General features: G+C 41.0%; 3 protein-coding genes across 4 annotated transcripts in view; 1 reads left to right on the top strand and 2 right to left on the bottom strand.

Moving 5' to 3' along the window:
* The window catches only part of mchr2b (melanin concentrating hormone receptor 2b), a 5,433-nt gene extending 3,633 nt beyond the window's left edge, over positions 1-1,800 (bottom strand). Inside the window, exon 1 of the mRNA XM_076739115.1 lies at positions 1,264-1,800. Within this exon, the coding sequence (XP_076595230.1) occupies positions 1,264-1,667 (404 nt within the window). The 5' untranslated portion in view covers positions 1,668-1,800. The remainder of the gene's footprint in view (positions 1-1,263) is intronic.
* Positions 1,801-30,142: 28,342 nt separating this feature from the next.
* ctnna1 (catenin (cadherin-associated protein), alpha 1) lies at positions 30,143-104,796 on the top strand. Of its 2 annotated transcripts, XM_076739201.1 has the most exons (18): positions 30,292-30,413; positions 32,385-32,502; positions 32,952-33,147; positions 38,881-39,047; positions 39,732-39,851; positions 41,328-41,597; positions 46,763-46,966; positions 68,668-68,748; positions 68,869-69,021; positions 75,025-75,117; positions 76,660-76,816; positions 77,564-77,764; positions 80,494-80,645; positions 84,123-84,233; positions 86,445-86,626; positions 91,644-91,749; positions 101,789-101,923; positions 102,854-104,796. In XM_076739201.1, the coding sequence occupies exons 2-18, from the start codon at positions 32,398-32,400 to the stop codon at positions 103,142-103,144; spliced, it is 2,724 nt and encodes a 907-aa protein (XP_076595316.1). In that variant the 5' UTR covers positions 30,292-30,413; positions 32,385-32,397; the 3' UTR covers positions 103,145-104,796. The 2 variants fall into 2 exon arrangements, 1 of the variants encoding a protein (XP_076595316.1); XR_013077577.1 differs by lacking the exons at positions 101,789-101,923; positions 102,854-104,796 and adding an exon at positions 91,977-93,459 and having other exon boundaries at positions 30,143-30,413; positions 91,644-91,933.
* lrrtm2 (leucine rich repeat transmembrane neuronal 2) lies at positions 58,269-64,361 on the bottom strand. The gene is made up of 2 exons (XM_076739246.1): positions 63,697-64,361; positions 58,269-63,047 (listed from the first exon to the last, which is right to left on the bottom strand). The coding sequence occupies exons 1-2, from the start codon at positions 63,698-63,700 to the stop codon at positions 61,405-61,407; spliced, it is 1,647 nt and encodes a 548-aa protein (XP_076595361.1). The 5' UTR covers positions 63,701-64,361; the 3' UTR covers positions 58,269-61,404.
* Positions 104,797-144,179: the final 39,383 nt, after the last annotated feature.

Raw genomic sequence — 144,179 nt, 5'->3', positions numbered from 1 at the left:
GTGTTTAGAAACAGTCAGTCATACTGATATCCACCAAAACTGACCTGACATGAAATTAAAGCATATCCTGAGATGAAATGGAATGAGCAGAAATAACTTGTCCAGTGTTGATGAAAACAAACCTGCCTTTGTTAGTACCACCATGGGAATACAAACAAAATCAGAAAGTCAGTTTATGAAGTGTCTTATTCCGATAAGGAAAAATATGGAGAGCAATTTGAGTCCTCAGTGACTGTGCACTTTGTGAGAATTGATATTAGAAGTTAACTTTGTCACTGTGGCTGAACTGTGCCTCGCTCTACACTCTGATAAAGAAAGCAATGTGATTTTGATGGTGTTGGACGGAGGCCGTAGGGGTATCATTGGAGCTGTTGGAGGAAAAACTCTAATCACAAGTTTCATTGAATTAGGATGACAAATAAGATGTTTAATCATCCCAGTGAAACATTTTAAACACTATAATTATGTCTTTCTTTGTATTTTTCCCATCGAGGTGTCAAACAGGCTCGACTTTTTTGTGTCTGTTTGTTTGATTATTGCTATTTTAAGTTTTATTTCCTTTTAACATGAGATTACGGCCGATATTTAGTTGTTTTGAAGGGGCTGGCTGATCTTTTTTCAGTGTTTGATGCAGCCAACCCTTTTCACTTTTCACAGGGATGATGAAAGTAATTTGAAAGGACAGAGTTGAATGGTTGTCATATCAAAGCAAGATAGTCCAGACAGTGCTGATAAAATGTCAAACACTGAATATGAAGCCGGTTAAAGGATATTTTTAAGTGCTGCTCAACAGAACACAATTAGCTGGGCTACTGGCCCTACAAAAATGCATTTGTATATTTTACTGAAGGTGTGTGACATTATGGCTCTGAGAACAACTAATGCTCAAGTGATTACCTTCAAATGGAGGCGTTTATGGTCTAACATTTGGCATGAAGACTAAATGAATTGTCCTCAGTGTCTTCAGATCATAAATGATGTCTTCATGGACTGTTGCACAGCTGATTACCACTGTACTGGTACTGTATATTTTTATTTATACATTGTTTGGTGATTATGTTTTTTTAGAGTGATGGCACCTGTACACTGGGGAAAGTACCTTTACTTTTATTCTCATTATTAGTATTATTATTGCAAATAGTAGTAGTAGAAGAACTTTAAGTATTGCTACTATTATTAGTACAGTTCTTTTTTCTGAAAGGAAAAAAAAATAATTGACAAGAATTAGCATCAGATCTGTGATATAGATGATCTGTAACTTACCGATCAATGCACAGCACGGTAACAATGCCCACCGTGGTGAACTGGTTGCTGACATCCACCACCACAACCGCTTTACACATAAAGTTTCCGAACACCCACTGTCTGTCTCTGACCAGCTGGTGAATGTTGAAGGGCATCACCAGCAAGAACAGCATGTCGGCTATTGCCAAGTTCAACACGTAGATGTCCGAAACCATTTTCTTCTTGCATGCTTTCACCGCGTAGATGACCAGTGCGTTGGCTATAACTCCTACTGAGCACAGGATGCCATAAATTGAAGGGAATATGTGCATGAAAGTGGCGATGTCGATGTGGCTGTATGATGGGGGGGTTGACTTCAGGCATGACTTGTCGGTCAAGTTCTCTGTTCGGTTGTTTTTGCAAAACACGCCCGTGTCATTCATCTTCAGATCCGCTAAAAAATCGCCTCAGGGTGGCTGTAATTAACGTCCTTCAGCCGGCGTTTGGTCTCCAAACTTGGGTAGCAAACTCTCCAGGAGCGCGTCGCTTCTGCTTGAGTTCGTCCCGGCGTGGGTTCCCCCTACCAGAATTGTCTGATTTGAACGAGGGAAACGTTAAATCTAATCAAGTGTCGTCCTTAGAAGACGCTTATCTATGGAAGCAAACTATGATCTGACCATTTGCCGTGCGCATCCGCGGCGCCAACCGCAGCGTGCGCCTCAGGGTGCGGGAGTCCCCTCCCTCCATAGATCACTCGCTCTGCTCTGTAATATGACAAGACGGAAAATAAACCTAAATGCCACAAATGTAGACAGTGGTATACCCTGATTATACATTTCAGTTAAGGAGGAGAGTATACAACATGTTTATTGTGTTCTTTCATATTAGTGTGAAATGATTCATTCTGAAGTGTGATACTTACAAGGATAACAAAGGCTTTCATTTAAAACTTAAAAATAGCAAAATGAAAGAATCAGTAAGACTAAAGACAACAATAACCGCTTTATGGATACTTTAAACGGCTTAAGGCACTGGGAGGATGAAATAGGGAGAAATCCAAAGGATTTTTCTAACAAAATACACACGTACAATTAAGCAACATGGTTCAGTTACTTTTATATAAAAAGAGATTTGTGTTCCTTTTTACCTTTCAATTAATCCACATTTCCAAAGGGCTTTTAAACATCCACACTTTTGTTTTCTCCAAATTATCATTTGTTTCAGCTTTAGGGAGTTGAACTGATTCATGCTATCACGAGCAATTAAGTTTCTTTAATGGTGAATATGCCCCAAAGGCTGCTGCGTAACTCTCGCACCAAAGATGTGATTTTCTGCTGAGCTCTGTTCAGACATCATCGTGGATCAGCTGTAAAGGACAGTATCTGATCCAGAGCTTGAAGCGGCTCAGCAGAGAGGGCTCTGCAGGGATCTGACCACAGGTCTGTGGGAATATATGTGACCTTATCTCATGCTGGCTTTAAGTACCTATGGTTCATTCCCCGTAACGCACCCTTTGTGTTCCATGTACTGTCCAAAATACACCACAAAATAATTATTCTTGCTCAGGCTTACACGCTTTGGGACTTTTGGTCTCACTGGTCCAGAACACATAGAAGACCTACTTCGGTGAACACTTCAAACTCAGTCTGCTGCTGCCAGCAAAAAAAATCCCCCCTGAATTGAATTCACATTATTAATTCATATTTCATCACACTGATTTCTTGGATTTAGATCCACGTGCATGATGCCTGTTTACAGAGATAGAAAGAAGAGTCAGTGTGGTTATGAGGATTGTATCTACAAGTCACAAACATGTTTACTGGCGGAACATCCAGCCAAGTCTATTTGGTTTTGACTCAGTATTCTCAGATGCAGTGAGATTGAAAACAAGAGAGCAGTAAAGCCACCACCTTTCAAATTGAGGGGCTGCAATCCCCTAAGTACAGCCTCAGCATAACTGTTCGAAATGATTTGTGACAAAAATATGGCATAATTTCTAGTGATAGTTTTTCAAACAACATAAATATATTTGTCAGCTGCTGCTTGAAGCTCATACCATCAATAAAACTATTGAGAGTCCAGTTTGGGTGATGCTGCTGTGAAAGGATAAACTGATTTGGATGAATAGATCAAAGAGAAACTTCCAAATCAGTCATGCTTTGTCAGTTTGATGGTCAAGACCAATGACAGCCCAGTGAGTGGTGTGCTCATCCAGTCATGTCCGGGAAAGGCTCGTGTTGATCTCTCAGTGAAGTAAAGCAACGATGGGGAACCAATTATGATGCCAAGGTCTAAAGCGACTCAGACAGTTGCCAAAGTCATGAAATGTTGAATTCCATGGACAGCAGATTGTGAGACGGTTGATACATTTTCTACAATAGAAATGCATTTCTTTCTGCCGTCAATAATTATTTTGAAGAGGAAATAAAGTGCTCCAGATCTGTCTGTACATCATGTTATTAGCTATGTCTTAGAGGACACTTACATATCAGTTTATTCAAAGCTACAGTGAGTGGACAACGCAAGTTTATGGGACATTAATAGCCATAAATGTTGTTGTTTGGTTTTGTGTAGCCTGTTACTGCAAAGAAATAATTGAGCTTTCTTCACAGGACCGTACTGTCGGCATTAGTATGGATTACAAAGCCTTAAAACTGGACTTGTGGCTGCTACAAATCTCCAAACCTGAGCAGTGAATCTTTTCTTTCTTTCAACAATTGCCACTGTGCCACTACTAGTGTAACAGGGTTAGTGAGGTCATACTTCCCATCTGCTCAGTGGCCGACACTGGAGGAGGGTGATTGCTCTGGTCAGCTCCTGAGTGTGAAGGTGTGCACCTGTGCTGAAAAAGAGCATGAGCACTCAATAAAACTCCACCCTGGATCTACACAATAAATGACAGCTTGTTAAAGTCTATTGATATTTATTGCCACTTTCAGGGCATGAATCACAGCCAAAGTAGGTCTTAATTGAGAATAGTTAATCCTCCCTTTAAAATCCTGGCTTTGTACGAGACACCTTACATATGGATTTGTTACTTCTTGACAGTGCAGTCCTGGACCACTTAATTGTAACAACCCACAATATGTTATTCCTCATTAATGAGACAATATGCACATCGCAGTGGCCTGAGGCGGCTCATAAGAGCTGGAAAAGATCACATAAAGCCCACAATATGGTGGCATCAGAGGACAGACACAACAACAGAAGCAGATACAAGAACACAGTCACAAACACAAAACCTTCAAAGTGATCAGCACGTCGAGAAGGAACGTGCTTGTTCTTTGTGATAGTGTAACAATGTACTGTATGCAATGTACTGTATGCATTTTTATTTTATTTATTACGGCATCTTTTTAAGTGCATTCACTAGGTATAAGGGTAGGCAGAGATACACAGATTCATGACTGAAAGAAATCATTTGCACGTAAAAGATAATAATGTGAATTTTGGTGGCTTTTGTTGAGTGTAATAATTGAAGACTTGGTTTGAAATCGTCCCTTCACTTGAATCCTTTCATTCCCATTGAGTTTAAAGGGTGCCCCAAAAAAGTAAATGCATGAATAGAAAGGAATAGTTTGTCATTTTGGAAACTCTTTTCACTTTCTGCAGAGTAACAGATGAGAAGATCAATACCACTCTCATCTCCATATGGTAAATATGTAGCTGGAGCCAAGTCAGGGGGAACAGTAACTTATGGAGTCACCTCTGGTTGCCAACTGCTCCCCATAAGGAATAATTTGAATAAACAGAAACCACATAAAACAACAACCTGTTGTTTGTTTTTTGGGTGAATTAAACAAACAAGGTGTATGCTATATGTTGAGTAGTGAGCTTTTGAGTTGACTAATTTCCCACCTGGTCGGCAGGTACTGCCTGCTTCGCCCAGTAAGTAATCCAGTGTTGATTCAATCAAGCATAAATGTCAGAAAATGTAGAAAAAAAGAGGATTTCTCCACAGACTCTCCTCCACAGGTCTTGAGCTGAAGTCACTGTGTCTGCTCGCTTTTCTCCCTTCAGTCCTGATTTGCACTCATTAATGTGAAGAGTGTAACTGCCTCTGATGTTAACTTATTTGACAGGAGCTTAAAGGAGTTTGCACTGATTTCTAGTGGGATCATCACTTCTTCCTTTGTGAGAGAATTAACCTGCAGTTGCTCTGCACAGGTAGAGAAGGAAAGAGTAGCTTAGAGCTGTTTCATTATGTGTGCGCTAGTGGTGGTAGCATTTAGTTAAGTGTTTAAAGGGGCTTGTAAACAAGACAGCTTAAACAACACCAGTGTGTGTTTTTCATTGGCTTGTGCTTTGTGTGTCACTTCAAGGGTGATGGGATAGCAGAACGCTTTTGGTCTTGTTGTGTTTTTCATCTGACTGACAGGTAGAATCAGCTGCAGTGTGCTGTGCATCAAACGTAACACCGTGAAACACACCTCACTTCACATTTTCTGCAGACATACAGAGAAAAAAGCATTAATGTGCACACTTAGAGAACTGCACATCTACAGTATGAGAATATATACAAAAATATGCGCATACACATAAAGATACAGTACATTATATGTACATATATATCGTGTTTTAATGTGCCATATCACATTTTGATTAAACAAAGTCTACATACAGTCAGTTATCATTATCAGACAGACACAAATACTGATACACATTAATATCGATGAGAACAAACAACACTGACCTGAGAACATCCTGCGCTCCATATCCTTAAATGTACTCGATAGACACAGGACAAAAAACAATTAGTACTGTCTGCAGATGAGCAGTAAAACGAATAACAGAGAGCTTAAGTAAGTTTTCTAAGACCATGTTTAATTGAATAGCTGCTGATGGTGTGCCCAAGGCCTATAATTAAATTATGAAAATGTGCATTGAAATGCCACTGTTGTCACAGGGTCTAAAAGCGCCTTTAATGAAATTAAGCCTTATATATAATTAAAGTCGCTTACATATATGTGATGCAGTATATATATTTCCTGCAGATGTCAGAGCAGACATATGCAGATATGGTCATCGATATACATTTGCCTGTGCTGCAGGTTCAGCTGAGCCAGTCCGAAAGCTGCGTTGTTCAAGCAGAGCACAAGTCCAAATAGAAAACATGAATCAACAAAGCAGTAGTCTGCCCTGTCTGGTTCCCAGTTAATCATATCACATGCCTCAGATGTCATATGATTTTTTTGTCAAGTTAAGATAAACATCTCAGTAAATCCTCAGGGTCATTGCTAATGTTAATCAAATGCCCTGGTCAGTGTTTAGGTTATATTTAACACTAGCAAAGACAATGGGGAATATTGTGTTCAGAGTGAGAGTGTTCCCAAGACATGTGACGAACACAAAGGGCAAAGCCAAGAGAGTGTAGAGTGTAATGTCATGATTCATTCTCACGCTGCTTTGAGGGATTCCGATTGGTGTGTAGTCTCAAACAATATCTCCTCTGCCTGTGACTGTCAGTATGGAGGTTTTTCGTTTTGTTGGCGGGGGGGGGGGGGGGTCTGTCCCACTTATGAATAACCAGAGTGTTTAGCTCTTCGCGCATTTGGCACATGCACTGTATGAGTTGTATAACACTATGAGTTATTTGAGTTATTTGTTCAGATTCCTCTCAGATTAAACCTGATGAAATATTCATGAAAATTTCACACACAGAAAGAAAAGATGTGAAGAAAAATAAATGTAATCCTGTAACTCTGATAAAACATTAGTACTGCACAACACCATGGCTTTGAGATGTTTATATCTGTCATAACATACAGCTGTAACATCCCCTGAATGTGCCTACCCACATAAATTGGTTATATTTACTCTGATTTGATAGTTGATCAGATTAAGACTTCCAGTAGGACAGTTCTGTCAATATGAATTTGCAACAAAAACTCTTAATCCAATCGTGTATATTATCAGATTGGAGAATTATGCAAGTCATGCTCATAGTTCAAGTTAGAGTTTTGTGGTTTTCTTGAAAACATTTATGGTCAGATCAGAATGACAGACAGGCCTAAACCCAGGAAAGTACCAGCCAGCTCAGATGTGCTCCGGTGATACTCATATTCTCATATTTTATTTGGGCTGGGACACCAACAGTGACAGAATGACCAGGTGGCCAGAGGGGGGTAAATCACTTGGGAGGCGCTCAGCAAAGGTATATAAGTCAGCAGAGTGTGTTTGCACTTCAGTGTCTGTGCTCCTGAACCAGCCTGGGTTCGGCCGTGTTTGCATGCTGATACAGTCAAACCGACAGAATGCGGCAGGCTCTACTTGACTCTTTGTCTTTCTTCATTCTCATCAGATTTGATAAAACAGGTGACTGAAGAAATGTTAATAAAAAGTATGTTATACTAATAATCATTAGACGTTATATGTTGTGGAGAGGTCGAGTGGCCCAACTGAAGACTTTTTTCACACGGCAGTACTTTGTGTTTGTTTGGATCAAAAGTCAAACGGACAGGCGCTCTCCTGACGTGAGTCCGAACGTAGCTTTTGTCCTGGCATGTGTGTTTTGTCTCCAGTGGCTGGATGACCTAGATCTTGGGGAGGCATATGATCTCCTTCTGTACCTCCTTCAGGGGGAATTGAGCGAGACAAATTCACAGAATGTGGTGAACCCATTCTTTTATAAAGCAACCACACATCTACTCCAATGTTACAAATACCTCACATTACAAGAGACTCATCTCGAAGAATTATCAGTCGTAACAAAGTTCTCTTTCAGGCTATCAACAAAGTTTTGCTGATGTTCCAGTTCTCCTGTTTCTCTAGTTTAAATAGCCTGTTGATTCAGGCCATAAAGTACAGTATGTACTGAGAAGACAAGAAGAATACTGTTATCAATTTACTGTAAAAAAAAAAATAATAATAATAAAATAAAATAAAATACAAAAAAAAAAAAAATAAAATAAAATAAAATAAAATAAAATAAAATAAAATAAAATAAAATAAAAATAACCAAAACTGTAGTGTGTTTCCTTCTCATTACCTGCAGGAGAGAAAATGAGTGATGTGGATTAAAAGCCAAAAGACTGCAAACTGGTTTCTGCTTTCACTCACCAAATGCATAGCTATTAGTTAGCCTGGTTCTTGCATGCTAAAAAGTCAAGAATCAAGAATTTACTGGAGACATCTGATGTCTCTGCTTATCCTAAAAGTGCTCAGTTTTGACAGCAGACTGCTGTTGATCTCATTTGATGTGTAATGCTTTTAAAACACTGGTTTGAGAAGATGGAAGCAGAGTTCTCTCTGTGCCGCGTATCCAATTATAGATTTGATATGGAACAGCAATCAATTATATGATTGATGCAGTGCCTCAGTTCAGAATCTTTTATAGAAAACATGAACATATTTCCCATTATTAGATGCATTTCTGATACAATGCAACCACTGGTGAAGGACAGGATGTGATGGTGGTGAGGGAGGAATGTATCGCAAAGCAAGTCGCCTCTCATATATTCTTCATGACATAACAAATAATATGTACCATAACTTATATAAGCCTGAAAACCTGCTTTGTGGGAATGAAAGTGCAAATAGAGGTGTTTTCATTGCTACAAGGACACCCAAAGTCAAGCTGAAGAGAAGCGATGAATGTCATTCTACAGGATACTGCAAGAAAAATAGAAAAATTTAAAATGACAACAATCATCTTCCAATTTCCTTTTGTCAAGAGTAATTTTAAGCAATTTAACTGACTTGACAATAAGGCGTCTATGTGACACAACTAAACCTGCATGGAGTTCAGTCTAAATTATGACTTTATTTAAAATTTTGATTTTGTTATTTGTTTGTTTTTAATATATCCACCCATTCATTAGCTGTACCTACTGATCCTTAAGTGTTGAAGCTGACGTTGGGCGAGGGCTGGGGTAATACCTGGACAGATTCCAGTCAGTCACAGGGCTGACAGAAACTGTATTCAGAACAGCCTAAAATCTTCTGTTTTTCATAAAGGCATTCAATATGAAACTGTGAAATCAATTCATTTTGCAGTCTGCTCGGCCAGGTTGAGCCAGTGTCCGGTTTTGGAAAGCAGAAGTAAGCAATAACACGTCCAGTGGCAAAACACCATTACTGTGCAGCATCACCTTATGCTCTGAACAGTGAAATTATAAGTGTGGATTTTCACAATTTTCCCAAAGGTCAGCATTTAGGTGAGAGATGGGTAACGCCTCTCTGACGACTGGAGAGAGCCAGATTCACCAGCGTTTTGTCCCATTACTTCACTGCAGATGTAACACAAGTTAGAGGTAGTTCTCCAGGTGTTTCTCTTGCTTTAGAAGTTTAACATTATCCTTGTTATTCTTGCTATCATTGCTCCAGTCCATCAGGGAGCCTTTTCGTGAAACTTGTTGATTGATGGAATGTTTGTTCACTTTAATGGCCATATTGTCATAGTGTGAACGTTTCCTCCTTGGCAATAGCTGCATAATTGAATAGAAAAAATATATCAAAAATGTAACGTAATGACAGAATAACAGCTTTCGCCTGCCACTGTTGCTGCAGTATGCTATGTTTGCTGCAGTGGTCTGTGTGACTGGCCTCCTGGCCAGAGAGCTAACCCCCGCAGGCATTTATGGAGCTTCTCCAAAAACCCTGCCAAAAAACTGCCATTATTCAAAATCTACACAGCTGATTTCTTCTTCTTGCATGGAAAATCATCAGAAGAACATTTAGTGATGAAATAGCACACGGAAATTGTAAAAATCTTCTTGTTGTTGGCCCAACTTGTTGTTGTGACCTCTTTGCATTGTGGGACACAGTAGGCAAGGTAGACTGGTTGGATGCATGCAGGAGATTTTTGCAGAATCAGTAAAACATCTTGGGTATTTTTGACATACTGCATGCTATATGCCACATTTTGGTCAAATCAGTACATACTGCTAGTATAGCAGTGGTGAGTGTGGTACCCAAATGGAGGGTTAAAAAACGTTTGAAAGTCTGAGCATGTGTCATAAACAGAGAATAGAAAGAAAACAATGTGGCACATACAGGCGGAGAGCTGCTCTCTTTAAATACCAGGACTGAATACTGACAAGGACCAGCAGGGTCGGATGATGAGCGGAGGCAGGAAACTCATTTGTGACAGCTGGTGGGCAGGTGTGGAATGGCATGTCTGGAGCAACAGGAGACTCTCACAATAGGCCTTTTTCTCAGATGACATGAGGACAAGTCAAAATGTCAGCTGTGTTAGCTGTTCTGCGCTGCTTTTGCTTGATGCCACTGTTGCATCTGACACTATAGACCTTTTTCACATGTCATAATAGGAAAAGCACAGGTGATACTATTAACATTAACAATGGCTCTGTCCTATCACTGTAAGCCATGATGACAGTGAGCCAGATGAACAATACCAGCAGCCTGAAACTGCAGCAGCCAAATGAAATTCAGCCATCAGTAATTGTATCATTTACATCTGTGCTTTTCTTCCTATGATAAGTCAAAATGTCCGCTTTGAAAAAGGCCCGTTGGCTCCCAGTCACTTATTGGATTCATTTTTAAATGGCGCTCTTGACATGCAAACAAATAAATGGTCTCTTGATGGGTGGAGCCGCAAATATTCAAGCCTCTGGCTCCTTTAAGGTCATGGCTCCAGCTGCTGTCATTCTTTGACTCTGCGTGGCTTCCTGCACAGTCTCAAAGACGCCAAATAAGACCAATTAATAATCATCAAACATATTCATTTTCTTTAGCTTTCTGATGATTGTAGAACTTGTATCTCTCTCTCTCTTACCATATTTTCTTGTTGTTGTAAAGCATTTTGTAACTGACATGCTAGTCACACGGTTCGACTCTGACTATTTGCCCTTTGTGGATCAGGTTCAAGGGGAGATACAGAAAGCTGTGGATATTGCTGGGTTGTCTTCACAAACATGCCTTTTCAGTTTCATGGAGTGCACAGACCTTTCCTGTGAAGTTTCAGCCATTTCTTTTATAAACAGGGACTGGAAGATGTGCTCCAATTATCATTGAGCAGTTACTCACCTGGTTCAGCCCCAAGTGAACGACTTCAAGCTGTTTTGGGTTTTGTTCTCAGGCCAGGATAAGATGGAGCGAGACACTGACAGGTATATTGGTAAGGTATCTGCAGAGATGTGGGTGTCTACTTGGCGGTCGTGTTGAGTTGGGAACGTCTTTCATTGGGCGTCTGAGGAGCTGAGGCATCGCAGTATGTAAGGAGACCAGAGTAGGACCACTGCTCCTGTGTGCCTGTTGAAATGTGATTGGGACGCCTCCTTGATGCCCTTCAGTCAATATATTTTGCAGTCAGTTAACTAGAAGGGGGCCCTTTGGCAGTCTTAGAACACACCGGATGCATTATAAATCAGGCACATCCCAGGAAGGCTAAGAACAGCACACAGCCTTCACACATTAGCATGTACTAACTCATCTCCATTATGCTGCTCTTTATTATCAACAAAATTGTTCCAGGACCCGCTGCATAAACTAGAAAACCAAGAAGAATGCAACGTCATAACGAACCAGTTTTATACGCAGATAAGCACAAAAATGTGTGTGGTCTTAAGCTGCGTGCTTAAGATTCACTCAAGGAGCCACAGTGGATCTGGTATGCATAATCATGCTTTGATAACGTGCGTCACTCAAATCAGAACACGTACCCTCCATCTTCATGTTATAGTATGGAGTGCTAATCAGCTGAAAGGGAAGGCCTATTCACAGTGTGTAAGCAGCTGTAAGCACATTGAATTATAAATTTATCTATAGTGTGCATTACTGGCATTACGGACATAAGAATATTTGGTATGTTTACTGTTTACTGGTATGTCAACTGTACGATGTAAAAGTCAAACAAACAAATGTAAAATTATAGAGTGAGGGGGGGTCTGTATACATGTTTTTCTGCTGACTTAAGTGATAAAAATAGCACAGACTATGGTTTGAGCAGGCAGGCCAAATGTGGCAGACGTCACATATAAATAACAATCAACTGAGAAGATTTCATGCAGCTGAACTGAAGAATTGTCTGTTTCTCCAAGCTACATTTTAAAATCAGAGGGCACATTTATCACCAATCCTCCAAATTAACCGACAAAATCCAGTGTTTGTAACTGCGTCTCAGAATGACACGTGATTTAACAGCAGGATGACACTGCAACCTAGTTTATTTTCTACAGCCCTAATTTACAGATGTTCCCTAAACACCTCTCACACAGGCTATTGGTAGGTGCTTCCTGCCCTGCTACGCCTAACTCTAACTCTGACCCGGAGAAGCTTTTAGTTTCCTCCTCTTGTTTTTGTTCAGCCCAAAAATGAAGCTGATATCTGGAAGAACCCCAAGGTTGACTAACAACTTTAGACATTCACAGCAAAGAAATTCCAGCCTGATTTCAAACTAATAACCCGAAGGAATGTTCAGCTTCTAAAACAAAGACGACTAAGAACTGATAACTGAACAAATTAGGTCACACAGAGGATACATTACATACACTGTACATTATTGGTTTTCCAATTTTATTTCAGTTATTTCATCATTTTACTCAGATGGTTGATTGGAGTCAAGTGGAAGTAATTTGGTTTTCTTGAGTTAAAAACCGGAGGAATACATTTGATAAATACCTTTTTTCTACTGTTTTTTTTTTTTTTTTTTCTAAGTCCAACCCAATACACATCCAATAGACTATGAGGACACTCCCAGTGCTGTCCTTCTCCTCCCTTCACCACCTGGAAAAGTAAAATACCACACAAAAGGGGGGAAAATTCACGATGAAATTAGCATTTTGCTACATGCACAAACATGGAACCCATGGTTTGTTTATCCTGTTGAGCAACTTATGATCATTATGACTGACCGCTGCACTGTTAAGGCCTCTGTAAACATTGTTATCCGTAATTAGGTTTGAATAGGCATATTTATTCATGTGCACACCCGTGGCATGTGTTGTGTATGGGATGGCAGTATGTCAGCGTGCGCCATAGCTGCTTCTATAGGTCATAGTCATTCTGACATCACAGCCAGTGATAATCAGCCAAACTTATGTTCAAGAAAGATAATCACTGTAATAATGATATAGCTCTACTCTTGCCTGACTCTTTTTTTGACAGTGCACTGTAGTGACATTTGTGTCAATAAGCCCACTGATGGAGAAATTTGATGGATTGAAATTTCTGGTTAAAGCATAGCTTCTGAACGGGCCTTTTTATTCTTATTCCTTCTGTCTGGGCTCCTATTCATGTCCTTGCTCCTGCAGGTCTGTTGATATACAAGGCACTGCCTGATTGCCCTCTCATATTTTCATAAACTGCAAGTATTAATATGTTTGCTAAACGTTCTGGATGTGGAAAATCAAACAGTTAGACCTATACAGGAGAGTAGCATGTGCAACACTTGGTCACAGATTTTTAAAACAGATTTCCCTTTCAACTACAATCAAAGCACAAAATCACAATTCGTCTCCCTGCCATGCCCTTTACTGTTTCACCACACGGAGTGCCAAACGCAGCATTGTGGAGCTGACAGATTTCTAGTCCTATTCTTTTTATGTCATTTTGAGTTTTTAATGGCATAATTACTCTATTACTCAGGCCTCAGGGAGCGAACAAACGTTTTTTTCCTGACAGTCATCAAAGTGATTTTATTCGAACGTATAAAATGCCTCCGTGCAGTTTATCCTTAGCTGCTCTTTTGATGGTTGTATAAAGAATAGAAGTGCACATCAGTTAGATTTCCAGAAATAAACAAAACTCAAACAGCTTATTTTCACCTCGAAGATGTAAAAAAAAAAAAAAAAAAAAATCTGTATGCTGTATTGATCCTGCTGTGCCCAGTGGGCTTTATGAATTAGTGCTCACCATCTCCACAGTGAGAGCTCTCACCTCTCTGTAGCATCTGAGGATTCATCCAGTGTCTGTGGGGTTTCAGCATTATCAGTATGCAGCACACATGCCTGCGGGTCTGCACTGCAAATAACTCTGTGGCATGCCCCCCACCCACCCACCCCACCCATTTGTTGATCTATATTTTATTGCGATATTTATGAGTAACACATAGGCCCCAACACAGTCGTTCTATCAACCAGCGGTTGTGCAAATTTTTGCCCCACTAGCCATAAAATTTAATGAATAATTTGAATAGGTGCTGATGCAGATGCAGCTGGTGGTCAAGCGGGTTTCCCTGATTAGTTTTTAACTGCACATGCTAATAGACACACTTGCATGTTATGGACGAGGGATAACGTTTTGTTCATCTGCAACTGCCCAACCTACCTGTCAGTTCTTAGGACAAGAAATGAACATGTCAAACAGTATGATACAAGATACCATCTCTCTGCTGCCTTACTTTACAGAAGTAGAAACAGCATCGATGATTCCACTGTGGAGATACAGACAAGCACTAAGCCTAAAGAGTCCACATATATAACTTGATTTGTACCTGACAAGTGACAATCTTTGTTCTGTTCAGCATTCATCCACCTCAAAGTGTGACACAGGCCAAATGTTTGGTATTTGGGGCATATCAGGTGTAAGAGCAGACAGGAACAAACGAGTTCTTCTCTGGTATCATGTCCACTGGATATAACAATTACAGCATGGTCCTGTGGTTCAAAAATCCATCAGATTAGTCGTGGTGTTTTATCATTTTGAAGGTGAAGGGCTCCTGCTCAGGGTTGCCTTTCAAGTATTCTTGTGTTGTTCTGTTCTCTGTGCTGAAATAAATGTATATACAGATCGCTTTTTAAGTCAACACGAATGAGAGCTTTTACAGCTGCTTACATCATGGAAAGTTTTTACATTTACATTTCCATGGCAACTGAACAAAGTCAATCTAGTTGTGGAGGGGCACCATGTGATGTGTTCAAAAGCTCCAACACTTACCTTGAAATAAGATTTTTTCGTAAAACGTTCAGATTTATTTTCTACCTTTTCATACACAAAATAATGACACAAATACCCAAAACATGCAGCAAAATCCCTGAGTCATGTTCAAGAGAATTGTTGCGTTTTTAGTAGCATAGTGAATATACTGTATTTTGTGTATCAATACCACATGTTATGCCATTTTAAAATCAATTCCTGTTTTCAATAAGCAATATTGTTTCTAAGAAAAAGTATCTATTTGCTTGAAAGGGTCTTCTTCCTGGCACTGCAGTAAAAGCTCTTTGGCACTGACTCATCCACTTAATATGCATGTATTTCCACCTACTGGTCAAGTGATAACACTGCACGTCTTCCTCCTCCCTTTTATTCTCCAGCATATGATACAAATCTAAATTACTGGTGCAAAATGGAGATTTGGGCAGATAGCAGACACGCATGTAAAATTTTAGCATATTTATATAATAGATTGCAGCCAGTGGAGCACATCACTGGCAGCCTCTGGGGTTTATGGCTGTTATCAAAGCAGGCTGGCTCAGGCCTGTGTTGATTTGTGTCTCTGTTCTCAGGTATCCCTGCATTTAATTTGTCCAGTGCATCCCCTTTTGATCCGTGCTGCAAATTTCCTCTCAAACAGGACGACACAGCACGCAAAGCCATTCTTGTGGTGCATTTTTGCATTGAGCCCGTCATCTAAACCTGCTCTGATGTTCAGCTACTGGGAATAAAACAGGTGGTGCCTCCCCCTCTTGTGGTTTGATGCAATATTACATTGGTTTGCAGTTTCAATGTCCCCGGTCATTAGAGCTTTTGATAACCATGCTGAGGCTGAGACAGAGCCTGAGCTATGCTTCAGAATCTGCAATTCATGAGAAAAAAAAATGTAAGTGCACGGATAGCACCGCGTGTTTCATCAGACACTCATTTCCGTGAGTGTAATGTGGAGTTATGTGACTGTCTGTGATCGCGAAGACAGCGTTTGAGAGGACAGAGAAAGAAATCAATGTCAGGATTGAAGTGGTTGCCTTATTTCCTTTGGAGTGCAGTATATTGCTGATTGAGCGTTCAGACCCATTCAGAACTAAGATTGCCTCTCCTCTTTATAGGCAGCTCCAGCTTGGATTGACTCTCAGTCTCATGATGCTGGTAAAAATAGCTTTATTCTCAACAGGCAGGATTTAATTTAGCAAGCCTGTGTCTCCACAGTGATAGCTGATGGGAAGATGTGTATTCATAATGGGGGAGTGGACGGAGCAGAGTTTTATAGAAAAAAGTTTTGTATTATTTTTCTCTTTTGAAAAACAGCAATCTGCAGTGCCTCAGTGATCACTATGGCAGAAAACAACACTACATCTGCATTGTTAGCATTCACACGTGAACAGTTTCCTCTACCTTCATATGTTATTGCGCATGTGTTTTCCTTTGACAGTGAAGATGAGTGTTCAGAGGAGCAAATGCTTCTCCATGCATTCAGAATTTTCCTCTTTAATCTCCTCCGAGGAAGCTCCTGGGCTTGGCTGCAAAGCATGGGTGGCTGTGTGAGTTATGGCGTGCGAGCTCTTCAGAATGGTTGAGAAGAATGAGTGAAGGAGAGGATTTCAGCCAAGAACACGCAAATAGTGGAAACTTATCATATCACTGTGCGGTTCTCCAGGAGACTTACAGGATATGAAAAAGGTAAAAAGGTATAAGATATGACAGACAATATCATGAACAAGGGAGCACTGGTGCCCGGTGGGGTGACAGTAAAAAAGCCAGAGGAAAGTGTGTTTTCTCTGACAATTAAATGGTGAGTAAGGAAACCTGGATTCATTCTTTGTCTTCCTAAAGGCAATAAATTCATGCGTCTCTCTCTCTGTTCCCCTCTCGTGTGTGTTTACGTGATCGTGCATGCTACACTCTTGTGTGTGTTTGTGTCTGTGTATAGGGTGAGTGTGCCGGAGCATCACTGGGTTGAAGCTATGTAGAATGAAATTTATCAAAGTCAGTCAAGCATTGTGATGAAAGCTTTGTGAGGGAATTTCAACCATGACTATAGCCAGGGTCCATGCAAAGTGGTTCATTTTCTCTTGCTCTTTAATGAAAATTCTCCCCCAGCTATTTTGGTTCGCAGGGTCTCGATATAACTTAAACCTTTTCTGTTTATACTGTCAGTTGAATAGGCTGATGCCATCCATCGGGCGGGCTGCGAGAATCATTCAAAAGTTGTTTAGTATTAGATTTGACCAGACGTCTATCTATCTGCTGGGTCCCTGGAGACAGATTTTCCATATTCAATTTGTATTTGTTCCATCCAGTTTCCATTTGGAAACTGATTGACTCAGTGCCTCCCCATCCACCATAATCACCAAATAATTTACCTTGTTATCAAGAGGCAGATAATGGAAAAGAAAATAAATCCCAATCTCAAGTTTGTTAGGCCAGAACATTACAATCAAATGCTCGAGGTGTTTGTTAGGGAACAAGAAAAGAAAAAGGAGAAAAATACTCTCTATGTAACACTTGTTCATGAGATTGCTTTTGTGGTTTCCTACCTGTGCTCTATGTCTTTATGTCCAAATGGCTTCACACACCTAAGGCCAGTCATTTATTTACAATAACCCCGCACATTACTGTAAATGGCATGGCTGAGACCAGCTATGATGTCCTCCACTATGCCCAGAATGAACAGTCCCATGCCTATGCATTTACAACCTCCAGGTACAGCCCATGATATACAATTGACATTAACTCACCACCACTGTAAATGGACCACGGTAAACACATTCATGATTGCAGCACAATAGCCTTGCGTCTGGACATGATGAATGATTCGCCATCAAAATTCTTTTCATGATAGTTTTTATGCTGCAGGTTTGACGGGGTTGGGAGGCAGAGGCAGCAGCTAATATTAAATGCAAAGTATGTTAGTATGTTAGTACTGCACTGTGAGCAGTCATGTGTCAGTTAACATGGTTTAGATTCGTTTTTTAGGCAGTCTTCGATCTGCCACCCATGCATTGCTCCTCAAGGGCATTATTTTGTATACGCTGAAGTGAAATTTCATTTTAAACTGTGCCAAGTTTCAATGGCCTGTAATTATTTTCCGATTGGATGGTGAATTTCGGACATTACTGCAGACGCAATACGATCTGGTATAAGACAACTGACAACTGACAAGACAACTCTCATCAGTGGTGTGCAGGTGAGCATATGGAGACAGAAATACAGCTTTAAGTTAGCCCAGAATTCCTCCTTTCTTCAGCACACATGCACAGAGACAAATCGGAACAGCAGCAGTTTCTTGCCACATTCTCAGGTTTAATATAGCACACTCATAGCAGGCTACAGACAGATTTCACAACACATCACTGACTGTTGACTGAAAACCCAGTGATGTATTTTCACATTTATATAAGACTTGCATAACATGTTGGATTATTAAAAAATAGAAAATGTGCATATCACCTACCATTCAGCTCGTACAGAGTCACCAACTCTCTCCTACATATTTGAAACGAAGATCATTTCAGCCCATTAGTAGAAATACTTGTTGTTCTAACACCATTAACTAACAAGTACTGACAATAGTATCGCTTTCTCCCACTCATACCTCTGGCTATTGTATTGTGTCTGAACTCTAGTCCTCTGCTACTCAACATTCCTGACCACTCTGCCATTGACAACTTTGCATTTCAGTGCAGTGTAGGGACGAAGGTCAGAGGAAGAACATACTGTAAGCCTATCAATGAGCAAACCAGTGTGAAAAGATGTTTCTACAGCTCCTTAAGCTCATCTGTCTTATAGTTAGGATGGATTTGGCCCAATTTTTGCAACAGTGTGAAATTCAAAGGGTAAAATGCAAAAAGGTGTAAACTTATCAGTCAGACTGCAGCACTTTAATACAATGCACAGCTCACAGCTCACAAGAGCAAGCCTAACATTTTATACCCTTCGAACACAGTCACATAATGGTGTGAGGTGTATTGTAAGCCTGAATGCTTATTACCTCAGTTTACTCAATCATTACAATATGTATTTTTAATCATGCCTTGTTTCAAACAACGCTGGCCAACTTAATAGCACTGCAACATAATTAATACATGGTGAGTTTGGAGACAGCCACACACACAGAATGCACATTTAACCTTATGATTTACTCTCATTCACACTCAAATACATGTATAAATTTTAATCAACAGAAACACACAGACACTGGAGAGCGGGGAAGGCAAAATCAATTCCAATCAGCAGGAACCTGACCTAATGCTAACTATGAGGTACTGAGTCACTTGCAGTTACTGTGGAAAGCTGAGGCTCACCACATTAGGGAAAATAAATAATGTTTTCAGCCTGGATTTAAGGAGAGGAGGAGAGTTCACCTCCCCAATCTCAACAGAGATCATTCTAATGCAAGGGAGAATTGTTAAGGATAGTTGGTGGCATTGATTGATAGTAATCACCTGGCAAAGCAGCGTATATCAACAAGATCTGATAAACATGATGATGTTAATCCTAATAATATGTCGTAGGCTTGCTGCATCTAAATGTCACTTCCCGGCAAGGACTGGACATAAAAACCTTGGTCTAATCAGCAGTGTCCTGTCCAGCTGACCTGATCGTCATGAGGAAAACAAACAGAGATCCTGGGAGAACATGCAAACCAACCTAAGACTGTCTTGCCATGAGATGCTAGTGCTACCAACTGAGAGGCTATAGCTATTGTCAAAACTTGTTCCAGTGTGAAAAATGTCTGTTGTCTCAAAGAAGAGTTAGCAATCGCTGGAGACTTTCCAGGACTTGTGCTTATTGAATTATCTAGCAGTACACCTACAGCACAAACACTAAGTGTAAAATGGTACATAGGGTGTTAACAACAAGAATTGGCAACAGCTGAGGGTGATTTTGAAGACAATGTTTTATGTGATGTTTGAAAGTTTAGACAGCACAGAAGGACAAAATTGCTGAAATAATGAAATAACACTGGAATCTGTCAAGAGTATTAACTGTCTTTCTACTTTTTTTTTTCATTAAGAGATTAGGAAGTGGCTCATCTCTCTATATAGAATGGCATCTAGTGACGGGTGAAGGGCACTTATTATGAAAAATGTGTTGACTCAATCTACCAACTCATAAGACACCCACCCACACACACACACACACACACACACACACACACACACACACACACACACACACACACACACACACACACTACCAGCATCGTCATTGAAGCTGATCATCTTTTTTCAAACAATAAGTGAGGAAATGTCAGTATTTCCTACACATACTCCATATGGACTGTCATAGTATTCAACCCACAAACTGAATTAAAGGGACTCATGCTAAGGTGGCACAAATCCATTTAAGCTGTGTTCATGCTGAATTTTGGTCAGTACTGACAGCCACATAGTCACTACCATATCAGAGCATTATAACATTGCAATGTCTAATATGTAAGCAAACAAGGGCTACTTACTGTCACATTAAGCAGACACATGGCTACATTAGCATTTGGAGACATTGTTCTGGTGGAAGCTACTCCGTCACCATGTTTAGTGAGAGTGGCTCCTGCTCAACCTCACAGTAAATGCATAAGCCATAAACACCAAAACAATGTGCTAAAACGGACTAAAAACATCTGTGGCACTAAAGAGCATCAATTCACCATGATTTTGGCACCATGAGCAAAAACCTCTACACATATTTTATTGAATGTTATATTCAGAAAGATTGATTAATTCAGGTTTAGGAAATGAAAAAATATCCTCATTCTGCAATACAAATGGCATCCATTATTCCACGCCAACTGAGGGGCACAATAAATTTGATATTAATAACTTGTAATTATGTGAGTGTTATATTCTCCAAATGCAACTCGATGCAAGGCAGTATTTGAAGGATTTGTCCTCACAGTCAGATAGCTTTCTAATCAATTCTCTGTTGGCTTCGATGAGCGTTACGTGGCAGTGACGGCAGACCTAGACATCTGTCGGGATACATTTTTCATAAAGAAGCCCTCCCTGTGGGCATACCCCCTCCAACAGTATATGAAACATTTACCACAATCAGTGAAATGAAGCTGAGCAATCAGCAAGAAATGAATCGAAGGTACCGACTGTGGTCCTGCATGTGAGAAAAGGGCCAACCACAACTCTTTGACATACATGCAGTGGGAGCCCTGATGCTGCAGTACACAGGCTGGCTGTGCATTTCTTACATATTGTTGTGCTCTGATCACTGCCTCCTCTTAAAGAGGTTCATTTCTCATTTTCCTTTTATTCTGCCCCTCCAAACCCATTTCCTCTCCCCGATTCTGTAAAAACACAGCTGGGTCAGTCTTCTCATTGTACTTGTTATTCTCTTCTTTTCATGCTTCATGCTTAATGGTTTCATTATACTTAAGAGTAGACACATTTTTGGATAAGCTGCATGATATTTGTCACAGGCTTGTTGTATTTTTTCAGTCCTGCCTCCTGTCATGAGATAACCTTGGTATGTTAAATGGAGGAACAATGGTTCTATCCCAGATGAAATTGCAATGTGACATTGTCTTCTATTATCACTTTGTCTTGTCTTTGCCTGTCTTCAAAGACATGTCAGCGCTACACTCAACTGGAGTTTAACCCTGGGATTAGTTTTCGCTGCCATGTACTTTTATCCCACTGAGGATGTGCTGCTACGGAGTGGGTGTCAGCTCTGCCTCACAAATCTGAACTGGCAGGGTGTGATCAGGTTTTTCTGGACATAAATCCTTGTCTTTCTGTTTAGGTCGTTTGTGCACATCCAAGTGTAACCAGTTGACTTTTCAATGAAAGGTCACTAAATAAAATGTCATTTTGCAACACCCCTCATTACTGGACAAATTATTTCAGTTTATCAGTGTTAGGACCTCAGCATTTAACCTATGCCAGACAATTGATTTGTGTTCAAATTTGCAAACAGACTATTAGAGATCTTGTTTTATGGTGTTACAGGTAATAAAATACTGATTTTATGTTGATGTATTTATTTGAACTGTTGAGAAGTGCCTATTTGATTGAATGTGTGAATAATAAATTACAAATTGTGAAGACAACACTGATACATCATCAGCCTTTAAGCTGATATGGTGAACTTGGCAGCCAACAGTATTTACACATCCAGCAGTTACAAAGCAAAATTATCATTTGTTCATGTTTCGTGTTTCGTTTCACGTCACGTATAATCCAATATTCACTCTGTTTTAGCTCTGTTTTTGGTCTCTACCAATTCCTGAGGGACATATCTGGCTCGTTAGTTCCACCTTGTTCACCAGCCAGTCTCTTATTGTGTGTCTGCTGTTTGGTGCTGAGCAGGTAGTGTGCAGTGGGTTTTTAGTGCTTCTTCGCTGAAAACAACCCCTGCTGTGGCCGACTACAACGTTATGAGAGCTACAAGAGAGAACCAAAACAGTAAAGTTGCAGCCAGACAGCTAAACAATGAGCTGGACCCGGTTACAAAGCTCTATAAAGCCGTGGGGAGCTTCATATTCGGGTAATAGTTCCCTGTTGGTTCATTACTACAAGCGACCTCTCTCACATTGTCACATTGTTTTCACTGCGTCATTTCATATGTTGTTATTGTTAAAAATATCGTTTATAGCCTCTTTCTCAGTAAATTACTGAACCTATTCTGACCTGAAAAATGTACCTGAACTTTGATATTTGATTCATTTCAGTAATTTTGTTTTGATAGATTTCATCAAGAAAATAATAATCAATAAAGAAAATAATTGTTGGTTGCAGCAGTGATAATTCGTACAGTCAAAAGTAACCAACTCCTATTTACGTTGTGTGGTTGGATTGTTCAAAATCAGTGAATTAAAAATGTCCATTCTAAGAAGTCTGTCCATTGATTTCATGCTACAACAGATTTATCTCCTCCTATGAAATATCATGAAATTTTGATAATAGACGCTTGGGATTCCCTGTTATTGGCAACATTGACGCGTCAAAATAGAAATCCATAAACCTCTCTTGACAGTGCATTAAAGTGGACACATCCCCATGATTGATTAGACATCCAGCTGACAGTTACCCAGCGATTGTTTACTGTGGTGGACCCTGGCAACGACTGGGCGTTTATTGCTGTCTGGTCCTGCCGTATTTCAACATTGTGTCTCACTCCTCAGAGCCATCATCAAGCTGGTTCACAGCAACCACACACTTGCAAGTAAACATTAGTGGTTTTCTTACTAAACTGCAGCACAGCCCTGCTGTGTTTGCCTGCACTGACACCTCTTCAAACTGTTTGCACTTGCAGGTATCGTGCATTTACAGAGAGAGTAAGGGATGTCACTCTGGGTAATTTATGGGTAATTATCCATCACACTTTGATGATAAACATTTCTGCTGAATTCCCTTCAGCTTTGTAAGTACTCGTAGAGGAATAAAAATTGCTGTTTACCGTGTTGGTATTGGGAAATGGATAATCTCCTGAGTAGCATTTGTAGTTTGTGTATTTTTTATTTTGTACAAGATTTTTGCATATCAGTGGATCAGCTTTTCTTCAATCTCGTATTCATTATTCAAAACACAGCTATTTTTGCAGGAAAAACGCCTCTTGAATTTGAAAGCCCTGAAAGGGGAAGATGTCTTTGCTGCTATCAGGTGTTGCTAAAAACTTTTCACTGGCTTCTACAACTCATTATCCATTCAAATCACAGCAGCACGTCAGGTGAAAATGACTGACAACAGCTCAAGATGGAAACCACAAATAAACGATGATGCTGGTGACATCCTCCCCACCAGGAGTCCTTAAATCGGAAAGAATCAATGTCAGAGCGACAGAGCATCGCTTTCCCTCGCTGCATTTTCTGTGATGTGTGAGAATTTTACACTTTCAATGACCCATGTTTTGCACTGTGTCAAAAACAAGGCATGGCCGAGTACACAGAAAGAACAACGTTACTTCCCCCTTTTCCAGCTGCTTCGCTGCCTGATGGAGACTTATGTGGTTCTGCGAAGGTGACTGCATTTATGTTCAGACAAAACTTGATTTTCCAATACATTGTGTGAGATACTTTGTCAGCAGACCACAAAATAAAACCAATGTGTGGGGGGTATCAGTTCTGCTTCAGCTAGACAAAAGGAAAAAAAATGCATTTCAACAAGCCATCATCAGCTGTGTGGAGAGTGGGAGGATGTGCTCATTGAATTACTACACTTCTGCCGCTGCATTCAATAAAGAGTGACTCAAGCTTGGAGCGTGGTAGTTTGATACATTTTTATTAAAGTAAATATGGTGTAAATGTGGCTGTGGGTGAGCTGGTGCACTCGTACAGTCACGTCTATTCATTTTCTGTGCATCACATGGACCCAAGCAGGTCCTCATGATGTCATGGCTCTCTGCATCATTAATATTGAAAGGTCATTTCCCCTACTTGGATGTGATGTCTATCACATGCTGGGTTCAATTTCCAATTTGCCACAAGACTGCCTGGGTCATTCTTACTATTTATCTGAGACTACCCAACACTGTTATAAAATTTCTCTGAAAATTAGCTGACTGTTTCTTTTATTGTTTCCTATGGAGCCCTTGACTTGGGCAGACAGCATAGTACACCATCTACTTTTCTCTATTAGAGTGTGACTTAAGACCGTTTCATCAAAGTTAACAGACCAAAGACGTTTTGATGCTCAAAATACAGACAATGTCATATGTGTCATAAAAAGAAGTAGGAAGGCATCTTCTCATTTGCTACATTAGATACAAAAACCCTGCTTTGATTTTGTCATTAAAAAACAAACAAACAAACAAACAAACAAACAAAACACCATACCAAGTCCGTATTTACAGCAAAAGCTTCAATAGTATTTGAGTCATTAACAAAGATCAAGTTTCTTTCCTGTTAACTAAAAATGGGTGACACAGTCTACATCTTCTGGCACATTAGAAGTCATAAGCAACAACAGGCTCTGATAACTTTTCACAAATCCAGGACTAACTCCAAAATTACAGTTTTTTCTTTAGGCTGCTTTGTAGTGCTCTAATTAGGAGCCTTGGGCTAGTGGTACTTTTATAGGCATAATTAGTTTTGAAACCTCAAAGAAATCTTCCTTTCTATCAGCTCGAATCCTTTTGTGCATTCTACTTCATTCTATTTCTACACCAGATTGACTTAAAAATGTGTCCTGGCTATGTGACTCTACAAGAGTGATGATGTTTTTTATTCAATTGACAAATAAAAGCTCAATTAATACATATATATCCACATACGTACAATATAAAAAATGTAGTTGGCTACCAAAGCCCCAGCTTTAAAAAAGCCTGTGGCACACAGATGTCCTCAGAGCTCCTTATTAAAAAATGAAAGCCACACAGTAATGTACAGTCTGATGTTATATAAGCTGTCTTCAGCACTTCAGTGCTGGCAATAGTGTGACCTTGCGTGTGTTTAGTGCTTAAGTGTACACCGTATGCTGTAATTCTGAAGCACACAGGCATCTTTTGCTGCTCCACGATTGTGAAACCACATGCTGCTAGATATTAGACTTGCCCCCTCCATCTCTGCTTTTAAATCTAGGCTGAAGACACATTTTTATTCACTGGCCTTTCTGGCCCACTAATCTTTTAATCTGTTGTCATGTCTCAAACTGTATGTTGTCCTGTTGCTGGCATCTTTCTCTTTGTGTTTCTGACATTATGTTCAACACTTTGGTCATCTTAAACTGTGTTTAAACGTGCTGTAGAAATAAACTTCATTGACTTGACTTTTTTGGATCAAAAGGGTTGGTAGGTGTCAGAACCTATGACTCATTACAGCTTTGACGTGCATTATGTTTCATTTTGTGGCCTCCTCCACATTCTTTCACCTTCCTTTTAGCCTGAATCCCACTTGGAAAGCAGGAAATTAGGGCAGTAGCTCCCAGGAGAATTTTGGAATAAAACAAGGTTTCTGAAATAGTGCGTGTACTGTGAGTGACAAGTATGTTTGCAGTCGGCGGTCTGCTGGTAATTGCATTTCAGTCAGTAATCACTGATCGTGTTAAGATGATCTTTAACATACCATTGTCTCCCCACCTGCGAAACATCCGGCAAACAAGAGGTAATGTAATCACAAGGACTGTAGAGCAGAAAAGCAAATCATACACATTTGTCAACATATATTGTCAACAACACTGTTTTCCAGGAATGTCAATATCACTTCTTCAAGTGGAACTCTTGCTTTGCAACAAACACTTGCTTGACTTTGAAGATCCCTCTCACACTAAACATGACGCTTGAGATAAGCACTTGCGTATCTGAGTTTCGGAAACTACATTTGGTAAAAACAGACCATCTGAAGGAAATGATTCACTACCAAACGTTGTTCAGTGGTCCAGGAACAGGCACAGAAGCATATCACTCAGTGACTACCTGCCCCTTCTAAAGCAGAGGGGAGGTGGCACCAGACTAACTACACCAGAACAGAAGGTAACAGTCTGATACCATTATCCAAACAGCAGGTGGAGCTCAACAGACTGCCAGGAATGGGTTAGCGGTGGTTAAGAGCTGCAACCTTCTCAATGGTCCAATCAGATGGCAACTCAGCTATCAGATGCCGTGACATCAGCGTCTGAATACATAACTGTGGACATGTCTGAGATGTCCTCCCAAGGGACTTTTTGTGAATTCACTGCGATAATGTATGTTTCCTTTCACCTCTGTAAGAAAGTCACAGTGAACGACTGCTATCGAGGGTAATCATTAGTGTTACGCGCCTGTTGACTGTCCTTTCCACCGCTCAGGTATTGCTGTGGAAGGGTGACGCCTACATTGCACCACACTCATTTCTAATCATGTAGGTATCAGGTCTTACTCAGGAAGGGAGAGCCTGCAGATGACATCATGCAGCTCCATGGACAGCTGTCAGGATGAGTCAGGTGAATGTGGGCAGACTGAAAGTCGCTGTGTTCCTTATGTCAGGGAACAAAATCGTCCTGCAATGAGGGAGCTTCCAATTCAGTCAACGTCAAAGTATGAGTAACTGCTTTGACAGGAAGCTATAACACGCAGTGACTTTCATGTCTGCAAAACAATAGATAATAACGCAACAGTGAAAGAGGCTCACCTGTGGCTGCAATCACAAGTGTTTCTCTCACCAGCGTGGAACAGTGCCAAAACTCCATTCAATACAATATTGTGTTTCCTGGAATGAAATGAGCAGAAAGCTCAGAAAAAAGGACACACTAAATGACAAAAACATAACACTGTACATTAAGATTAAAAATGCAACAGATAACATATTCACCATCCTTTCTATTCCTTGAGCCACCATCATGCCACACGCTACAGATTTGCATGTGCTCAATTATACATTCAGTGTGTGACAAACATGTGCACTTCCCCTTAATGAGAAGGAATTATTTATAGCATGCTGTGCTCTTATCATTTGTCGAGCCCAACAGGTACAAAAAGATTGAAGGTCAAGGACTCCCAAACTCGTCCTCCCAGCAAGCTGTTACTTGGGACCAACATTCATCATTCAAGCACACAATTGCACCACATCCAATCCCTCTTCACCACAGAGTATTAATTGGACAAACAAGTCTCTGCTATGTAAGTAGCAGGTCCCCCTGTTCTTGACTTAAATTAACATTGCACACAAGATAGTCCACTGATACACCTCCGTTTGTGGGAATTTAATGGGCCTTTTTAATGCATGGCCCCTCAGTTTTGGCATGATAAAAACTCTTTGGAGAAAACAATTACTTTGTAATATATTATTGGACAAGAAATATTCAGGAATGTCTTTCCAGATGATAATTACATTCTGAGGCCGTCATTAAGAGCTTTGTAAGTACATTTGTAAACTCATTCGCTTCAGGACTGCAATTCATGCTGTACTGGTAGAGCTTCTTAATTAACACCTACTCCAGCCAACAAATAGAAGTGTGTTAGTTGTACTTGCCTGCAGAACAAAACACCATTGTTGTTTGTGATGTTCTCTATGGCCACCTCCTTGAATTGCAGATGACTGTCTCCTTTTTTTCTTTTCTTTTTCTTTTTTAGCACATTTCTCTCTATTTACTGTATAATTGGAATTATAGTCTGTTTGCAGTGTTTTCTAATCTATTACATTTTTATCTTTAGCCAGTGAGGTTTATTGAGCACACAAACCAATGAAAAAGTGTGAAAAAGATGCAGGCTGTAAAAACATAATTACCTACTGTCAAAACCTTTCTAGTTACTTTATGTGACCATGAAGCAAAAGCTATTAGCATGATACCACTATTTAAAGAGACTGTGTATCCATTGTGTGTGTGTGTGTGTGTGTGTGTGTGTGTGTGTGTGTGTGTGTGTGTGTGTGTGTGTGTGTGTGTGTGTGTGTGTGTCTAAGGTGGAAAAGTGAGGCAGGAGGAGTGGCACCTGGCCTCTTTAGATAATCTATTTATGGCTTTCACACATCATTAGGCCCAAACTAAAATACTCGGCTCTTGAATTTGTTTATCAAATGTCTCAGTGTTATCAGTCACAGCTGCAACAAACCATAAAAGTGTGACTGCTGCATACTGATCATAGCTTATGTAGTTTTTCTTGACCTTGAAATTGTAGGATTTGTGACATGTGCATGTAGCGACTAGCAATCTAAAATAAAAGCCTTATCTGAAATGTCAGTGCTGTTGCAGTAGGTTGTTTATTACACATTAATAAAATATGAGAAACTGAAGCCACAACTTGCTCATTGTGTGTGTGTGTGTGTGTGTGTGTGTGTGTGTGTGTGTGTGTGTGTGTGTGTGTGTGTGTGTGTGTGCACCTGATGCTGCATCAGCTGACACTGCCACTCCCGGGAGTCTGCTGATGAATTTGTTAACCCAACATTTGAACCCAAAGACCTCAAAACCAATCAAAACATATAACAAGCATAGGATGGATGCAATTGAATGTAATTTCTGATTTGAAACCAAGCTGCTCTGAATCTTATTAATAAACTAAAAGTAAAGAAATAGAGGGAACAGAATGGATCACATGGTGGCAAATAGCTTTCAAATCTACTGAGACAATGTCTGACACCCTGACATTGACAGAAAGCTTCAGTTTGGCAAACGAGAAAAATAAGGTAACTTTAAACGATTCATCTTCCATTTACAAAATATGACACATATTCCACCAAGTAAGTGTGTATGTGAGGGAAAAACACTTCGAAGATTACAGACATGTTAGTCATACAGTAAAGGTAATTTTTTCCCCAGGCAATGTAGAAGTAGACAAAAGGTAATTACTGAACTTTTGTCCATTATTTCATTATTGCTTGAAAATGAAAGTGTTAACCTAAATGATTATTTTACTGTGATGAACAAAATATGCCGTGTTATGGGAGTTGAAATTTGCATATTATGTAGGCAACCAAGGCAAGGGATCATTTTTTGATTAATTTTGGTTGTGAGCGTTGACATAATGCAGCTGGCTGATATTAGAAAACTAAAGCGAAGCAACAGAGGCACAATTTAATTCTGATACAACAGTGGAGAACTGAAATCCCAAACTGTGGAATGATTTACATTTGTATGCTGTCTTGATACCCAGGTGGGGTCCAGCCCCACCCCCTAACCTGAGGGTCAGGGAGGTGGAGCTGGACCACCCATTTGGCTCTGCAGTGACTCCTGCCTTTTTGTCAGTTTCCTGTGCTTTATACAGTGAATGACAGTCACCCAACGACTAGAGACAAGTGAATCAGGATCAAATGAGTTATTATCTTTAATGTACACTATGGAGACCAAAGGTTTGTGGGTGTAAGATTTTGGAATAATTATTTCTTATTTAAGTATCTGATCACGTGATTTAGCTGTTCCCATTTAAACTATACAGCCCCACATGACTATCTCCCTCCAGGATTTGTTTTTTCCGCTAACTAGTTTCTTTTTCAGACTAACTGTAAAACAAACAAAAAAAGAAGTGAAACCAGTATCCCACAACTTGGCCTGGTTTCACACTGAGTTTATGGAAGCAATAATTAATCCATATATGGACACGTACAGTGAGCGCCACGCCCAAATCACCCCCTCGGTTCGCGGCTTGCAGTGGCCTGTGGTCGCCCTGCCCCGCTGCCAGGAAGTTCAGGAACTCGGTCACCGCCCCAGCCGCCCCCCCCCTCCGCCTCATCCATTGTTGGGCAATAGTCTGCGACATCGAAACAATCTTAACCGAAACTTTTCAGGTAACTAACTGCTGAAGATCTTTTGAAGCCGAATTTACTTCTCAGTAAATTTTTCGAAAGGAAGTACATTGCAAGACCACCAGTTCGGAGACGCGCTGAACTGAGTCCGTGAGGGGAGGAAAAGGGAGGAAAACTTTTCGAGAAAGGAACTCCGTAATTCTCATTCCTCCATTTTGAACTTTTAAACTCCAGTTTTTCCAGGGGATTGTTTTCGGTAAGTTTACAACATTTACTTAGTTTTCAATTCAAAGCAAATACTTAAGTCGGCTTTACGTGGAATAGTTGATTGGACAACCTATTAACACGACAGTTACGGTTTTTCGCAGTAGTCCGTTAAGGGAGGCTAACGGAGCTAACGTTCATGTTTGTTGTGTCGCTAGCATTAGCGTTAGCAAGGTGTCGTGTTTGGCACGCAGTACGTTAGCAGGTAACACACCGTACGTCAAGCTAAGTTGCCTCAAATGGAAACGGTGACCTGTTGAAAATCGATTAACTTTGTCAACACCGGTTTTAAAGCCTGGATGATGCTTTGGTGGCGATTAACCTTACTTAATGTGCTAGGTAAAACCAACGTTAATGTCCGTAATGTCAAAGTTAGAGACAGCAGGTGCGATTTAAGCTACTTAACGTTAGCGTTAGCACCTGTAGTCAGTTGACTAGGTATTGGACCCACCCTGTCGCTCCGCCACTAGTAATTAGTGTTACATGTGTCATTACGTTATTTTGAATGTTTCTTGCTTGGGTAAGGCATTAACAATTAACTTCCCATGCATTACACGGCCTTGCAGGCGTCTCTAAGACTAACATTAAATGGTTGAGCTTGCGAAGAATTTTCAGGGGTCATCTCGCACAAATCACTTGCATATACTCTCAGTGGTATATGGCCTTGCTGATTTCTTTTGGTGTTCTTATGCCATTTGAAATATCTGTTTTTGCCACACCCATTCAAAGGAGGTGACAGGAACATCCGCAGTCCCAGGTACTTGGAATAATCCATAGATGTGTAGTATTTTTTATGTTTCGTAGAAATGGGTTACCATTAGGATTGCCACAAGTAAGTGTGGAGCTTCTGTGAAGAGCCCTCACTGTTGAGCTCTTAAGATGTAGCCTTTCAGTGTATTGCGCACCACAAACAAACAGGTTCATTGATATGTATCAGGGTAGCCCCAGATGTTTCAGTAACGTTAGTGGAGATCTGAAAACCTAAGCAAATGAAACCAAAGCTGTCTGCATGATTAGCTATTTCTAGGGAAAATAGCTTTTGGTGATTTGTGTGAGGTGGCCTTTTGATATTCTTGTGGATGAGAAACCTTGCAGCTGTTGATAAGTAAGCGTAGATTAAAGCCTCAGTGAAGGTAGTGAGTAAGGAAGTGCCTTAAGATTTTTGTCCATGATAAAATTAGTTATGACTCTGTCAGGCAATTTGCATCCATCCATACTGGCTTGCTTTTTCAAATTAAAAATTAAAAAGGACCATAGTTCAAAAGTGTTTCCCATCCAAATGCAAACATTAGTCACGATTTTTGATGGCACACTTTAAAGCACCCAATAAATAGCAGTTCAATATAACATTAGGTTGTCATCACTCAAATGCTCTGGTCTTTGCAATGTTTTAGCCTCTTTGTTGACAGTGTAGGATAATAGCTGTCTACGACATTGTTCTCTTAGCACAGTTGACCAACTTTTCAGTTGAAGCCCCTCTGCCCTCAGGGCTTGTTGATTATCCCTGGCCCTCCATTTGAGAAAGCTAATCAATTGAGCTGCAGTCATTGCTTGAAAAGAGATATCGAAATTGGGCCACACTGTTACTGTGGTCTGCCTTTGGTAGTCACTCAGTGAGGGATACAGCATTGCTGTATCAAACAGGGACCTTAATATTGTGACTGTTGTCCAGACTTTTTGAGACCAACTGTTCTGAAAGTCATAAAGGAAGCATTCACTCGCTATATTAAATGTGACTCACTGCATCTTTTATAATGATATTTTTTCTTGGCCATGCAAAAGACTGTCATTTATAATATGTAGCCACAATCCTATCAAATGACAACAGATATTCGTTTTTGTGGAAGGCGGAGATGTTCATGTTTGGTGCCGTCTAAATAGTGTTTCATCATTGCATCTGAAGAATGAAACTGACTCTCTTCAACTTTTTTTTTCTTGTCTTTGCCTTTTTATTTAACCGCAGAATTCCAGTCACCATGACAAGCATCAACACAGCTAACATCAACTTTAAATGGGACCCAAAGAGTCTAGAGATCCGTACTCTGGCAGTGGAAAGGCTACTGGAGCCCCTTGTCACCCAGGTAATGTAAACACAGTTAGCATTTTTATTTAGAATAATGGGGCAGGGGAGATAACATAAGGCTGGAATGGCTACCAAAAATGCTTGAAAATACAACAATTTCAGTGCGACGCTAAAGCGGAATTACTATTCACAGTCTGAAAAGGAGCTCCTCACCAGCCATATCTTATAGAACGGCGATAAGTGGCATATTATGTCAGTCATATGAAATGAAACACCTTTCCTTGCATCACCTTTTCAGGATTTTCATTGTGTTGATTCATTCTACATGAACACTTAACAGGTTGATGCTAATCCTGTGAATAGAAGAAACTACTAGCATTTGCTGGAAAGCTAATACAGCAGTGCCATAGGTTTTATGTGTGAAAAGAGCACAGCCGTATTCTGCCAAATACATTTAATGTCTTGAAGCAGCTATCTCTGTTGAACAATTTTGTGTCCCTGCCATAGGTCACCACTTTGGTAAACTCCAGCAACAAAGGCCCATCTAATAAGAAGAAAGGACGCTCCAAGAAGGCTCATGTTTTGGCAGCATCGGTGGAGACTGCGACCCAGAACTTTCTGGAGAAAGGAGAAAAGATTGCAAAGGAAAGTCAGTTCCTAAAGGATGAGCTCACGGCTGCTGTGGAAGATGTCCGCAAGCAAGGTATATTGAAAATACATATTGCAACAGTGGTTTCTAGCTTGTACAGAGTGCTTCTTAAGATAGGAAGCATGATAAATAAATCATAAGCTATGTACATATCATCTGCCCCAGTGGAAGACCTTGAAATAAGAATGTTTTGAGCCTGATAGATTTCCTCTTGCAATTGCGTTTTCAGGGAGCCCATTAATAGAGTCTTTTCATTTAAGTATGCAGTCTGTTCACATTCATATCAAGCTATACACTGTCATTGCCTTTCGTTCTGCCAGGATCCACTTTTATCCGTATTTCTCCTCAGAAGTGCATGTGTTCTTGTATCCCAGTGTCAGGTTGCTCAGCATATATTTTGGACTTGAGCATCACTCACCTCACTCCTGTGGTTCTAACAATTGTGTAGTATTTCCCCTTTTCTTTGTTTCTTGTCTTTTCTTCTTTGAGATAAAGTGAGAAAATGTTAATTGAAGACTGTCATTTAGACCAGCAGAGAGAAAGGCAGTTATTGGACATCATGTGTTGCTTCCTGTGTGTTCGCTCTATTTGTTTTTTGTGTAGAGTTTGGTAGGACTTGGCTTGCAGATCTAAGTGCCTTATTTAGCCATCTGCCACTGATTGGCTGGAATATACTGTATATAGAAGAAAATAACAATTTAAATTGCAATGTTGGACCGGAAAGAAAACATTTTCACAAATTAGGGCTATTTAATAATTCTGTTTTATTGTATGTCATATGTTGCGTTGTTAAGTATTCCAAAGCAATAATGTTTTACAAGTATTAAGTTTTTTTCTGATGTAATGTACAGCAGAGTTAGCATAAAAAAGGAACACTTTCTTACTAATATTGTGATGACAATTGCCACTATATTGCCCTGCTCTACCTTATATCCCTCAGCCCTGCAATATGATTCCACTGTAGTCATCCTATTATTGTAGAAAGCTGCCTTCACCCCTTTGTTTGAGCAGTGTCAGACCTTTGATAGACCTTTGTTAGGAGCAGAAAAATCTAGTCAGCCTGATTTACTTTTGTTGTCTTGTTCACACCAGTGGCAAAAATGGGGCCTTGCTGGGTCTTTGTGTCAGCTTGTAAGATGTATAGTTTGCAACAGCACCTAAAATTGTCTGTATTGATGGTGACAAAATCAAAAATGAATCATCACACATATGTACGTTATTGAGGGAGGGTGCTGGTGGTGATGCAGATTTGCCTGGCATTCTGTGTAAATGGTTAATTGCTGCTTTGCTGACTGACAAATCAGTTCATTGTGTAACAGAAGTGACACATGTTATTCAATAACTTTTACATTCAGAGACAGGAATCTACCATCAAATCATCAGCCGGTTAAATTACAGTTTGTCTTGCGGTAACAGATCCCATCATCCAACAGCCACACTTTCAAGTCTTATTTATTTCTTTTTGCTCTGGATATCTGACTCTGCTCTGGATTTCTTGACACACTAGCAGACCATTGAGACCAGGGAGCTATGACTTGAGGGTGGCTGTTATCACCTTGTGAAGGGACATCAGTGTCTCGGTGTCTTTTTTCCCCAGATGCCAAGCGAGTTAGATGTCCCCTGCTTGAGCTCTGCTCTGAGTGGTTGGGAGGTAAATGACATGTTGCTAGATAGCCTGTGCAGTGCTCAGTGCCCAGGAATGTTACTGTAGTTGCGGTAAGCTGTCACTGGACTGGAATTCAGTGACTGTTGTTAGCTGGTGTCTAGGCCTGGCTGTCAGCTATGCCATGCTGCTCAGTGGAGCGTGCCTAGACTGATAATATGGCTATTGGACTCCGACAGCATTTTCCACCCAGCTGTGACTTACCAGCTGTTTAAAATGGGAATAAAACATTTGACATGATGATTAAGGATGACGGTGCATACAATGCATGTTGAAGTGGACCAAGTCTTTTTTTCTTTCTCTCAGTATTTTAAATCATATTTTATACCATAGGCTTCACTAAAATCATTAGACATTTCTGCACAGTTACAGGCTTTCCTTACTTTGCTGTTTCTGTCAGCTCCTGCCCTTGGTCTCTCTGGCTTGCCCATCTCTCCTTGTCTGTGCCTTTGTTGTCCTGTTGTTTGTGGGTCTTCTTGTGTGATATACATTTTAATCATTTCATCATGCACTTTGTGGACCGCAGGTGAGTGTTAGAGGGATGGAAGTTTATTAAAGGAGCACTGATCACTATCTGCCCCCAGAAAATGGCCTTATTGATTTTGTTCACAGGGGGGAATAACAGCCTGAAGGTGTGGACTGTGTTTGAGATCTGTGTTGTCGATCATTTGCACAAACTGCTTTAGCTGCCTGTCGGGGTGAAATGGTCAGAATCTCTGTGAGATTTCTGTAACAGGTTTGATAGTGCAACTTTTGTCTTTGTCTCTGTTTTTTTCCTCTTGAAAACATTGTTTTACTGAATTTGACAATTAATTGCAGAATGCCCATTTAGAAATACGGTTTCTTTACTGAAATATTGAAACAAAAAAGCAACTGACAACAGTAATTTCCCAATGAAAGTACCAAACAATATTCGATTTCTTAGTGTCTCAATTGGCGTATTTAGTGCTTTAATGTTCATCTATCATATCATTATAATTCTTAGTGCCCACGCGGTTCAGCTCAGTCTTAATCAGGGCAGGTCTACTGTGAGCTGAACTGTGTCGGCGCAACGGCCCTTTATTAAAGGCTTTTTAATTTTTGCAAAGTAGTGTGCCTTGTTATTTTTTGCTTATGACTTATCGATCACAAAGCAAAGTACAAGTCTAAGACCCCCCCCCCCCCCCCCCCCGACCTTATGATATGTCCTTGGATCCAAACAGCACATATTTTGATATCTTCACTCCTCAGCCAGTCGACTGGCATTTGTGCTCTCTTATTTAGAGGTGCCATGAATGCAAGTCATGCTGGCATTGTGAAGGTGGCACCAATGCAAGTTACCGGATAGTTTTGAATACAGACGAACAGAAGTGCTTGAGTGGAATATATTTCAACTCGAGTGAAAATATGTAGTTATTCTGAGTTGCGTGACGCAGTGAATGTAAATAGACAGAGAGGAGATGGTCTGGAGGAAAATAAGAGGAATTGGAGTTCCTGATGAGTTTGGAAAGCGGTGTGACTGAACTGTCACACACACTGTCATCTTTTGTTCTCACAGCAAACATCATTCAGGCCTGGGTCAGACTACACGATTTTAGCCCAGTTTTGTCGTGGCCAACAAATTACTGGAGTTGTGGCCAATCTTGGATGACAATCGGTCATCTGTACTGGTGTAGTGTGACATGCTGAACGACCCTGACGCAAAGTCTAGCGTGTCAGAATTTTTTTGTCTTGTCTCGTCTAGCGTGACATCTCCCACGACATGTTCCTGAGTGTTGACCAATCAGTTGCTCTCCTCAGACCACAGTCAGGTAATGACAGCGAGGAGGAGGGATGCTGAGGTTGCTGCTGTCAGGTGGGACAGCGAAAGAGAGGAAAAATTCGTTGAGCTGTGGCAGCAGTACCCCTGCCTATTTGATGTTTCCTTGAGGGAGAAAAAACGGGTCAAAAAAGACAAATGTCAGAGAGAAAGAGTGGAGGCACATCATCAGCCTCGCGAGTAGCTGCTGCGCTGTCTTAAGATTAAGGCCGGTCCTAACTGCGGGAATACGCTTATCATTACTAAGTCCAGACCAAACGTTAAAGTAGCCTGTTTGATGCGGCCAACACAGCCAAGCCTGCCCCTTGTAGAACAATGACTGTGGAAATAAAATTACAAAATGTGAACCTCGCTGAACCTGTCTTAATTGTTATCTGGATGCTTCCCAGTAGATGTATAAACAATGGCCAAATGAGCCCAAGTTTGCACTGATTGCTTTCAATGTTACAGCGCAGGTACAGCCATCTTCTCTTCTTTTCTTTTTTCTTTTTGGTACACAAGATCACCACCATCAAACAAAATGCTTCTGTCAGTTTGACAGTTGCTTCACCTGCCTCCCGATGACATCTGATGTCGTGCGTGATCGTGAAATAAGACGTGCCGTGATCAATCACAGGGATCATACGTGTAGTCTGGCCAGTCAATCGACCAAGACATGCCAAGAGTTTCTGGCAGTGCGATCGTTAAATCTGACACGGTGACCAAAAAATCGTGTAGTCTATACCAGGCCTTAGGAGCTGCTCCACTGACTGTTTGACTGACAGAAGTCACTCAAGTGGTCAAAGCCAAGAAGTCACTTAACTTTGTATCTAAATACAGATTGCTCATTATCTTAGTGAGAGAGTACACTAATTCTTTGACTTTGGGGAAAAAACCCCAAAACAAGTAACACTCTACAGCATTCGGCTCTTTTTCTGCCGCACTCATATGGTCAGTTTGTATGATAGAGTTAAAAGTGTGATCTTTTTTTCAGTGTTGCCTTTTTGTTTCATCAAATGCCGTGTCACAACACTTTGTAATGTCCGTACTTATAACCTTTGTTTGTTCTTGAAAGCATCCATAATTGTATAAAGTGCTTACCCTGTTAAGTTTTGTGGTGGCTGAAGTCAGTCTCAGCACACATTGGGTAAATGGGGTTAATGCACCTTCAATCATAGCACATCTTCATAAGCAGTGTTGCCAAAGGAACAGAGCTGTTCTCTATCCACGCGATTGTCATAGAAAAAGTATTTAGCAAGATGGTAACAACTGGTGAGCGCAAATTGCTGCTAAATTCGTTTTGAGTTGTATTTTTCCAGAGCTCACGCCATCGCTGGAAGAAATTTTTTCATGTTGGTGCTTGTCATCTGTTTTAGCTGCTGTCGATAGAGCTGTTTTATATCATAGGAAAGTGGACAAGATAAGTGCTTGTCTTTTTGCTGGCTTTGGATCTCTAATACAGACGTAGCTGTTACCAAGCATTTTTTAGAGTTTGAATCTGGCTGTGCCTCCACTGAAGTAAACTATTTGCGGATTTACTGTCTTGTTCACAATATAAGCCTACAAAGTCCATTTGTGTGCCCAGTCAACTGTGCAGGCCCATCCAATGTAGGACAAAGCACGGTGCTGGACAAACCAGACAGTGAGCCCTTTGTCGTTGCTGTGGCCTCTTTTTTTCAAAAGAGGGCTGCGTGTGCATGTCCCTGTGCAGGCAGGGAAAATGTGTAAGACTGTTTCATCTCTCTGACACACTCCTATTTTTCTCAGATGAAGACTTCCTATGATGCAATTAACTTATAGCCTGGAACTGACTGTGACTGCTGTCAGACATCTGCCGTCAGCTCATGGAGACAACTGCTACTAGTACTATTACTATTACTGTAGACTAATACTACTACAGCTGCTCTTAATAAAAAACAACAACAACAAAAAAAAAAAACAGGTTTCACATTTCAAGATTTTTTGTCAGATTTAAGGGATAACAGAAGAAGGCAGTTTGTTGAATTGAAAAACAATTATTTTATGCGACTTCGCAATACATTGAAATATAGTTACATAGATATTTTCATATCACAAACCATTGCTGAGGAAAGGTAATCAAAATGCCAGCAGCTTGATAATAGGATATTTGTTCTTTCGTGATTGCAAGAGATGGGAAATGAGTTTCCTGGTCACAGACAACCAGTGATTAAGTACACATCTCAGCACTTTCAGCTAATTCATATTTGGTGAGACAATCAATGTTTTTGAACCATAGCTGTTTCAAAGTCTGTTTTTGAACCAGTTTTCATTTCACATCTAAACCTTGGAATCACAGCAGATGTTTTGTTTTGTCACACATTTTCAGGTGAGTCAATGCGGCAGGCTTCTGGAGAATTTGCAGAAGACCCCTGCTCATCTGTGAAGAGGGGCAATATGGTTCGTGCTGCCAGAGCCCTCTTGTCAGCAGTCACACATCTGTTGGTGCTGGCAGACATGTCTGATGTATACAAACTTCTACTGCAGCTTAAACTGGTGAGATAGTTACATTCTTGTGCATATTATATATTACAAGCTTAATTGGAATTTCAGAAAATGAAATCATTAAAATTATCACTTATTTCGAGCTCTGACATTTCATGGTAGTCAATTTGCGTGTACTCCAACTGGATAGTGGTGATGACCACATTAAGGCTTTAATTAGATTAAAGCATTTGCATGGATTGGAGAAATCCAATTCACCCAGTAGTGTAAGTTTATATGAGTTGTCTAGATCCGACGTAATGTATTTCTGGATCAAGAATGATTTTTAAGTTGTAGACATACTTTTTGCCATGTGAGTGTAAATAATGAGGTACTTAACAGAAAAGTGGTATTAGTTACTGCTCTTTAGTAAATAAATTCATAAACTGAGATTTTCTTCAATATCTCTGGCAAAATCTCACAGGAATGTATCAAAGCAAAATAACAGCTCCCTGGTGGGTCTGTTGAATTTTTTATTTAATTCCAAAATGATTTCAGCCAACTGGAACTTTTCACCTCTTGAAGCTTGAGATGACAGGCTACATCTAATTAAAGTCACATCTTGATGGCTGGATTTGATTGCAATTTTGAAAATTAGTCTTTGACATCTGGGTGGATTTAAATTTCTTAACTTGCAGTAAAGAGTTATACTTTTGTACTTTGTGTTGTTTAACTTTTTCCATCTACCTGGCTCAGGTGGAGGACAATCTGGTTAAAGTGCGTAATGCAGGAACAGAGCAGGATCTTGGGATCCAATATAAGGCCTTGAAACCAGAGGTGGACAAGCTGAACATCATGGCTGCCAAGAGACAGCAGGTAATGTGCAGTTGACCATAAAGACAGGCGAGATCAAATTTGGGGATCACTGGAACTGTTTGGTTATCAAGTGCCAGAATGGGTGGTAATGGTCTTGTTAGACCCAAAACAAGCTCTCCAACCCACCTAGCAAATTGTATGTAAAACACTGGGAGGGAGTAGGCAAGAAGAAGAGTGCCTCATGCTTTAGCTGGCCGATTAGATGCAGTAAGCATGAACAATCTTCTTATTACCAATTGCAGTGAAGTGGGCTGGGAGTATGACAAAAGGGCATGAAGGCTTGACTCTAAATGTGACCAGAACCCATTTCCTTGTGATGAGAAATGGCACATCGTTTTTCTCTGGTATACTTTAAGTGGTAGTCAACAGTGAAGTGCATTTCATGATTCATTTTCCAAATGAAAGTAAGGTTCTTGGTGCAGCTCCAGGAGATGCACACGTCTGCTAATTACTAGAAATAAAGAAATCTTAGTGAATGACGTTTTTGTTTTGTTCTTGTATGTCTTTTCTTTCCCCTTTATTTGTCAAGATTGTTGTCAAACTAGTGACAAAGGAAGTTGTATACATTTTAGTTATGTTTTTAAGCTATCCTCCATGTTAGCATCAGGTATACGTAATCATGAATTTACATAAAATCTAGAAGATTTTGACATTTGTCTACGCTGTGCACACACTCTAAACTGTCAAACACAAATAATAAATGTGTAAAACTGATTTAGAGAAGTTGGATCATGAATTTCATAAATTTTTTCATGTTTCATGAAACATGTTAGATGGAATTACATCATTTCTAAAATTTGAACCAGTGATGAGTACCAGCTTCATGCCTTAAAAGCACTTAAATAACATCTCCAAATCCATCCCAAGATGAGACAGTACTTGTTCTCCACGATGCCCCCTTTTTAAATGGGGAAACTTGCCAAAACGATCACTGATGATTTTGTGAAGAAATTACTTTTACTTGTAATTGCACTTTTTTATGGATAGCAAAATGTGTTTAACCAAAGTGAACGCAGGAAGTAATGGGGCTTAAAAGCTGCTTTTTTTTCTTCTGTCTGTCTCAGGCAATAGTGGGGAAGAAAATCCTGGGAGCATTTGGAAGGGAGGATTTGTTTTGTGTATGAAGCTGGTTTTTTATGCCATAAATCTATGCTAGTGATTACTATCTTTTTTCCTCCCTCCTATGAAGATGTAATTACAATATAATGCTGAGGTCTGAATAGCAACGCATTAAATTGCAAAGGCATATTATAATGGCCTGATTATGACTGTGTTGTGTTACCGCAGGGGACAGAAATAAATCTGGGTCATCCAGAACAAACTCTGTCACAATGTCTCCATAAGGGTATGACAGGCCCATTTTAAATCTAAAGTACATTACCACCCAGCTCCCTGTAAGAATCCTGTCTACCAGTTTAACCCTTAACCCTTTTTTTAAAATTCTTTTCTCTGATTATTTTCATCTCATTCTGCTAGGAGCTAAAGGACGTCCACCACAAGGACCAAATGGCTGCTGCTCGCGGGGTGCTGCAGAGGAACATCCCCATGCTGTACACAGCGTCCCGTGCCTGCCTGCAGCACCCTGACGTGGCAGCCTACAAGGCTAACCGTGACCTGATCTACAAGCAGCTGCAGCATGCAGTCTCTGGCATCTCCAACGCCGCCCAGGCCACTGCCACTGAAGACTCAGCACTCAGTCAGCCAGCAGGGGGTGGAGAACTTGCCTACGCCCTCAACAATTTTGATGTAAGTCAAATGAGTGGTTTACAAGTCACAGCCCGTTTGCCTTTTCTCCAGCTAGACATCCAGGTATCTGTCAGATGAACACAAAATGTGAACTTTAACATCATATTTTTCCCTATAACAGTAACATGCAGTTCCAAAGGTATACTAAAAATACTTTTTTGTTAGCAGACATAGATGAGGCTGTGTTCACAAAGGTTATAGTTAGGTCAGATTTTTAGTTTATGGAACTAAACCGACTGAATCATAAATGACCAAAGCCCTTGAAGGGCTTGGGGTCGAGGTGGAAATTAGGACGAGATATGTGGACAAATTGGAACATGGCTTTGGGGTGCATTTGAATATGTTCTTGAGTCACTACTACTTCATTCCTTGATTTGCTTCCATCTCTATGTTAAATGAAGGAGATTTTCACAACTGCAGCTTCCAGAAATAGAGATACATGAGGCTATACCTACAAGTGTATATTGTAAATAACTCAACTTTACATAAATAAAGATTAACCTCTTCTCTGCTGGTAGCCACTGAGCTTTGCTCTGCTGTTGTTAGGTCTGTTGGTTCTGAAGCATACAGCTAAAATGGTTTCGAAAAGCATGGCTGAAATAACACCTTTATATCCTCATTTAGGGAAGAGGTGAGATCATTTAGACATGGTCCTTACGTTGCAAAGAGAAGAATACATTTCGGCATTTAGCACAGAGAGGAACCCAAATCTACTAAAAACACTTGCATGTTGCTGTCTAGTCCCTCATTTATTCATGCTTAAAATCTTCTCTCGAAGTCAGATCATGTTATCCAGTGTTTGGTCAAACTACAGTGTATCCAACATGTTCGTGAAATCCTCAACTGACTTGGATGAAGTAGCTAAATTTTTTTGTTACGTTTGTATACATTTTGAATGTATCTATTCTTGATGCTCTCGAAATCTAATTGTCCATACTAGGGCTGGAGCTATGATGGGATATACCATGCAACATTAGAAGTGAGTCCACCTGTAGAGATTTAGCAATACTGTTTCTTCTGTGGGAGCTAACCCTGAAGCCGAATTTATGGACTGGCATGGTAGCAGTGTGTGCGCTGCTGCTATGCTACACAGCGAGCAACTGGATATGTTGATGACATTGCAGAGTGTAGCTGCTTCGCACTCGTTTCTGCATGTCTTTATATTGCTTTCCACTCATTCCACTCACATTGTGGATACATCCAAATACATGTCGGATTAAGTAGTAAGTTGTCTCATGTGAGGCAGTTGTTTTTTGTTGTATGGTAAGTTCCACATGAAAATAGAGAATAATTAAAGGTGATCAAGTATGGTACGGTATGGGTATTTTAAACCATTTCTTAATTGAATTTACATAACAGTTACTATACCATGATATGTACTGTTACTGTGATCTAAAATGACATATACTGTGATAAAAGCTTTTGGCCATATCACCTACCCCTAATCCATACAGCTGTTCAGGAGTTGAACTACACTTCTACCTCAAACTTAATTTTTAAGACCTTATAATTATGCTTAATATGAATAGAAATATCAAACTGAAGGGTTTATGAAACCTATAGTCATTATAATATTTACCTGAAACAGCATTGATATAACAGCTGGATAAAACACTGAGCTAATCATCTTATTGCTGCCTGGGGTGATAAATGCAAAGATGATTAACTGTTTTTCTTCCTCTCACTGCCACTGACTTCCATCAGACATGCAAAATCCCCTTTTATTTACATGAGAATTGTTTGTATTCAGAGAGCTTCCAAAGGCACTGAACAGATCCAAAGTGACAAATTTAATCATGTTCAAAGAGCTCTATAGAAGTACAGGTTTCTATTGTGTGCCCTCCTTTGCTAGACACATCACTCATGTTGTGTCGATCTGTTATTTAGTCATTAAGCAAGTAGCAGTGTGTAGCTTGATGTGATGCTCCTGCAGTGACATTGTTTACTCACGTGATTGATGCATTTTGCATGCTCATGCTTTACATGCCCATGGCCATATGACGCACTGTTTAATTACTCATGGCCTTTTGCAGGCATCTTAACAGTGGTTATGGATTTTCTCTTGGTGGACCATAGGCAAGTGTTCGGATCACATAGAGAATTGGAAGAAAAACTTTTTTTTTTCCACAAATAGATGTTTAGAATAAAGTGCCTAATAATAGAGTCTCAAGCAGTTTACAGGAAGTCCACTTTCACACATGTAATGTTCGTTTACATGTGAAATTCCTGTGTGGACATTGGCAACATATAACTGCTTTGTTAGGATTTGTGTCACTTCTCAGGCAACGCTGCTCCTGAAGTGAGCACGTAAGCAGTCAGAAAATATACCAGACAACCTAAGTTGTCTTTTAGGTTTGTCTTTGAATGTCCTGAAAAGTGCTATATAAGTTTAATGTATTATTAGCTGAATTATTATTAAGTTGGAATATTGAACAGTTTGCTTAAAATCTGTCAAAACTGTCTGAAGTATGTGTGACGCCACTGACATCAAATGCTTGGTATTTTTCTTGATGATAGTCTGTCAGGTCTGTGCTGTAGCTAAATTCAAGGTTTGCTTGTTTTGGGGTTTTTTGGGGGGGAAACACATGCTCACTTGGATTGAACTCAGTTTGACTTGGCCAGTTAAGAGCATTGAGCTTTTTTGCCCTAAAAGCTCCTTGTTGCTTTGTCTGACTGCACTGTGCAGGTTTGTTTGGGTCATTTGTCCGTGCCAGTGACTCATTACTCAGGGATTACTGCTGCAGGTGCTGGGTGTATCTGGTGTGCTACTATATTATTATATACATACTAATTATATCTGTACAGATTACTTACAAACATTACAAAAACGTTTTTTTCTTGCCTGGGTTGATCCTCGGTCTTGCCACAGTTGAGTTCTGTAGCCTCTGATTAGAAAAGTAAATATTTTTATATTTAACACTTATTTGACCAGGAAGCTTCTTGACGTACATCTCTTTTTCAAGACAGACTTGGCAATAATGGCAGCATAAGATGGGTAGATCAGAGTTACTTGCTTTACTTACATGCTAATATGCTTTGTCTAGTATCTACTTGCTGAAATACTAAGCCTCACCTTTAGATTAACCATTTTAGTCAGTAGCTCATAGCAGGGTGAATGAAAAATTTGCTCAAGCTGAGCTTTTTGAGTACCAGCTGTGGTACTTAGGCATTACTCTTCAAGCATCCTTCATCAAGTGAGCATAGCTTTCCCAAGTAGTTTCAGTGCTATGTATATAAAACCATGTTATTGCTGCTTTCAACGAATTTGTATTGAAGTCAGTGGCAACTTGATGCCTAGACTAGAGAGATAAACTTTGTGTTCTTTAAATCAGTTAGTTCGCTCACTAGAATTTCCTGTTTCAAGCACTGAAACACAGATCTTCAGGTGTTAGTGTTCAGGAATGGACAGAAGACTGGCTGCTCGGAGTGAGTGGATTATAGTCATGGAAATTTACCATGGATCCTTTCATACTTAATAACAATTTATGTCAAATGACAGATTTCATTCCAAATGATTCATCTGCCTAAAACAAGTACCTATAATGCAGTTTCTCAGATCTGTTACATACAGGTAGCCATGCTTGAAGTCACCCCCAAAAAAGACCTAATTTCTGATGCCTAATTTCAAGTGCAAAGCAAAATTAGTAAATGAGTCAACCCCCTCACCCCCTCTCTCTCTCTCTCTCTCTCTCTCTCTCTCTCTCTCTCTCACTCTCTCTCTGTTTCCTCCTCCGTGTCTCTCTCGTGCGCCTGTTGCCATGGTGATATGACACGCAAGCAGAGGAGGTCAGATGAGACGGAATGGAGGGGGCTGGAGGTGGCTGTGATAGAGGCCGGGCTGCCTAATAAAGCACAATTCTAACAGCTGAATTGTTGAATACTTTGGAGCAATAAGGCATCTGCGGAAGCACAGAGTTCGATTGTCATTGAGGAAGTTGGCTTTCTTTGTTGAGTTGCCACAAGCGTCATGGTGATACCTTAACCATCTGAAATGCCTCTCCAGCATGTCAACTAGTTGCCTCTCTCAACAGGCTTGCCCCCATGAAACCAGACATTAAAGTGTTCTCTCTTATCCTGCAGATTTAAAAGAGAGGAGAGTGGGTTACTGTAGCACTTCTGTGACTCAAATGAAAGGTAGCAAAATCAAATCCTTTCACAAAAGGGATTATATATTAATATATATAATGATATATTTATAGGCTCATCTGTTGTCTGAAATGGATCTTGTAGTTAACATTGCAGACAGGTTATAACTGCTCTCTATTTTGCCTCATTGTTGATTCATTCATTTGGACTTTTCTGTTGCTTTACCATTCCAGATGATTTGTTTACATTTTGTGACTTGTTTTCTGTAGTTGGGCCACTGGGAAACTGAAGCTGTATTTATCTTCAGTAAGTCAAAAGCTGTGTATCATCTGGGCAGAGGAGCAGGTGGAGGAGCGTGCCTTTTTCTGTGTGTGACAGATGAGAACAGGACAATTCTGAGTCCAAATTAGAAAGGCCAGTTATGTTTTTTGCATACACCAATCAAATCAAAGTATGTACACTAGGCAAGGCTTTGCTTTAAAACAATAATTTAGGAAAACTAAAGTACTTCTCAAAACTGCATTATTCACACTTCTCTGACTGGGTCTGAACTTCTGGTTAAATAAGGACATGCTGCCTTTGTTATAAATCGTTGGAGCACAATTTGAATTTTCCACTTTTTCCATCATTGTGCTGTATTACAGAAAAAAACACAAAAAATAATTTGCTGTTGTTGTTCTTGTAACTTTTTCCAAGACGTGTTTTCTTTGTGTTGGAAAATCCTGATTGCTTAATGACAAACATTCAACTCTTACTATTAAATTATAAAGTAGCACATTGCTCATGGTCACGTCCCTTTGATTGTGTTAAAGATGTATTTACTATGATGCAGGAACTGGAGAGTAACTGATTGTTTTTGAACTATGGGCTCATAAAAGACATCTTAGCACATTCTTCCCTTTAGGTTTTCCAGCCGGCTTGTCAGTCTGTTAAATCTCACCCCCATACCTCCCTGCACACCCCCTGTTGCCTGCCAGATTTCTCTCATTGGGCTCGGAGAGGAAGAGATCAGTGTAACATGATGACTTCTAGCGTTTTTTTCTCCATGTGTAATTTCCCTTCTGACCCTTTCCTTACAGAAACAAATCATCGTGGACCCCCTGGCGTTTAGTGAGGAACGCTTCCGTCCCTCCCTGGAGGAGCGCCTCGAGAGCATTATCAGTGGTGCTGCCCTCATGGCTGACTCTTCTTGCACGCGTGATGACCGCAGGGAGCGCATTGTGGCTGAATGCAATTCTGTGCGCCAGGCTCTTCAGGACCTTCTCTCTGAGTATATGGGAAATGTAAGTGTCTTACCTGTCCATTTCCTTCCCATTGCCACCACACCACCCCCCCCTCTTTACCCACAACAGCTCTCTAGTCCAATTGATTTTTTTTTTATTTACATTTTGTCTTTATTGGACAGTTGGACAGCAAAATTAATAAGGTCAACAGGCACAAGTCTACAAAAGTGAATTAATTTCAGCCTAGCTAAACTTAGACCTGGATCAGACTACACAATTGTTTTGTTTTAGACGATGGTCACCATGTCAAATTTAACGATCACACTGCCAGAAACTCTTGCCTTGTCTTGGTCGGGTGAATGGCCAGACTACACGTATGATCCTGATCCTTATTTCACGATCACGCACGACATCAGTTGTCATCGGGGAGGCAGGTGAAGCAACTGTCAGTCAAACTGACAGAAGCGTTGTGTGTGATGCTGGTGGTCTTGTGTACTGAAAAAGAAAAGAAGAGAAGACGGCTGTAGCTGTGCTGTAACATTGAAAGCAAATGCAAAATAAACTGGAAACTTCAGCTCGGTCATTATTCATACATCTACTGGGAAGCATCCAGATAACAATTAGGACAGGTACAACGAGTTTCACATATTGTAATTTCATTTCCACAGTTATTTATTCAGGCTAACAGGCTACTTAAACATTTGATCTGGACTGGATATTCCTGCAGTTAGAACCGGGGATAATGCTATGACAGCACAGCAGCTACTTGCAAGGCTGATGAACTGATTCCGCTCTTTCTCGCCAACATTTGTCTTTTTTGACTCGGGTTTCCTCCCTAAAGGAAACGTCAAAAAGGCAGGGTTATTGTTTCCACAGCTCAACAAACTTTTCCTGTCTTTCGCTGTCCTACCTGACAGCAGCAACCCCGCTGTCGTTACCTGACTGCGCTCTGGAGGGAGCACCTGATTGGCCAACGGTCAGGAACATATCATGGGAGATGTCAAGACAAAAAATTCTGACATGCTAGACTTTGTGTTGAGGTGTTGTGTGGCATTGCGGGGCATTCCAGACGCTGCACGGCAGGTCATTCAGGATGTCACACTACATGAGCACAGACAACCAATTGTCATTCAAGATCGGCCACAATGCCAGTAATTCATCAGCCACAACAAAATCTGGTTAAAATCTAGGTAAAATCGTATAATCTGAGCCAGGCCTTTAGAAAACTCTATTTAATATTTACCTCTATAGCAGACTTAATAATTACACTTATTTGGATGACGTTAACTTGCGATCCAAATACTGTTATACTTCTGTAAAGAGAAATCCAGTGAATCCCAGTGCTTGCGTCTACAAAGCCCTGTAGAAAAAGCATAATGGTTAGATTTGTCATCTACATAATTACCTTGCCTTATGCCCTGGAGAAAAAAATGAAGAGTTTTTTAATTCCAAGCAAATTCTGCAACAATATTCAGTCTAGTATTTACTTGTGTGCTGAACGGTTACACTTACAACCACTTGTGTACCTTACCTTTTCTTAATGTGCATTGAGAAAGTTAATGTTGTGTTTGAGAACAAATGGAAGTCCCTCTCTCCAGGCCATTATCTTGATAATAGCGTTGTCCTACCTATTACATGATTAATGTATGGAAATTAGCACTGTCACTGTGCCTAGAAATAAATTGAATAGACTGTGCTGCAATCAACAGTGTCTCCTTTTAATCAGGCCTTTGTAGTTAACATATAAATTGACTTGTTGAAATTGAACTTTTGACATTGTTGTACATTGCTTGTAATTCTGTCTTCGTGTGCTGCTCCCAACAAGCTCTACATGTCAAATGCTTCACGCTTTAGATACATTTTGGGCTCAAGCTGCCGTTTGGTCTGTCGATGCCAAATTCCTAAAAAGAGTGATCGACTTTGTACACTGAAGAAAGCAGAAAAAGGTCTGCCCAGGAGGCTCAAACCATGGCCAAAAATTCCCCTGGGGAACAGAAGCTGTAGGCATCAGACAAACATTACAGCACCTCGGTGCGCCTTGTATTTGATCGTATGTGTGAAAATTGCTGGAGCCGTTTTTCCTTGTTGCTTTAATGAGAGAGAACAATGGCTAATGTCAGTGCAATTGTAGCCATTATCACAGGGACAGAGGAGACAGACCATGGATGTACTCAGAAAATCAGACAGTGAATGGTGTTTCCACAAACTGCTTACTGACATATTCATAGGATAGAAGATGACGTGGGTGTCTTGGATGGACGCATTTACACCTTTGCAACATCAGCATTGCCTCAGATGTCAGTCCATCTTGAATGCTTTTTGGATACATTTACGCTTAGCTTCTTTGAGATCGGATACACAGATGTCCATTCAGTGTAAATGTGGTTACAGACTTACTTTACTTTCTGCACATATATTAAACTTATAGAATGACATTTTATCTGATTGTTTTAGGAAGTAGATCATTGGCTTTGCTTGTGTAACTTGTGTGATAGAACCATAATTTATTCAAAATTCTTAAATGATCATACACTGTTAAATTCACTTAGATTCCATCTAGATTTGTTTATCAGCTGTTGCCGGCTGTGAAGGCAGTGAACTCTTTTTCTTCAAATGATGGATCTACAAAGTCAGTGTTTACTGTTTAATCAAAGGATCACTGAACTACAGGGATGTATTATTCTCATATCGCGTGAAAAATACATTCAGTGTTGCTTAACGATTTAGTTTCAGTAACAGAAAAAATGCTGTTTTGTTGTCAGTGTTTAATTGGGAGCTCTGTCATGTGGATATTGAGGCATAAACTTGTAAACACCCCAGGTCACAACAAAAAGCGGTGGATTTTTTCTATTAGTTCAGTCCTAGGCTTTTTGTTTTGCTCTAGCACAGTTTTTGCTGTAGAAAATAGTATTTGATCGTTCAACATAAATGAATCTTTAATCATTTTGAATATTTAAATAATGACTCCTTGAACTGTGTCTGTTATGAGAACTTTCTCAACAGATCATAGCAGCAGAACACATCTCATTGTCTGTGGTGAGGACTCGTGTTAAGGATGAAGCAATGAAACAGAGAATTTCTTTCATTTTTCCATTCTGTCCTTCAGCTGCTCTAATTTTCTTTTACATTGTGTTCCCTGTCACATTTTTATATTCTCTGTTTGGAAACAGCTCTGTTGAGCCACCTCCAGACTATCCTCCCTGTAACAGCAGAATTTCAGTGTGAGCCAGTCACCCAGAGAAATTTCATTGCTGTGGTAATGCATTGTTTATTACTATCTATGAGTTTGAACTTTATCTGCTTTCTGCTGTTCTTGCTGGATTTTAGAGGTAAAATCATAAACTGCACAGCTTGCCCATTTCATTTGTGAAGTGTTGCAGTGGTCCTGTGGCTTTAATGGAAGAGTAGTCAGGCAGGGTGTGATTGTGGTACAGATTCTAACTCTTATCCACACACTCAGCAGTAGTTCTACCAGAGCACAAATATCTTTACAATGCAGATGCTGCTAATTGATTTCCAGTTTTGTCACAGTACCTGTTACGGGCTTAATAGGCAGCTGCTAATTTTAGTATGTCCATCTAACTACCTTCCTGCATACAGTAATAACCAGCCTCAGCCAAGGTTACCTAATATCATCTGAACACATTACAAATTTCTAAATATGCTCGTTGCAGGGCGCGGGCATTTACAAGAGCAGAGAATTGGGCAATGACATAAGTCTGCTTAATAAGTGAGCAAATGAGTGTTCTATCTGCACAGAAAGTAATTGTGTCTTCTTGATCTGTGGCCTAACTCTGCACGCAATGTCACAGAAATTGGGGAAAACACAACCTCTTTGGCAGAAATAGTAACTGCTTATCAAGGTGGTACTTGATACTTGAGACAGGTGCAGTAAGTTTTCAGTTTGGAGAATGTAGCTTTGTTTCAGAATGATAAAGTAGTACTTTGTAGTCCTGTGATTGGAATTCATTGGATATATACATACAATACATGTGGAATCTGGGGGATCATTACATCAGGTTACAGGTCACATACATACATACAGGTTTTAAACCATTTAAGAGCTGGTGGATATTCCATTGGTAACCTGGAAATTGCTACAAAATCACTGTTGACAATCATGTTAAATTTGATTGTGCATCATTTACAAACCGCTTTTGTCTTTGTGTTAAAATGTGTTTTCGCTGGACGTTGACAGACAAAATGATAAGTGATGAGATGTCAACGGAGTTTTCATGTCATTTTCTCTCAATGCTGTCCTCTCCGTACACAGGCATTACATCCATGGTTTGCTCTCATTGCTCATCCAGAACACTGCCAGTTTATTTTAAGGTTGAGGCCATTCATGCAGCATTTCTGGTTTGCTTCAAAACAAGTTTTCTACTTCACTGGACTGTTCGTGCCAGTCATGTAGCCCTGTATGACTTGAAAACTTAGGTTCATGGAGGAAAACATCTCATCATCACAGAGATGATGAGTAGACATGACAGGGATTTGGCTACTCATTTAGCCAGATGAAGGAAATCAATGAGAAGCGTAATATGTCATTGTGCTTCTTGTGCATTTAATGGCCCAGTATAGCCTGAGAACTGTGTCTGACATGTAGTTTGTGTCTTGACCTAGTGTCTTAAGCCTAATGGTAGACAGTATGACAGGTAGCTGACTGTGATTAAGCGTGACAAACTAAACAAACCCCACGCTGGCTTGATTAGGATGTATGTGTGCTGTCATTCTAAGGCAAGGAAGTAGAGGTGTGATGAAATATGTAATTCATGGAGGAAGACAAATACCCTCCTTGAGCTTATCATACACTATAGGTCAATGCTTAACACTGATTTTGCTAGGGTACATACTGCATGTGGTGTGATGGCCATGGTTTTGTCTGCATATTATTCTGATAGTAGATGGGGCACTGCGAGTCATTAAACAGTATGTTGCCATTACAGCATATGGGATTACACTCACAGCTCAGGCTGTTGGATGGACTCCTAACTCGTTCTCTTTCTCTCTCCCATCCCTTCTGCTTCTTCCTTCCCTCTAGCTACAAGTTGTCTTTATCCCCCTTCTCTATTTTTCTGCCTCTCCTTCAGACTCTGACAAAAATTCTGTTGGACATCCTTACCTAAGAAATTTCAAGGATTGAAACTAGGGTTTTGGTCAGGGTCATTTTTCAACATCTTTGTGTGGCTGATGAGGATTAATGCAAGTTTAATTTTTCTGAAAAGAAAGTTAAACGTTTTACCATGGCAAAATTAAGGCTGTATTTAAACCATGATCAGAGCAGATGAGACAATTGTTCGAAACAGAAATGAAACACACAGTGTCAAGGGCAAAAGATGTCATTCTCTTGCCATGTATGTCAAAAATACTTTTATTATTTCATTGAATTGTAAAATAAATGCATAGGTTTCTTTTATTTTGCACAACACAAATGCTATGTCCCCTGTATTGGAATACAAGCTTTGAAACAGAGCTTTACAGCTCTTTCTCACAGAGCAGGGAATAATAAAAGCAATTAAAACTGTGGGTAAAAAACTCAATTTCAATCTAATAGATGGAACTATGTTTCATTTTGTTTCAGAGCAAATATGTAGTGTGGTTTTTATTTAACATAACATGTCCTTTAATTTTTATGTGTTCTTCTGAGCTCTAATTTTCCAAGCTGTGTGTTAATGCATTTCCTAGCAGCAGATTTACTGCACAGTCTGTCTGTTTGTGTCAGCACAGCGGTTTTAGCGGAAGTGGAATGTATTAGTTAGATAAAAAACAGTGTCTTTTATATGTACCCCTTACTAAAGCATGTGCTTACAATTGTTGTCCATGCAAGTTACAGTCAACATCACTGGATGAACAGTACAGTAAATACATTTTTGGAAAATGTATTCATCATATGCAGGAGAGCAGCAAACTGATTGGAAAAGCGGCAGTTAAACTGTTGCCAAAATCAGGAAGGCTGACTTTGAGATTTGGGGAACAGAAATGGGACAAATATCTTAATATAGAGAATACATGATGTTGTTGAATTATGGACAAGTGTTTTTTTTCCTCCATTCCTGCAGTGAAAATTGTGTACAGTGTTATCATGATCATTTAAGAAGACTCAGCAATTGAAGGGCAAAGGTGGGTAGGGGATAATGTTGCCCCAGCACTGCCACAACGTGTGACCTCAGTTATTCCGTATTGTCATGACAGTTTGGCATGGCACGTGCTGAGTGTAACTGTTTTTGCCACTTTTTATAAATAATGCATCTCTAGGTCCCAGCATCTGTCAGGAGATTGTTTCATATAAAAGAATGATGCTACGTTGATTTGACATTAAGCTACTGACATTTAAAGACGTCCAACTTGAAGTGATACATTATCATTTGGACTTGGATGAAAAGGACATGCCTGGCCACGGCGGTGGGGCCCCTGCCTCTCCTTTCACTTACCTTTTTTCTGTGTATCTCAATATAGTCCTCCCACTCCGTGCTCTTTATCATTTCTCTCCCTCTTTCTCCTTGCTGAATCTTCTTTTCCATTTTCTTCATCTTTGCAATGCTGCCCTTCCTCTTTGTGTCCCTTTCTCTTGACAGCTCACTCTTTCCCCGACTCACTCTGGCTGTCTTTTTGCCTTGGGCGTCCATGCTGAGTGGCAGAATCTTGCTTTATCCCTATTCCTCTGTGCCTCCTTAGTTGTTCATTTTAAACACATTTAAGCTGAATGTTTGACCACCGACCTGATTCAATTATCAGCTACTGTATGTATAAGCTAACAGAGAAAATGATGATTGGCTTCAAGTTAAAATTGGCTGCACACCAAGTTACCTGTAATGGGGAAACCAGTGGACTTCTTCTATGACCTTTTGTTCGTGCTGGGACAGGTTTATAAAACATAAGGTATCATGTGTGGTATAACAGTTTTTTTATTTGTTCTTGTAATCAGTTGTTTTCAAAGAATCAAGATCAGTGTGAAAGCAGGTCAGTTTATCTAGTTGTAATCTCATCTAAATGCATAATTAAAACAAATTACACTCCATACAATGTACAGGGAAAAGATTTAGTGTCCCCAAGGCTTTTCGTATATTTACAGCCCCCATAAAACACTGGTCTGTCAGTAACAGCCTGTCAGGCAACGTTTCCTAGACCTTGCCCTTGATCTTCTGCTGGTGAATTCTTGGCTTTTTGATTGGCTTTGCTAGCAGGTAGATGAGATGCACTCTTTTTACATGCAACAGTTAAATAGGATAAGGAATGCCACGTCCTCACAAATGGAAATTTTGTGATGCTAAGACTGATGTTTAACATAACCCTTTCTTAGAGTTGCATGGATGAATAAACCATGGGAAACATGCTGGCTGTTTTTATAAGATCAAAAGAGTCTTTTGTTACTGGATAATTTCATTGGCAAATATGGCAGCCTTTGTTTCTGCAGGTTAATGCATCTGTATTTCATCAGATTAATATTTAATTGTTTGCCTATCTTATATTTTCTCCTTTCATTTTACAGACTGGGGCACAGTGTGTTGTCACTGTAGAAAGCTGCTATACTGATTTTAAGTGTGCAGTTTGCCTTGCACCCTAAAAAGCTCTCTGTTTTGGCCCTTGGGATTACTTAATTCCTCCAAATATCCCTTTTGTGCACACATTGTGATGCAGTGCAGTGGAACAGTCTAATTTATCTTGCATTCTTGTTTTCAGTGGAATTTTGTTTTGTTTTGCTCCTTAGGACTGAGTATGAGTAGTTTAGACATCCGGGTTAAAAGGAAACACTTTGATTACTGTTAATCTTTTCGAGTCAGGTACATATATTAGCTGTATTTTACAATATTTTATGAAGAAACCTTTTAACAATAAATTAAGCCTCTGACATGTGAATTGAGTTTTTATAAAAACACACACACACACACACACACACACACACACACACATAACATGGCACTGAACACTAAAGAACAATATTAATTATAGTAAAGAAAGTAAAGAAGAAAGAGGAAGAGTAAAGAAAGAGATATTAAGTGTGCTTTTAGTCACGCCGCCCTTGGAGCATTGTAATACATTCATTTATTGTGACATTCACACAAGTAAAATCAACAAAAGCATTTTTATGCTTTCATATTTTCATACTGTTGCACCTTTTGCGTCTGTTTCTTGGTCTGAAAAGTCTGATAAGCATTGTTAAAAAAGACAAGGAAATCAGAATTAGAATCTGCAAATTGCAAGTGTTTAGCGAGAGACTGAATGGAAGCAAACTGAGCTGTGATGAATTTGTCTGGGATGGGAGGCAAACTGCATCTGTGCATGTTATAAAATTCTGTTGTTTCATCAGACATGCCACTGACCTTCGCAACAGGAAATTATTGTTTACAACTCTGCCATTAAACAGCCAAGGAGACTGACAGTTGCTTTATTATATTAATAAACAAAACAACAAAAAAACTTAAAACATTTAACTGTAGTATCCTTCCATCTATCCATTCATTATATTCACCTTATATCCTGCGCAGGGCCCAGGGAACTGGAGCCTGTCCAAGCACACATTCATTGAGATGTTCCATGTACATGCCAATACTTTATCACAGGGCTAACATACATATACACAGACTGACCGTTTCGCCGTCACACCTGTGGGCCGTAGGTGTTTCCAGTTCACCTTACCTGCGTATCTTTGAACTACTGTTGATCCGAAGCACCTGAAGGAAACCCCAGCAGACATGGGGAGAACAGTCAGACTCCACACAGAATCCAAACAAAAGGATTTCTAACTTTCAGAAAACAATGCTTACCGCTAACGCTTGTGATCATGTGGTTTAGGGAGGTATTCAGGGTAACACATTGGTATTTGTTGTCATTCATTTCTTGTGTAAAGAAAACAGAGTTTGTTTAGACTTAGAAGTGGAACTTTCAGGGCTGTTACTTAAAAGCAAGTGCTTTCAGCAATAATGATGTAACACATTTTGAACCATTTTCCTGTAACTTAAGAGAATTGCTTGCTGGTTGGGAGGGAACAATGGAGGACCTGCCATCTGGAGTGCCTGGTTTGTTCTTATTTGGCTGCTTTCTAACTGCAGCCAGTGCCTTCATGGACACATAGTCCTTATAGGTGTTTGCAGTGCTGTTCTACATTTGGCTCATTAGTTTTTGCTCTCAAATGTTTATCGTCAGATGTTAATTTAAGCTTAATATCATGGTATCTACTCTCTTGCAATATGCAGCATTAGCTCATAAACTCTGCTGTGCACGTGGCATTGCTGTTGGAGCAGATCACGACCTCGCAGACAGTGCTTGTGATTCCACCAGAAATGCTGCAGCGCATTTCAGAAGTGTCCCAGAAGTCTCCGCGCTGCTCCGTGAAGAATACAGGCCGAGTCTGTTTTTGACAGAAGCTGTGTCAAGTTGCACAGAGCAGATCGAGGCAGGCGGGAACAGGAACAGCGTAGAGAATTCGGTCAATTTTCAAATTAAAACAGACTCCGGATGATATATCAACAATAAACAAAATTAAAAAAGACAAATGGAATCCATTTAACGATGTAGCCTCTTACCCATGGTAGAAGCACAAACATCTATGAGAAATGACCAAAGTGAAGAAAATCTGAGCAAATCTGTAGTCGTCATAGAGTTTACGTCCGTATTGTTTCTTTGAATTCTGCAGTGTGGTTTTCAAGAATCATTTTGTGTGTGAGTTTCACTGACTGCTCTTGTCCTTGAAATGAAGAAAGATTAATTTAAGGAACATAGTGAAAATGTTGATGACCCAAATGCTCTTATTGTTTGTGAAGTTTAGTTGCCATTTTCGCCAAAAGATTGACAGGGAAGTTAAGTCTTGTCCACAGACAGAGTGAACTTTTGCTTTGCTCATCTCTCTGTTATTTTCTCTTGGATCCCCCAGTGATCCCAGTGATATGGTGGGGGACTAGCTTTAAATGTGTTAAGCAGTAAATATATTAGGAGGGTAATTCCTGATGGGAGTCCAGATCAATATGTCCTTTCTATTAATCATTTTCTAGATGTATGGGAGGCCTCATAATGAATAGATAAAGAATATATGGGCGTGGAGTCCTTGAACCCTGCAGACTACTGAAGCCATGCAGTCAGACTCATCAGTTTAGTGCCTCTCCCACCTGGGTACACTCTGCAGGTTAATTACTGACGCTTTCTTTCTGTAAGCCTCATCAAAAATGAGCAGGTAAAATTAAAGTGGCTGTTGCAGTTGGATAGCCATGTCAGCCCACATTCCTCACAATGTTTGCAACTTTTGAAGCTCCAGCCTGCTTTGACAGTAGGTTGCCTTCAGATAAGTATACATAACAGTAAAACTACCATTCTGAAAGTGGCTGAATCTGAATTTTTAAACGGCAACTGCTGCAATTTCTTTTGAACACTTTAAGCTTGTTTTGTGGACTTTCTGACTAACTGGAAAAGCTTGGATTAAAGATTTCCTGATGGAGCTGTTGTGTTTTGGTCCCCAAGTTGATCAGTCATGAAGTATTAAGTATCTGCTTCTACCAAGCCGTGATCTGATTTAATTCCTACATAATACACCTGAACAGCTTACGGTATGATTAGTAACGCCAGTCCAATTGAAAAATGTTTGATATATGAGTGGCTATACTGCAGTACACTAGAAACAAATGTACTTAAGTGGAGCATAAACTGACAGCTCTCAGCAGGTCTGATCGTTCACTTGAATGTTATCTGATGGTGGATTTGTCTGTAGCATTACTCGAATATTCTTTTTTCATTGCAAGGTAAACTCAACTGTTGAAATAGCGCTGGAATGCCAGTCAGTTAATTGATTATTCAGTATAGTAATTTACCTTGCAAAAACGCCTGAAACATTTGTTGCTATCATCATCTCAGATGTGAGTGTAACACTTTTCTCTGTTTGAATATTGCTGTGAATTTAATACCTTTTTAGTTTGAAAATGTTGGATTGTGATAGGCGTTTGTCACTATTTTGACACTTCAGATACTAAATGTTTAAGCAGATTTGAGAAAGTAATTGATAAAATGAGCAGTAAATCAGTATTAAAGCTTCTTAAATCCCTTTCTGCAAAATGCATAACAGTTGTCATCACTCTCCCTTAAAGCGGGGTTTTCAAACTTCTTTACATTGTGAACCCCAGAGACATGAGTTTTGCATAACAATGTGATTAGAATCTTTGTCATTTACTTGTAAACTAGATATAATCATTATGCTGACATGCATTGATGGAAAGAAATTGGAATTCACACAATCGACTCATTTTTCATCATTTTCAAAATATACTGATGCCTATCTACTTTGTCTAGGCTTCGCTTTGATTTGGTTTGCTAAAGGATTTTTTCTAAGCTAAGAATTTGCACATTAAACCAAAATGTAATGAAAGACCAAACCAAGTTGTGATCATCCGTCAGTTAGCAAACACTGTAAATTATAACCATTTTATTTAAAAAATATATGATTTGAGGGGAAAATGTTTTTTTTTTTTTCAGTTTGGCACATCTTATCCACTATACAGATATGAAATTGTACATATTACAATACAAAAGGAAAATGGGAAGAGAAAAGCATTCATTTCTGCACAAAGAGGTTGGGTAAGAGAGAGGGGATTGGTTCTTTTGTTTTTTTCTTTTTTTTTTATTTTTAGGCAGGGTGGGAACCAGGGCTAGAGGATGACAAGAGGAAACAAAAACAGTTTACAAAGAGCCAGAGTGCAAAGGGATGCATATTTCTACAAATTTTGTGGATTTTCAGTCACTTAATACAACCGTAGTCTTCAACAGTGAAATGTCAAATGATTGACTGAACTTTATAGGAGTACCACATACAACCCCAAAGAGGTCTCTCCATAATGTTTGCTTCAATGACATTAAGAAATATTCAACTCAATTTTGACTTTTGAACATGCAAGACAGATTAGAAGGGCAGTAGAAAAAGCAGTGCGAAGCTGGAAGAAAAGAAAAATAGAAACAAAGTGGAGGTGCATGGCTTTGGAAATTGGTATGATCAGTGTAGATAATGTTTTTCATTGAATTCAGATGTAAAGTGTAACAACTTTTTGGTTGACACAAACACTTTCTCAGATGTTGTTGTAGGCATCCTATGAGCATGTGCAGAGAGACATTGACACAAGCATTCAATTAGAAGTTTGAAGCCAAATTTTGACAGGCTCAATAAAGAGACAAAGCCACAAATAGTACCCTCTGGCTACCTCTAGGGGGCACAAGCCAACGAACTGTGTCCTAGCTGCTCAAAACCAGGTGCTGTGCTATGCTGTCAGAAGCATCTTGCCATCTTAATTGCTGACTTAACATAGCCAAAAGTTGAACTGTCGAGAAAATGCCATATTCTGATTTCCAGTGTTCAGAATTCAAGAAAATGACACATTCTGATTTCTGGTGTTAACAATTTTACTTGAATTATTCACTGGTCAAACATTGGATAGCTCATCAGTTGACATGTTGACAAATCAGTTGACAAGTTGTTGCTGCTGTGTGGTCAGTGTGCATTTCAAGCCCAAGGTGCTGCCAGTTAGTATTTGTCTGTCCATCCTCTCATACTTGTACTCGGCCAGAAAGATGGGTTTGTTGTAATAAACTAAGACATTACCCCATAGTTGCCCTCTCCATAGTCCCATCAATTTTCTCTCAATCCCTCTTCTCTTTCACCCTGCCCCCACTACCAAACTGAACACAAAGAAGTGCGGGGCTGCGGCAGCAGCTTTAGTCTGATGCTAATGCACATCCTCTCCCTGCTGCATACAAATGTCTTCTGACCCAGGCTTGCTGTTTGCTTATCACTGGATCTCCATTTGCTTTCAGGGTATTGACCACAGTTTAACTTGACATTTGTGACTGCTAACAAAGGAGCTATTATAATGTTTATTATTCAACATTACCCCTTTTTTAAGACTGTAAATGACAACTCTGTATCCCTAACAAGAACAATTTATTAACGTAAAAGGTTCAATGATGTTTTTGTGTTGTGCGTAGGATGATTCTACTAGAACTATTTTTGAGTGGCTGAACAAGTTAAATGTTGCTGGATCACTGGCGTGGGTGACAGAATATTAGATTCTTTTTGCCTTGCCTTAATTGGTTCAATCTTGAGCCTGTCAGTCCTGATTAGTGTGTAAGCAGCACAGAGCCTGGGCTACTGGGAAAGATTTTATTTTCAGAATGAAATGCTCTCCTGTCTGGCATTTGCGACGTTCATTACCCTTTTACTTGCTACCCTCACACTACCTTGTCTCTATGTTGATCCTGGAACATAATAACAAATCAGCAAACTGTACTTACTAGGTTAAGCTGTTGGAAATATTATGGTCACAGTATGTATGGCATTTGGGAGCTAGAGAATCCATGTACAGGTCATTGTACATTTAAAGGTCTAATAATTCTGTTCTTGATGTCCAAGGTGAGGAAGACATCAATGTTTTTGCTAAGCAGTGCAATATATTGGAGAGTAACCACAGATGAATAATGCTTAGTGTTTCCCACAGGTTGAGAATTTATTTGTGGTGGTTGGCCCGTGTGGGTGGGAGCTCCAACATCCAGCAACTTGAGAGTCAGCTGCAAAACAGCTTTCCATTTATGAGCTAAGGTCTGAGTAAAGAGGCCGTTTCTCCATTGTATACAAACGAACATAAATTCACCATTTCGCCAGTCAGTACACACTCATAGTTACATTTCCACAGAGAAGAAATTTGGCAAGAAATCCAGATTTCCAAAAACAAACAAACAAACAAACAAAAGAATCCTTTTTTAGCCAAGGACAGCTGTTTTTTGGGGTGGGCCACCCAAATAAATTCTGTAATCAGGAAACACTGAGAGCCTTTGGATCTCTGAATTGACTAATGTCTGGTTTGGGAAAAAATGGATGATTAGCATATAGTTAATAGAATTTTTGGGTTCTTCTCTCCTCAAGAGAGGATTCAACAATATTACTCATTTTTCAGTTTCTAATTCAGAGTTAGATTTTGGTCTCTGTGGCCTTTTAATGTATCATAGTTCTCCCAAAAGAATGAAACTCTGAAACAAAAACATTCTGATAATTGATCCAATTAGTTTGCCCCAGTGATTGAGTGATTGGCTTACATTGCCTGTGGTGCAGTTAGATATATCGTCTCAAATATTTACTTTTTAAAAGAAATAAGACATAAATCACATCTCCACTTAATGTGTTCCGTTAGCAGAGGGCCTTTTGGCTGAGTATTTTCTCTGTGCTGCAGAATATAGAGACAATGTGGAGACAAATCTCACAGTTTACAATTTTCTTGTTTAAAATGATTGCCCCTGCCTGATATGAACCTTGCATTCATAGAAAAATAAATTTGTGACTTATCTCTACATCATCCCTAAACGGTCATGTCCAACTTCTGTCATTGTAGCATTCATCATTTCTCACATATTCTCAAATCTCACCTGTAGAAATTATGCTTTTTACATAAACTGGAAAAAAAATCAAAAAGCAAACCCTGTATCATCTGAAATGGTCAAATGGCAAACCATATGCTCTAGGAATAAATAAGAGTTCATACTTCACACTCTTTGTAAGGCAGTTGCTGACACTTGCACTGCCCATAGCCATTGATGATCACGAGTGCCCCTTCTTCATGGCTCGGTTCATACTCATTATACGGTACCTGTGTGGCTAGATCTGCCATAGGCTGCCGCTGCTGGGTCCTCATCTGTCTGCGGTTCTGAATAGCCGAACAGTGACGTATCCGGCGCAGGGTGGGAGGGCAGCACTTCCGTGAGATATACACAACGAAAATGATGAAAAAGAATGAAAAGAGAAGGGCCATAGTTCCAATGATAACCCTGTGAGTCATAACAGTGTTGTCCATTGCCGTGAAGTCATCCGTTACAGCTGCCTCTTCCAATGTAGCGGTAGTTGCTTGAGCAGTGCTTGGTGTTTGTGTTGTGGTTGTTGTGGTAGTGACTGTGGTAAAGCTCCCAAAATCCTCTGCATAGTCCTGCGTGGGGGTCGGCTGCATAATTCCAAACAAGGAGCTTGTCATCTCTGCAGCTATAGTAGCGTCTGTGGTTGTACTAATGGTTTGAACAACCGGTGCTGTAAAATTCTGGCAAAGCTGGAATCCATAAACAGCATCAAGTATCTCCTCACCTTGGGCATATTCAGGACTATGGCAGAGAATGGAATGTTCCCACCTTCCCTTAAAGGTGCTTAGCCATGTGGCCAGAGAGCAAATCCTTTTGGTACATTCCCAAAGGTTGCTAGACAGCCCAATGGTACCCAGAGACTGCCACATATCCATGACTTGGGGATCCAGACTGCTTAGTTTGTTGTTATCCAGCAGCAAAATCTTTAAATTTGGCAGAGTTTGAAACACGTCAGGTGTCAGTACACGAATTTCATTTCCTGTGAGGTCCAGCTTCTCTAAAGTGGTCCAGGTCCACTCCATGCCACATGTTAGGTTGCTAATCTTATTCCACTGCAGATATAGAAACTGGAGGGCAACAAGGCGAGGGAAATGGGCCAAGTTGATCTTGGTCAGCTGATTGTGCTCCAAGTGGAGCTCTTTAAGCTTAATGAGCCCAGCAAATCCATTCCGAGCCAGACTCCGCAGGCGATTGCTGCTTAGGCCTAGATATTCCAGGCTACGGCAGTCCCAGAATGCCCGAACAGGTGTGGTACGAAGTAAATTGGAGCGGAGATGGAGTATCTGGAGTTTCCTCAGTCCATGAAAGAGCTCTGGTTCCAATGCAGTCATCTGATTGAAGGACAGGTCCAGTATCTGGAGATTAATGAGGTGGATGAAGGTTGTGTTGGGCAACTTGGTGATACGATTGGAACTCAGATTGAGGTCCTTAAGCTTGTAGAGCCCTTGAAAGGCATCCTCTTGTACTGTGGTAATCTGGTTGTGGTCTAGATGTAGCCAGGTGAGCTGGCTGAAGCCATAGAATTGATCAGGGCTGAGCTCAGTGATGCTATTGTGTCGTAGTGATAACCCCAGGGCACCCTTGTCCACACCATCTGGGGGTGCCTGAAGCCCCTGGGTGTCGCAGTAGAACTGCAGGTCCTCACAGCGGCATTTTTGAGGGCAAGTTGTGCACGATGCAGGAGGCAGCAGGCACACTAGGAGCATGCTGATCACACACAGACACAGAGCCGCTGGTGCAGGTCCCACCAATGGCCACCTTGAATGGAAACCTGGGTGGGTTCAAAGATAAGAAAATGAACTGTGGGGCGGGAAAGCTTATCTCTGCAGAGCTCTTATTAGTAATTCATGGTGACGATTGTGCTTTTTGTGTGTGCTCTTGATCTTTCTCATGCACTTACCAGTTAAGATATTTTACATTGACAACTTTCACAGTATATGTTCATGATTTCCTTGAGCTTTGGTCTAGTGGAGATGTCATTTACTCAAGACATCTAATGATCAATTACATACATGAGCTAGACTTTGTTTCTACTCCCTTGCTATTAATATTCAGTGCATTTTTTTCAAATTTTGTGCTCTGTAATTATGCTTAAATTCAAATTTCTGCTGATTAATGTCATTCATTTATCAACATTTGCTCTTTTTTTTTTTTTTCAAATGCTTTTATCCTTTGGATTTTTTTTTAACTGAGTTTTTTCTCAAGTGTTCTTCGTCACTATAGAGGTCTGTTACGCAATTGCAAAAGGTTAATTAAAATGTATATAATCCCTACGTGTGTGTCGAGTGGCAAAGAAGGAAAAATGAAGAACAGTTGCAGTAAATAGACCAGACTGAAGAGCTTTTAGTCCTTAGCCTCTCTCGCTCTTACTTGCATTCCCTATTCATGTCCAGACCTTACATATAAAGGGGCGAACTTACCCATTCTTTTGTGCACATCGGAGGCTGCATTCAACTGTCCTTTTCCGCAGACTCTTGGAGCAACCAGATTGAAGAAAAATCCAAAGGGAAAAAACCCTTTTGAGTAAGCACAAAAGGAATCAACCTCTTTGGAAATAAAGCAATTCTGAGCCCACCCAATTGAAACAAAATAAGAAATTCCATGTCACAAGATGATGGTTATTCCTGTTATTTTGCTTACAGTCCTTTAAAATCCAAGCTCAGAGAGAGGATTGAATCTTTTCCTTCATCCCACGAATCCTTGAAATAAATATTTATATATATATTTTTTTAAGTTGATCAGTTGCATCCAGAGCGAGTCCGATGAACAGACCCCCCCCTCCTCTCCTTTTTTCTTTTTCTTTTTTTTACCCTTTTGTTTCCCTTCCACCGCAATGATGTCCGCTCAAATGGTTAATTGAAGATCAAGCGTTCCTCTTTCATGGCTGTGGTCTTCCAACCCTAACTTGTTGATGGCAGCCAGAGATCCTGCTTCCGACGCCGGCTCAGTCTCAGCATAGCCTCTGCAGAGCTGTAAGCGGAGCTCTCGTCTGCTAGCTGAGACGCAGAGAGAGAGAAAAAAGCAGAGCAGGGAGTCAGGGATGTTATTCTGTGCTTTTTGTTGCAGCCACTCACTGCTACAGAGTGGTGGCAGCCTGGCGTCGATCATCACTACTGTTTCTCTCTCTCTTTTTCTCTCCCACACTCACAAACACCCTCTCACTCTCTTGCTCAGTCACTTGCCTCGTACACACTGCTTGTGCACCTCAGTCTTCCTCCACCTCCCTCTTGCATCCCCCTTTCCCTCCCACTAGCTCGTCACCATCAGAATATTGATATCTTGAACGTGTTGCGGCAGCTTGCTGTTGAAATTAACCACAGCTGTAAATCTCAGCCTCGCCTTGCTGCTGTTCTGCATGCGCTATGTATGAATGTATACCAGAGACATAAACAAAATAACATAACAATGCAAAATTCAGTTTGTAACGTGTGGCTCTAGACAACATAAACATTAGCAAGGGTGAGCCAAGGTGTGCTGCAATGCCATATCTCTGTACAGGAGCAACTATGCTGTAGCAATGCTAACATAGGGTGTGTGCCTCATATTCATAATTTACATATCCTGAGTGCAGTGCTTTAATTTTTGAGCACTGGCATGTGATGTATGGCCAGCTGCTCTGAAGTTAAATTTAGTTAGCTTTTACCATGTAATTGAAAAGACGAAATATTTGTGGACCACAAGGTGATATCAAAGTAACTGAAATGTGGTTCACATTTTTTTCCTTTTTTTTTGAGGTTGAGCAAAATGATTAGATTTGCTGTTTTGTTGAAAGAAGGAAAAGAGGGCTATATTTTGACACCATTTAGAGTGCTAAACAGAATGTGATGTTGAGTTCAGTGCATGAAAATCCTGATTTTTTTTTTTTTCTTTAATTATTTAATGATGGTGGAGATGGATGTGAGGGTAATTGCAATGAACTAGATTTGAGGCAGCCAAAAACAAGGTGCAAGAGACAGTATGAAGCACAGATACTGTTGTCTTTAACTTTGGCACTGTAACCCCGCCAACCTTTTGTTTCACTCATGGTTCTTTTACGTAGGCATGGCCTCAGATTACTGCAGCCTGCCACACTCCTCCCCTGCTTTATACTGATGTATTACTTTGTTGACCTTACTATAATGTTACTTGATTTGGATTTTAACTTGTGTTGCACCTTGTTACAAGCAAGAAATTGTATTTAAGTAATGCAAGGAATGTGTGCTTTTATAGTAGATAGTGTGATAGCGTAAGAGTAACTAAAACAAATGTTCTATTTTTTTGTAACTCAAATTGGAGTTTTTACATAGAGCTTGAAAATTGGTATTATCATGTATACTCCTTCATTAATGTCATTCCATAATTGTCAGGTCGTATGACAAAACATGCATCTGGCAGTGACTTTCCAGGTCACTTCACTAGCATGATGCTGTCATTCTGCAGATTTATAGTCATAGACTACATCTCCCACTGGGGCTCTTCTGCAGAACGTGAGTGAAAAACATGGGGAATAAAATCACTTAAATCTCAGGGGCCATGGTGGATATGCACCATATTTTAATGTGCGCTAGCTTTACATTTAGAGTTCAAGATGTTTAAAAAGAGAACAAAATTATCAGTAGACATCAAATTTTAGTGAATTTGCTTATTATCAAAAAACAATGATAAAACTCTGTGGTCATTTGGGACTTGGAGTATACTTTATTTCCAGTGATTTTTTCCGTATTCTGGTGGACCAGGGGTTTTGTAGAGAAGGGATGTTCCTAAATCTGTCCTAAAGGAGATGGATAGAGACTCACTTTCGTATCATAAAAGATGCCGCAGAGAAACTGCCTCCATAATAAGCACCTGAAGAAGTGCTTTAGAACCCTCTGGCGTGGAAATGAAATATAGGCTAGGCATGAATGAAATAGGATTGAGAGAGTAGGGGCAGAGCAGGCTAAAACCCTACCACAGCACTGCATCCAACCGGCACAAAATCACAGGGGATTAGTGCCTTTGGAGCTCCCTGGCCCCTAACTATGTACACACACACCCCCCTGGTAGGCAAAGGGCAGTGGGGGATGGGGCAGGTCAATCCAACCACCATCAATGGTGTTCTGTTGCATTTGATTTGAGTATCATCAGCCCAGAACTGGTTCTTTGCATTTCTTCTGTTGCCCTCTCCAGTATCTGTCCTTCCATCTGTCCATCTGTCACTCTCTTTCTCTCTCTCCATCCTTCCTGAAAGTTTTAGATTTTCCACATTTTTGCTTGAGCAGTTTGCAGAATGTGACTGAACATCTCTGCTGTCAGTAGGGACCGGTGGTTAGGGCTCTGACTCTTCTGTAGTGCTTAGCTGCGTGACTACTGCCAATGATGTTGCACTGTTACTCTACATCATTTTCGCAGTTAGTCATGTGTAGTAAATTGTAACCCTTTAATCAACACAAATTTCACATTGAAGATGAAAAAAAATTCACCTTTAGGGAAGAGATCATAATGTTTTCAGTGTTACATTATTAGTGATGTGTTGTCATAGTGATTCTGACCATTCTACAGCTGTTTTTTAATGAATAAAAAATAAACCAGGTCCACGCTGATGTGAATGTATTTGAATACATACCTTTTCCCCTTAGTTGTGGACTTCTATCCACAAACAACATCAAAGCTGCCTTCTTCCACTGCAGAAATGGACATCTGTGAAAATACCAGTCTCAGGGTGTTGTGTTGATGCGGAGAGTAGAGCTTTTTGAAAATTCTGACATGATCGTCAGCATGTCAACCATTGCAAGACATGGTCAAAGTGCTTTTGCGCAGGAACAGTGTTAGGGAATCAACTCGTTCACACAAGCCAGTCCTTGATCTGTCAAGAACACTGTTTCCAGGGTTTCTGCAATTGGGAGCCATTGCTCATGTTGGCCTATTAAGCCAAAACAATGTTGTATAACAATGTTGCTTACAATACAGAATGATTTAGGCAACAGTGGATTAAAAGGAAATGGAAAACACAAATACAAACATGGAATTTAGCGATGCCTGAATCAAGTTTTACAACCCTGATTCCAAAACATTTGGGACACAGTGTAAAACACAAATGAAACAGAATATGATCATATGTTTGTTTTTTTTTTCACTTTCAATCCATTGTACAGTACAAAGACAATGTATTTAATGTTTTACGCTTCACTGACTGGTAAATATCTGCATATTCTGAATTTGATTCAGTAATGCGCCTCAAACAAGTTGGGTTCCTTGTAGTAATCTGAGTCTTTAAAGATTTAAAAATACCACGTCCAGTTTTCTCATTTCTATATGTTTCACAGCTCAGACCCCCCCCCAAATCAAAACAAAACAAAACAAAACAAAACAAATAAAACTAAGGCCTGGTTCCCAGGTTGCGATTAATGTTTTACTCTAATATTTTGTACAGTGTTCTATACACTATCCACGAAGAGAAATGTGGTGGCAGGAAGGCTTGGGCAGGATTTAGATAGCCTCTCTTGAATTCTGCATAAATACAATTTTGGATTTGAATTCGGTCTACAACAGCACTTAAGAGGGTGTGGTGCCAATGAATTATAGCACTGATATAGATGCAAATCAGCTGTTTTTTTAACGCAAAGCAGCTGTTCATTTTATGGATGCATGGTTTCAGTGTGTGTGTGCATTATTAATTGAAACTGTTGGCCACTGTTTGTTTGTGTGCTCCGTGATTCACTCCCAATCATATGAGTGAGGAAATGATTCCAGTGTTTTAACAGAGGGCAGTGGGGCACTTTTGACAGCTGATCTATCCAGAGCATAGTGGTTTACAATAAATAAAAGGATCAGAAACGGATCAGGCTGAATATCTGCGGGACACCAGCTGCACTAAAATTTGAAAGATCTTTTTTACTGTCACTGGAAAGTATTGCATACAAATGGAAGAATAGATGGATGATAGTTTTATTTTTTTGTCTAGTCATTTAGATGAAGCCTTCCTCGTGGGATTATTCAGTCACATTCATCAATGACAAACCAAACATTCTGATATGTAGACCCACCAGTGTCTAACAGCTTAATATAATGCTGACCTCATTCAGAAGGTTCCTGGAACAAAATTATTTTTGAGCCATCTTACAATAATGTAATTCCTGGCCAAATAACAATACATTTTAGCCTAGTTGTTCAACTGTCCTATTAGTGCGAAATGCAATTAAATAGAAAAAGAAAAAGCAAGAAAGATGAAGCAAATGCAAGTGGACTGCATGGAAACAAGTGAGATACACATGACTTGAAACTAAGACCATTCCTATTAACTGTAAATGTGAAGCTACAGTATGTCTGTAGGCATACTAAATAATCCATTTCAGTCTGATCCTTGTATGTATGTTGGAAACATAGTTGTCACTCCACCATATTACACTTATTCCTCTCCCATGTTCATGTTTCAGGCTGGAAGGAAGGATAGGAGTGATGCTCTGAACACAGCCATCGACAGGATGACCAAGAAGACCAGAGACCTTCGCAGACAGGTTTGGTTTTTTTTGCCATTTTGAAGTTCGTGTGTACTGTAGATGTTGGTGCATATTATCAGGATGATGTATTATTTTAACAGTGCCCTTTTTTTAATTTTAAAATGTTTTACTTCACAGCTGCGTAAAGCTGTAATGGACCATGTCTCTGACTCTTTCCTGGAGACCAATGTTCCCCTCCTGGTCCTGATTGAAGCTGCCAAGAATGGCAACGAGAAGGAAGTCAAGGAATATGCACAGGTGTTCCGTGAGCACGCCAACAAGCTGATTGAGGTAATGCCGGATTTTCACCGCTTTCACAGTCAAAACCTGATGTGACCGAAATATAGAGCATTCATATTTGTACCATTTCCATCCCATCAGTGATGGACATTTTAGCTTAATTTATAGTGAAAATATCAGGCTCTGTCCAGTTTTTTTTTTGTTCAATATCTGCGCTCTGTTCTCAGAGATTCCCTTGTGATGCAGCTTTAGGATTACAGTGCCTCAGAAAACAGCAATCTGGGATCTTTTTTCCCTAATGAAAAGAAAGCTGTAAACAGTGAAATTATTTTCTGTGGCTGCTGGTTAGGGTAAGTCTCCAGGAAATGAATGCGTGTGTGTGTATGTTGTGTGTGTGTCTGTGTGTGCATGTGTGTGTGTGTGTGTGCCTGTCTGTGGCTGGTTTTGTGTTTTAAGAGACGAACATGTTTTGGGAAGGATTTGTGTATCTCCAGTGTATAGACAGCAACAAGAATGCAGGTGTGAGGAACAAGTGATGTGGATGGATTGGCAACAAGCTAACAGAAGCATCAGCTGTCCTCATTAGAGGACTTTCCTTCTATTTCTTGAATGCCTGTGTCAGATCATCATATTCTGACATTTGAAAGTGACTTCTCCCCAGGGGCAGATGACCATGAGTTTAGCTGGATCCATTGGTCCACTGAAAGCAGGGCAGCATAAGCATTCACTGGAGAATCTGCTGAGGAGGAGGAGGAGTAGGCCCTTAAGTAGCTCCTGAAGGCCTGAAGTGTCAGAAGTGGCATTAGAGCATGGCATTGGTAGACTCCCCTAATGCTTCGGTGCTACATGTTCTTACAACGCTTAGGATACACTAAGAAACTTGGGCTTGATTACAATTTTCTCACGTTACGGTGAATAGTATTAAATAAATATACTTTTTAAAGTTATTAGATGCCCAAATATTTTACTACCTGCTAATCCTTGTGTCCGTAAAGTGGAACAAAGCTGCTAGTTTGGTCTAACTCTTATTAAAATATTCATCAGCAGAAGTATCTTTTTTCACAAATTGATTAGGAATGGTAGTTATGTGTCTGAGGAGCACCACTGAAGAGCACATGAGCGCTGTTCTGTGTCATTAGAACTGTCCAACTTCTGATATCTAAATATGTCACAATAGAACTTTTTGGCTTGTTCAGTTAACTTGGCACTAAAACTAGGAGAGAATGTTTTGCCTCACACTCCTGAAGAGAAACAGACTGTGTTTCAGACATTGATGGTGTAAACACTGGTGAGTCGGAAACAGTCAAATCAAGATAAGAGAAGACAGTATGGACACAGGTTTACAGAGATGATGTAAAAAATTGTACATATAATGCTGATAGTTCCGTTTTCAGCACTGGGTAACCTTGGTCCAAACCTACCAGGTAGAGCAGTCGAGTTGTTTCTGCAGAGTTGTAAATAATGAAACTCTCCCTTATATCTTTTATGTCACTGTGCAAGTGCAGGAACACACACTGTACTGCAAACAAAAACTGTGCAGCAATCTGCTTCTTCTTCTTCTTTTTTTTTTTTTAATTGAAAGTATATGTTCCCCTTTGATGCATTTTTTTACTGGCACAGTCAATATGATATATTTCTGTGTTGCATTCAGGCACCACTATTACACAGTATATGAAATTCTTAAACACATTCTAATGACATTTGCGGATGACCATGCATACACAATGAAATCCATGAATGTTGACTGCTGACTTAATCTTAAGGTATGTTCAGGTGGTAAGTGAATTCTAGAGGCGGCATGATTGCATCTGAAGACAGCGTAGAGGCAGGAGCAGATGCATCCAGGCGGTTGTTCACTCTTGCTGCAGTAAATTGAGGCAAAGATGTGTCTGCATGAGTTGATTGTAGTAATAATGTCATCAGTAAACTGTCGTGTATGTGTTTTTATTTATTTTTCATAAAAATCCTGTTGTAGAAATCCTACAACAGATACAAATTTCAAGCTCACCACACTTTCAGCAACTGATACAGCAGTATTCATTATTCAGACAATATATTTTGTTGTTTGTAATAAAATATGCAGAAGTTGCAGTGCCTTCATTGTGGCAAACTTCACGGGCAGCCTGTGTTTAATTAATTATATATAATTATCATTTCAGATTAACTCTTAGCTTCTTTTGCTGTAGAACAAGCCAACATCAGTGCAGTCAACCGAGCAATAGGTAAAACACAGTAGTGTTCTTGGCTTTCACCTCTGACTAAAAATGGTTGACATTTCAAGCAAATGCATCATGCAAAGTGGGTATTAAATGGTACTGTAAGTTGCTCTGGAAAGGAGCCAATTGATGTGAATGATTGGAGTTGCAATGTCCAAAGTGAGAAATAACCCAATGTTTTGTTCCTTAGCACAGAAGGAATGAGTGTGTTGTAAATGCATTATGTCCCCTATTCAGAAATAGGAACAGTAAAGTGCCACCAATCTCAGGCTCTGTTTGTATGAGATCATGAGTTGTGCAAGTGTAGGCTGCCTTAAGGGTAAATGGTGCATTAGTTCACATACATTTGTTTGAAAGCAACATTATGACTGACCCACATTCATTTGTCGACCCCTTTAAGCAGCTCCTCTACCCTTGTTTGTCAGAACATCATTCTTTTGAAACCTGTTATTTATATGGTTAAAGCAAAATTAGACCTTGTCCAAGCTATCAACAGCATACTGTAATTGTATGATGACAAAATTCACTTTATCTCTAAATGAATGAGGTTATGTGACCTGACAACAGACATTACCACCATTGGAGCCCTTTGCTCTTGGGAGTTGGACTGAAATATTCCACCTTGCATCCATGTGTTCAAATGTGGCCATATCCTAATGAAAACCGTGACAGTGAATGTAAAATTTGTTGTCACATCCAGTGTTTTAGCTATTTTCCAATTTTTAAGCAGTGAATTCATCATCTTAAGAGCAGGGAGAAAAACAGACTGAGCTTAGTGTTGTTGCCTCAAGGCCATGTTCTTAAAGGGTCCAGGGTGCTCAGAACGATGGCACTGAGTTAGCAGAGAAAGATTGTAGGCTAGAAAAACAGCCCAAGATACAGCATCTGCAATGTCCTCACCAGATGCTGGAAATCAATTTGCATTCATCTCCTTATTACAAAAACAAGAGTCTGTTCATCCTAATGAAAAGATGGAATGCAAAGATTAACAGCTTAAGAATGGAGGGAATGGAGAGTTGATTCAGTATGACATACACCAAGCTTTGAGGCTCTCAACCAGGAGAAGACATGGTATTGACATTAGATAGTTAGTCAGTGGTGGAAATTGCTAGAATTTACTGTGAGATATTTCTTTTTAGTATTATTACACTATGCTAAAAGCTTGTTTTTCCACAGAAAATATCCAAATATAAGATATTAACATTTCTTTATTTAGTTTCTGAATATTAATGTCCAAAAATCTAATTCCTTCCCTGCATTAGGGCAAACTTGAATGCTTGTGACTTTACTTTTTATCAAATTTCCAACCCTTATTTTTTTATTAAGAGAGCTACTAAAAAAGAAATACAGCGACAGATTTTTCCCTCCAATGTTATTTAATAGAGTGATGACATTGCATATTTAGCTTCCAAAACACATTCTCCCCTTTTTCTTCCTCTCCTCCTGTCCTCTCTCCTCTCCTGGCAGTGAAGGAGAGGTATTTACGATCTGGTAGCTACCCTTGTTCAGTTAGATTTCCTTGAGCTCTCATGTCTGCATTTTCTGAGCATTTAAAAGTCGGTTCATTAAGACAGATACAAATTATTTAGCATGATATTTGAGACACAGTGTGATTCATTGAACATGCTATTCTTGCATAATGTTACATCACGTTCTATCTGGACTCAGGCACACAGTATTTCAACCAAGCCCGTGTGAAGTGGATGGTAGCTGAAGAGATAGAGTGCGGTAAAACTGTACACTGTGTTCAGGCAATGAGGATAAAGTTTATAGAACTGTCCTTCCTGTGAGTATCTGCCTAGGTAGCATAATTAAATTACTGGGCCTTGCTCATTTCAAGTGATTTAATGAAATGCATATTGCTGGACGGGTATCGGGTTGTTTGATGATTCCATTATTTTGTTTTTCTGGAGAGACAGAGAAAGGAATCAGACTGGTGCATTGGTATATGTTTGCACAGACGTAGGACATTCTGACTCCCCTGGCACTTTAAGTAGTATGGTACAGCATGCCAAGTGGAATAGCGTTAGTTGACTTGAGGGTAGAATTTTTACTTGTTTGGCTTCCACAGTCCCTTTATGCTGAAATGGCTGTTTTCTCAGTGGTATCACATTGAGAGGAAGGGAAAACTTATGTGAAAGATCATGAAAGTAAAAACACAAGTCTTCACCATAAAGTGCCGCTTTTTCTTTATGTCCCTGCTCTCTTGCCCCTCCTCTTGGGTTACTGAATACTCTCCCTGTGGTTCACGCTTGTGTTTGCATAGTGATGTAGATGTGTTTATATCAGTGGTTCAGTGCTTCACCAGTGCAGTGCAGTAAGTGCTTGTCATCAGCAAAATTGCTCAGGACTTTCAAGGTGGGGGTGGGTGTCGTCTTGTGGAATTGAGACTGAGGTGAAGAGGATCTTTCATACCCCCATTCACTTTGCCACTCATGTAGCCGATGATGCATTCCACCACCAGTGAGTCATATTTTCATAGATGTGCTCCACATTTCTATGATTTTATAATAGCTTTTATCATCTTGAATGTTGAGCCGAGAACCCAGTAGACACGAAAAAGCCATCAATGCATAGGGCATTAACTTTCAGGCCCAAAGTAAAAACCAAAAAACATGTATATTTAAATCACTAGCGATCAGAAGTTTTTCCAAGTTTAACAACCACAAAAGATAAAAACTCTGCAGATTCAGTTAGAAAAACATTATTTGGACCACACGAGTGGTAAATCAGCATGCAGTAAAAATAATTAGCCACTCTGATCCCAAGCATCTGCAGTATTCAATCAGTAATAAACAATAAATCCAGCTCGTGACACTCAGTGTATGATTGTAATTGACAGTTCTGCTGCACTCCATTTTAGATATGGTAAAACTGGGGCTTTGGTTATGAATGCTTTGTGATGGTCTGACTGCTTATGTTGCTGTGTGACCCAGATGTCAGCATTGAAATTAATGAGTAATATATGACTGAATAGACTGATGGCTCAAACTAAGAAAATAATACCCAGGTTGCTAAAATAACTTTGCAGTCCTTGTTCCTGCTGTAGTGCAATCAGGAGTTGGTTTTTGCCTTCGGTAATGTTTCAACACATTTTCTGTCCATTGGATAATCCCACTTTGGCACAGTTCCTCACATCCCAGGCATTCTGTTTCAGCATTGTTGCCAGCGCATCCTAACTAACAAATGGGGATCTTCAAAGTCTCTGACCTATATTTTTGTGAATATGAGTAGATGCATAATGTTTCTCTGGAAGCTGCAAGAATATTTAGAAATAATTGTGGAAGAGCTTGATTTGTTGGTCAATACAAGAAAATATACTCACAAACCATAAATGTTGGCAGCTGCAAGCAAGACTTGCTTAGGTCAGCGTTCCAGTTCTCACTCGTTTTTGAAAGTGTCAGGAATATTTGCCTCTCTGAGTCCAGTCGCGTAATGGCAATCTGGCAGCCTTGTGAGATGTTCACTGAGAATAGCCACATCCTACGACAACCTTTGCATTTGGAGACATTTACTGTTTTTTGGGAAGCAAATACAAAACTTTTATTTCATCTATTTACAGCTTGGCTTTTGTTTTCCCTCTTACTTCTCCTTTTTCCCCCTCTGTGCCATCATATTGTATCATTTTAGCAGCTTTATAAATTAATCCTCAGCAGTGGGTTTGTATTCCACAGGGATTACTTGTGTTGCAGTGCTGCTCCATTTCTGATACCATAATGAACTTATCCAAGTTTAATTATGTATCTATGTATTGCTCTTTCTTTGTTTCTCTCAAAATAAGACTGTGCCACAGTCCCTTTCTGTTGCTAAAAATGAGATATGTGCGTTTTCTGTTTAGGTGGCCAACCTGGCATGCTCCATTTCCAACAATGAAGAGGGAGTGAAGCTGGTCCGCATGGCAGCATCTCAACTGGAAAGTCTTTGCCCCCAGGTACCTGGCTGTTTCGCCCACATTTCCACCCAGCTCATTGATTATGTACCTCTTTGAGAGGGAGCCACATTGTCTTTTACTACGAGCACTAGGTTTTGCCAGTGTAGAAAATGTTAGTTCATACACACAGTGGCTTCAGTATTTACAGACCATGATTTAAATTGCAGCTCTGATGTTTATGTTTTTTTCAAATCATGATTTCGACTCTTCATGCCTGTTTACATGCAGGTATTTTATAAGCAGACAATGCCATTTTTGCATTTGCCATGTACACACCTCACCTGGGTTATCAAATTAATGTCAGTCAGAGTTAGCACAATGCAAATAACACACATGGCTTACTTGTCAGTCTTTTGAATTGGTGTGCCATGGATACACTGCAGTCTAGTCTCCTTCGCTGCTGTGATTCTGCATTTGTGCTAGAAAGGTAGTGGAGTGAACTGGACACAGCACTGCGTGTGGGTTTTCTCTTTCTTCCCATAGTCTGTTCATTTTAACAACAATGAAATTAAATAAAAGATGGAAAGCAGTCACGAACATGCCACAAAAGGAGCAATGTTGCTAGTGGTAATGATGAGGGGGAAAACAAACAAAATAATAGCTTGTTGGAGTTGCCAGTGCAGTGACAAAGACATGACCCCCCACTGGTTTCTCACCTTCAAACAGTCTTTTTTTTTGTTTGTTAGAATATACAACCATGCCAAAGGTAATGCTCCTTGGAATTAAATTCCAGGGCTCTGTGTGGGCAAAGTAGTTCGTGGAAAAACTGACAGTGAATGTCTCTCTATAGGCCATCTATATTAGTACAAATGTAAACATATACAGCAAATTGTGCATGAAACAGGTCAGGGTGTTCTGTTTACATGGACAACACACTGTGTCAAACTGTGAAAGAAACAGAAATGCAACAAAAGTCCAGTAGAAAGACTAAATGTCTAAAAGTGGTCCTTTGTGGTTAACAATGTTTTGTGTGCTTGCGAGTGTATTGATTCACTCATTTTATGTGCCTCCCCCTCACCTCTATGGACTCTCTGAACACCATTGGGTCTGTAATTGCATACCCCACACCCATATTTCTAAAACTTCCACCCATGCCCAAAAACCTGTACTTCCAGATTTAACAATTTCGATACACAATTTTTCATATCAGAACTGCAAGTGGTTTGTCCACCATTGAGCCCAACTTTTCAAGCCTTTCCATGCTAACTACCAGTCCCTCATCTGTACCTTTGAGCTTTGCCAGCTCTCTCCACTTTGCTGCCACTGCTCCTTTTAATCTTGTCTAATGACTCCCATTCACCCTGAGCTTTGATATCCACAGATGTTTCTTCCCCCAAAACAAGCAGCTATTAGTTATATTTCATTCAATCCTTCAAAACACTGCGTGTCTCTAATCACTCCCAGGAATGAATTGGCTTCATGCTGCAGTCCCAACATTGGGGTGGGAGAGTGGGGGGGCTTTGCACAATCAACCTATGCTAATGTTGTGGCTGAGGGCTATGCTGTAATGGAGCTTTAATGGCTGTAATTGGGTGATTACAGGTGATTAATGCAGCGTTAGCCCTTGCTGCCAAGCCCAACAGTAAGGTGGCCCAGGACAATATGGATTTGTTCAAGGAGCAGTGGGAGAAGCAGGTCCGCGTCCTCACTGATGCTGTTGATGACATAACATCCATTGATGACTTCCTTTGTGTGTCTGGTGAGTGTTACTCATTTGCATGTCACAGCCATACAGGAGCAAAGAAATGTTGGAGTGATCACTGATGATTTGTGATTTTTAAAAAATGTGAAAACGACATTGCACTGTTGATTGGTCGACAGCACTTTGGGTCAGAATTAAGATATATTTGCACAAAGCACTTAAGGCCATTCATAAGAGGAGGTAAAACAGCTGTAAAGGATCTGTAGTATTTGTTTTTTCTGGTGAAGCCATACATACCAAGGCTGATTGGGCTCTACAGAGGAAACTACTGAAGCATCAGCAGCACTATGTCTGAAATTGACATCCTGTCACGTGTGTTGAAGCACACAAATGGTTTGTCAGGCATACTCTTTAAGAGTTCTCGTTAAGCATTACACAGAGTGACTTCTCTCACCTCCAGCCAAGGACAGGCTGTAATTTACACAGTAGACATTTACATTTTACAGGCTCCCCATTAATAAGCAGTCTCAGAATTTGTCTTCAGCCCTCCCCATCCTGTGCTTAAGCTTCCCAGTGACCCTCATAATTTTGGGTCTATGCAAACACAGACCGAAGGCTGAGATTCCCTGACTATATGTATTCATTCACAGTCATTACTCATATAATCTTTGAGTAAAGCTTGTCTTGGATGAGAAACTGAAAATACTGTTATAATTTAACTTCAACACTAACCTCTTTACGTCCAGGCAGGCTGATGTCATGTTTGAGTTATCAACTAACTGCATCACTGTTTTATGTCTCCAGAGAACCACATCCTGGAGGATGTGAACAAGTGTGTCATCGCTCTGCAGGAGAAAGATGTTGATGGTTTGGATCGCACTGCTGGGGCTATTCGAGGACGTGCTGCCAGAGTCGTCCATGTGGTCACTTCTGAAATGGATAATTATGAACCTGGAGTCTACACAGAGAAGGTTTTGGAGGCCACGAAGCTCCTCACTGACACAGGTACCCCAGAAGTGTAATTATGCAGCGAGCCACAGAATAGTTGCCTTTCCTTCTGCCAAGAGACTGCATTTATATACACTTATGATGGATATAATTTAAAGGTTTTTAGATGATTGCAGCTTGTCTAACTTTTGAGTTATTGTTGCGTGTTTTGTCTTAGTTTAAGTTCTTTTATTGTTTTAATTCTGCACATGCACAAGAGGGTTCATGGGTACATCCAAAACATAGAAGCTATGCTTTATATTCACCTAAATACGTACATGAAACTCGAATACAGTGGACCCTCCAGTGATATCAAATTTTAGTCCAGTGTGATGACTAAGAGAGTCAAATATCCCAACAGGTTTTCTTACCTTATTTTCTTATAGTCTCTGTCAGTAAGGTGGATGTGGTGAACACACCCAACCCTCCTTAAGTTTTTTTTTTGCTAATTGTTAATTACTCATTATGAAATCAGCATGTATTAGAGCATCTGAACTCATGTATGTTGGGAAGGTATGGTGCTGTGTCCACTTTATGCCTGGTACAGTGTTTTGTGTCACAGCCAAAGGCGCACCCATAGATCTGTCTGCTTCTCTAGTTCTCCGACGTCTGCTCTTAAAGAGCTTTGAATGTCTTTGCTGCAGGTACTGATTGAATATTATTGGCATTTAAAAAAGCAAAACATTTTTCAGATAAACTCAGAATTGGCTTGGGAAACACAATTTTTTATACACCGCACTCCCTTATTTATTATGAATGCAGCATTGTGGGATCCAACCACCTCCAACTCGGCTGATACAACTACTCGTCTGCACAACTCCAACTGCTCAGTTGTCAGGTAGCCCGAAGTATTTTAACCAAAGTTATATCAGAGTTACATCTTCTACTAAACTGGAGCTTCATAGTTACAAGCTGTTTTTGTCTGTATGCTCTGCTTAATCATCATGAGGCAATACAGTAAGTGCAAGCTGTGTTAGCTTCCACGACTAGCAAGCTAACAAGATGGCAGACTGATTTGTCAGTTGTCAGATTTGGAAACTGCTTGGCCCCCTTGAGGGTGGGCCCATTAAATGTTAAGAAATGCAGGCTGCAGTTCAAGCAGGATTTCTGCGGTGGCTGAGAGAGGTGGTGACCTCTGGAGACTGAGACTGCCATGAGATTTTTTATTTGTGAGATTTTCTCATGTCCTCTGCACAGTGTAAAATGATAGGTTTCAGGTTAAAACTCAACAGAGCCACTCTTTCAGTGTAGAATTTCTCTTCTGGCATGCACTGTCATCTGTGTAGGCAAGTATTAGTGCATGAAACAAGGCAAGAATTTGAAGTTTTTAGTATGTATGCTTGTAGTCGAGTTTCAGAGACTTGTAGATTATTAAATGAACTTGGATTTCATCAGCCAGGATGTCATTTCATAGGTTTGAATACTTTCTGCCTGAAAGGTCCTTTCTTTTGGCATTAATTTAAAGATTATATATGTAAACGTCTGTATAGGCACTGAGTATTTATTAAGAATCCTAGTTGCAAAAAGCTAATTACATTGACAGATCCAGAGTATGACTATATTTCACAACGCACTTCAAGAATAAAAACGGCAATCTTCATCCTAATTAGGTGGCTGAGTAATCACAAAATATTGAATGCAGGGAAAAAATGACAAGGTCTTTGCAATAACATCTATTTGAAAAAAGTTATACATGCTAATGCTCTCTGTATATTGTGATGGGTTTGGTAGTAGGACTGTGCCACTGAGGAGACAAATGTGATTGAAGGTTGGTTGTGGCCCTCGAGTTCATTAGCTGTACGTTAGACCTGAATGACAATACATTGTTGCTGCTTTTTGTCTTTTTAATGTGAAATGATTTGAAAGGCTGATCAGTAATTGGTTGAAAGAAGTGATTGTACGACCAGATTTTCGATTTTCTTCTCTGACAGCATTTTCATACAGATACCTGCAGGTTCGAAATTGTCTGTAAGCACAAAACCAAATGCTTTTCTTTTCTTTTCTTTTCTTTTCTTATTGCTCGTGCTGCTCTTTGCTTCCACATTCACAACCTGGTGTCCATGCCTCTCCGATGAAGGCCGAGCTGAATTGTAAAAACTGAATTTGAAATATTATGAATGCAGATGTATTAGAGAGTCCTCTGGAGCTGTTGTTATATCGTCAGTGGGGCACAATACATGCCCACTGGGACAGCTTCATGAAAGCTCTGTTATGTCAAATCTGGGATCTGTTCCCTTCAGCATTTTGTCCCCTGTTTCTCATGCAACTATAGAAGAGAAGAGTGCAGTAAGTGAATAGACCAACAGTGCAAAATACCATCTGCCAAAGTTGAATGTAATGACTACACTTTTTAATTAATCATTCAGAGACGACAGTCTTCACTGGCGAGAATTAGGCCTTACTATTGTCTTTGTGGGGATCATTTATAATAATCTCAAATATAATTATCTCATTAGACTGACTGTGTTGTGCTTTGTGTCAAGTATGCACACTGCTCTGGTAAAATGCTGTCACTATAGCTTTGGCTCTGTGTTGGCTCTGTGTTGGAAGTGGGTGCTGGACAGTTGGTTTTTGCAACATGTAGGTCTGTTTGTAAATTGCTTTTTAATAATCATGCAGTATAACATGTACCATCCCTCACTCAAATTGTGTGCATGTCTCTTTGTGTTTTTTCGAGTAAATCAGTGTTGCTTTCCTCTTTTTCTTTCCCTCGTCTTGGGTCCCGCCCTTCGCCTCACCTTCTGCAGTCATGCCACGGTTCACAGAGCAAGTGGAGTCTGCAGTCGAGGCCTTGAGTGCAAACCCCTCACTACCCGTGGATGAGAATGAGTTTATTGACGCATCCCGTCTGGTGTATGATGGCATTCGTGACATTCGCAAGGCTGTCCTCATGATCAGAGTAAGTCTTTTCTACCTCTGCAACATAAGACTTGATTTTCACGTTGCCATGAGCAAAAACAAAAAATGTTTTATTTAATCTTAAACGTTAGCTCTTCCCAACTCTGCAGTCTTGAGAGTGCAAGTTTTCTGCCTTTTCCACCCTAGAGCATGAGCATGAGTTGAAACTGTAAGGAGTAAATAAATGCTGTTTCACTTCTGGATTTTTTCACTCATATAGAAAGGTTTGCTATGGGTCACATTGAGAAGCACTAACTTACTGAAGACCACACAAACGCTGTGAAGGTTACAATTAACTGGCAATGGACAGCATTAATTTGATGTGGTTTTAATTTAAAACATTTCAACAGACGTCATCTAATTGTGAGACATTGTGAGAGTCCTTGGTTATTGTAGTGTAATGTAATTGTATATAAATGGCCGTTGGTCTGTGCACCAGATGCTGTTTTTAATATTATGTGAGAAACTGTTACATGCGTGCCGCCCTAGAAGCCAATGATTAACTTGTCTCATGCAAGAGCAGACCTAATTGACCTGACTTGCTATCTAGTGTAACAGCAGCCTTGGTTGTCTGTGTGTTAATGGCCTTTTGCTTGAGTAGAACTATAACTGAGACAGATGGTAGTTGGGTACCTAATTGACTGACAATGTGCCGACAACAAAACCCACCTCAGCAATAAAGAAAAATTGCTAATTGCTTTTAAGTATAACTAGTTTAACTACTTAACAATGTCAAATGTAATTTTTGTATATATTAAGAGGTAAGTGGATTTGTTTAAACCCCTTCTCATGTGTAACAGTACCTAATTATGTATTTGCCACATCGAGTTACAATGTGCTGGTTGGTTGTATTATGCCATCTTGCATTATTTTCAACACTTTAATCTTTTGAATTGGAATCATTAGTCTTGACAGCACATTTTGTGTTGACAGTGGTGCTCCAGAACTGTGCCTGGGCTCCATGAATAATGCTGCTCAGACATGGACAAAAACCAAATGAGAGGGGGACCATTATGCAGTATTTGCATTATAATAAGCAATTGATTTAAGATGGAGGTTTTAATTAGCATTATTTAGTTGGACTGCAAGCCAGAGAGCTCCATTCAATTTCCATCTGCCCCAGCTCCACTCTTGTTATCCAGATTGATTAAGCTGTTAACATAGGGCCCGTGGGGCGGGCTGAACACTACCTGGTGGGTGGGTGTGTGTAGGTATGCATGTGTGTTAAAAATAACAGGATTTATGAAAAGTCTGACTTGCTTATAATTAATCCGTCAGATTTGTTCTGGCATTCTTTACTGTGAGCAGGAGATAATGGTGAGACTCAACTCAAACTGCATCTGTTATCTTACAGGAGAAAGTTGCACATTTCCCCATAGGTTTACCAGGATTTCTTGATGAGGTGTATTGGGTAATAATCACAGGATTTGCTGTGATTTTTCAACAGGAAAATAGCTCAGCAGCTTAGATAGTTATGGAGTATTCAACAGCATCTGTACAGCAGTCCCCTGCTCTGATTACGGTTGTTTGTAAAAGCCGAGACAAGTGCATCAAAAACATCCATTCTGTCTCAAAGAACCCTTTGCTTGGCTGAACTGCCCTTCAGTGGCACAGTATATGAAATATCACAGATCAACTGAGCTGAGCACTATGAGACAACTTCTCTGGAGGGCATGTCCGCACACACACACACGCGCACACACACACACACACACACATACACACACTTGCACGATCGCTCTCCAGCCATCTTTCTATAAACCCTCACATGCAGGCGGTGCACAGTGGCCTCCTCTTAAATCAGAACAGACAAGTGTGTGGTCGGGGCTACTTAAGATAGACAAGTCTTTAACCTCTGTAAGTGGTGCACAGGCAGCCTATGTTGGACGTCCCTTGGATATTTGACAGGCGGACAGGACCCTCTCCCCACCTGCAGCGACATCAGAGAATATGCCTCCCAGACATCAAACTGCCTCGAAGTCAGGGAGCTGCTGACAGCGAGATACAGGGGGCAGCTGTCGTTACCTTATGATTTGTGCTGTGCTCCACGGCCCAAGGTGATTTTGCTGGCTCTGTCCTTTAAAAAAAAAAAATCTGCTGTGCTCACAGAGGCTATAAGCAGAATGTCACAAAAAGAATAACAAAGGGGGATTTTACTGTTGGACTGCCCTTCCATATCTACAGCAGCAGACAAAAAAAATACTAGATAAGAATAAGGCCTACTTTCCAGCATTGTCACGATACTGTAATTTCAGCTCTCTCGCTGTCTCCTCTTCCCATCTGGTCAGATTTGCCATATAGAGACAATACAGGTGGAGCTGCATATTTCAGCTCTCAGACCCACAGCGGAGATGCAGGACATTACAGAAATGAATATTGATCCATGTCTTTTGCCACAGCATGAAAAATGGTATGAAAAATGAGTTTTCTGTGACATCAGTATCACCTTGGCAAAACCCTTTTTTAATTTAACTGCAGGCTATTGTTGTCACTTCTCTACAGTAGTATCCCATTGGGTGCTCATCATGAGCTATCATTTCTGAGCCTCCCACATTCACAGGTTATCTGTTGCACAGGCCACAGCAGGTGATATCTCTGCCCCACTGAACAACATTGTCTGGGTTGAAAGAGATGCCTATGAGTCACTACAGCTTTGTATCCGAAACCATACTCCTCTTCCCTTGAGAACAAGAGCATCTCTACATTCCATAAAGCAGTGTAAGGTTGTTCAGGGACCTTCAGCTATTTTTAGATCTGAGGGCTCCAAATCCATTACAGAATGGAGGTATTGAGACAGCTGGATAAGCACAAGTACGGCACAGGCGTGATAATGCACCTCTATCTGTCCACATCATTTTCCCAGTGCCCATATCACCACCAAATACATTTCCTTGTCAGTCAGTATTGTATTTTGCCTTAAGCGTGACCTGTTGAGATAGAAATTCTTTTGAATATTAATATTTATGGAAGAATACTTGTAGCTTGTTTTGCATTCAGAACTGGGGAAGAGGTGAAGGATCAGAGATGAAGTAACAACACTCAAGAAGAACACAACTCATGCCTCACCCGCCTGTCTACAGATAGATGCGACAGATGGGACTTTAGCGTTTTGCTCCCAATATGTTTCATACCAGCTTGTTCCTTCATTTTCCCTCTCAAAATGCACAGGCAGCACATTACATTTGATTTACAAATTCATTTAGAGTTTACAGTTTCTTGTACCAAGCAATGGGGAAGAAGACATTTATCTGATGCTGCCCTCGCTGGCAGAGCCAAGGCATTTCTCATAGACAGTAAGCAGGTTGGTTATTTAATAGTGCTCAAAAGGCTGTAGTATGCCAATATTATTTTATGTTCTCCACTTACAACTAACAGCTTACCCTTCTCTCCTTTTTTTTTACCCTTTCTCTTGTTTCCTCTCCCCACCCCGTTCATTTGGCCGCTGGCCCTTTTTCCCCTCTCTGTTGTCCCATTACAGACTCCAGAGGAGTTGGACGACTCTGACTTTGAGACCGAAGACTTTGATGTTCGCAGCAGGACCAGCGTGCAGACAGAGGATGATCAGCTCATTGCTGGCCAGAGTGCACGGGTGAGTTGTCCATTGTTTCTTGTAGTATTTATAGACATTCCTGAGCCTGGTCTCCTGCCATTGAAATGTTTGGTTTTCAGATGCCATCAAAAATACCTTGTGAGAAATGGGAGATATGTGCCAAGGACACACACACACGCACTATATATATATATATATATATATATATGTGCGTGTGTGTGTGTGTGCGCGCGCATTTATATTAATATTTTCCATAGAGGAGATTGCATTCATTTGTGCCCAAAGGGGACAGAGGCGTACTTGAAGGTGATTCGATATTGACTTTAAAAGCTCATGTTATATGCTTCAGTTATTGAGTTGAATATTGCCATCCAACTTGAGTGAATTCATGTGGCCTGTTTGACAGCGCATCAGAGGAAATCACTTGCCTGGTGCAATGAAACCTATCTTAGAATTCTACATAATCAGAAGAGCAGTTTGATATCTCATTCACATGTCTGTAGTTTTAGAAAATAGAGCAGTACACTTTGTATTTTGTTCATTTGTAGCTGTGCAGGCTTATTTAACAGTATGCCCATATTAATGTTGTTGGAGCCACTGTTGTTTTTTCAAACACTCCACCCCCATACTTGCTGTTAATTGGTTACGCACAGTTGGCTTGGTGCCACCATAACAAATGTGACCCAAGTATTTGTGAAAAGTTTGTCCTCATAGAACTCTTGTTTACAGCATGGTCTCATTTGTTGTATTGGAAATAGTCGTTACCCACAATTGGAAAAACATGCACCTTAGGCAAGTTCAGGACTAAACAAGACCAGAAGTATATTTCAGCCTCTGATCCCATAAGAGACTGTTTATCTTTCACGTGATGTCTTGCTTGCTCCTGTCCAATTCATGCAGTGGGTAAACACAATAATTTAATAGTCCACTCTTTGAGAATTTTTCAAAATTCAAATTATCCACACCATCTGTTCTTTTGTCTTGAGTACTATACGATTGTCGGCTTGATAGAGCTGTATTGCTGTTGTGTCTGTTAGTCTGTGCCCCCTTTACCAAAAAGCTTTTGTCCCTTTTAAGCTCACACCAAATTGTAACTTTAGAGGTTAACTGCATTAATGATTTAAAGACTATAGAGTAACATGTTAATCCAGAAAAAATCCTTAATGGCAGTGTGATCCATCAGTACATTTCCATGCCTTTTGTCTTGTTCACCACAGGTTATCTGACTGTTTTATTAGGTGGGGGCTTTTCATATTTGCACTGCCCTGAACAGCTTTGTTCAAGCTTAGGTGACTCTAGAGAGAGAGACCTATTTACCAGGAACGGAATGAATGCTCTTGCAATGATATTTGATTTCCTGCTCTTAAGTGTCTGTCCACTGTGGCCTCGCAAGCTCATTCATGGAATATCTGATTGCCTGTTTGGATCTGCCCTTTAACCATCCCGCATAAGAGGCAGGATAGAAATGGTGCTAAACACATTTGCACATGATATTAAGTACCGTGAAAGCAAATGCTCTTATATTGATCCTCTTCAGTGGCCAGAGGCATAGAGTTCAATAGATGCATCTTTTTTCTGAAGATGTCTCATAATATTACATAGTGGCTGTGAACCCTCTATTGAACCTAGCTTTTGTAGTTAAAAAAAAAAAAAGAAAAACGGTCACCACTTAACTAGAGCCAATCAGTGAAATGTCCATTCGAGACATTGATGGCATTTATTCATGTAGCCATTTCAGTCTTAAAGCTTTTTAGGCTTTTAGCTTTTTAAGAGTTAAAAACAGGTCAGCCATAAATTCTGCATTTAATTATGTCCTGTTTTGATACTGTTAGGGAGGTATTCATTTGATGTCTGATAGATGTTTATTATTCAAGTTATAGTGTGCAGGGGTGTTGAACTGGACTGAATTATATTAAGAGGTGTTTCTAATATGTTGCCCACCCCATTTAAAACATGAGGAAGAATATTAGAAACACATTTTATAGCTACAGTATATAATTTCAGCTATATCCTAGCTAACACGTCACAAGAAGTTAATCGAGGGTCACAGTAGTGCAGTGCACCATGGTACCACAGTGATTTTCTGCTTTGATCTCAAACAGGCTGCCTAGCAAGAAATCTCATGTGCATCCATGGAAGCTATAGGGGATGATGTAAAACAACATACCCTGGAGACAGAAATGGCCTCTATAACAGTATGTTGAGGTTTAGTGTGCTAACCGTTAGTGCTTTCCATAATTCCTCCTCCAGGCTATCATGGCCCAGTTGCCCCAGGAGCAGAAGGCGAAGATTGCAGAACAGGTGGCTAGCTTCCAGGAAGAGAAGAGCAAGCTGGATGCCGAGGTGTCCAAGTGGGATGACAGCGGCAATGACATCATTGTGTTGGCTAAGCAGATGTGCATGATCATGATGGAGATGACGGACTTCACCAGGTGAGTTTGGACTAACAGCTTGGCTCACACTCAGAGCCATTTTTCTTCCCTAGCAAGTGATGGTCTGTTTGGAAGTGTAGATATTTTTCTGGTCTCAGAAGACATCTGAATGAAGGGTTTGTAGTGTGGCTGCACATTTTAAATTTGTAGTGTCTGTATTTATTGTTGAGTCTTGAGTGTTGTCATCTTACCATCCTCACATTAATATTCCAGTAGTTGTGCAGTTCAACCAAAATGCCCCCAAGACAGAATGCATGTTTAAGTTGAGCCAAACACAATCACTCAATAAGCCTACATTTGTTTCCAAACATTTGCCCATATCTACACAATACTCTGCAGCCAGTCTAACATGGCTGTTCATGCATCAATGCTCCTCATTTTCCTTAAGCAGCACTGTCAGTAGGATTTTCTCCTTGATTATTTTTTTCATCCTCCCCTAATCTTAAAGTGCATAACCATAAGCAGTGCATTGAATCTCCTTCTCTCTGGGACATGAATAAAGCTGGTGTGCACTGTAAACCTTAAATGGACAGTCTCACTCACCAGAGCTGCTACAGGGTGGCCATATTCACCCTTGTCAGTGGTTTGTTGAGACAATAGAGATGGTTGGGAAAAACATCTTGGGAATCATGACATAGTATGAAGTAACAGCATCAAACAAATTTGCAGTAAATATGTCCTTAAAATATGCCTCTGCAACGAACTGAGTGTGTCTGAAAGTTTCAGTTGTTACATTCAGGGTATTTTCTGAAAACTTTAAAACTTGTTTCATAGTTAATACATCACTAAGTATTGATTTCTGCAGAAAAGCTTCTTGTTTGCACATCTTGCCAGTGTAACCAACTACTTGAGAGAGATGAAGAATGCATTTGAATTTAATCAACATCACATAGTCTTCGTAACATGATGATCCAGATGTAAACGAGGGATTGAAATCAGAGGATTGGAACCTCTCCACTGCTTCCAAATTAATTGGTAGTCTTGCCAGCCAATATTAATGTAATGGTTTCACAGTGTTTAAAGTCTCTCAAGGTCTAACACACCTTCGCATCATGCAAAAAAAAAAGTGTGATGTGTCCGCTGGACAGTACACTGGCTGTACAAGCCAAATCTCGAACACCACAACACGTGTAGCCATCACAGTTTCATACACCATAGTTATGCATCCCACTAGCCTGTGCCTGTAGCTAAGCAGCAATAAAAACCTAATGTTTTTGTTTCCTCTGACGGCCCTTTGCCAAGGGATATGACATTGATAAACAAGACATCTAGGGACTTTTAAGGAATAGAAAAAATGACAGTAATGAAGACTGTTTTTGGTGAAGGAGTCCAAAAACCTTTTTTTTATGTAAATGTGACGGAAGCCTCGCTAGCAGACTGCTTTGTGTACATGACATTGGAATTCTTGGCTGGATATGATAATATTGCCACTTTCTGATTATTGTTGGACAGCAATTCTTGCTCTGCGTGATCGTCTAGCTCACACGGTGTGCTTGCCTTTGTGTGTTTGTATGTGGAGGATGCGAGGAGACAATCTGAGTGGCTGACTCTATTTGCGCCTGACTGTATTTGTATGACTGTGCCTTTTTAAATTTTCAAGTGAATTACTCAGAGGACATTTTGTGCTTAACTCTGAGTCACATCTGTAATGACTATGAAATGCTGCCTCTCTGTCTTCATCGTCTGAATGGGTCAAAGATCCCATCTCCTTGGCGAAAGACGCACAATACTGGAAAGCTGCAGCAAAATCAGAATATTAACATAGCCAGAGATCTGACTTAGACACAACCCTGGAACTTTCTATTTGCTTTTCATTCATCCGAAGGGCCAAGAAAAAGTATTTTCTGTATTTTCTGTCTGTTGCATTTCATCCACTGGACACACTTGTAAATTGAATACAAATGATGCCGCTTCCATCTCAGAGTACAATCTCTGTTTCTTTATTAGATGGTGTCAGCTGTGTATATATATATATATATTTTAAGAGGTTATTGATTGTAGTGACATAAAAAAAAATCCATAACCATAGGGAACCACAGCCCATTGAAGCTTGTTCAATACTGCATTTACTGGAATACATTTTGTCCATTTGCTCCATTACAGGCCTACTATCACTGGCTGAGCATTACTTATGTAAGAATATTAATTCCACATGTATTTTAAATTTAGTTTTGTTGGATGTTTCCAATAAAAACCAACCAAGCCAGACAGACAGAAGAGAAACAAACCAGCCAAAACCAATTGTGAAAACATTTTTGAGAATTGCAGCACAGATTCCAGTATTGACGTGCTTGTATCAAGCTGTCAAGCACCGAATGCTAAATGTGAATGTTTGGTCAGATTTTGGTAGTTTATACCAAGGTACAAAAAAAGGTATTGTGTTGGTACTGAGCATTAGGTCCAACAAAGCATCACCATAAATTGTTTAGAAAAACAAGATGTTTTTAATTTGGAATGCTGCTCCATAGTTGGATCTCGCCAACAGCTAAGGTTTTCCAAATGAAAAATGTATTAGAAGTTATGTACCATGGCTAATCTGTGCCACTGTCACCTAGAAACTGCACTCATAAGACGTCCTGAGCTTATCTGCATTGCTTGCATGGTTCTTCTGATTTCATGTGCTTCTAAAAGTCTGTGCAGTATCTGGATTTGCACTTTAGAAACCTAACTGAGATGGCAACTCTGAACGAGTCGTAATTTTTACCTCAGGGATTTAATACCTTGAATACAATATTGTTGAGTAATTTGGGTCAAGCTTTAATGTCTTTGACCTTAGTGACAGTGAATATGGCCAGAATTCAGTGTTGATGAGTACATTATATTCTCTGTGCTCTGTTATTGCCGTCAGAAATAGAGTTCATAAAAGAAAGCTGTGGAAATTGCTTTTGTGACTGTGCTGTTAATAGTGCAGTTACATTTAGAGTTTGTTAATTTAAGAGCTAATACCACCTCTTAGTATTGTGATTTTTCTTATTTGGCACTCTGAGACTTTGGATAGTTCTGTGTGTGTGTGTGTTTGTGTGTGTGTGTATGTGTGTGTGTGTGTGTGTGTGTGTGTGTGTGTGTGTGTGTGTGTGTGTGTGTGTGTGTGAGAGAGAGAGAGAGAGAGAGAGAGAGAGAACACATGGATGTTTGTCAGGCTGAATATATATCTCCACATTATACCTTGACTCTCACATGCTGCAGTCGCACATGGAAGGCCAGTAGCTTGCTAATTCAGCCCGCACCAAAATTATCGCCCCTTCCACCTTGAGCTGGCCCAAAGCCCTGCCAAGGTTAATGCTATATGAGGTAATTGTTGTAGACCTCTCTCTTGACAAATCTGCAGAGAGTGAGAGATATTCTTCTCGACTCCTGCATTGCTTTTGGCTGAATAGAAGCTCTCATGAATAAGGCATGTCTGGCTGGGATACATGCAACATATTTGGGAGGCACCTATCTTATAGCATTCTGTGCTGTGGAGTGCTCGGCCCGATGTGGCTTACACCCACCTGAAGGCCTGCAGCTGTCACCGGACCTGAATTCCTCAGTCCCTCCTCCATGTATAAATCCATTACAAAAATCTTACAAGGATGTTCTCTTGTCAGGAGACCTCTTGTCTGTTTTCATGGCCTCTTTGTGCTTTTCCCTGCCATTAGTTGACCGCCTAGGCAGAGCTGGACATGGTGAGGAAATTAAGCAACTGGCCCTTCATTTCTTCAGGCTAAAGGAAGGGACGATTTTAAAAGGAAATCAGTGGTTGGGGAGAAATCACTGGTTGCTGTGTGTGTATTGTGATGGGATATTTTTTTATTGGGACGAACTGCAACATTTTACTAGCATCATTCTGTTTAAAACACTCCATGCAGGTCTTTCCCCCAGCCAGAGCCCATCACAATGCCTCCAGTGCTGTCTCCAGGGGTTGCCTGGTCCCCAGAGAGCTGCCAGTCTGTGTTCTGATGCGTGGCCTCTTCCACTAGGACCCTGACTTGCTTTACAGCAGGGAGAGAGCAAAAGAGGGGAAGGGTTGGAGATGGGAGCAGAGGGAAGAGGAAGCGAGAGAACAGAACACAAAATTCCATCTGTTCTGGGTTGGATGGCTCATTTTTTAGCCTAGAGAGAGCAGCTTTGAATCCAATTTGTGTCTCTTGCCAACTGTGTCCCAGAGTCCCTTGTGGGGGCAGAAAAAAAGCGGCAAATGGCTGACAAGCTTACAGTGGGTCAGGTCAGGGCTGAACTGACCCATGTTGGGACGCGACTTGTTTGGCCCAACAAGGGTCAAGACTGGATGTTGAACATTAGGACAATGTTCAAAGCCTTTCAAATTGAATTGTTCCCTCATCTCTTTGTTTCCAGTTCTCTCCTTTTTTCTTTGGTTCTCTTTCGTTGTCCCACATCTGGATGAAAATGACCATACAAATGAAGAGAGTGTGTGTATGTGTGATGCATTTTTCAGGACAACCAATATTTCTCCTCCAACAGATATGAAACAAGTCCGATTTGCCTCTCAGCCTTCTAATAAACCCTTCAAAGCTGCTTAAATTTAAGGAGCCAAATAGATTGACCTGATAATTTCTGCTGTGATAGAAAGCTTATGGCACTGGTGACTGCTATACCATGAATCAGGGGTTTTTCAGTATAATAGCACTGCCGGTTTCTTAAAATCATATTACCATTATATTTTATGTATCATATGCTAAAACTACAAGAAAAAGTGAGTTTAACACCTTGTTCTTTAAGTGGAGTTGATGGTGCTACAACAGTGTGACAGCACACTGTCACAGTCATTCTTTAAGGACAGCCCTGAGAGTGAGGCTGCCCCTCTGCATTTAATGGGTGATAAAACGTTCTCAGCTCTGACTGAACAACATGATGCCAGAGTAGTCCCATAGTCGTGCTTGCCTCTGTCCGAAAAAAACAACAACAAAACTCTCCAAAACAAACTGCATCTCCATGACTGAGATGCTTCTCCTGCATATTGGATGAGGTTGCAGTAGATCAGAAACAGTGACTGATCTTTTCACTGTTTTCTCCTCAGGGGGAAAGGACCACTGAAGAATACCTCTGATGTCATCAGCGCTGCCAAGAAAATTGCCGAGGCAGGATCAAGAATGGACAAGCTGGGCCGCACCATCGCTGACAATGTAAGTCATTAATGAAGCTCCGTCCCACAAGGCTTTCATATAGACTACACCTTTGTGCCAGCTACCCAGGTATATTAAGAATTGTATCAATGTGCCACATCGACACTGTCAGAGCCCAATAAATTAGCATTAAGTGCAGCAACACAAAGGGCAAATAAAGGAAAATGACTGGTGTTGAAAAACTGTACCGCAGACTTTGTGACACAACGGTGATGTCTGCAGTAAAGTGACTTCTTTCACACCCTGCTCCACTATCATATTAACTTTACTTCCCTGCTGTGAATTACTGATGTAGAACCTCAGAATGTGTGTAATTTCTCTGTTAGAAGACAGAGTAAGAGTACATACGTTAAATATACTGTCTACCAAGCCATGAATGTTCAGACTGCAGTACACAGGTTGGCAGGTTTTCATTACTGAAATGCACATCTCGTTCTCAGACACTGTGTTGCTGAAGGAGCTGACATTTCTGTATGCTGCTGCGCTCACACTGAGTTTCAAATAGCGAGGCTTTCATAGTGATTGCATCTTGACACCCCTTCCTTTTGTTTTTAAGTGTTTTCCTTAACAGCGTCTGTATGTGAGGCAGATTTAAAGACTCAGAATGGGAGGCAAACTTTTTTTTGTTTTGGAATATTTTGTGCTCTTTCTACTTGAAGCTGCTAAAAAAACATTCAGTACATACAAATTCTTTTTGCAGACATGCCTTTTATTTCATTATTTTATTTTTTCTCATTTGCACGTTTAGCAGCAAATCTAAGAAAAAAGCTGGCACGGCACAGCCCCTCAGATGTTAAAAACCGCTGTGATTTGTGTTATTCATGAGACACTCCTGACTAGTCTTTACCAATTTCTTTCAGGATCAAACACTCTCTCCCTCTCTCTCGTTTTTCCATCTCCCACTCCCCAATTCCCGATTCCATCATCTCTCCACATCTATCCCTTACCCCAGAGACTGTGGTCCTTGACATAGGGAAACACACATTCAATTATCCGTGGCCTCATATTTCACTTAAATACTTGCACTGTACCACACCTCAGGGAGACACTGTACATGATTTATCCCCCAACTTATTCATGGGGCATCTCTTAGGCAGAGACGTATTGCCTCTGTGACTGCAATATGTATACATTTTGTTGTTAAATCATGAAAGAGTTTAGTTGTGATGTTCGCAACCAGACATGGTTGTCAGATTGAGGTCTTCTCCTGTGAAGACATTGCTTGCTTATGTGGTTTAGATGTACCAGCTGTGGGTTTCTTTCATTTCTATCCAAGAACACACGCTCAGTCAGGCATACAATGGCTTTAGATGTTTGCTGTAAGATTTCAATTTCGATAGCATTAGAGGCGTTTGGCAGTCTCTCTTTGACTCTGGTTTTGTTGACATCTCTACTGATATGTTGGCAAAACGTTGCAACAGCAGAAAGCCTTTGTTAAGTAATGAGATTGATTGAGCGTTTCAGGGCTGACTACAACGCATGGATTTTAAAGCTATGAATTGGCCATTAACAAGTCTGTTTGAATGTGCTTCGCACCATAAGTAAATATTTGTCTCTAAACAGCCCAGGTTTACAAACACAATGCTGTGGTTAATCATTGATTTGATTATTTAGTTTTACATCATAGCTTTTTTTAATCAGTTGTTTGTGTAATGAGAAGATGGGGCTGCTGGGGCACATGAAGTATACTGCACATGCACTGATATTAGCAAAAAAAAACAAAGGAAAAAGATATTGGCTCACATTCATTCAAAGGGGACGTAAGAGGTATGCCAAGCACCTTTGTCTCAGTGGTGAATGATCAGGGGTTTCAATTATGCGAACATACACTGGAAACATCTGCATTTAGCTTTCAGCATAGATCTCTCCCCCACAGGCTGACATAATGAGCCGCTGGCCTCCAAGAGCCCTGCACATCTGATATTTTATTTAAGGTGCCCTCAGATCCTTAATATTACAGGCCCACGTTTATCACCAAGTAAAAGTCTGATCTGTTCTGACCTAATTGCATCCGAATCATCTGAATAGGGAATAAGCCGTTCTGGAAAGTGACTTTTTTATGCCTCACTGCCGCTTTTGAAGATGCTTATTCACTTTAATGAAAACAGTGTTATCCCCCAAAGAAAACAGATGGGCAACTGTGCAGGTGTGTGAGTGTGTGAGCATGCATATATTTGTGTGTTTATGCCTACATACAAACACTTCCGTTTGAATGGCCTGCCTCTCCCCAAGCACATGTGTATGGATGTGTTAGATTTGGGTGACTATTTTATTCTCCCGTCCTCAACTATTTGTAAGTACTCGTTTCTTTATCTTCTGTGTATGTGTATGTTTGTGTGCGTGTGTACACTATTAGGGGATTTTGGGGTTTGAAGCACTCAAAGTATGAATAAATGAAGAGCTTTGGCTGTTGGAACTGAAGTCTTTGCCAACAGTGAGGACCCCTCCAGCCTCTGAACCCATCCAGCTGTCCCTCTTAGCCTTTCTCTCTCAGCAGAGACCAAAACACTAGCAGACCAGGCAACACTCACCCGTAACACATCAGCCAGGGCTCCTAGGGATGGACATTGGGTAGAGGGGGGGAGAGAGAGATGGAAAGATAGGAAAGGTAGAAAAAAGGGGGAGTGTATTTGTGTGGGGAGAGGAACATCCCTCCTGAGAGATGAATCCATTAAGAGTGCTTCGCCTTTTAATTAGCAGTATAATTGCCAGGTGGCATTTTTATATTTATTTATTTACACAGGCAGTTTATATTTAGGGCCATATCTCTAAGAAAGCAGGAGATGCCACAGGCCCACTTATAGCAAAAGCATGGCATGTTGGGATGTTCTACATACTCCAGCAGCAATAGTGAAGTGAATCACCACCAACATGCACACAAACTGAGAGTCAGAGGAGCAAAGGCAATGCTGGGACTGCTCATTAACCTAGGCATATTAATCACTTGTGCTCTGTGCCTCTGGCCTGGAGGGTCTATGAGGGTTTACTCCTCATATAAAACACATCGGCAGATGGTCCCAGACTGATAGCACAGCGTCTCACTCTACATTTTCCTTCGTAAGACTGCGTTGTAGCGTGTTTTGGTACATGCATATTCTGTTCAACAGAGATGCGCAGGTGGACACGGTCTGGTTCGGGGTTTCTGAAAAACAGTTAAATATGTGTAATAGAGCCTTATTAAATTTTTAAGAAATGAGTGTAGTGCAGAGATGAGCTGCAGGATGTAGGTCAGAGCCGTACAAAGGTCTGCACTGCAGTTTATTAAGAATTTATGACGCTCCTCTGCAGGGCACCTTATGAGAATTCCATCTGAGCAGGCTGGTAAACAAATAATGCTATGTAATTGAGATTTATAATGCAAATGTGTTAGCCAGTATGTAGCTCATAAATTTTTGCTGCTTGTCTGCTCACCACATAAACACTTACATGTACACATACAAACACATGCACATAAAATAAGACTTGCATATTTAGGGAAGGCTCACGTGCTAGCTGTATGTGTGCGTGTGTGCATGCGTGTGCAGGCGTGTGTGTGTACGTGCAAGCTTTATTCTCATGATGTATACTGACATACATAGTGTACTTTTCCAATTTGCATTCAATCAGTGGAGATTTATGGTGATCCATGGCCTCTGTTGCTGGTCACAGTCTAATCCCGGCTCTGGCCCCAGACGCTTTACAGTAGACAGGGCAGTAAATTACCTACTGCAGTGTTGGAGAAGCAGAATCACATGAAGAGTCCACAAATTCTCAGCTCAGCAGTTCAAGAGTCAGCCCTAAGCTAACTGAAGTTCAGCCCAACAAGTGAAGCCCTCCTTATTTGCTTGTTGAGAAAATTTATCAAGTCCCAATCGATGTCAATATTTTCATGGTTTTTGTCAGTGCTGAAGGTAAAAATAGCTTGGCCTTGAAAGAGACACTTTTAACCAAAGAGCATCCTGAGGTGCAGAATCTGCTTGGAAGCAACATGATAAGAACAGCCAACCATCGTATTGAGAGGTATCAAGTGAGCGAAAAAGGAGTAAAAGGTCTGGCCAAAGAAGCGAGTTTAAGTCGGAATGTCAGAAAATTGAAAGTATAAATGTTTAAACATGCCTGTTTGTACTTGTCTATTCTGCAGCAGCCGTGATAAGTTATCAGTTTTGCTTACAAGTACTACAGTGAATTGCCTGACTGACAGGTGCAGCGTGAACATTAAACATTGATGAGGGCCATTTAATTGGTCCCTGTGGTTACCTCGAACGTCGCCCATTTTTGGCTCGCCCCCAGCTTGATTTCCTCCTGTCATATCCAGAGTCCCTGTCCGCTTCAGTGTCACATTAACATTCCAAAGTGCCAGTGTGATTGAATTGGCCCCACGCAAATCTGGAGCATCTTTTTAGCAAATGCAGTGAGGAGAGGGGATCTGGCTATCATCACTGTTTGAATTTGATCTTGTTTGATACTGGTAGGCCATGGCAGATTTATATTTAGCCATCAACAGTAACCGAATCAGCACCAGACAGACAAAATCTAATGTACAGCACATTACCTGTAAAACCCATTAACCAGGCTGTGCACAGAAAACACGAGCACACTCGTCTTCATCAGAGGTCTTGTGGAAATCTGTTCTGTTCAGTAAAACTTTTAGATTTCTTACTTTTCTCAGCGGATTGAAGCCATCTCATCTATCTTCACTTGGACTTTCCAGTCATTTTTCACCATGGTATTCACTGCCACTGTTTTCAAGTTTTAAAGTCTGTTAAATATATTAAGCATTTTTTCTGTTACAGTGTATTCATCTTGAAGTGTCTACAGACCACAGCTTGGAATCTATCATTTCCTCTCCCCGTGCAGACCTGTCTTCTGCTTCAGTTTCCGCCCTCACTAACAGAATGCTCTCTCCAGTGCTTCTTTTCCTGTATCTCCTTAAACTATGCCATGGATCTACGTCGCCCTGTTATCCCCTGGGCAGTCCGCACGCTGTAACATATATATCTCTGCATCCCTGCAACCCCCGTGGTGTTTTTGAGGTGTAATGGCAGATTAAGGTTCCCGTTGGCTTCTCGTCCTGAAGTTTCTTTCTCCGGTTAGGTGCAGTTAATTATCCACACACCTCTACCGCACGCAGGCACACAAATGTCTTGATTATTTTTTTTTCTTTCCACCTGATAGATGTGTTATATGTCAGAGCTCGTAAAGCTGCGTGGTGATAGTGCTGCCTGGTCTAAGGTTTTGGATTTGTTTTCTCTCCTTTGAGCTGTGAAGATTCAGCCACAACACCACACAGCAAAGCTTGCCTGAACCAAAGTTTTTGTGTCTGTTTGAGCTTGTCTTTTAAATGTGGCAGGAGAACAAATTGGGCTGTCACTGTGGTGTGATACGAGATTATTTATAGGGGTGAGGCATAGTTTTCAGTGTATGTTTGGAAATGAAAATGGATTCTTTTTAGCTGTTTAGATGTACTTTCTCTGGCTCTCGGGATAACCAGGCCAAAGTCGAGAGGATAAAGCAACAGGCCCTCCAATGAAGAGTCTCTGCAAAAACACTCAAAATCACCTCACTTAGATCTGAGAATAGAGGGAGTATCCTTTTTCTCATGACAGGAAGTGACTGGAAAACAAAACACATCACAAAACATGTCCGTGTTCACAGCCCTGTGGCACTCCCCAGCAGTTTGCTGGCAGCGGCACATTAGAATGCTGCCGTGTCAGTAAATATTGGAAATTGGCATTTCCTCAGGGTGATGCGTCCTGAAAGGTCAGTGCTGGGCGGCAGTAGCACAGTGGCTCTGCCTCTGCCTCTGCTCTGTATAATGGAATTCAGTGGAACTGCATGGCATTTCCAATGATGGGACCTGACCTTCCTGATCATCATTTATATCATGGACATTACCCAACACGTAGCACAGTGAAATCCTTCTGTTCAACATCCTGCTCTGTCATATTATTGCCTCATTTCCTTTTCTTATTCCGTGAGCTGTGTGTTGTCAAAGGAAAGAGTTTTGCTTTTGTTTTAGTCTGAACCATCTCTGGAGCAACAGCTTAAATGTTAAAGAATGCAAAAGAAAGAAAGAGCTAACCACACATGCAGAAGCGATACCCTCATGAATACAGAATATAATACAAGCCATGGAAGCCATTGTTACCTCAGAGATTCAATTAACGAGAATAACAATCCACTACCCTTTGGCCCAACTTTGATGTTACACCTTCATTTTTCTGAGAAGGCACTTAAAGCCAACTGTGAAGAGACCAGGACAACTCCACGAGAATCACTGACATTTCTACATGTCCTGCTGGCTCCTTCTGAAAGATGGTGACTCACCTTTTCTTTTAGTTTTCCTTGAAAAGATATCCAGTCTCTAGTGCCCCTCTTCCTGCTCTGCCATTTCTCAGTACTAGCTGACCAAGCAAGGTTAACTATCCCGGTCCGTAACTGGCCACACAGCATGTGGGGGGAGGGAAGAAAGAGGCCATATCATCAGGCTGGAGGAACATTCCACAGCAGGACTCGAAGGAGAGACAAGAAAAATGACCATTTTGTTATTTACACTATTATTAATTCTTCACACTAGGGTTGGCTGATACTGGCCGAAGTCTTCAATCACTGTATGCATCACAGTCGCTCTCACATCAGGTGAGAACATGGTAAACAGTACTGCTGCCCAAATCATGTTGACCTTGAGAGGTGCGAGCTGGATTGATGCATCAAGCTGCCCGCCCTGAATATATAGCACTAAACACTAAAGCAGTTTCATCCTATGAACTTCAGACAGTGTCTGTAGAATCAGGTCCAGACGTTGTCCAGAGATGGCCTTTCACACATGCAGCACATTTGTCCGTGTCAGACACATTCTCACTTACTGGAAATCCTCCGTTTGGTTTAAGTGAGGGGTGGCGCCTGGGTAGAACATCCAGGAGGAGGTGGAGGACTCATCCATAATGATGACTGTTTTTGCGTTGATGTCAGTGCTGCATGTATTTGGACCTATTGGCCATGTCAATGAAGGAGTGGAAACCAATATACAGGCAAGCAGAAAAGGGTACGAAGCAGCTACACTCTGCAGTGTCATCAACACGCCCACTTGCTTGCTGTGTAGCAGGGTAGCAGTGCATACTCCCATGTTGGAGACCTAAGAGACCCTTAGGTTTCTTTGTGAAATGTGAGTTACTCACTGAAGCATCATGCTTGTGGAAACATTAAAATAAAGGTAGTCAGTGAGGTACTTTGGTTTCTGAAGCAATGATCATCTTGTGAATACCATCCGAGTTAATCACACACAGGCCCTCTATATGCATCACCAAAACAATCCAAGGTGTTCTTGTCTCTTCTCTGTGCAACTTATGTATTCACATGTCAGAGTCAGAGCAGCCTTGCAGAGTTTCCTGAGTGCTGAGTGAAGCCAGCAGCTGAGCTGAGTATGAGCACAAGTGATGCTTTCACAGTGCCCTGCTCTCAGCCGTCTGAATACTTCCCCAAGCCCTCATTAGCATGGCTCCTGCATTCAGCCTCATCCCAGGTCTTTGCTATAGTATGTGTGTGTCTGCGAACACACACGCACACATACACGCACTCTTACTTACTTACAGCCCCCTCCCAACTACAGTTGAATCCTCGTGTCTGCATCCCTTTTCCCCAGTTGGATTTCTCCCCCTTATTTACTCCTCCATACTGTTCCCCCTCTGGCTCATTCTTCATCCTCATCTTTTCTCCAACTGCTTATTTTTCTCTGGTTCTTTCTGCTTTTTTTAACCTTCCTTCCTCTTCCATTTTCTCCAGCGTCTCAGCTATGTATTAACTCCTCTCCTGTATGATGATCATCCCCTCTAGCGCTCTTTCCCCTCATCTCCTCTTGCATTCCCTTCTTTAATAGTATATCAACTCTTACATTTCCCTCCTCTCTACTTAGCCCATCCTCCTATTAATGAGGAATGGATGGGAGTGATGGAGAAGACTAGATTGTCACAGGACATCTATAAAGCTCTCAGTAAGGAAAGGCGCACATGTAATGGGTTTAGTTGTATTTGTATTTCTGACCTTTGTGTTAATGCATGTTTACAGGCTGCATTTCTTTGAAAGCAGTGAAAGGACTGTCCTTATCCTGCTTTCGCACCCCATCACTCTGATATATGCTGTGTATGAGTGCGTGCAGTCATGCTGGATGCATGGGTATACATGTCTGGGACTGAGAGCACTATATTCAGTGGAGCACGAACACTTACACCAGGGATACTCCGCAATGTGCTCAGCAACATAAGATGCATAAGTCATAGTCTGTTTGAAGTGTCCCAAAACCTTTGGGACAGAGAAAAGAAAACAAGGATTTCCTTAGCTTCTGTCGATAGGATCACTTTAGTAGTGACTATGTGCATGATTGAGAGATGTCATTTGCTCACTCATAGCCAGACAAAATGCCTCTTCATTTTGTCGAGACATATGTAAACACTCTTACACGCTTGCGTTCTTAGCTCTCTCCTGGGTCTGGGACTATCATAGCCTGCTTGATTCAAGTGAGAACAATTGCTTCCGGATTCGGTTTCAGTAATCTAAGTTTACAGAGTTGATTTTTTGTCCCCTTTCTGTGCTTAGGCCTTCCAAGGAAAGGATTACAGCCCCACGCCATATAGGGCCAGACAGTATAGCTCTGGGCTGTGTACAAGCCGCCCCAGCCACCTTGTACTATTTCCTGATTAAAGCACAGGACAGGACAGACGCAGCATCAACAGCTGCTAAAGGACTCCTCCTTCAGACAGCCAAGCGTGTTTTAGCCAGTGTTTCGTCTTGGCTCGCTCACTCACATGGTCACCCCAGTGCTTTTCACAGGTATAGTTAGTTTAGTAGGTGATGTGAAAAGCTGCCAGCCTCTGATTACGTGTGACAGAGTCAGTCTCACCCTGTCATGATCTTTGCTGACATACCGTTTGTGTGTCAAGTCACTGTGCTCAGATCTACCATCTGATGTAAAGCATAAGAGCCCCATCAGGGTGTTTACATCCCTCATTTGATGAGCAGCTAAGAACAGTACTGTGGCCTAATTACTTTGCTGGCAGGGGGCTTGTTTAGCAAAGAAGAGAGGGATTGGAGATGGTTTTCCAAGGTAAAACCCGAGTGTAATTATGAGATGAAATAATTCAAAAAGATTGCCAATGATAAATGAGATGCATTTGTGGGACGCTTCTCATGCTGCCGCTTTCAAGTGGGATTTATGATTATATATTGGATTTCTTGAAGCTGATGTTTTTTTATTGCTCCAGTGTATTTTGGAGGTGACTCTTGACAATATTGTTAATGCTTTGTCGGACACAAGAATAAGAGGCTTTTCCAACTTGCTATTGAACCTATGGTGTCAAAATTGTTTTTCCATGCAAACTAAACTTCGTCTCATCCATTGCATGTGTCCTCTGAGATTTAATTCAATGTATTGGAGCCTGTTTGAGTGCTTCTCCAACCCGAAGCAGTTTATTCACACCATCACACCTGAATTCATTGCCATGGGATGGAGGGTTCACAAACATTTTTCTTGCAAGAACTCAGATAACTGACAGCTGGAATGATGACTTTGTTTTGATGGTTTTGAAAACATTTCTTGACTACAAACAGGGCTGCTGTTTACACTTTAAGATCAAGTATTTTTGCTTCCAAAAAGACTTCACACAAGATTATTACCATCACCTGAAAGTAAATTGATTGACAGCCGTGTTTGCCTCCTAATAGAATTTGCATTCTGTGTGACTTGATCATACTAACCCTGTGAAGATGAGTTATCAATCTACCAGGTTGTAGGCGTGCGCTTGTCATTTTGGCTCTGAGCACATCCCTAATGTGGGTGTCTACCTTACCTGTCACACTGCTACTAACTCATCTTGATAAAGTGTGAGATCATTGCATCTCTAGAATCACATAAATATTCAGATTGAGTTGTGCCACCAAATGACTGAAGTGACAGAAATTGATTCATTGTTTGACTTGCAAGCAGGTAGTCTTATAACCACAAAGCTGTTTGTGCTTATATAGCAAATGATGCACACATTGATTGACATGTATTTCTCTGTCGTAGTGCCCTGACTCCACCTGTAAGCAGGACCTGCTTGCCTACCTGCAGCGTATTGCCTTGTACTGCCACCAGCTCAACATCTGCAGCAAAGTCAAGGCTGAGGTGCAGAACCTGGGAGGAGAGCTGGTTGTCTCTGGGGTAAGTCCAACATCATTTGAACCTTGGACACACTGTCTTTGATTCGTCATTCTGCATAAGTGCATGGAGACAGTGCAGGTTTCAAAAGTTTCACACTAAAGGGTAAACATGTGAAGTGAATCAAGAAATGTTGACTTTTTCTGAAGCCTTAAGGATACACCTAGTGTACATTGGTCATAATGAATCTAAACAGAACTGCGTTTACAGTGAATACCCACAGGGTACCTCTAATTCCTACCTAGAAAGATAATTAAATCAATAGAATGAATTGGCTACTTCTAGTTTTATTATCTGGTGTTGCTCACATAAATAAAAAATACTTAGATATACGATTTATTCTCTGATTGTAATTTGCTGCTTATATTTTCTATAGAATAAACAGGAAACAGGAATAATGGCTTTCTCTGCTCTAAAAAGGACTGATGTTGCTAAAATATTTTACTACTTAAGATAACACAGCAAGACCAATGTTTACAGACCCTTTTTAAGCAGTAATTAACCACTTAGTTGCCAGGCCAATTAATTAAAACCAGTTACCTCTGTGTGCAGTCAGTAATGAATTCCTCCCTCCTTTCTGTGGAGCTGAAATGAGCCGATGCTTCCAACACTTCCAGTCAAGTGTCACCAGTGTCTCTGAGGCTATTAAATTGTGGAGATTAAATTAGTTTGACCTTTTCCCCTATTCTCAAATTCGTCACATCTGTTTGTGTGCCAGACAAACTCGGAAAGGTCGTTAATTCTTCTGTACAAACACTTGGTTTTCCCCCCGAAAACTTGCAGTACAAAACTGGAAGACATTTGAAAGACGGAGCAGTTGACTTTCACTAGACTTGAAGTCAGAACCGATGTGAATGAACAGGCTTTGCTTTCACCATTGTACAAAGCTAACCGGTTCTCTGGTGTTCCCTTCTGTCTCCTCCACATGCTCAGTTGGACAGCGCCATGTCCCTTATTCAGGCCGCAAAGAACCTGATGAACACAGTGGTGTCCACCGTCAAGGCCTCCTACGTTGCATCTACTAAGTACCAGAAGAACAAAGGCATGGAGGCCCTCAACATGCCCGCTATCTCCTGGAGGATGAAAGCCCCTGAGAAAAAGCCTCTGGTGAAGAGAGAGAAGCAGGATGATGGCCAAACCAACAGAGTCAAGAGATCCTCTCACAAGAAGCATGTAAACCCTGTGCAGGCTCTGAGCGAGTTTAAAGCCATGGATAGCATCTAGACTTGTTTTTGATTCCAGAAAACACAAAATATTGACCAATGAGTTTATTTAGATAGATAGAGCTCGTCTACCAGTCGAGAAGAAAAGGTTATATCATATCCACCTTTGCATAGACGGCTTGTCTGTTTGACCCACTATATTCCTCCACTGCCTCATTTCTATCCCATAAGTTCACATTTGCTCTAATCTGTAGCATTAACTGTCTCTGCTCTGGAAAATGCAGTTAGAGGGAAATCAACTGGACAAAAAGCAGTTTTGTACGTTTCCCATTTTTTCTTTCCTGTTTAGGGGAGGAAGAGGAGTAGATTTCATAGATGTTATAAGAACTAATTCCAAGAGGCTTTTGATTATTTTGTATTCTAACCAGTTTTATAGTAATACTGCGGGGTCTCTGATGTTTTCCACTATAATGTTTGATTATGGCTAAATATCATCTGTTCTGCAAATATCAACTATGCAAAATCTCAACTGCCTTGTTTTAACTTGAGCAATAACTTAAGTTCATTTGGGTGTGCTGGGCTAACTGGTAAGATTTTAAATATGTTTTGGTTCAGCCTTCAGGAGCCAAAGTCAATATATTTCCATGTGTGCCTGCATTTTAATAACTTTATACATCTTCATTATGCCACTAGGAACTGTTCGAATGAGTTTAAACTGACCTTTAACACTATTTTCAGTGCTGACTTTGTACCCCTTTATATTTGGATCGGTGATTATCATTTCTTTGTAATTTAAACATCTGAAGTTTTATTTTTTCGTAATGTTTTTTTTCCATGTTCACACGATAAAGCAAACCAAAGGTGGCAGAGTATTCCTTCCAGCCTTCTGTTTTTCTGCACAGGTGGTACATGTGCTCGATCCTACAATTAAGGCGCACAGACCCACCCAGTTCAGTCTAACTTTGTAAATAAGCCTCGACTCCTCAGAGTCTGGGAGAACCCAGTGGGCTAAACAATGAGTAGACCCCATGTCGGCCTTTTCCAAAGCCGACAAGCTTCATTAACCGTCAATGAGACCAAACACCTCCACAATCGTAAGAATGTGTGCAAATTGAGGGATCAATATGTTTTCTCTCCAGAGCTTAGAGTTAGGTGAGGAGATGAGGGGATTTCACTGACTTTATACTCTTTCTTTTTGTTTGTATTCCTTGTCCTTAAGCTTGAACACTAATCAAGGTTTTATGTCATGCACAGTCTTTATAAGAAATTAGAAACAAGTTGCCAGGTGTTGGAGCTTTAAAATGAGCAGGAGATACTTCAGGTAACATCGGTGGGATTGTTGTCCTGTCATACATGATATACTCCTGCATTGTGGTGCATTGGTGTACAGCTAGGCTTTGAAATCCTGCTGCTTTGGTCTTGGTGTTGAATCATTGTCTTGCTCGTTTGACATCTGTGAGCTAAAGAAGGATGGGTATGTATGGTTATTTGACAGGTGGAATTTTTTTTCGTACTGTAGAAGCAAGCCTTTCGAGAGAGTATGTCAGTGCGTTTCTCCTCACAGTTCGTCTCTTGCTGTATTTGAGTTTGGATTTGATTCTCGAGTGATATCAAACTACTTTGCTGTGGATTTTTTATTATTGAGAGCTGACTTATTAGTGCACACGTTTCTTGTATTCATGTGCCTGCTTTATATCTTAATAAACAGTTGAAATGTAACCACTGTTTTTTCTTTCTTTCTTATTTGTCGTGCAGGCTGAAGTGTTGTTTTTCTGCCCTCCCATGAACCCACATTCTCCTTACACGCTTTGTTTTACCATTATACCAGATTGGAGTTGTAGTAGCAAGGTTTAGTACTTGCAAAGTGGAATCCCAGAAGAATAATTTTTGCTCTCAAAGGTAAAATGAGTTTTAGCACACAGCCAAATATGCTGCTATGCATAATTAAGGCATTATATCACGTATGTGTACCTCCCATATAGTCTGCATTACTGACTTGAGGGCTATATACAGTATGCTCTTGTAACTTCTATAATTGGGTTGCTGTACTGCTGTTGTGGGTTATTTTCTCTTAAAAAAACAAAAGTGCAGCTTTTAATATCAAACACATTCTGTCTTCTGGTGGTGTTTCTTAAACATCAGCCTGTGAAGAAAATGCAGTGGGAGACCCAAGATAGTGCACATTGTGTTGATAAATCTATCTGAAGCTACAAAGTATTTGCAATGAACGGTCTATTTTTCCCAAAGTGCTGTCAGTAATCGCACATCAGACTCGGTCTGAGTCATCACTGAGATGCCGCCAACAAGACAAATCCATTTTTTCAGATTCTAACACATGCAGGTCATTTTAAGTATCACTATGTTTGGGTTTTTTCTGATGATTAATTATTTAGCTGTTAGACCCCTTACCTTACCTCATCTACATCCACTTAAGATTGCTCTTTCTTAAGTTTCCAAGAATAGCTTTGAATGAGCCACAGGAAATGGATGAGAAATAGACGAAGAGAAGCATCGTAGCAGTCGTGAGAGAAGATTTCTGTACCCTGCCCTCAAGACTTCTGCAATCAACTGTTCTTCCTTTACTTTGGGATGGATTTTAGTATTACAAAGCCAGAAGTGGAGACTAACAATAAACAACAACAACAAGTCAACACTGATAATAGACTGACTGAAAATTAACATAACTTTACATAACTGTAAACTGTGCAGAACTCACATATAAGTCTATGTATTTACATATGAGACTTGAATTTTGTGGTATTGTCAAGTATCGCTGCAGTACTTCTCCCACAAAGCCACGTCAGTTAGTGCGCATGCGCAGCGCAAAATGCACAACACCGCGCTGTCAAATGAGAGAAGTTTATGGTTTATAGGCTTAAACTATAGACTTTTTTCTCATATAAAAGTGTAAACCGAAAGAGGTGCAAGCTGTTGTAGCACTCAAGGAAACAGTGGCAAAGGAGGCCGGAGCAAAAAGTGACGAAAACCAGCGGAGTTCAGACATAACAGCTAAACTAGCTTACTCCACTCTCTGGGGGCTAACGGGTGGCTAGCTGTCCGCCCCCGCCGCCTCTCCTGTTCTGTGGGGAGCATTGGGACGAACAAACAAAGTTAAAATGCGCTCTGGTGTGAGTGCGTTGTGTTAGTACAGAGACTGGCTGGAAGAATTGTTGTGAAACAAACGCTGCTGCTCGCTGTCTTCACTGCTCGGACATCAGTGCACCCAGACAACCTTAAGTCAGCACACAGCAAACATGTCCAGACTGCCGAAACCTCCAATTCCTCCTATGAAATGTTCTTTTTAACTTGAACAAGCCTTTTCAATGAACATCAGTAAGCCATTGCTTTAAGATGCCCCCCCGAAGGAGCAGCTCGAGATAGCCGGGGGTCCAGCTGACCTTTGACAGGAGCATCTTCACCTGCGAGTGCGCCAAACACTGGAGGGATGTTATCTGAGCTGCTCCGACACCCACTCGCTGCCCTCAGCAGCTTCAACGGTGAGGAAAACTTTGGTTTTACTTTGACCACTGGTGCTGTGCTTCTGCTGTGTTTTTGCACAGTGCACACACGTGCTACACTGTGTTTTGACATGTTTTATGTGGTTTTCTATATGCGTTTCTGATTGGGCGACAAACGCCCGCATGGCGGCCTTCAGTCTGCTTAATCCTCCTTGTTCAGCAGCCTTGAAGCTGTTCTTTACATCTGTTTTTTCATGCAGTCGTGACACAGTGGGATGCTCCAGCCTGGTGCATGTGTTAGTCTGCTCTTTTTAGTCATTTAGTCTAGGTTTGTCTGAATGCAGCTTCAAGTATGAGCTTGAACATGGGACTTATAATCCATAGTTTTTATCTTGCTACTTTCTGAACAATCCTCCTCACTCCAGAAGTGTCAGTGACACCAGGCCCCTGACATCTTTACTGAACTTGCACTTTATAAAGCGAATCAGTATGTGGTACCATGCACACACTGTTGACTGAAAAAAAGAAAGAGAGAGAAAGGAAAAAGACTGCCTGGGCAGACCTCGTCAGCATGGGCCGTACATTTCTCAGTGGTATTTAGGATTATGCCCTAAATTCATTGTAGGACTGGAGTCCCATAATGACCCATTCAATATTACTCATATTCATTATCATGAATAGAATTTTAAAATATAAATCTTCCACTTCATCTCTGTGTAAAGTGGGCCCTCACTGACTATTATGAGTGTCTTACGGTAGGAGTAAATCTGCTCCCTGCAATGTTAATATATCCAGGGTGGTTGGAATTAGTCTGCCTGTGGAAAGAGGCTGTAAAGTTTGAAACCGTAAAGCAGGGCCGTCCAAACCACGTACAGAGAAATATATGAACAGCTGGGCTGCTCAGGTGTATCGCCTGAGTATATTGTGTGTTAAAGTTAAGAAACTCAATCAAATGTAGGTAAATTTCGTTCGATTATTGAATGTGCTTAAAGAAAAAAAACAGCCCACATCACAGCTTTCCATCAATGGGTTTTCATTTATTGTCACAAGAAGGGTTGGCAGCTCATTCTCAAAACAGCAGCCTCAGATTGCTTCTTAGTCAGGATGGCGATCCCCCTGCACAGCCCTGTATGAAGAGGGGGAAATAAGGGGACAAGGGGACAAGGGGATGGGTATATATAAGATAGTTATGCAAATGAGTTATTGGGGTTAACACATCAACTAAAATTTGTTAAAAAAAATGGACAGACCGCCACAGAGATGGCTGTCGCTCATTTATTTTGGTTCTCAAGCTGCTTTTGTTCAGAGTTAAAAGAGAAAATGTTTGCTCATGTATGTATGTTGAGTCTCATCAGAGGAAACTTGGCCTTTTCCAAGCGCCGGTAGAAGTCGGGTGGGGAGAGAAGCTGATGTTGATTCTTCAGAGAATTATCACGCTGCATTTTGATAAGTTCTAATTGCAGACTCTCTTCCACTTCTTCTGCATCCATCAGGAAGGGAGTTGAGAACAGCTTGATGTCTTTCTCAATGATAGAAAAATCTTGGAAGCGCTGACTGAATTCTGTCATAAGAGATGTGATCACAGACGGATATTTCCCCTTCATAGCAGAAAGGTTGGCCTTTGGAGAAGCAAATTCGTTTTCTGACAGCGTGGGGAAGTGCGCAACATTGAAGTTGCAGTCGTGTCTCAAAGAGACGAAGCTTCGCACAGAAAGCTTTCATGTGTGCATGAAGTTGTGGTACAAGCTGGTCTTTGCCTTACAGGCTCTAGTCCAGTGTGTTAAGATGATCAGTAAGATGTGCCAAGCATAGAGGGTCACTCAGTTCATGAAGGGGTCGGTCCTTCTCTTTCAAAAACTGGTCAATTTCTGATCTCAGGGAATAAAACTGCTGCGGCACGGAGCTGCTACCAAGCCAGCGCACATCAGACTGATAGAGTAGGTCCTCGTATACACCATCGATATCGACATGCAATCAAGTAAAAAACAAAAACACAAGCGTTTCTGACACCGTGATATTTCCAAGTCTTAGATTCGCCACATTATCTGAGCTGCCTCGTAGCTGTTGTGGCATTTTGTTGTGTTTTGTTAGCACGGTAAAAAAAATGTTGTTGAGCTAGCAGGATACTGCTATTTGCTTAACATTCTTTCTCGCTGATGTTTAGTTTCATTGTGTCGTCGCTCATTATACTCTTTCATCACTGCAGCAGTTTCATTGCAAATCAAACAGACACACTTGACTTCTATGGAGAAATATTTCTTTTCCCACTGTACCTGAAATTTTCTGCAATCACTTGCTGGCTTTCTGCCATTTTTGTTCATCGTGCCAAATTTTTTTCTTTGATTAATTTTGTTTTGGGCCTTGTTGAAGACAGTAGCTCCACCTAGTGTTAAAACAACAAAGTACAATACAGTCAAGTGCAAGTTTCATGTGTGGGCCATATTCCATTATATTTTTAGAATTTTCTCAGGGCCAATTAAAAATGGACCAGGGGCCGTGGTTGGCCCGCGGCCGTAAAGGCATCACACATCAGTTAATGGTAATAATAAATCTCCCGTGGATTTCAGTGTGCGTTGGTGTAGCCTTTGACACGAGTTGACGGAGAGTTGCAGTGCACGAAGGGGACAAATCAAAGAAAAAAAGCAGGTCCGTCAAAAAGTTGAAACGACTTTCACTCAGCTATGCTCAGGTTGACCTTGGATAGTAAGCTTAACAGTACAATGAAAATTATGGGGACAGAAAATCGTACACATTGTAACAACAGCTGTGGGGACAAAAAGGAATGAGAGAGATTTGTGACACTCTGCTGCTGTGGGGGCCTGTCTTATCACACGGCGGATCTTTCTATGAAGTAACATTTTCAAGTCTTTGAGGTCACAGTTGGAATTTTTTCTTATGATTTTTACATTGCATTGCACTAACTGTTCACTGTTCTTGCATTACTGTTTGCATACACTTTGTAATACTGTTAAAAGGCAATAGGAAATGTTGAGAATTACTTCCGTAGTTCCTTGCAGTAGTTTTTGCCTTCCATCAAACACTTTGCATTCTTGTGCAAATTGTTTTCCCTGAAGCTGTCCGCGGCTGCTGTCTTTGTGCAATTCCATACCAGTGCAGGTCCAACCCTCCATGGTCCCGTCACAGTAACTGTCATGTTTACACAACCTGTTCTCATTCCCACAGTATCATATACAGACACTTTGTCACGCCCCTTGGCGTTTCATACACACACACAAGGTACTGTGTAGCGTCTGGATGAGACTCACCGGGCTTTCAACTAACTCCAGTGTAAACCCATCCAGAGCTGTATGAGACGCCCAGAGCAACTGCTACGGCTCTCTTATACATTCCTCTCATCAAAGCTATGCACAATGCCTTCCTGCCACAGAGCCTTTTTAACATTGGGTTAAACGGTTGCAGTTTGGTTAGGTTTAGGTATCAGAATGACTTGGTGAGTTGTAGGGTCATATCAGATTACAAACTTCAAATCAGTGAGGACAGGTTTGTGATAGTGTTCGATGCTTACGTGATTTTGTAAGGAGTTTAATTCACCTGATCAGCCAAAAACAGACACGTCAGGTATTTTATCCACCATAACTGTTTATCTATAGACTTTGCTATATGATGGTACATGTTAATATTGTAATATAGATTTACATATACCTCTACAGCTGCATGTAGCAGAAAAGCATAAAAAACATCTGACTTAACTGATGCTATCGAGCAAGTGCGAAACCATACATGACAATTCCCATCTAGTAGGAAAAGGAGTATGCATTGGCAAGACCTGGTGTTACAGTTTTTATGAGTGTTAGTTCATAACAACAGGACACATGTTCAGGGCCCTGCCTCAAAATGGCTCATTGCTTCGTTTCTGCCATCACAGCTGTTCAGAAAAAGTTGTGCTTTATTGGGCAAGACCTCCAGTCAGGACAGAAAAATGGTAGTCACACAAAACACGATTAGCGTTGAAGTTGCCTGAGGCATGTCAAAATTGTATGCATAGTGGTGTGTGGCTATAGGCTTATAGATTCTAAGCCTCACCTCATGTTTAAGCCTGAGCCCACTGCAGTTGTCCCCAGACGAACACATCTCTGTAAATACAGCTGGTCTCCACAGACTCGTCGAGCCTTGACAGATGATAAGTAGAGGGGTTCAACTCTGATGTGAAACAGGAGACCTAAATCTTCCACTGCCTTGTAAGTAGAAAACGGTGCGGTGTGGCTGTGTGAGGCGTTTGAATGCAGATATGATGCAAAGGTGACAGCACAGAACAGCCCCTCGTGTCAAACCCCCTGCTGCTAGTTTCCCCCTGTTTGTGTTCTGCTGCGTCACTCAAACTGCTGTCAGGGCACGGCATGTTTGAATGAAGTTTTATCAATCATAGTGGTCAAGTGTGACAGTTTAATCAATGAGGCAAGTTTTCCCAGAAATTCCCATTATTTTGAAATTAGAGGACCAGGACAGAGGGAGGCAGGGAGGGAGGGAGTGGAAGAGCAGATTGGTGAGGAGGGGATGGGGTGGGCTTAAAACTGCTGCGATATGCTTAACATAAACACAGCAATAGAGAGGCTGCTGGAGTATTAGCTGTGAAGCAAGTGAGAGAGAACTAGCAATAAACACCAGCTGCTGGACTGACAGCCTGTCGGAGCCAAGGTGGATGTCTCGGATAGATGGACTTGGCTCTGTTGGCGTACCGTGTTAAACTGGTTGAAAGGACCAAGTGAACCAGACCCTACACATACCAGAGTGTCATAATGCCAAAGCAGGTCATCCTCACTGAAATGCCAGTAGGCTGTGCACAGAATCCAAGAGTCCAGTGAGTCCACCAGGGCACCCAGGGAGACAGTTTATTTTGGAGATTTAATGCTCTCCAGTCCTACAAACACACCAGAGCGTCTTTGATTTGTTGCGCCGAGCTCCTTTTGTGGTGGAATCATTTGACAGGTTTCACATGTACAATATCAAACCAAGCGAGGTATTGGATCATATCCTGTTCATTCAGCAGCACAGACAATGACATGTCTTTTCTCTATTTAGCAAACACCAGGCATGACTGGAAAGAGCCCAAAGTTAGAAGTAAATGGGATTTATTTAATCTAATTTGAAGGTCTTCCATCAGTTACCTTATGAGTTTAACCTTTCCATGGTGTCATTAATAACGCCTTCACCTAATTTTTTTCTCGTTTTTGGCCGGGGGCAGTCTGGAGGAAAAAGGTTCTAGAAGTCCACCAAAGCCACAGCTCCAGGCTGAGAGCTGGAAATTGGTGAGAACATTAATTACTGGAGGGCCAGCAGGAGAAATGATAACTGTTGTAGGTACTGAATTGTATACTGGCCCGTGTCAGGTTTATAGAAGCCCAGTAACCCACTTATCATGTTTAATGGAAGTTCTGTTCTTTGGGGGATTTCATTTAGCTTTTCTTGGTTGAAGTGTAATTAGTAATGAGGTATGGGGTTTTCAATCTCCCCAGTGTTCATCTCATAAAGTGTAAAATTCCTCCCCTGTTGGCTGGTCAGAGATTTTTATTGCGACTCCTGAGTCTTAGGGCCAGTCTTTTAATGGCCACCAGTCTGCCAATGGCGAGCCATGTCAGCCCGAGACGAGAAGGAATTCAGCAAAACATGCAGCACTGCCGCTCACCCTGTCAAGACTGGTTATACTGGTCAGTGACTGAATACTAGCGTAAGGAAATTGCATTAAAATTAGACATTCACTGGTGCACTGATATTGATATTTGTGATGATTATGAAAATGCAGCATTGATTCCAGGTTGAAAATCATGGTTCTAAAATAAATTACACCAGATCTTTCACATAATCCATCAGGTTTCCCCTGACAAAGAACCCCCACACACATGCTTGTCTCACTAAACACAATTTCATACCTTCCTCTTTTTATGTCATGGCTTCTGAGACCAGTTACATAAAATCTATATCCTAAACTCACCTCTTTCTAATGTGAGTGCAGGTCCAGGGTTCTTATCTCTGGGGTTGTGGGTCTGTAGAGTTGGATGCTATGTAATCCAGTGAAATGGTGCCAGCATTAAAAAGAGCACTATCTTTTCATTTAAAGTCACTTCTATAATCAGCTCCCAAGGAATCACAAAAAAGGCAGTAAAAAGTAATAGAATCAGCAGTGGCACAGACGTAGGTAATTATGTTAAAAACTCCTTTCACTAGGCATGCTTGGGGGAAAAAAAGCTTAATACTGTAAGCCTTGCAGTGAGGGCTGCTGTCATTGTATTGCAAATAAATGGCTCTGGTGAACATGTGTGTGCTGTCCAGGACGATTTGTGTGATGTAATTAGATGTAAAATGCTTTTTAGCCGGCTCTTTAATTGACTTTTGGCTGGAGTGATTTGTGGCGATCAGCTTTTCCCTCGTGGCACGGCGTTGTCTTCAGTCAAGGCCGGTGGATTATTTGCAAACACCTAAATCCAGTTTCTTGAGCTGGACCCGTTCGTTCAGCTCTTCCGCTCTTGTGTGGAAGTGATTTCTACAACCCCGAGGAAGAAGTGCTTTAAATATATATTCCTTATTCTATGTGTTAAGATTCCCTCAATGATACTCTCAGTTGCTTTACTTGAAATACATCCTGACAGCTATTTAAACAGACCCAGATATTAAACATTCAGTTGAACACCTTTGCATAAGGTTACCCAGTCGTGTCATACAGCATTGCAGACTACCAATCATCTCATATGTATTCCGGGTACCCGGCACTGTATTTTAATGGCTGACATCTCAGGGCTGCAATTCAAGTGTGATTTATATCTTCTCAAGTCATCAGTTACAATCAGATCCAAGGATCTGACTTAGTGCTCGCAGGACAAGCATAGCTAATACAGTCGGGAGGAAAAAGCAAAAGAGCTGTGTCACATTCTCAATTTTTTGTGAAAATCTGAATCAAAGGTGCCGCAGTAGGGGTGGAGAAGGTTAGATAGAGAGAGTAAGAGAGGGGTGACAGGGCTCTGCATTGGTACGCAAGCATGTGTCTCATCCTTAAACCAATTTCCTTCCTCAATACTCTGGGGAGTGGTCTGATTTGCACTGTTTCCTTTCTCTGAGTAAGTGTTTATCCTGCTTTTACAATTAGATCTCGCTCCCAGCTGCAGCATTAATCAAATAGCCAGACATGTTCTCCACATCTGAAGATTGAGGGAATGTGTCCGACACGTCTCCCTCTGTGGTAACAGGCTGTGAAGCAGCGCCGTTATTAGTTAAGTGTCTCACACATACTGTACACAGATTTGACAGGTCAAGAGGATTTCAGAGAGCTCTGAACAGGAGCCAGAGTGAGGGTTATTTATTTATATATATATATGTGGTGCTGGGAAACATGCTTTGCAGCATATTGATTATATTGACATTGCTGTGTGTTCATACTGTACCAAAAACATGCAGTTTTGAAAGACATCTGGTCCTGAAAGTAGAGAAGTATTTATGTGGACCTCGAAAGTAAAAGAGTAAAAAAAAAAAAAAAGTAATGCTAAAGAGTACTATGAGAGTTGTTTTTGAGAGTTGAAGGACCGACTGCTACATGATGGAGTAATTTAGCCGAGAAACCATGAACCTCATAGTTCATGGTTGCAGTATTGTGTGGTTGCAGCGGTGTGTGTGTGTGTGTGTGTGTGTGTGTGTGTGTGTGTGTGTGTGTGTGTGTGTGTGTGCATTTCTCTCTCTCTTCATAGCATAATGCCAATAGAAATCCACTACAATCACTTAATGTACTGGACTGCCCCACTCTACATATGGGCTTTAAATGCTTTAATCGAAGACCTGCTCATTTTTATTGGTGTTCTTTATTGGTAAGGTTAGTGATGATTTTCAAATGCACTCAGTGATTTGTGGCTAATTAGGACGAGAGTTAGTCAGACCACCAAAATGTGTGTTTGCTGGGGGGCAGCGAGTTGGCCGGCCAGCGGTGAAACAAAGGCCAAAGTACACAGCGGGACCGGCTCTCCTTTGCAGATAGGGAGCAAAGGCTATCCAATACAGCACAGAGTGCAGATGAAAAGCCCAGCATCTAGTGTAGTTATTACTATACCAGAGGGGGAGAGCAGCATCGTGGCATTTCTCAGGAGGAGATGATTTACCGATCTTTGCGGTTGTCTCTGTCACCATGGTTACCTGTCAAACCTGTAACATTCAGGCAGGACCATACATGACAACCAATTTATTAGTCCAGAGCTATTTCTGATAAAGCCAGAATTAGAACTGAAGGACAGTGACGATCTAGAAATCACTAATTGCTCTTTCCTTCCTTGTGATACTGTTTTCTGCTTATTATCATAAGCAAGACCTGCAACGATGACTCCAGCAGGAAAGCAGCCGTCTTATTATTCACTTAATGATCCCTCCTCAGTTCTGGACTTTTATCTGCCGGGAAACCTGCTCCTCTACACTGGTGGAATTGTTTATTCTGTATTTTTCCCCACTAAGAGCGCTCTCTCTGCCAGCTATGGAAGCAGCGATTTTGCCGTGTTGGTCTAAATGATCTGCATCCAAATGAAAGTGGCTAATGCAGCCCTCAGGTGGGGAGTTAACGCGTTATGTGTATTTCGATATTTAATGAGCTAAATGCCAATGCTTCTAAAAGAGTCATAGAATTCTGTGAAATGAGCACAAACTCTGAGACGAAAATTAGCTCCTGTGGACAGGAATTATATGACGACGATGCTCCCCCACCACAAATTGGATTGTGGCAACAGCGCAAATTGGACAAGTTATCTCCATCTGTGCGTGTGGAAGCATTAGCTCACAGTCAAGTGTAAGCAACCAGAACAACTGTGGTTATGGTGACTGTGGTTATGGGGCCAGGAAATTGTCATTAAAGAATAATTCACTTTATTTTAAACTTATTTTCTTTTCCCCTTTTCCTTCATTTTGTAAAGCATAAAGAACCAACAATGTGTTTGTTCTTGGTCCATCGGAATATGAAAATCTTTAAAAAACAAGTGACAAATGCAGCGCGTTGTTTCTATTTTTAAGGACTAAATCATTCCCTTAGAAAGCTGGGCAGTGAGTAATTAGTACATTTGTTGCAGACTATGTTCAGGCGCAGATTGGGTACATGAGTGCATATTCATCGCACCAGGACGGTGTATGTGGGATCGACTCAAAACAAATTACAGTTCCCATGTTGAGAGTGATCAGGGAACATGTTGCCCTGTGCAACAGTGTGGCTCATCATTTTTGATGTTTTTTTAAACAGTAACAGCAAGAAAATGGTGGAACATCACTGGAGTTAGAACTTATAGTTAAACATTATCACACTGAAGTCAAGGGCAAAACTATGAAACTAAGGCTCAGGTTAACAATACTCAGCACCGTCCTTGATGCATTTACAACAATTCAACTTAAGTAAATGTCAGGTTTTGGTGGGTATTAAATACGTCAGTGGAAAGGTCTGCATCAGGTATAATAGACGCTGATGGTACGAGCTGGGAGCTGAAGGCAGGTTGTGACGCTGAAGAATGTGGTGACTCATGTCTCTGAGCACAACAGCCTTGTTTTTGTGCATTTCTTCCAGTGCTGTACTAGTTCCTCCATGCTGAGAAAAGTTTCTCACTTGTACATGGAGCACGTATCATCCTCCTTACCCAACAACACTTTGCAGGACCCGGCTGGTGCATTAAGAATGAATTAATTCCATGAAGGGCAAGTTTAACCTTCAGGAAAACAATGCATGCACAAAATGTTTATGCCGCCTTTACTATCTCTGTGGAGGTCGTTGAGAATAGTGCATCACAAAGACCAGTGCTATTCTTACTCTGCTGTCAGTTCCCGTATTACTGCGGTCATGTATGTTGTAATGTTCATCAGCCTGCAGTGACACCGCTGAGCATGGGGGCAAGCCTGAGTGGCCACAGACACGGGCATAAACAGGGAACTGAGCTGAGCTGGAGTAAATCAACCTTCCATTGTAATGAGCCACTGTGTACGCTGACTTAATTAAAAGTGATGTTAAATAATTTCTCTGGTGGTGATGGTGCCGTGAACTCAGCTCAGCCTCACAGCACGACCTGGTGCTCTTCTCCACGCCTGATTTCAGTCATCGTGCACACTTGACAAACTGTATTTATCAGAATGGAAGTATGTATCTCTCCTGATTTAATCCAGAGCATTACATTTGGATACGTACACTAACCCCACCCCCCCTTACCCCGACCCCTACCCACCTACAGGGTGAATGAATCAGGGTGACTGTCCGTCTGCACGTCTGAAGCAGTGCAAAACAGAAAAATGAGGCTGTGCTTTGGAGCAGTGCAACACGAGGCTGCTCTCCTTCCTTGATTGCTCTGTTCCTCAAAGACTGCGTAATATGGACGACAGTTCAATATGAACATGGAGGGAGTACACGTGTCATGGCATCACACACACACACACACACACACACACACACACACAGCTGTGTTTCCACCACTTCTGGGGACATTCCATAGACTTGCATTAATTTTCTGGAGACTTACCGTAAAGGTAATCATCACTACTTCTTGCCAAACCCTGACCTTAATCTAGACCTAACCTTAGACCCAAGTCTCCATCCTAAAATGTAATAATTTACGTTATACGTTATATATATATACATACACACACACACACACACACACACACACACACACACACACACACCAGCACTCTTATCCTGTTTTTCCTGGAGATTGATTCTGTCACACAGAAACAGGCTTAGGATGAAGTCATATATTACACGTTGATTCAGCCTCATTAGAACTACTTCTCGCCGCTTCGTGGACGATGCTGCAGACATATCTTCAATTCCTAAGCAACAGTGGGATGTTTTTTTCTCTCATGATCTGACAGACATGATGATATTATGTCTGTCTGTCTGTCATGCTGGAGGATCAGTAAATTCATGCAGCGCTTCCTTTGCAGCAACTTATTCCTGCTGAAAATATGTGTTGTTTTTATTTTGACCATCAGCTGAAAAAATAGTGGGGAAAAAAGAAAAGCACATTCGGAGATGTTGTAATTACCACGTCTAAAAAAGAGAAGAGGCAAGTATAAGTTGTCCCGAGAGAATCATTAAAAATTAACCAATATCCCTTAATACGTAGATGCTTAATTTAAAATGTAATTATTGTTGGGACTGTGTAATTTAATATTCTCTATCTTGTCATATCCTCAGTCAGCCAGTTCTCAAACAGCTCCCAGCCCCCATCAGCCAGTGGAACAGCAGAGTGCTGACAATGCAGCCGCCGTCACACTGCTTTTATAATGGCATACATCATGCCTTAAACGCTTCGGAGAAACACTCAAACATCTACGTGCGGGTAATTTTTGTTGCCCTATAGATTCTGCCCAGACAGACGGAGTGCAAAGTAATAGGTGTGCAGCGAAATGAAGAGCACACACTGTTTCTAGTGGCAACAGTGATTTCTGGACTTTGTAATCAGTGAGTCGGTGGCATCTGCAGAGGGCCTCCTGCTTCTCCTCCTGCCCCAGGCGGTGCAACTAACTCGAAGTGCTCCAGTATGTAGAATGCATTACAAAGGGTCTTAATGTAAATACTTCATAGCATGCTGAGTGGCCCTATGAATATGTGATAAGGACAGAGGCACCAATCTGAATTAAGCGTTACACTGAGCGATCATTTGCATAAATGTCTACTTTATTTCCGACATGAAGTTCCGCCATAACAGCAAACGGCTGGCTTCATCTTTGAATGCATTTATTTTTATGCCATCTGGTTTTATCTATTTTAAATTACCTTTTAGTGAGGTGTGATAGTGTTGTTTGTAAAGTGTAATGTTTCGCAGCAGTCAGCCGTGACCAGGCAGCGGCCACCTGAACTTCGCCGGTGTTCAGCGCGACAGCTGCACCGCCAACCGCAGCACGTCATAAGTGATGCTGTGCTGAACTCAGTGCCCATGACAGCAAAAATCACTGGTTAATTGACCTGCAGTAATGCTGGTCAGCGGCCCATCTTTGCCTCCCTGCGTGGTCTAACAAGTCCAAATATATTCTGAAAAGCCGGCGTACCCATTTATAAAGGGACAAACGTCCTCATCTTGTTTTTGTTTTCATCGGACTTGTTCCAGGCGAGGAAGCCTTAAAAACAGGCCTCTGCTCGGGAACAGTACCGCAGTACATCTCAGAAGCTTATTAGTTTGTCCCTCAATAAGTGTCGGCCTGAAAAGTGAAATGGATGAGTTCTTTTGGGTTTCTGTTGGTTGACATGACAACCGTGCCTTGAAATAGACTACAACATCTGTTCAGTCAATAATTGGGTCTGAACTCCTCGTTAAACTGTCTCACCATGCTGAAGGTTGCTTGTTCCATCTTTGTACCTCTGAACCTGCACATTTGAAGAATCAGCTCATTCAAATTTCCCACAAGATGAGTCCCTCAGAGTGTCATCTCTGCTTGTTTTTTCTTGTGTGTAAAGTAATATACTCCTTTTTAAAATGTGCCAGCACCCAACTGGAAGTGTTTGGTGCTTTGAGGGCAGGGATTGAGTTTGCACAATGCACTTTATCACGGAGTGTTTCGTAAATGAGCTCCGTTGTGGTTATCGTTTCCATAGGCCGTTTCATTTTAGCTTCTTGTGACTGCAGAGCATACACACAAGCGCCAATTAATGAAGGAGTTAAATCGTGAGCGGACTAGACTTAAAACGCACTACTGGCCAATTAGCTTCTCCACCAGGGTGTAATCCGAGGCTTTGCACCACAAAGCAAACTGCCTCCGGCGGTTCTCTCCCATCCCGCTCAGAGAATTTTGTGAAGTCCAGCGCCTCACCCCATGTGACCTGCAACTGGAGTCTTACTCTTTTATAGCCTTCCAGTTGCAGACTGAGAGTGACGCATTGGTTGCTGCTGGCAGAATTAGATAGATAAATAGAAAGAAATCCGTGACACCCCAACCTCGAGTCCGTGTCTCACTTATTGATCGGGTCATGCACCAGCGGATCTCCATTTGCCTCTACTAAAGTACATCATGCTTTCCTTGAGGATGACCCTGAGGATTTACAGATATGAACAAAAGTGCCTTAAACCTCAGAGCGTTTGTCATTTACACGACAGAAACACAGTGAGGAGATGAAACAAAACTTTCAGATATCATCTCCTGGAAAATCTGTCGCGAGATGTTTTTTATATATTTACAGTGCTTATTCAGATTTATCCCTCTCGAGATGAGCTCTCCGAGAAACACTATTGTAGGCAGGGAATCATGTGACAATGTACAATGTCAGGTTGCTTTTATTGCAGCTTCACTGCCAAGCCCAGTAGTGTTTTAACTGGATCATAGCAGAGCAGGGAATGATGGATGTTTGGAGCTGCTTTTTCAATGTGTGCTTATTACATAGTCCCAGCGTAAAAAATCCTTTGGGGCATAAATTCTCACATACCATTAAGTGAAATGTAATGTTAGAGAGGATATTCCTCCAAAAATGAAAAGGGTAAATAACAGAGATTGTAGCTGAGGAGACGGAGGTCTGCCTTCATATGCATGACAGGTATTATGAGACTGTAATGCTCAACCTAAAGTGGAGGGAAAAAGTAAGAGGGGAACCTTGACATAGAGGAGTGTTGAGTCATCTTTTAATGTTACCTGCCACTGTGTGGAATCGACTTGTCCTCTTTTGAAACGAATTACACCCTGAACCTTACAAAATCACAAAACAGAAAGTGCATCTTTCAGCCGTCTGTGTTACTGTTGCATCACATGGTTCTTTAATCTCTGCTAAATATATCAGCGCTTTGAACAGATCACTGCATTCTCCCAGCTCAAAGCACAAACCCCTGCATCTTATCTGGAGGGTGTACTCACTTTTTCACAGATTTAAGGACTCTGGACTCCTCATCTGCATTTATATAAGCATCCATAAAAGCTGGTTTCTGGTCTTTTTACTTCCCTCTTCCTTGGACAGTCTTGAAGAACAGGAATAGAATTGAGATTCTGGCATAGGCTACTTACTCGTCGGAGGCAGCAGCTGCATAAACAATGCTTTATTTCACATCCTCTTAATGTTTATTCACTGGCTCCCATTCGTACACTGATAGTGCTGAGTCACACCCTCATGTGCACGCTCTCTAATTATCCTGTACCATAGCAACCGTAACTTAGCAATTGCTAAACCTCTTCCATTTGAGAGCTTCTGAAAAATGTTATTATTTTTCTCTATTTATCCTTTCAAACTCAGGAAACTATGAAGTAAACCAGCAGTGGCTACATTATTATGAATTTCTATCGAGCCATCTCTCCATGAACCCTAACCCACAAAACCCCTTTTGTGATATGCTAATTTGAGGTCTTTAGAGATGAAGTTAAGTCATTAAAATTGACTTGGCTGACTTGTAATTCCATGTAAAATATAGAAAGTACATTGTTTCATTAAGGTGGAGGCTATTAAAATGCAGTAAGTGACTTATATCTGATGTCCGTTCTGCACAACCATGCAGCGCTGTCTGGAGAGGAGCCACTATGAATTCTGGGCTCTCTGACAACTAGTGACACTGTTTTAGCTTTATGTGTCTTATACCACGTTGACACACAAAACTGTGAATCACACGGGGTATTAGACACTCATTCATACCAAAATTATGGTAGTGGGTTAATACCAAGATATTGTAATTCATACAAGATCCTAGTCTTTAACTGTAGTTCATAGATTAAACTGCTATACAACTCAGTTGCAGCCTTCTGTAGCCAACAGCGTTGACGTCAGTAAAGGAAAAAAGTGCAATTTCAGAATCAGTCAGCTTTCAAAGCTTTGTGCACCAGTTTACACTCCACAGTCCTGTTGTAGTTTTACTACGGACAGCAGTGAACGTCGCTAAAACTATCTACAATATTTATGATAGAGATGCAATTTTCCTTTAATATTATTGACATTTAGACAACTGATACATAATGGCATCCAAACCGGAGCCCATACAGACGTGGCTTTGCTTGGTTCCTAATTTATTGCAGCTACTTACCAAAGCTAATAAGCACCGAAAACAGACTCTCAGCAGCACTGAAGTGCTCGGCTCTCAGATAACACCAGCCCAGCTGCCATTGCTGGGATTATTGATGGGCTGTCACTGCCGCTGCACAAGCCAATCATTGCTAACCTGGACATGGCTCATTTATAAAGCGGGGGTCCTTTTAACCTTTTTTTTTTTCCTGTTTGAAGTTGACTCTCACAATGCTGACATCTTAAATGACTTGGCAGTTGAAAATTCCCATCTCTGCCATTACTACTGCAAACTGTGTTTATCCTTTCATAAGGAGTCTGAGAAGTGTTCTGTGACAGAAATAGAAAAGGTGAAAGGTTAACTTAATAGGTTTTTTATATTTGGTTCGTGAAGGTTCCCATGACCAAGTCCACAGTGTCAGCAATAGTGGTGTGCAGGTTCCTCATGTTGTCAAGGGGGGAGTTGGCGGATAACAAAGATTTACCCTTGACTTTTATGTTTTCCAAGAAGCTTTGTCTTATTGGGCTGTTGCGGGTTAACATGCAGCTTGTGTATACACAATGGGGGAAGATTAAAGCTTTTTTTTTCTGTAGCAGCCATGAATGGAAGTATTTGTCTCAGGGACATAAAGGACTGCGATGCAGAAGTATAATGTAGAGTGGATGTTTCTGGTAGAACAAGCAAAATAGGGCAAAGAAAAGCTCCACTGCCTCACACAGGGCTCCTTTATTGGACTGACCTTTGGTGACCTGTCAGACCACGATGCAACCATACACTTCACCGTTTACTGTCACAACTTAAAACAGCCATACGGTCTGTGAAAAATCAGGGACTGTTCTCTGAGCTTCAATTTACCTTTTCACTGGTTCATATTAAAGAAAAACACTGAGAACCAGCTGAAAATGAGTGATCGCTCTAGACTGCATTCATTTTCGTTTTTCCAGCTTTTCTAGGTTTTAAGACTAGTTGTCAGTATCCTTATACTCGTGGCATTAAGTAGTTTGCAGTTGTTTTTGCTCTGTAGCTCGATTTAAAGTAATAACCTATCCCGAATTCAAGTAAACAGCCACTGAAGTGTCCGCTGTGAACGCGCCTTTGTGCCTTATGGCTCAGAGGATCACCTTGCATGTCTCAAGAGCTTCCTCTTGTTGAAGATCCCCTGAAAATTTCTCCTCTTTTCCTTCACTGACTGACTGTCTTATCTTGTTTGTTACTGCCCAGTCTCAGAGTTCGACTACATTCTACACACACACGCACAAACACACACACACACACACACACACACGCACAAACACACACACACACACACACACACACACACACACAAACACACACACACACATATAGATAGAGACTCAGGGCCAGTCACATCACACCATGCACGCACGCACACTTTTCCTTTCCTGCCCTCGCCTAAGGGTTTGGTTTGATTCATGCCCTTTGTCAGAGTTTGAGTGGGTCTCAAAGAAATAATGGTGTGACTTCCCTGGGAGTGTGGCGCCTTCCTTAATTGGTGTCTTTTCTCGCATGTACATCACATTCGCCCTTGTTCACTTGAAATCACACATCAAAGCATCTAAAAACTCCTCTCCTGCAGTGTCAACTTGAAGTTCATACCACTGAGGTCCTGATAGGAGCTGCACATCAAAAATCTTTGGGAAAGGGAAAGGAGAAAACTGGGGCCGGCCAGCATTGTGTCTACAGTACACATCTAGTTTACGCAGCGTTCATTTCATCATCCTTTTGAGGAAATCTCAAAAATATTGAAAACACTCACTGTCTTGTTATTGTTAAAAAAAAATAACTGCAATTACTGGAGTGAAATAATTACAAACAATAGTTTGTATTGAATTTTGTAATAGAAAGAGAAATTTCACATTTAAAAGAGATTTGACACATTCAGAGTGACTCAGAGCTTCTCTGTAAACACACTGGAGCAAGACAGTGGTGCCACTTATTACTCCAATGAGACTTGACACATGCCCTTTAATGCTAAAGAAGCCGGGTTTTCCTGTATTACTTAAGGCAGAATGTTGTATGTTACAGCAGGCTGCGTTCGTGTAGTCAGGCAATGCTGCAGCCCCTGAAAATCACAATCCTGCATAATCTGTAACCATTTTCCGAAGAATGTTTTTATCAAACTCTATCACCAAGTAAGACAAGTAAGTGAACACCACACGTAGCATACCGAGTACTTTGTTTGCAGTTGCTGTTTGACTGCAGTCATGAGTGAACGCTCCCTCTCAAAGCTGTTGTTTTGCCTTTCACCAGCGCACACATCAGACATGGCCAATTAGAGTTAGTCATACTAAGAATGATGTCATGTGACCACACTCATCTGTGAAATGACGGTCTAAACGCCGACGATGCTTGTGAGAAGAATAATTGAAGAAAATAATTGAGTAGATAATTCCAATGAAATAAATGTCTCTCCCAGCCGCTGCAAACGCTGCGTTGAATGATGGGGAACATATGTCTCATACATGATGGTTGAATTTAAGCCGCCAGGTTTTCCCTGTCACTGGCAAAAATGAATGGTCATGTTTTTATCCACTCAGGTGTGAAATTGCTGCTGTATTTGGCAGATCGGCGCAGGTTAATGTACTCTCTGAGGTCCCACTTCCTGTCCCTTTGCACTTCCCTGGCTAGCATGAGCAGTCCATATCACACATGGTGTAGTGGTTTCACAGCGGCCACTCGGGTGATAACAAAAGATTTGTGAGGGTGCTTGTGTGCGGGAACGTGTTCAAACCTGGAAACAAGGCTGCAAACTGCCCTGATGGATCTGCCCAAATGGCTGTAACTCCTCGGTGCTCACGCTGGCTCATTTACTGGTCCTCCTAAATGAGGACAAGACTGGAGTTTTTCCCCCCACAGTCAGAATGATAGAAATGGCCGCTTAATAGCTGGTTGTTTTAGGGGAAAGGGGGCAGGGAGCCATTAAAATAGCCCCACACCTGCCCGATCGGCAGCGCTCACATCTCATTCTGCTGTGCACTCAAACGCCCAGGTTGGAGTCACAGGGTAGCCGGTCTCATCTGTGCATTGATCGCTCTGTTTTGGATCCTCTTTCATCTATAAATAATGTAGTCATCTGCAGAGTGTGCTCCCTCTGAAACCCCTCTGTTACCAGCACCGGGGAGGCAATCAGCCCTACAAGGCATGTCACGCCTGTCTATGATAATTATTTTATGGAAGCTGCTCTCACTTTCTCTCTCCTCTGCCAGTGTTTAATTCTCTGTCTCTCTGTGGCAGATAATTGCACAATTCAGGTAGACCTATGGTTAAGGGCTCTTTTTCCCCAGTCCTCCTGCATCTGTAATCCCCTGACACCTACCCCATGATGGCCATTCATAAGATCACTAACACTGCCTCAAAGGGCCAAAGCACACAGGTCACTGCTGATATAGCCCTTTTTTCGATGCACATGCGCTGGCCTGGCTCGACGTGGTTTAACCCGAGTCAGCAGAGTGTGGCAGGGATTTGAAACCTGCTTGAAGGTGTGTCTTTAGCTGATGACGTGCTGGTCTTGAGTGGAGGGTGCTTAAAAGCAGGACCCTCTTTAGTGCTATTTACTATTGCGCTGTGCAACAGTTGTTAGTCGCCAGCGACTTATCATTGTGGGCTTTCATGCTGTTGTTACGATTTTGTTTGACATCGACCACTTACTGCTTGAAAAATGGAGATGGGGATGATTTAAACTGATGAAGTATCTGCTGTGTCTAGCAACATGTTAATGAATCATCTCTGAATGATGACGAGGCCCCTCTGACTTCACCGCAACCCGCTGGGAGGCAGTGGGGCATAGTTTGACCTGAATCCAGAGATGGTCCATCTTGGGTGCAACTCAGCACAATTCAGCGTGTTTAAACTAGTAATGGAAATGCACATCAACGTGGTTTGACCCGGTTTGGCCTAGAGTGCCAAAAGAAAAGCCCAGTAGCCAAGTCCACTTGAGGAGTAAATAAAAATAAGAGTTGACTCTCTGTTTGTATTTGCCTGTAAATACTGCCCGAGTAACACTTTCCCTCTCTCTCTCTTCCTCTCCCTCATTATCAATGCTTGGTTGAGTGTCTTAACCAGTGTACTGTAAATGCTTTCAATAGCAATCTGGGAGGGCTGAGAGTGTTGTGATTTCCATTCTGTTGCACATTTCTCTCTGCTGGTCTCCAGAGAGAGTCAGGGGATTGCCAGGGCTCCCCTGAGGTTGGACACCAAGCCCCAGGCAGTGTGAACAGATTAAGTCCAAGATGGAAATTCAGATTTCTTCCCTTATTTTTTTGCAGCGAGATAAAATCCGTACTGTTGTTTGTGTGCCATGGGGCAGGACGGCTGTTTGTATGTCATCTCACAGCACATTGTAAATAACTGTAAACAGAAATGCTGTCATTCTTGGTGTGTGCTCATGTGATGCGTTGTGAAGGTTTCTTGAGAAATGAGATGTTATATAATGGTAAAGTGCAGTTTGTTTTTTCTCCTTACACTGACACCACTTCACATTAAAGTATGCAAATAATGCAGGAGTTGCAGAGCTGACATGGTTCCTTAGAGATGCTGCAGCTTTACTTTTTGTCGTAAAGCTGAGGTGAGCCTTTCCAAAGGACCTGGCAAATGTGCAATACCGCAGTTCGGTTTATTCATTCACAGAGCCAACACTTGTATTCCAGTTTAATCTGCTTCTTAGACTATTCACAAGCCAAAGAACTGTGTGAATATCACATCAAAAAGCAGGATTTATCCTTTAATCTTTCCCTTCATCGCAGCACCACTTGACACGAGCCATTTCCCATTATGTGGCTTTGTTGTTGGGATTAGGGGCAGGGTCCTTTCTAATGAAATGTGATATCTTAAGTAAGTAAGAAAAAAGAAGAATAATGAATGAATAGAGTCACGTGTTGGTATCAGCAAATGTGGGTTGATTCTGTTACTATTCAGCCCTCCGCCAGCTTACATGTTGTCGCCAGAAAAGAAATTAGAATATTTTCCTACAAAAACTGGATGGGGCTGAATCCCCAGTGCTGCACACAGTATGACCAGCCGAGATATCTCTAATCTCCTGACATTTTTCCTTTGCTCGGGAGCGTATCTCTGTGAGAATACTGCTGCATACTACAAACTGATAAATTATTCCGTTGAGGTTTTGATGACACGCTTGGCTAAATGGCTGCCAATAAACAAGACTCTGCGGAAGCAAATCACCCTCGCAATCATCCTGCTGCTGTCACAGTTCTTGAAGACAGGTACGGTTCAGTGTAGCATTTGCTTCCCCGCAGAGCTGAATAGGAAAACTAGCAAGAAGAAACAACTGTAAATGTCAGGGGTGCCTTCTAACAACCAAATCTGTAGCTGAAATGTGGTTCTGTTGTTCACATTTTAGCTTTACAAGTGGCTCTATGTTGTTGTTGTTTTCGGTGTTTTGTTTTTTTTTTTTTTTTTCATGAGACACGCCAGTGTGCGCTGGCGCCAAATCACATTTTTCTTTCAAGGTGGTTTTGATGTGCCACTTGCGCTCTGGTCTCTACTTCGAGGTCTGTAGCATTAAACTTTACAGACACCACTAATGGCTGTTGACAAATGGCACCTAAACCATCAAACAGGCTCATTTGCAGTATTTTAAAAATGTTTAATCGAAGGGTCTGTTCGCCCCTCGGTGGCGTCTGACCTTGCAGGCAGTTTCAGTTTTATGTGCTGAGAGTTTGAGATGTTTGACAGTTCATTTCAGAACACTTTTTTTTTTCCTCATCTCGCGAGTAGTGATCATAAAAGCAGTCTGAAAATACACATTATGAGCATGTAAAGAAGAAGCAGTAGCTGGCAAACAGTGTCCAGCACCACAAAGGCACATTTGGTGTGTTTTGGTGAAATTTGTTTAGTTTTAGATGTCGCTATCAGTTCCCTAACATCTGGCGTTCTTGGTTATTTGTTGGTTATTATTAGTTGATGTGATTAATCTGACTTACTGAGAAAACACTTTATCATGTGGTGATTTTGATATTTGCTGTGACAGACATCTGTAAATGAAATAAAAAGGCTAAAGGATCTAAATTATGATCTAAATGGAAAGAAGGAAACATGTTTCTACATGTGCAACGTTGCTTTGTGTTAATTGCTGACTTTAATGGATTTGACATTTTGCTAAAAGCAGTGGGAAAAATAATATACTGCATTTCAAAGAAGTCCACAGCACATTTTGATTATTTGATAATCTAACAGAAAAGCTGGAAGCGTTCCTCTGGAGAGGCTGCGTTCAACATCTGTGTTCATCATTTTGGCAAACCTTTCTTCAAGGTCTCTTGAAATTGTCACGTATTGAAAGCACAGTTTGCACACAGCAAGATGATAAGATAAACGTTTTATTGTGGAGAAGATGCCAAAATGTTTATACACCAGAGAAGACGTTCAGTTTTATCCCTGAAATATGTTTATGATTACGCTCATTATGTTGATTATCATAATGATGAGGAGCCGTAGTGTTAGCAGCAGCGCTGGTGGTGGTTCCAGCCACAACATAAGAATGACAATAAAGTGCAGCTCCGCTCTACTGCAGACGGGCCCGGCTCGACTAACAGTCTGACTCTCAACCAACATATTAACACACAAGATTGAAATACAGGAATTTTGCTAGTGCAACAAAAATATCAAAGAGAAACAAGAAAGAGAGGGGGCGGAGGATGTAATAGCTGCTGGATACATTGTGCTTAATAGTGTAAAAACCTTTAAAATTAATTGAGCAGCCCAATGTGGCTTCATCCTCCTCATGCGTGCTCGCAGCTATGGAGAAATCCTACCGCAAATGGAAATGGATTTGTCCTTTGTATCAGAGCTCGGCGAATGCCTGGACATCGCATTCATCGCATTATTCTTTTTTATTAGAACTCTTGATATTAATGTTGCGAAATGCACTTGCCTGCATGTGGCTGTGCAGAGGTGTTAGGTTATGGCAGACAATAAATGGAAATGCTGCCGTATTTTACTGCGATCATGTTAAACACCTACAATCAGTAATAGCGCAGCAATCAGCAGCTATTAACTGGATGTGGATTTGCATAAAGAGCAGATGATTTACATGATCAGACTATACCACAATTCATCATGGAAGGCAGGAGGTTGTGGCCCTTTCACACCATGAGCTGTTTAAGCAATGCAAAGACATGCATGTGCCAGTGCAGCTTCCGGTTAAAGAAAAAAAAAAATGCAAAAGGAAATCTGACCTACATACATGTACAACTGAAAGGCAATGAGAGGCCAAGTCTGGGGTTGGTTTTCAGGAGCAGTTTAGAGACACAGAAAGCTTCAGTCCAATGTTTTCAATTATATCTCATCTCGGTTTGCCTGACAGTACGTGTGGGCCAATATGAAACTCGGCCCATTGTACTGTATCTACGGGTCTGAGATTGTTAGCTGACCCAGTATTCAGCCAGGGCGTCATGCTTCACAGAGTCTCTCTGCAATCTACTCCACTATAGCACCCAAGAAATTAGGGATGGGAGGGAGCCACGGCAGCGCTGATACATTTCATCTTTGCTCAGAGGGCTGTCTTTCTCGTGTGATAAAGAAGCTGGGCCCCAGCAGCCAGAGTGTCCTGCAAAAAACAGCTAGGAGTTGTTGCTAAGCCATTGGGGTTTTATAGGCTATTCCCTGGGAAGCAACAATTATTCCATCGTAATGAATGCATGCACAACTGTGGTGTGGCGTACCACATGACCATCTTCCAGATTGTGCACACATCTGATGCCGATGGCGAACATTTCAGTCTCTCTAAAAATGATTGTATGCGCCGCTGTCAGAACGGCTCTCCTGCAGTCATCACCGTATAAAAAAGAAAATGATGTACGTGAAAGCCACAAATGGCCTGAGATGACACTGATAAAAATATCAGTCACTGAGTCACAAGGATGATGTGCATTTGTCAGTGACGAGACAGAAATTGCATTGTTGTGCAGTGACTACAGCCACAGCAGATCTACATGTTCCGTCCCCAGAGGCTCCCGGGTTCCTTCTCTTCCATCTTCACTCAACGAGCGGGCAACGTGGATCCAGCCTATGATAAATCATGTTGGTTTGAATTGAGCAATGATCTAATTTTTGAAGTGCTGAGGGACGAGAGAGGACGGGAAAACACTGATCCTACAAAATGCAATTTTATGACTCCTCCTGTCACATCTACTTGCTTTGTCAATTTAGCGCTAACACGGCTGCCTTGGGGCCTCAGCATGGAGACGTGGTGTGTAGCTGCACCAGCCCTGGTTGCCTCACCCGCTGAAGCATGCAAGAGTCCACTTCACATCTCTTACAATAAAATATACACTTGGTTCAGAAGGTCAGGCATGGGGGAGAAAGACAGTTGAATGTGTTTCTAAGAGGAACAGGCCTTGGATTGATCGCTGCGACTTCCTGAGAATAGCATGTTTCTCAAAGTGCAGCATTAACAAACCTTCAATAGCTTGAATCTACAGTCAGGGAGGGAGTCATCTTTTTGCCAAAGTGAAGAGGGATGCTGTTGTGGCCCAGCGTTTTCCAATTGTCGCTCACTCAGGGACGTGCGCGTGGCTGACGGTGTGTGAGGATATTGCATTTAGCAGCTGCCAGGCTGCACTTCGCTGAATCAGTTGCATCTCGAGGCAGAGCGGCCTCTTCACCTTGTATGTGGCCATTTCACCACACTCTTGCTGATACTGAACCTGTTGCTTGGTAACATAAACATTTAAACCAGCAAACCTCTAATTGTTTCCATCCAGGCAGGATGGAATTATGATCACCCAGTCAGATATGTATAAAAAGTTTGAGTAAACAAGTCTGGAGACTTCAGTCTGTCGATGCAGAAATATCCTCTCCCCAACATTTTTATGGCTGACTGTGATCGAGTATGCAGTGTCCTCACACTAAAATTGACAAAATGCAGACAAGTTGTCAGTGTTTTGCTTCCCTTTTTGACTGTGCTGCTGATGGACACTGTTGTCCCGTGCTTTTACTGACAGAGGAAATGGAGATGCTGTTTGCAGTTGGAAAAAAATAAACTGAATAGGTGACAGTGATAAGACACCCCTGACATCTCTGGCAACAAGAAAGAAGCACTGCAAAGACATTTTGCTTTCTCCTTGATAAGTTAAACCGGTGGCAGCATTTCGGGGTGTGGGGATTGTTTTGCATTGGGGGTTCTCGCTGGAACATCTGTACACTTAAGGACCGTTTGTTCTCCGTTCTCCCTGTAAACCTGCAGAAGGTCTTTGACTGAAACATCGTAATCCAGCGTGCAGAAGCTACAATTTGCAGCACTGTAAAAGATACTGCACAGCTTATTGAAGAGCAACATGACACCCTGTGTTAGCCTGAACCCCCTTTACAAATTCATTTATTAAGTTACTCTTCAATAAGCACTAACATTTTGTACCATTTTAGATGAAAAGTAATGGTGCAGGAACATACCTGTCCCTTGTGGAGAAATAAGTCAAGCAGCATTGCCTCATTCGTCTTGTCTGCGTGTCCTCTTCTGCCACTCTGCCTGTCTTATGTTGATTCTAATTAATATGTAAGGTGAATAGGAGGTGCTGCTCCTCATGGCCATAGCCGATTAATGTGATAAAGATGTGATACTCTAAATCTGTAGCAGTGTGATATCCAGTAATGCCTGGATCTGCTGGAGCTCCAGGCTTCATGTCACAAAGTGTCGCCCCAGGATTCAGTGGCGTGCACTGAATAGGTTTTCATTTCATATTGACTGTGACATTTTAACCTTTACGATTCATTTTCCAGATTAGTATTTCTTCCTGTCTGCGTATTGGAGAGGGCACAACAAGTGCACAGGGAGAGTTCAATTCAGAGGAGAAATAATCTGCTTAGAAATGACAGCAGAGACGCAGCCTTCATCTTCTCTGCGCTCTCTGTGCTCTGCGGAGGTGTTTGTGGCCTTGACAACAACATTACATGCTCACCAGGTGAGGTGTGTGACCCCCACCACTAAAACCACCTCCTGCTCCTCCCCCAAACACACACACACACCGTACATACTCCGCCATGGAAAGGCTTATCCTCACAAGTGTTATCTTTACTGAAGCCCTTAGAGAATCTAATCACGAGAGCTCTGCGTGGAAACGTGAGTGCAGTTTATTCTGCTGAGCTGTACTCCTAGATAGCACTCCACAACACTCCTGTACGCACAGGCCACATGCCACACATGCCGACACTAAGCCCTCACTTCAAACAGACGGTGGCCGTCAAACGGAGAGCACGGCGTGCTGCTCGCAGACACATGCAGATAACATGGTAGTGTCGAACTTTGTGTAATAGAATCACTGCTCTTGTGGCTCTGACTGTGAATGGGCTATGGTCTCATTGCCGCCTCGCAGAGCAGAGATTCTCTCGCGGATGAGTATTTGTACAGCAGCAGGAGGGGCCCATATCCCCGGAGGACAGGCAGAGCCTAGCCATGCCTACAGATGGGAGCCCTCTGGGAGGCAGAGAGGCTGGGAAACCTCTCCGGGGAGGAATGTACAGGAGGTCACATCCCCTACAGACATTGTTTTTGCCCGTGATTGTTTCTATTTAACTTCCAGAGAGTGATACTTGGATTTCACATCTGTCTCTTCTCTGCCTCTGTCCTCAATAGAAGAAGTCAGAGACATGATGTCTGCATGGTAAATTGGTAGCTCGTCAGTTACGGTGACATTTGAGCCGCTAATTATTATGTTCTCTCATGCGCTGTTCCTCCACCGCCTCTAAATCTCTCTTTGAACATCTCAGGTCAGGAGCGGCCTTTTCTCCGGGAAGGGAGAAATTGGGAGTCTATTATGAATCAGAATGCGGTCTGCTAATCCTGAACATGTTATTAACTGGCCATTGTATCACCAGACATGTAATTTGGGAACTTGGATCTTTAATTTTCACTTTAGACTTTTTATTTCAGCCCCAAAGTGTTGCCTTTTAATTTAGATATGACAATTTAGTGCCGGAAATTAAGTTTTTTTTTTTTTCTTTTTTTATCTTTTAACCTGACAGTGCTCAACACTATAGCTCAATAAAACTCCTAAGGAGAATTCAGATATTGCCAGCAGTAATGTACCCACAGAAACTCCCCGTTCTCTCTCTCATTGATCTCCTCATCTGACCTGGCATGCAAGTAAATAAAACATAAAGAGAGAAGTGTTCCTCAAATGACCTCTGACCTCCAGAAAGCTCTTTAACTTAAGAAGCATCTGTGGTGATGTCAGAGGGGGAAACAGGTTCAGCTGTAAAAGATGTTTCTATTATCGCTTTAATCTTGTTTCCATTTGCGGCCACTGCATCTGAAACGAGCTCAATTAGACGAGGGCGCAATCGGATGGAGAAGTCTCCAGCCTCCCCGTCCGGCGATGACTCTATCTGCCTCTGAGTCTTCAATCACAGACGCCCATCTCTTCAACTGGCTTGCATTGTGATGCGTTCTCCTTCGACCCTGTAATCATCATCCACTTTCAGAGCAGATTCTCTGCGTAGCTGTTTGACCCAGTGTTGCTGTCCGACCACATGAAACCCCGCCATGCAGTCCTCACTGGGACATATCCACCTCTTTCAAAAGTAAGAGGATTTTTTTTTTTTTTTTTTCATCTTCAAAGGGTCCTGATTTGAAATTCAAATTCTGCAGACATGTTTCACTGCGTGCAATAAAGGGCTGGCTTCAAAACGTTCTATTCGAAATAACTGACTACAGCAACAATGTTTATTTGATGTCTTCAGACGCCTCATTTAGGTGCCGTGAGCAGCGAGAGGTGTGCAGGACAAATTCCTCATCAGCTTTCACCTACACAAGAGCTTCCCCTCCGTGCCCATAATGTAGAGAATTTGCAGGAATTCTTTAAGATCTTAAGGATTTGGACAGTCAGGAAAATGAGACATTGTGCTTTCATAAATGGGCCAGTGCATCCTCCCTTGGCGTTTTCCATGGCATTGACACCTATTCAGATATATTAAGTTAGTATTGTTTTTGGAAAATCTGCCATCATAAAATAATATTAGAAGAAAACAACAAAAGGATCTTTAACAATATGTCACGCAAATGACTTTTTGACAAAAAAATGACAGTAGGACGGAGACTGAGGGGAGGTAGGAGCTGATTTTATGCTCCAGAGTGCCCTATAATCTAAATGAGAGTAGTTTTGAATTAAATTGGGAAGGATATGAAAGGTGATTGACTCTGGCCCTTTGATGGAGGCCTGGAGCGTGCACAATTTGTCCCACAAGTGCCTCATCTCCTTCATGTATGTCAGGACTGCAGGTAAGCTTCTCGGCCAGCACTTGGAAATGAGGGGAAAAAAATTCAGAGTATTGGCTGGTTGATGGACTGGTCAGTTTAAAGCGCTTTAGTCACATGAGCAGTGTAAGCTGCATTATGGCCTTTAGGGGCCATGAGGAGAGCGATAGACCTTACACTTTCTGGAAGAATGGACGTTTTATTTTCTCTCAACCATTAACCTGGGGCTGGAAATCAGCTGCTCTCTTTCCATCATCTCTCTCATTCTGACTTATATTCCACATGAGCCACCGGCCAATTTTAATGGTACAGTTTGCATATTATTAACTTAGACCCTCAACAGAAGATGTAAAAGGTTACTGAATCACATTCGCTAATACACAACTCATAGACTTAGAAGAACCACAAATGTATCTGTTAACTTCACGTGATACTAAATGGTCCATCGCAGTTCACACACTCTGATTTGAGCTATTTCAGACCAAGCAGAGAGCGAGTGGACGTTTTGAGGACACTGCACAGAGTGGAGCTGCTTCATGCTCTTTTCTGCTTGCCTGTATATTGCTTTCCACTCTTGCGTTGATATTGCGGATACATGCAAATACATGTAATATTGATATCAATGCAAAATCAGTCCTCATTATGGATGAGTCCTCCTCGTCCTGCACGCTCTGCCCAGGCGCCATCCCTCGCTTAAATCAATCGGAGGATTTCCAGTAAGTGAGAATGTGTCTGACACGGACAAATGTGCTGCATGTGTGAAAGGCCATCTCTGGACAACGTCTGGACCTGATTCTGCAGACACTGTCTGGACTTCAAATGAGTAAACCGCTTTGGTGTCTCTCCTGTATGTTCAAGGTGGGCAGTGCAAGGTATCAGTCCAGCTGCCTCACAAGGTCACGTGATTTGCGCCGCAGGGCTGTTTATGAAGTTCTCACATGATGTGAGAGCGACAGTTGGTGGTGATAATGAAAGGATGTTAGTTTTACTGTTTATGGTGTGGTCTAGAATTGAGTTTACTGTGATATGTACCGTTACAATGATAGAAAATTACATATGCTGTGATAGAAGACTTTGGCCACATCGCTCACCCCTGGGAGCTGCTCAACATAACTGCCAATAGTAAACTAATGGCACAGAAAATTACATAAAATAACATATTTATTCACTTAAAATATTCCAAAGCCAACAGAAAAATAGGCTCTATGGAAAAAAGGGACACATGCGTGTAGTAGTGAGAGCGAGGCTGTTATCTGTCCGTCCCCAGGCACATTGGTGCAGAATTCACTTTGCTTTTTACGCTGCCTGCTGGATACGCTGCCTGTAAATCCAGTGTCTTATTTTGCTGAAACAAATTCTCAGGGCTCTGTTGTACCGCAGTGTTTTGGTTCCGCTTTCGCTCGTCTTTCCACTTTTATTCTACGATTTACAACCAGCTGACATGTGACACACAGAACGTTTTATCAATGCCAGAGCCAAGAGTAATGAGTGAGTCTTACCAGCCCTGCCATCTGAGACAGTTATTAGGCTATACTGATGCCTTCTCTTTACACCGGTGACTCTCTTTGCAGCCATCTGAAGGCAGCAAGTATCAGTTTCATCTGTAGCCTCTAACTTGAGTGTTGTTACACACCATCAGGCCACAATTCCGCATGGCAAATCCATTGGTGAAATTTTGTGCATCATCAGACTGTTGTAGAATAACCACAGAAAGCTCCGTGCTCATGTGCCGTCAAACCTGCCGTCTCTCCCTCAGGACCCTCTGTTCCTACCAGTCTTCACACAGTGTGTATCCAAACGCCAGGTTAGCTGAGGTAAAGGCTGCAAACATCATCCTTTTTCAATAAATCTCCCACAGTGTCACCTGAAGCTCTGCATTTTGAATTATAATTCAAGTGGACGTGTGGCTGTGATGGAAGTTATTTGGGTTCAGTTTTATAGTGGTGTTTTTTTCAAAATCCCAATTTATTTGTGGATTATTACCACTGTTCATGTGGCAATATGAGGACTAGAGAGGCAAATATTTTGTCTCAAGGAAGGACAAAAAAGGTAAAGGAAAACAGTCAAATTCAACTGAAATGAACTTTGAAAGCAGTATCAGAAAAAAGAACATGCGAACACTGGACCACATAATTGAACTGCATGTGGTTTTTTTATGGACCATTGTGATGACAAATCATGTTGCCCTCTGTTACACACAGAAAATATGGTAGCCATCTTTAACATGTCCACCAAGATGAAATCAACTAGAACTAGTCATCATCTGCTCTTTGCAGATGTTTGAGCTGCTGTCTTCATATATGAACCTCTGCACGTCCTAGATAAGAATAAGTTCCCTCTCAGGAAGACTCGACAGGTCTCAAGCTGTCAGTGCGAGCCCTGCGTGTTCGGACCATGAAAGTAACGTGATTGGCCACGATGGGCTCTAATGTATGCTAATGTATTCTTTCTGATCATAACATGTTAAATAAAACACCACAAAGTAAGCAGTAATCAGCCCATCCATGTTGAATCTATGTTAGATCTTTTTTTCTTTTCATTTTAGCAGTTTCGATGGAGTCAGCAGCATCTGAGCTTGTTGCAGGTCTAAATGTCCTCTGTCATACGGTCCATATTGATTTTCCTGCTGTGCTATTACTTCCTCGCAAGTTTCAGATTTAATCATGGAAAATGTACGACAAATGTCAGTTGTTTATTTGAACCATTAATCCATACGTGCACGTAAAATGTCATGCACTTTCCAGGGCAGCCCCCCCCCCCCCAAAAAAATACATGAGTGCAGTTAATGCCCACACACTGAGATGCCGTCAAAGAGTTTAATTATGTATTATAACTTAATACTCAATAGGATGTTTGTTAGTAGGTTCGAAAGCTCACTTGGGCCCTGTAAACTGGAATACGACTTTAAATTACTTCTCTAATGACACACACTTAACACTGAAAAGTGATTTAGATGGGTCACAAGTCGCAGACCGTAGAGAGATATGATTAAACCTTCATTTGTTTTTCATTTGCCTTTAACTTATTCAAGAGTGTGTCGTAGAAATCATGTGATTTGCATGGTCAGCGCATGCATAAAGAATTCCATACATGACCATAATGGACAGTAAAGGTGCGCTGTGGAACCAGGTCACTTGATTTTGAGACCTCCATACCAGCCAGAACTCCCCGATGAAGCATAAATACACGGTCTCCAGTAACTGACAGCTTTTCTAAAACGACTTGACATATTTGATCCTGTTCCCCATACCTTTCCCTTAACTAAAGCATACACCTTAAGAAACATTTCTAACCCACGCTCCTGGTAATGGAGCAAAACCTTTGTACATTTCACAGGATTGAACACGTTACATTTCATTTCACACAAAAATACAAACTACAGTAGACATATTGTGGTTCCCCATCCACTACACACAACCCTCTACAATTGGCCTTTTTCACAGAAGACATTTTGACATTTGGAGATAATACAAGAATTTGTTGATAAATGATGGCTCCATTTAGCTGCTTCAGTTTCAGGCTTTGGGTATTGTTCATGCTGGCTCACTGTCACACTGTCCTGGCTCACTGGGACACTTGAATAGAGCACAGCCATTGTTCATGTTATTAGTAACATCTGTGGTGTTCTGACTATGACAAGTCAAAATGTCTGCTGTGAAAAAGGCCTATCTCCAAAGGTCCATGTTGCTTTTCAATTCAGAGCTGTAGTTGCATTTCAATTGGCAGTTCTGTAAATTTCACATGGCCATCAAACTAACAGCTCGGTCATTACAAAACAGACACAAAACAGACATGCGACTTGCTAAATTGTTCAGGGTGCTAATACATTAAGAACTCTTAAGTGTCCTCAAAAAGTGTTGTTTGTGAGCATCAGTCATGTTTCGTAATGGGTTTCTTCTCCACCACATTGTTTATTTCCTGTCCTAGTTGGAAGAATTATATTATTCCTCAAAATGGGATGTATGCAGCGGGAACTGGGTGATAACGCTTCTCCAGGCTTTATGGAGGAGCACTGCAGAGATATACTGTACAAGCAAATCCATATTGGGGTGGGAAATTAGCAACAGCCAGCAGCCAAATGCTGGTAAAATATGAAAGTGGCTGGTAGATTTCATATACAACATAATGATTAACTACTGAGTGGCTTCTGAATTTGAACATTTATCTGTCAGCGGCTGGTACATTCACATTTTAAAAAGTTCATGTCCCACCGTGTTGGCCTCTATAGGCTGAAAGGACCAGTGTGTAGGATTTAGGGGAATCTATTGGGAGAAATATATTGTCATTCAATTATGTTTTTATTTGCGTATAATCACCTGTATATACACAACCATGTAAAGAGAAGGGCTGCTGCACCAGTGCCCTTCCATGGGCGTCCCAATCATCCATCATAAATCCACCTTGACCTGATGTGGTGCGTTGGACTGGTCTTGTCAGCTACTGGCCATAGTTCAGTACTTTTGCCAATACACTCCACTGATACTGTTAAGTTTAATTTTGCTTCCCTCCAAATTACACTTAAATGTTTCATTAAAACAAATTTCAGATGCACTGCACAGGAGAACCTCAAATAATGAACTGCATGGGTCTCGCTGGAGAATCCGTCCTTGACTCACTAAGTCCCAAAACCTGAACCAATAAAATTAGTAGTTTTTAAATATTAGATCACTGTTTGCTTAGAGTTTTTCATGAAGGATTTTATTTCCCAGCATGGCATTAATTTGTTACTCAACACTGGCTTTCTTTTACTGCCTCAGTCACATTGCCTTCGTGTAGCTTTTCGTGCCAGACATAATCAAAAGAGGAGGTGAAATTGCTCCTGGTTGCTTCCACCTGCTCCAGCTGTTCCTTTAGTGACTTTTTACCCCTTTAATGCTTAGCGGATCATTAGATCACAGCAGTTTGTATTCACTGTGACTCGCTGTGTGAGCTTTGTGTGTGTGTGTGTTTAAATTCCATTTCTTTTTAAGTCAAATGACCCTGACTGTAAAGCTGAAGCTACACTTTCACGTGTGGTGAATGTGCCTCCACCTTACACTGACTGTTGACGACCTTGTAGACTTCAATAATAAACTTGAGTTCTCAGCAGGTCCTACTTGTTCTGCACAAATTAATAAAAAAAATTAATGAACAAAAACTAAAACTAGCTTCAAATGGGGAAAAAAAGAATTTGCTGCAAAGCCAGGAGTCAAAGTTGGAGCCCTTTAGGTTTAACATTGTAAAAGATAAGATAGTCCTCTGCTTTCAGGCTGAACAATCAAGCTTCAAAATGTTAACTGTCAAGAATTATTATATTATTAAAACAAAACAATGGCCACTGCATGAGTCAATGAGTCTGATGTGGATGTACCATCTCCGTGGTATTTCCCTGTCCGTGAACCTCCACCCAGAGTGTCATTCCATAATACGATGACAGAAGATGCAATCAGTGTTGCAATTAGCAGGATGAATTCATCCACTTGTGTTCTTGACCCTATTCCAGCCGAGCTGTTTAAAGGCAGCGTCCAGTGTCTCTCCCAGGAAACAGCCATTATGACAAAGTGTTCTCTCTGAGTTCAGACCTCTTCCCCAAAGCTTTCAAAACAGCGATGGTGAAACCTCTGCTTAAGAAACAGCAGCACGTAGAGCCGCATCTCTAATCCCCCTGTTCCTGACTGACTCTTTTAGGAAAATTCTTCTAAACCAACCACATATGTACCTAATGAAGAATTATAAGATGGAAAAATACAGTGTTCCTAATGTTTCTTACAGCAGTACTACTGAAGCTGAAGCACCGAAGCTGTACTGTGTTGTGTTGTACCCCAAACTGCCACTGATATGTATTTAAAAAAAAAACAAAATCAACATGAATAATCAAGTAGCTATTTTTTAATCTGGCATTTCATTTAGAGTAATTGTTAACCTTTAACAATTACACAACATTAGCAGCATTGAGTCACCATTTAGCCTTTTTTTGTTGCTGTCCACAAACTGCCTGGGAAAATATCTGGCTCTTTAGCAGCTAAAAGCTCGTAAGTTAGCAAGTCGCTAACGTTATCTGGCATTTGTTGAAGGGCAGGTTGCTTACAATGGGTTTATTAGAGCAACAAAGTAAAGATGTGCATTGTAAAACCAAAACAATGAGTTGAAAGATGCTAAAAAAGCTTTGCATAGCGGAGGGAAGTGCAGGGTCAGACGATAATGAAGATGAAAAGAAAAATATAGTAGCACTTCAACAAGCATTGTGGAATTAAATGAAGCATGTAATGTTGGCAGTAGCCAGTTTCCAAAGCAAGTGTTTCTGTCTTTGTTTATTTGTGTCAATAAAGGCTTCTAAGCACATGCATATTAAGGTACAGAATGTGAGTATGGACCCAGGAGTGTTGGAGGAATAGTCCTTGATGTGAAGTACGAGATCCGGGTTAGTTCAGTTTGTCGTGTAAGAGGGAGAGTGCTATGCTTTTCAATACGTTACCATTACTGTAGCATCCAATTCCCCTCTGGGATTTTAGTCTTTAGGCCTCTGATTATGAGTTGGCATAAATACAGCACTCCGTGCTTCATAAGAATGAAATATTTTTGGCTCGTGCTGCATTTAATCTTTTTATTGAAGTGAAGTCCCTACAAAAATATTTCTCTCTCCCACTGTCTTGGTTTTGCACTCATGCCAGTGTCTCTAACAGTCATCATAAATTCTAGGCAGGCACAACCCATTCCTTAAAATCTGCAATTTGATATATGTAGTGGGAAACTAAGCAAAGAAACAAACTGACCATGCTTTGGCCTCGACCTTGATTGTGCAAACATTTCCCAAGTGGATAATACAGTCAAGTTAGCCAGATATGAATATCTTTTGCTACTAATATGTCAGGTAGATTCTTGGTTGTCCAGGAGGACTTGAAAGTAGGTCAGATTAACTGCTGTATGAAGTGATGATACTCACAATACTACCTGCTAATGAAGTGCGTGTGTTTTTAGACATGGGCCGTCACAGCATGTCCTCTATCTGGTCAGAAATCCAATTAAAAAATGCATAACTTATTTTTTTTACACTGACTAATGTGGAACTCTTGGCATTGACTGGTTTGCTCCACATTTCCCAAAGCTACATTTTGTTGCGATACTCAATCAAATTAGCTTTGAATTCCAGTGATCATCAGACTCATTAAAATGTGTTTATATTGCAATCAATTTTTCTATGCTTCAGTAAAAACGCAGCTGCACAGTTTTAGTTATGTGCAGCCAATATTCAATCTCTCTGAAGCTGGAACAGCCGTCTTATTAGAAAACAGTTCTACGCAAGCCCTGGCACATAATTTACTTTTACTTGTGACTTGGTGAATACTTAATAGTACAGTGTTATGTGTAGCCCATGTTAGTTTGCCACTGTAATTTAATGCCCAGCCCACTGAAAGTCCTCCGCGCTTTGAGACACTATATAAAATAAGAACTCTTGTTAGATTTATGTACTTAGTGCAAATAATAAATCTAAAGCAGATATGTAATTCAATAAATCTGGATTACATTATAAGAAATGCATCTCAGATTCAATTTAGGACTTATGAGGCTTGAATTATGAAAGACGATTACTGTCTGTCTTCTGCCATGACTGCATGAGAACTGCAACTGAGAGAAGCATTTGATCAGAACCCTCTGACAGGAATATAATTCACTTAAATAAATAAATAAACTGCAGTTAAGATAACAATTAGGGGTGATGAGCATTTTGGGGAGATGATGGTTTGCTTTAAAGAATTAAAAGCCAATTGAGGTCAGCATCATGGGGTACATATTTTCATCTGCTTTGCAATTGCAGAACAGTTGCAGCTGTTCTGTAGCGATTAGCTTGACACGTGGTGTGTACAAAGTGCTACCAGGCTAACAGCTGAGTCAAAAGTAGAGGGCCAGACCCTCCTAATGGGATTTTTAGATGATGACTTTTTCTTTTCTGCCTTTTCTCCTTTTCTCCTTTTTTTTTTTTTTTTTTGATTTCCTGCTCCTGTCTCAGTGGGCGTAAGTGAAAAGTAAAGTATCCTCCCTTAAAAGTCTCAACGGAAAGTGATTTGCATCGTATTATTCAAATTGCAGTTAAGTGCATAATACGCTCTAATTACACGGTACAGTACTGAGTGTGTTTTGAATTCATGCATTTCATTTTTCAGGCGGACAAACACAGACTGAATCAGACAAAATGAATAATGGAAGGTGGCTATTGTACAGATGTAAAATAGTTCTCAGTGCTTCGGTGTTTTACAGGGAGAATGGGGAGAAAATGCACATTTGATAAAATCTCAGTCTCTGCTTAAATCTCATCCTGTGTGCATGCATGCACCCCTGTTGCTGCCTGTTTGACAGTCTGTGTGTGTCTAGTGTGTTCACAGGGGAATACCTCTGTTTGTGTGTTAGACCCTGGTCAAGTAGCGTTTGCAAATTAATTCTAAGCACTTGTTTTAACGCAAATGCAAACCTTATGGACATTGTTAGTCTGTAGGGCACTGAGGAAGGTACTTGATTTGCTATGATCTACCTTTCACTGAACTATGGACTCTTAATTGCCTTTATATGGTAATCCCCATTCATTCGGTATGCTAAGCACTTAAAAAAAAAACGCATTGTAAGTGTTATATTTGAGGCCTCCTGTGTCTGTGTACGTGCGTGGCTGAAGCAGCATAGCTATGATGCTGAAATAAGTAAAGTTTAAAGCGCAGTGAGTAAAATATTTATTGTCACATTTCACACAGAATGACCATAATATACCTGAAGTGATGGAGTTTGATAGGGATGTTGCTCAAAATCAATGAGGCAGTTATCATTTACTGCACGGTTAGACCAGAAACAGCCCTGGGTTAGAAAAACACAAGGATGGGAGCGGGTAGTTTCAGCGAAATGACGGAATACAGTCAGTCCATTCAAAACAATGCTTCATTCATTTGAATGATTAGAAAAGGCAGCACTGTTTTTTGGCCTCTTGCTCCAGTGCACCTCCCTGGTGTCCTTTAGTCCTCTGAAATACAATCTGAAACTTAACTGGCAATTACAATAAATGATCTGCAGCCTTTTCTTTTTTAACAGCATTAATTAATTTACAAGCATGTTACAGTCTCCCGCCTGTATGTGAATAAAAAATGACATGGAGTGCTCCGCTGTTGTGTTATTAATGTTGTACTTCCAGCCGTGGAGAGCATCCTCTCCGCTGCTCCTTTGGCTCTAGGGAAAGCCGTCGTTGTAAGATGTGATTTTTGATACTTGTGAATCGATTCTGAATCATAGAAGACAGGAATGGGATTCTTATGTGAATTGATTTTTTTTCACCCACCCGTACCCACAACACTGCACGCCGTTCTGTAACACCATGTGAAATGCTAAAAAAAACTTTATTTATAGAGCACTTTTCTTAACAATGTTACAAAGCGCTTGACAAAATGAAGGATAAAACCGGAAAAGGCAGATAAAATGAGAAAAATGCCAAGGACATGAGCAAAGAGGAAATAAAGACAATGAAATGAGGTGAATAAGATCAAATAAATAGGAATAAAAGCAGTACAAGTAAAACATATATAATCTGATAGGTTCTCACAGCTCATCCTCTGTCAAATTAAAGATGCAGTTTGTAGGATTTTGTGGGATTTATTAGCTGAAACGAAATGTAATATTCATACTTATGTTTTCATTACTGTTTAATCACTTGAAACCAAGAACAGTTGCTGGAGCAGGTCCTCTTCCACTGAATCCGCCATGTTGTACCACTATGTGTCTGTAGTAGCCTAGAACACCGGCTTTAGGGAGCCCCTCGCGCAATGTCTGCATCCACTGCAGGGGAGGGTGAGGCGAGGGGTGTTCAGTTGGGGACTATCTGCAACTTCATCACTAGATGCCACTACGTGCAGCACACTGGACTTAAAGGCTTTAGTTATGCACCAGAAGTGTACACTTGCATTTACGTATTAATTGGATCAACAGCACGAAAACATCTTAAACTGCCAACAAGAGCTGATAGCTTCCTATTTTGTGGTGTATGTCATGTTTTAAATAAGTTCATACATCAGATCTGTCTGGCACACAGAATCAGCACCGATGGGTCCTTTTTCCTGTGCAGAGCGTGTGTTTTTATGTCTGCCTAGTTGGAGGGGAGTTGAAGATGCGCTGCCATTTAGTTGCGACAAAACAGGCATCCACAGGATGTACAAGAGAACAGTGCAAAACATCACACATACTGCTGTTAACTCTGCTTGCTGCTGTTAACCAGCTTCAGTAATGTCAGGTGCATCCATCAAAATCCATTCTCCTCATACTTGAACCACAACAGAATAATGCTCCCACAAGCACATTTCAGTAAATCTGCCTTTTTCAGAGTGGACACTTTGAGTTGTCCTGGTAGGAAAAGCAGAAGCAGCTGTATTGAATTCAGCCATCTTCCATTTTATCATTTATTCAGGTACTTTCACAGCTGTGACATGGCAACATGTCTTCTGTAAAAAGGCCTATTCTTCAAATCATTTTTTTTGT

The sequence above is a fragment of the Chaetodon auriga genome, chromosome 9 (genome assembly GCF_051107435.1).
Source record: "Chaetodon auriga isolate fChaAug3 chromosome 9, fChaAug3.hap1, whole genome shotgun sequence".
Lineage (NCBI taxonomy): Eukaryota > Metazoa > Chordata > Actinopteri > Chaetodontiformes > Chaetodontidae > Chaetodon > Chaetodon auriga.
Note: the sequence above shows the minus strand (reverse complement) of the source record. Positions and strands in the feature narration are given on the sequence as shown.

Excerpts from the sequence above, each read along its gene's own strand:
- ctnna1 (XM_076739201.1), top strand. The coding sequence starts at position 32,398 with ATGACAAGCATCAACACAGCTAACATCAACTTTAAATGGGACCCAAAG. Across the intron at positions 80,646-84,122 it reads AGGCTGTCCTCATGATCAGA|ACTCCAGAGGAGTTGGACGA; the intron begins GTAAGTCTTTTC and ends GTCCCATTACAG. Across the intron at positions 86,627-91,643 it reads GAGATGACGGACTTCACCAG|GGGGAAAGGACCACTGAAGA; the intron begins GTGAGTTTGGAC and ends TTTTCTCCTCAG.